The sequence below is a fragment of the Thamnophis elegans genome, chromosome 16 (genome assembly GCF_009769535.1).
Source record: "Thamnophis elegans isolate rThaEle1 chromosome 16, rThaEle1.pri, whole genome shotgun sequence".
NCBI classification, from domain to species: Eukaryota; Metazoa; Chordata; class Lepidosauria; order Squamata; family Colubridae; genus Thamnophis; species Thamnophis elegans.
In genome coordinates, this window is record NC_045556.1 from 14,069,717 (window position 1) to 14,213,895 (window position 144,179).

General features: G+C 43.6%; 3 protein-coding genes across 3 annotated transcripts; 2 read left to right on the forward strand and 1 right to left on the reverse strand.

The window, feature by feature from the left end:
• The first annotated feature begins 12,092 nt into the window (after positions 1–12,092).
• Positions 12,093–29,645, forward strand: DET1 (DET1 partner of COP1 E3 ubiquitin ligase). Its single transcript, XM_032233519.1, has 5 exons — positions 12,093–12,216; positions 14,589–15,782; positions 19,298–19,488; positions 25,026–25,217; positions 28,828–29,645. Exons 2-5 carry the CDS (start codon positions 14,700–14,702, stop codon positions 29,015–29,017), a joined length of 1,656 nt encoding a protein of 551 aa, XP_032089410.1. The 5' UTR covers positions 12,093–12,216; positions 14,589–14,699; the 3' UTR covers positions 29,018–29,645.
• Positions 29,646–53,236: 23,591 nt separating this feature from the next.
• Positions 53,237–65,801, reverse strand: MRPS11 (mitochondrial ribosomal protein S11). The gene is made up of 6 exons (XM_032233515.1): positions 65,693–65,801; positions 64,535–64,648; positions 62,311–62,409; positions 60,174–60,303; positions 56,096–56,161; positions 53,237–53,560 (listed from the first exon to the last, which is right to left on the reverse strand). The coding sequence occupies exons 1-6, from the start codon at positions 65,743–65,745 to the stop codon at positions 53,453–53,455; spliced, it is 570 nt and encodes a 189-aa protein (XP_032089406.1). The 5' UTR covers positions 65,746–65,801; the 3' UTR covers positions 53,237–53,452.
• A 2,445-nt stretch (positions 65,802–68,246) lies between these two features.
• On the forward strand, positions 68,247–73,702 carry MRPL46 (mitochondrial ribosomal protein L46). The gene is made up of 4 exons (XM_032233564.1): positions 68,247–68,530; positions 70,796–70,976; positions 72,157–72,330; positions 73,271–73,702. Exons 1-4 carry the CDS (start codon positions 68,336–68,338, stop codon positions 73,519–73,521), a joined length of 801 nt encoding a protein of 266 aa, XP_032089455.1. The 5' UTR covers positions 68,247–68,335; the 3' UTR covers positions 73,522–73,702.
• Positions 73,703–144,179: the final 70,477 nt, after the last annotated feature.

Sequence of the window (144,179 nt, forward strand, 5' to 3'; positions counted from 1 at the left end):
ATGGTGACAGGAAAATGAAATCTCATCCTTGCTGTTTCCCCTGCTTAGCAACTGATTTTTTCCGAAGTCCTGCTTCTTATGGATATGATTCCATTAATACTGATAGGCAGAACCTCGGATAGAAATGGCTACTGTTTTCTTTCCGAACTAGGGACCAGTGCTACGTGATGTGTTTTTCTTGCTAATGGAGCAGACTGTCCAGTTCTACTCTAGTAGTCAATTAAAAGGGGCGGGGATGGGGGCGGGGGGGGGAATCAAATCCTAGTATTGTTCAGCAGCCATCTCCCTTCCCATCTCCCTTCCGTCCACCTCCAAGCCTCTTGCTTGTCCTCCACTTCTGAAGTAGCTTCAAGTGCCTATGTATCTTGTGCTGGGGAATGCATAACAAGCACTCAGCTTTAGGGGAAAAGGGAACCGGCCAGTCGCCAACAAATGGATCTGAAGAGACTTCTAATATTTATCTTTTTAAAGGAGGGAAGCGGGGTTTGGAGACGAGGAACTGAAGTGAAAGATGGACAGTCTTTTTGCTCCAGCGCTCTTGACTCCTGTCTCCTTTTCTCTCAACCCCTCTATTATTGCCATCCCTTCCGACACTAAGGCAAAGGGGGAGAAGATGGGAAGGGGGAGAGCTAAAAGCTCTGGTGTGTAATACTTGGATAAGGCGCAGCTGGGGAGTCCAGAGCTGCAGGCTAGAGTTGAAAAACAAATTACTAAGAAAACTCCATGGATATTGCAGGATCCAAGGTTGGTCGGTCACCAAGGTCTCAAGTTTGTCTTCCAAGCTTTTGAACTCGTGCTGGTGCCCCTCTTCAGGGAACTGCTCTCTAGCGAAGGGATTGGATCCTGCAACCGGTGGGGGATTCAAGTAATTAATAACAGTTTCTCTGCCCTAATGACCAGCCTGGTAGGCATGACTAGGTGATCATGTGATGGGTGGGTATAGCCAACTCAACATCACTCACGTTGAGGGTGCTTCTCCTCGCCTGCCCTCTTGTGACCATGGGGGATCCTGCAACGGTCATAAGTGTGAAAAAACAGCCTTGTCACTTTTTCAGTGCCATTCAGTGGTGGGTTTCAAAAATTGTTTGAACCTACTCTATGGGTGTGGCCTCCTTTGTGGGAGTGGCTTGCCGCCCATGTGACCGGATGGGAGTGGCTTGCCGCCCATGTGACCTGATATGAAGATGCCGACGACACTTGTCGAACCACCTTAAATTACCTCACACACAGCACTGGCATGCATAAGAATATGATGTAAACTTGTTTTTTAAAAGGCATCTTTGGTTTGCGTTAAAACAACTTCAACACACGCAATGTTCTGATTGCACCACAAACGCAGTAGTCATCCTACCTTTCACAGAGGCACTGAGTTTATAAATATGAGCATGATAGTGTAGAATAATCATATCCAAGGACCAGTGGTGGGTTTCAAAAAAATTTTGGAACCTCTTCTGTAGGTGTGGCCTGCTTTCCGGGTCCACTGGTGGATCTCTTCTAACCGGTTCAGTAGATTTGATGAACCAGTTCTACCGAATAGGTGCGAACTGGTAGGAACCCCACCTCTGGTGCTATTGTAACTTTGAATGGTCAGTAAGTGAACTGTTGTAAGTCAAGGATTACCTGTACAAAAATACAAATTCTGGCAAAAGGCTGCCCTAAATACCAATCATTAGATTAGAAATACCTGCAACCCAGAGTTACAAATCAGGCAGGGTGTCAGAGCACCTCGAGGAATTAAAATAGTTAAATCCAACATTTCTTCCAACAATCGGTTCTCTGAACTGCTTAGAAAGTTAACAACTAGCGAATAGGTGCAAAGCGGTTGAATCCCACCACTGCCTGCCACCTTATGCTGGCACACATATATAATTTGCCTTCATCCATTCCACGGATGTGTACAAGCACTCACCAGGAACAAAGCTTGATTCAAAGATCACGTTACTTTTGTCCTACTTTCAAACAATATCTCAAATGTACAAACACATTTTGACATTGTTTTGTAAACTGTGCTTCTCCAAGCACCTCTAGTCAACTGCCATTCCACAAGAGCAATAGAACAGTGGTGGATTCAATAATTTAACAACCGGTTCTCTGCCCTAATGACCAGCTTGGTAGGCGGGGCTCAGTGTTCATGTGACTGGATGGGCGTGGCCAACTCAACTTCACTCAGGTCGATGGGTGCTTTGTCTTAGCTGTTTCAATGTAATCAGGGTTAACCGGAGAGAGACAGTTTCTGTAAGCAGGGCAATCAAGATGAGGCTAGGAACAACATCAGAATGTTTCCTTCCTGCCTTCCTTACAGGATTACCACTGTGAAGTGCGAAAAAAACAAAAAGACATTTCTTCCAACAACCAGTTCCTCTCAAATAGGTGCGAACTGGCTGAATCCCACCACTGTAATAGAGGTCCTAAGCTGGAACTATGAGAGCTGATTTCTTGTAGGGTTAGGGAAAAGATCTCTAGACAGAGGGTTCTAGAACTGAAAAGGCTTCACCCTCCAGAAATTATAACGGAAGCTTCCACCAATTAATATTCCTTGAATGTGCCATGCATCATTAAAAGGACATTGATGAATAATGTGGCACCATGGAAATTATTGAGTGGATCCCATCATCTGATTGTCATATTCAAAAAGATTGTCCCTTGATTGGGCCCTAGAATGGAAGAAAATGGAAAGGGGGCCCATCAAAAACTGTTCTGGTGGAACAAGGAATTGGCAACGTTCATTATGGATAGTGGTGAGATTAAGTGTTTTATCTGTACATTACCGAACCGTGGGAAAACATCTACTGAGGTCATCCGTTGGAGCTATTCTTGAAGTAACTTCTTTCCCATTCTCTACTTGCTTTTCTTATAGTGCTTGGGAACACCATAATTGATCTGCTTGTTTTATCATGAATATCCTATGAATACCCATCCTAACTTAATCCTGCTGGCTATGATAAGACAAGACTAACCTCTGCCTCTGGTTTAACATATTCTGGTATGAATATCTGCAGCTTTGTTTCCCCTTCCCTTCTCCTTCCCCTTCTCCTTCCTGGCCCTCTCCCCTCCCCTCACCCTTCTCCTTCCCCTTCTTCTCCCTGTCCCGCTCCTCTCCACTCCCTTCCCCTTCCTTTTCCCCTTCCCTTCTCCTTCCCCTTCCCCTTCTCTTTCCTGTCCCTCTCCTCTCTCCTCTCCCCTCCCCTCCCCTCCCTTCCCTTCCCTTCCCTCCCTGTCTCTCTTTCCTTTAGTATCATACCTTTTTCAGCAGCATCCCTACAAGCAGGGACTTGGTCTGAGAATGAGAAATGAACAGATAACAAATTTGTGACTAAGTGTACCAGTATGATTATTCCAAGCAATTTTTCTACCAATGTTGTTTAATGGCATATGGAGTTAAAATGGTTTCGCTGCAAGGGGGAGGGACCAGATGTACCAAAGCAGAGAAGTTATCCTCAAGATTTCTACAGACTGGATTTTGCCCAGCCCTCATCCTGCAGGTGCATTGCACCACAATCCTCCCGATTCCCACTGAGGAAATATTAGTTGTTGACAATGGGGATTGGAAGGCGCATTGCTTTTCTGAAAGAAGGACCAGAGATCAAAAAAAAAAAAATACAATCTTCATTTTAAACACAAACAATGATGAACTGAAACCAGTTATTGGAACTGTTCTTGGTAACTATTGAAGTCTGCTTCAACAATAGAAGCACAGCCCCCAGATTCGGCTCACCTGGGAACAATGCAAACAACCTGTGGGCTCGCAATGCAGGGTAGATATAACTGAGAGAAGAAATCTGCAAGGAAAGCAATGGATCGGGGAGTTGCATTATCTCGTTGCCATGGGGGTTGGCACCGATACTCTTCTGTGGCACATTTATCCCCCCCGTGTTGCCCCGCAGCTCATTTGTTCCTTGCACCTGTTCTAAACAACAGCACTTATCTCTTTCTAATTCCCCCACCAATGCTATTGACTTGAGGGATATTTGCCAACAGAAATGAACTAGCCAAACACAATTTAGGGGGACTTGAGATTGTATGAATTGGAAGCCATTCAATTGCCAGTGTCCCACAAGGCTCAAATGCTGATGTTTGTTACTGAACCCACTGACACAAAGGCATCTGTGCCAGGAAAATTGTGCAGGGAACTTTTAGTAGATAGGTAAGTAGAATTGCGCAGCCTGTACATTGCAGTGTTTGAAATTGCTTGGACTTTTTAACTACCATTTAATCTACGCAGTGCTTAGGTGCAAATACTATTTAATATAGTGCATTAGTTTTGGTTGCCATGATGTAAAAAAGATGGTAGAAAGAATGCAGAGAAGAACAAAAAAGATGATTAGAGGACTGGAGGCTAAAACATATGAGGAACGGTTGGCAGGAACTGGTATGTCTAGTTTGATGAAAAGAAGAACCAGGGGAGACATGGTAGCAGTCTTCCAATATCTCAGGGCTGCCACAAAGGGAGTCAACCTATTCAAAGCACCTGAGGACAGGACAAGAAGCAATGGGTGGAAACTAATCAAGGAGAGAAGCAACTTAGATCTAAGGAGAATTTCCCTAAAAGTGAGAGCAATCAATGGATAGAACAGCTTTCCTCAGAAGTTGTAGATGCTCCAACACTGGAAGAAGAGATTGGAGATTTCCTAACAGTTTAGAACAATCAGTCATTGGAACAACTTGCCTCCAGAAGTTGTGAGTGCTCCAACACTGGAGGTTTTTAAGAAGATGTTGGATAACCATTTGTCTGAAGTGGTGTAGGGTTCCTGCCTAAGCAGGGGGTTGGACTAGAAGACCTCCAAGGTCCCTGCCAACTCTATTCTATTCTAATATCAGTCCGTAAAGTGAAGATAGTCATTGTGAATTTTTGCTCTGTGGGGGGGGGGTTTACCTCAGAGCTTCTGCTATAGTGTGTTAGAGGCTGGGGGCAGAGGAAGGCACCCCCTCTTTTTAAAAAAAGATCATCAAGCCCAACATCATGGGTGTGAACACGCTGCGTTCATGTTGATGTCATGTGATGTGTTGCGATGGTTTTTTGCCTTTGCAGAGCTGGGATGGGCGTGGCCTGTACGGGTCACATCTGGCCCACGGGCTGCCAGTTTGATACCCCTGCCCTACATAATTTAAGTTTGCTGCCAGCCTAGCATTTTATTCCTTTCCGTTTACATTTAAAAACACATTTAATCTTATTAATGGACATGGAACCGTAAATGAATGAAGTGGGCTAGATCTGTACAATGTTCTAAACATAAAGTCCCTGAAAACAATGCTGGCTATTAAGGAAGGCTAAGGGTGAACACTAGCCAAATTGAATGCATTGCGCCTGCATTCATCAGAGAAAGCTTTACCTGCTCCGTGAACGGCATTGTGCCATCATCACCATCAAGTCCAAGAGCATTTCACCAAGTGTTGCTTGACATGATGAGTGGAATTAAGTTGGGTCTCCTGTGCTTTAGCTCTGTCCTTGAGTGGAGACCTTCTTTGCTTGCTGTGATTTAATAATAGGAAACTGGCAATGAAGTGTGTCAACAGGCAGCTACACTTTCTTGTATCCAAACAAAGAAGCCATTCTACAAGCTATTGGGGGATGTCATTCGTATATTGGTATCAGAAACTGTCCAACGGGAAGTTTTCTAAACTAAGAAAGTTCTAGGCAGACTCAGCGATGGGATTCAGCCGGTTCACACTGGTTTGGGTGAACCAGTAGTTGGAAGGACCCGCTGGCCCCAGCCACCCCTCTCCTCCCCTACCAGGAATCTCCATATGGCCCATTTTGGATGCCAGGTAACTGCAGGGGCTGTGCAGAGGGTCTGGGAGGGCAAAACTCGGGCCTTCCGGAAGTCCAAAAACGGGCCTGTTTCCGGCTTCTGGAGGGCCTCTAGAGCCCAAGGAGGCCCTTCTGGAAGGCCCACTTTTCCCCATCTCCATGCCTCTGTGGGGCCCTGTACTTACCTCGCATCCAAACAGGCCACGTGCTGATTCCTGGGAGGGGAGGGGTGGGAGGGGCCAGCCAGGAGTGGGATTTGGAGGTTCTCTGAACCAGTCATAACATGGTTATGTCCCGAACCTGTAGCAGTCCACTCCTGGGTATCACCTTCCAAAACCTGCCTCCTGAAGCAATTGCTTCCATTTGGCCAATGAAAGGGTCGCTCTTGCATTTATATCTATTATCATTAATACCTGATAGCCTCTGAATGATCTGATGGTTGCATCATTTTTGGTGTTTCCTCAAGGCCTGGATAAAATCCAGCTGGGATTTCTTTATTTATTTCCTTCTTTCTCTCTCCCCCCCCCCCCACCCCGCCAACTTCTCTCTCTCCATATTTGCTGTTTGGCCTTTTTATTAAAGGGGTGAAGATCAGTTCAGATCTGATTGGATAAATTGATTCAATTCAGGTCGGCCATTGATTTGATTTGGAGTTCCAAACTGGATGGTTGAATTCAACAGATCTTATTTGGATTTGACGGAGAACCTTTCTTCACACAAACAGAAGACATCAAACGGTCGGAGCCATCTGGATGCTACTAATTCGATTCAACAGTTTCATCGTCCAAATCGATCAATTCAGAAAGTCACGCGGGTTGTAAATTATGCGGACTCAAATCTTCGCATTGCCTTATTTTCTTCTGGCTTAGAAATCGTGCCTTAATCCAGTGGGATCTCTTTGCCTTCTTGATTCAAGTGGTCATTTTTGTAGGATCCTACATCGGCCTGGCTTATTGTGAGGGGGAGTAATCAAATACAAAATCTCTCAAAAACCATGAGAATAATGATGAAAGCATGCTGGGAGCTGCTTGTCTTCCCTGCCCCCACCCCGCCTGCTGAGAAAAAGACAAGAAAGAGAAAATTTGTCCAGAATTTATGAGGGTTGACCTTTCCTCCATGCCCTCCACCACCCTAATCTGCTTAAAGAAATATTCCATCCCCACATCATAATGTGTTAGAGAGTGTTTCCCTCCTTCTCTCTGTCTCATTCTGTCTGTCTGTCTCTCTGTGTGTGTCTCTCTGTCTCTCTCTGTGTGTGTCTCTCTTTCACTATCTCTGTGTCTCTCTCTCTCTGCCTGTCTCTTTCTGTCTGTCTGTCTGTCTCTCTCTCTGTGTGTGTATGTGTCTGTCTCTCTGTCTATCTCTTTCTGTCTGTCTCTCTGTCTCCCTCTGTCTCCCTCTCTCTGTATCTGTCTCTCTGTCTGTCTCTTTCTGTCTGTCTATCCATCTCTCTGTGTGTCTGTCTCTCTCTCTCTCTCTGTGTCTGTCTGTCTCTCTGTCTGTCTCTGTCTGTCTGTCTCTCTCTGTGTGTGTGTCTGTCTCTCTGTCTGTCTCTTTCTGTCTGTCTCTCTGTCTCCCTCTGTCTCCCTCTCTCTGTGTCTGTCTCTCTGTCTCTTTCTGTGTGTGTGTGTGTCTGTCTGTCTGTCTGTCTCTGTCTGTCTGTCTGTCTGTCTCTGTCTGTCTGCCTGCCTGTCTGTCTCCCTCTGTCTCCCTCTCTCGGTGTCTGTCTCTCTGTCTCTGTCTGTCTGTCTGTCTGTCTGTCTGTCTCTGTCTGTCTGCCTGTCTGTCTGTCTCCCTCTATCTCCCTCTCTCTGTATCTGTCTCTCTGTCTGTATCTTTCTGTCTGTCTGCCTGTCTGCCTGTCTGCCTGTCTGCCTCTCTCTCTCTCTCTCTCTTCTCCCTCCCCTCCACAACGAACTCTCTTGAAGAAGAAAAATGAGGAAGATGATATATCCAGGCTTTCCTATCTGAAAAAAAAAACAAACAACAGGTGGCGACATGGATTTGCAGTTGGGCTATTCCGCCCCCCCACCCTAAACTGGACCCTTACAGTAGTTGGTTCTTTTTAAAAAAAATAATCTTCCACCCTCATCAACACATTCTGCTCTGGCAGAAGGTTGGGAGGCCTGCTTTAAACAAGGATCCTAATTCTGTAGTTTAGAGCAAGTTAGAAGTAAACAAGTGAGGTCAACTGTGACTAGATGGGCTCATCTTCAAAAATTATTCCAATGTCCTTGGCTGAGCAGGACTTGAATAAAGAGGAGAGAACAGAATGAAGCAAAGCATCAGGCATCCATAAATAGTTCCTCATCTCCCTTCCTTCTACTGTACCTCTTGCTACTCAGCTATGTTGCTCTCCGTTCTTTTCTTTTCTTTTATGTACACTGAGAGCACTGACACCACTGGATGACATCGCCAGGTCTCACTGCTTTAGCAGAGTAAGGAAGATACTCGGAGATGATTCACACCCTGGTCAGTGTCTCTTTGCACTTCTACAATCAGGCGGAAGACATCAAAGTATAGCCAGCTGAACAAACAGGTTTAAAGATAGTTTCTATCCTTGGGCTGTGAGACTTTTAAATACAACCACAATCACTCCATGCACACGCTAGTTTTTTCTTTCTTTCTTTTTTCATTTCTGTTATAATTCTGTTATAATCAGTGAGGTTAAAACCAATTTCATTGTATTTAAGTACAATGACAATAAAGATTATACTTATACTTATATGCACCAAAGACAAATTCCTTGTGTGTCCAATCACACTTGGCTGATAAAGAATTCTATTCTATTCTATTCTATTCTTTTATTTTTCCCTCCTAGAATTTCATGGTGCATTAGATATTTCAATTAGCAATCCAGTTTGGTGTAGAAACCACGACTTTGCATATGTGCAATTTTATGGCTTTTTCAAATATAACAGAGAGCCAGTTTAATGTAAGGGTGAAGGTGTCAGCCTAAAAATCAGGGGACTGTGAGTTCTAATCCCACTTTAGGCATGAAATTGGTTGGTGGTTTTGGGCCAATCATTCCCTCAGCCCAATCCACTTCAAAGAGTATTGTTATGGGGGAAATAGGAGGAGGGGGAGAGTACATATATTAGGTAAATTTGCCACCTTGAGTTACTTATCAAGTAATAAGGTGGGGTAAATAATTCATAAAAAGGAAAGAAAGAAGGAAAAAGGAAAGAAAGGAAAAGGAAAAGGAAGGAAGGAAGGAAGGAAGAAAGAAAGAAAGAAAGAAAGAAAGAAAGAAAAGAAAGAAAGAAAGAAATGTTCACTTCAGGATATTCCATATCTAATTTCTTGAGATAACTGCTTCCTTATTCACCCTAGTTGAGTACAAGTAAACGACATATCAGAAACACACATCAGTAGCTCTCAAAAACTTTCTGATGAATGTTTTTGACCTGACAGTTTTATACACACATTTTTTATAAGGCTCTCAAAACTTTATATAGTTTCATGTAAGGTATCCTTTTATGACAGATATATTTTGAACTATTCATATTCCTCAACACATGCCTACATCACAGGTATCACATCACAGCTTTAGAAATGGGACTGAAACAGTTGTTAAAAGCCCCCTCCCCCACCCAAAAAAGCAAAGTCTAGATTTTTTTAGTTAGATGACAAAGAAAGAACATCCAGCAGTAGAGGCAGAATTTTCTCTAATGTCCTATTTGCTTCTCTGGCACAAGAACCTATCTGTCAATTAACAGGTATTACATGTTCAAGATAAAAATTCCGGGAAAAGAAAGGTGGCAATGGAACTAGAGAGCTATCAAGCTATAGCAATCATATGTTGTTTTATTGGGTATTAATTTCACCTTGCTTTTTTATTTTGTATAGAATCAGTGTTGCTCAACTGTCAGAAGTATAAAATACTAAATTAAGATCAAACATATAACTCAAACAATATATAATTTCTAAAGTCTGGGAGAAGTAATTATGTTTTCTCTGCTATTACTCCTGAATGTTCTATATCGGGGTGTCAAACTAGATTTCATTGAGGGCCGCATCAGGGTTGTGGTTTGATCTCAGGGAGGCTGGGAGGGGGCATGGCCGGGGTAGATGTAGCTGGAGTGGGCATGGCCAGGAGTGGCCAGCTCGATGTCACTTATGTCGGGGGCACCTGTGGTGGCCATGTGCTAAGGCAGGATTTCCCTCAGACCCTCACTCACTCTCATTATAATCCTCCTTCCTTCCTTTTCTTCTTTTCTTCTTTTTCTTCCCTCTTCATTCTCCTTTTTTTCCCCCTTCTCCTCTTCCTTATTTTTCCTTCCTTGCTCGCTTCCCATATTTTTTGTCTTTCCTCTTTCCCCTTCTCCTTTCCTGACACTTCTTGGATTCTCAAATGCAAAAGCAGAAACATTTCTCCTTTTGTTTTGTTTTTGGTTTGTTTTGCTAGCTCTCTGCCAGTGAAAACGGAGCTCAGGGTGGGTGAGAAATGATCTGCCCTCCCAAGTTCCATTTTTTTTTTCTGGCAGAGACACTGCGGGCCAGTCCTTTGCTGTTTCCAGGGTGGCCCTGTAGGCCAGATCTAAGCACCCCATGGGCCAGATGTGACCCCCGGGCCATGAATTTCACATCCCTGTTCTATATTGTTGGTGCCCATAGACAAGAAAGTTTTTTTCTTTATGTGCTGTACTTCTGTCCACACTTATCTTCTTTAAAGACAGGCAGCTATGCACTTAATAATTAGCCATTTGTATGTTTGGATAAATATAGGTATAGAAAATCTCAAGTCAAGTGTAAATAGGTCATCCATTGATCTTTTAAAACACTCGTGGTTGGAGAATTAAATGACATGGATGAGCAGAATCTGAGAAAGAAAGCTGGATCTAAAAATTGCTAGTTTGGGCTACCTGTAATGTAAACCCAGTTCAATTGTTTTGTTTCATAATATATATATAAAAAAGGAAGATTTTGATTTAAGTCACTTGTGATCAGTGTAAGAGAACCCTGGTGTTTTGCAATTGGATTCTAACAGTCAATACCCAGCAGGGATATTGATCCTGCTAACTTCACATGAAAACATATTTTCCAAACACTAAGCGAAAACAAAATTTGATCTGTTTCATTGACAGATCAGAGAGCAAAGTGAGATTAAAAAAAAAAACTTTTGCCTTTCTTTTCCATGTATCTTCAAATACTTTGGGTGTTCAAGAGAATGGGTTCAACAAATTTGAATCATGACCCTAAAATTGGTTTTGTGGACTTTTTTGGGGGTGGGGGTGGGGATGGCGTTTGCCCAAAATAAATCATATGTTTTAAGATAAATCATATCTAGAAAAAAGAAGATATGAAAGCTAATCACATTGTGAGCAACACATGATAATCAAATGTATTGCTGTATTTAAATTGCAATCCCAACTAAGTCTCATTCATCTCTTAATACTTTCTTGGTGCATTAACGGCATTTCCTACAGAGGCTAATGTACTTTAGTGATAGTAGTTGAACTGCGTTCATATTAATAAGGTCTTCAGTTTACATAAACAAAACATGAGACTAGAATGTTAGACTGCACTGGTCACAATGGAAAAGGAGCATAGATGACAAAAAGTAAAGAATATTTTCTGGTCATTACACTGGGAGTCATATATCATAGTCCTCAAAAGCTTCAAAGTCCAAGTTGGCAATAGGCCCTGTGTAGTGTGGGTTCTATCTTTCCATCACAATTTGTTTACATGTTGCCATTTTCAACCTTATGTCTCCACACTCAACATTTCTAGTCTGCATAGCAACTACTACTTGCTGCAGAGGTTGGCAGGTGTAACATGTAGAGAATACTAGGCTGCTGTGTATGTCTTCATGTATGTATGAGATGTGGTCGTGATGCATTAGGTTGTCATGGTATCCTGCTAGGTAGCAGCTGTGGTGGCAAGGCATCCAACTGATGAGTGTGGTTGGCATGGCAACCTCAAGGGGCCTGTCTTTATTCTGCCCATACTCAAAAGATTGGAGTGGGGAAGGTCTTTCTTGGAGTGGTTATCCTAGGGACCACATCTGTTGGTTTGTCTATTGCCATAAAGCACATCATGAGGCCCATCTTCAGCCACTGAGCTGCCTTCTGGAGGAGAGGGCAGCTCCTTAGATACCAGGAGCGCTCTTCTAAGAACCGGGTTGCCATGGCGCCAATTTCAACGAAGATGCGGTTGCCATGACAGCGACGCAGAAGGCAAGATAGAGGGGACCCAAGGCGACTCGCGCCCTCCAGACGCCAGAGGACGCTGCCCGGCGCAGAAGCGTAGTAAGACATAACGCGGAGTAGTCACTCTATCCTCCCCTCCTTTACTCTATGGCCCTCTGTGCGAGCTTCAAAGCGAGGCGGCCAGTCCAGCTGCGGCGGACTCGTTGGTGGGGTTAGCCCCGCCTCCTCTGGCGGAAAGATGGCGGCCGCCAGCGCCGTCGAGTGAGCTGTGGAGGTTCGCCCCGTCGGGAGCGATTCGTAGCTGGAAGCATCGAGGTGGGGTCTCCCCTTGCCGCGTCCTCCCGGAGTACGCGTGGAAGCGCTGGCCCCGTGCGTGGGGAGGGGGAATCGCGCTCCTCCACGCCGTGGTTCGCTGTCGCTGAAGGACTGCTGCTGCCTCTTTCAGCCGTCCTTGAGAGGAAAAGGGGCTTCAGTCGCCTCCTTGGGCTCTCCCTTCAGAGCATAAACCGAGGGGTGGGCGGGAATGCCGATTGAAGCCGATCCCCCAAAGGCCAGAGCCATAAATTCATTGATTTCTTTATATATCCAAACTTCTTACAGGTGAAGGGTGTGCAATTTGATACTCTGGGAGATGTGCAATTTAATCAAGATCATAAAACATTAAAAAGACCGAAAAATTTAGGATATTAAAAAAAAATCAAAAATGTAAAACATAGAAATATATGAGTATGAGTATCATAGGGTAGAGTAGAATAGAATAGAAAAGAAATGCAGAATTGAACTGAATAAGGAAGAGAAGAGAATTCTTTATTGGCCAAGTGTGATTGGACACACAAGGAATTTGTCTTTGGTGCAGATGCTCTCAGTGTGCATAAAAAGACAAGATACATTCGTCAAGAATCATAAGGTGCAACACTTAATGATAGTCATAACATAGAAATAAGCAATCAGGAAACAATATCAATATAAATTGTAAGGATACAAGCAACAAAATCACAGTCATACAGTCCTAAGTGAGAGGAGATGGGTGATAGGACCGATAAGAAGACTAATAGTAATAGCAATGCAGCCGTAATGAATAGTTTGACAGTGGCGAGGGAATCAATAAGATAACGGAAGGATGCCATGACCCCAAAGGACGTGTGGGAGCTATTTATATTTCTCTCAAGTGTGGGGGAAATCCCCTTAATTAATTAATTAATTAATTAGTTCCTTGTTAGTGGAACTGCCTACCTTGATAGGTAGCTACTTCTTTAAATGTCCTTCTTTCCACTTAGGTGGGTTGACTACTACTGCAGAAAGGAGGAGTGCTGGCTGATTATTATTCTGTTTCTATTATTAAATGTATTTGTTATTGGGATATCTGCCGCCTTCAGTTACTTGTAACAATAATAAAGGCAGGATACAAATTATAATGCATAAATTTATTTGCTGCTCATCCTGCAGTTCATGATGACTGAGCAGCTTACAATGTGAAATGATGTTAGGTGAGGAATGTAGACCTTTGAATACAATAAATTCAAGAATACCTTTAATTTATCAGACTTATATCCTGCCTTGCTTACAGGAGGTTAAAGCATCACACGTAATGCTCCCTTCTCAATTTTCCCTGCAACAATTGCCCTATGAGTAAAGTTGTGCTAAGAAAGAATAACTGACCGAAAGTCACCCGATGACTTTCTATGCCTGAGGGTGGACTTGAACCTGCATCGTCTTGCTCATTGGCTTTATTACCTACTTGCCTAAGAAATTCCCTTAGGCTAGATCAGCTCCATATGGTCTGCCCTGAATTGAAACAAGAGTTTCAGGCAGGGTTTTTTGTCCCCCTGTATCTAGATATTTGAAATGTTCCAAATATAAAATATGCAATCCACCACAGAGTTGTGATTGTTTCACATGTGCTTAAGAAAGAAAGAGGGAAAAGAAACAAACAAGAAACAAAGTAATAATATTCAATTTAAAAATCAGCTGATTCATATTGCATTCTACCTCAAATTCGGAAATCCTAGATAGAATGGCTGAACTTGGATTCCAATATGTATTCAGATTCTATTCAGTCCAATCTACCTCACTTAGTTACAAAGAAGAAACAAATAGAAGAAAAAGCATCCTTGAAAGAAAGATGGAAATCCATGCTATTGGAGAGGGATCGCTACTATCTAAAAACCCTCTCATTCTTATTTGTATCAGATGAGATCATATTTCATAAAAGATTGAGCCAGATGTTTGAGCTGCTCTTTCTATTCTAATATTCTGGCCTGCTTTGATTACATCATCGCCACTTCAAGTGGAATGGAATACCCCAAAAGAGAGATGGGCTTCCTCTTAGTTTTTAGTCATTAGCTCTTCTGAGCAGTTTCTAATTTACATTCAATATTTGCTGGTTTCATTTGGGAAACAAATTCCTAAACTGCATTTCTTTATTTATAAGTATGATATTTTAGCACAGTTCTTGTGATAGTAATCCTGGAAAATGATACAGAAATTTGGAGAATCTTGTGGCAGCTTAAAAAGTAGTGGGGGGGGGGGGGTTGTATCTGTGTGTGCGTGGAGCAGAAACTCAGACGCTGAATTCATACTGTCATCACATATTTGAATTGCTCTCTTTTTTTATAAGAACACACATGTTTCATCTTAACTAGATGTGGGTTTAAGACTGATGTCTCTTTCTTTCCTTCTCTCTCCAGTTTTATTACCACTGCCTCCAAATGTCCCATTACTTGACAACATGATTGGCCCCTCTGTGGCTCTCGCAGAGCCTAGTATTCCTGGGACATTTTCTGTTTGAAGAAATTAGGATGGAACATGACAACCCAACCATCAAACCTCGTCGGATCCAGAACCAGAATGTAATCTATCGTTTAGAACGCCGAAGGATCACCTCTGGCAAAATCGGGACACACTGGCACCAAGTCCGCATTTTTCATCAAAACATTTTCCCCAATTTCACCGTGGTCAACGTTGAGAAGCCGCCCTGCTTTTTACGGAAATTTTCCCCCGATGGAAGATACTTCATTGCTTTCTCCTCAGATCAGACTTCCTTGGAGATTTATGAATACCAGGGATGCCAAGCGGCAGAGGATCTACTCCAGGGTTATGACGGAGAGATCTTGGCTAACGGCAACGACCAGAGGTCCATCAATATCCGTGGGCGTCTCTTTGAACGTTTCTTCGTCCTTCTTCATATTACCAACGTGGCCTCCAATGGTGAGCACTTGAACCGTGAATGTAGCTTGTTTACAGACGATTGTCGATATGTCATTGTTGGTTCTGCTGCCTATCTGCCTGAGGAGCCCCATCCTCCCTTTTTTGAGGTTTACCGCAACAGTGAGTCAGTGACGCCTAATCCCAGGTCTCCTTTGGAAGATTATTCTTTGCACATTATAGACCTGCACACGGGCAGATTGTGTGACACCAGGACATTCAAATGTGACAAGGTCATCTTATCCCACAACCAAGGACTCTACCTATATAAGAATATCTTGGCTATTCTCTCCGTGCAGCAGCAAACTATCCATGTCTTTCAGGTCACTGCTGAAGGCACCTTCATTGACGTACGAACTATAGGGCGCTTTTGCTACGAGGATGACCTGCTCATGCTCTCTGCCGTCTATCCAGAGGTCCAGAGGGATTCACAGACAGGGATGGCCAACCCATACAAAGAGCCTTTCATCAATTCTCTGAAACACAGACTGTTAGTCTATTTGTGGCGAAGGGCAGAGCAAGATGGAAGCGCTATGGCTAAAAGGAGATTCTTCCAATATTTTGACCAGCTGAGGCAGCTTCGCATGTGGAAGATGCAGCTGTTGGATGAGAATCACCTCTTTATTAAGTACACAAGCGAGGATGTAGTCACTTTACGAGTGACGGATCCTTCACAGGTAGGAATATAAGTAATTTTATGGCATTGCCGTTTTGTATGGTTGTATTGTGAGTGTTAAGCTCAGTGGCTAAGACGCTGAGCTTGTCGATCAGAAAGGTCAGCAGTTCTACGGTTTGAATCCCTAGCGCCGCGTAATGGAGTAAGCTCCTGTTACTTGTCCCAGCTTCTGCCAACCTAGCAATTTGAAAGCATGTAAAAATGCAAGTAGAAAAAATAGGAACCATTTTTGATGTTAAAGTAATAGCGTTCCGTGTGCCTTCAGTGTTGAGTCATGCTGGCCACATGATTACGAAGACGTCTTCGGGCAGTGCTGGTTCTTCGGCTTTGAAATGGAGATGAGCACCGCCCCCTAGAGTCGGGAACGACTAGCACAGGGAACTTTTACCTTTACCTAAGAGAAAACAACAACAACCACCCTTGAGTGTAATATAGTTTGGATTCTTGAAATTCTGCTTTGGTTGTTTAGCTTCACATTTAACACCTTTTAGATGGAGCAAGAGATGTAATTTTCCAGGAGATCTTCTTACCATGCCTATGTGTGCTGCTGGGACCAAAGCAAACAGTGTTCCCTCTGAAGGACTTAATACAATTGAGTCCTCTAAAGAAAGAAAACCTGGGCTGATTGATAGGACACATTTCCTGAGGGCTCCATAAGATGATTGCAAGAATGTGCAAAAGAAAAAAAAATCCTGAAAATCAAATGGGGGGACGGGGGGGGGGAGGAGGAAATGATTGGTACTGGATAAATTAACCCCAGTTTTGAAGAAACAATGGAGGAACATAACCTGAATATTTGTAGACCAAGAAAGGATGGTCTTAAAGGAACAAATGAAGCTTGAACAATCAGAGAAATAGGCCTTTATATAGTATGACAGTATGTCTGATTGCCCTCTTCAGTGAAAAGCTGTATAGTTTTTTGAGTAGTGTGTGTGTAGGAGAAGGAATGGCAGAACTTGGGGCGGAGTTAAAAGAGGGATCAGCCTAGAATCCCTGCGTAGCCACAAGTGGTCTATATTTAACTCCCTTTGAATTTCATTGATCTTTGTCTAACTCCAGATGCCAACTCTTACTTGAGAAGATTCCTGTGCATAGGCACGAGTAGCAATATATCAGTTTAATTGGACCATCACGTGCAGACCCAGTCTTTCACTCCTGATAGGTTGCTTCTTAGTTCTTCAGAATTCTCCTTCATTTGGGGGTGTAAGATGGGCTCAAAAGACCGTGACTTGGAGCTGACACCTCTCAAAGTATTGGCCTTTTCTTGATGGAGGCTTTAAAAAAGTGGGAGGTTTATGAGATGTTGTGTGTCCCAGGTGCAGTGTTGTTTTGGTTGCTCATGGCAGCTCAGTGGAAGGCCTAAGCCCGTGATGGCGAACCTTTTTGTTGTTGGGTGCCAAAAATGCACCCATAATGCAAAGCCTCCCTGGCCACCTAGAGGCCCTCCGGAAGAAGGAAACGGATCATTTCTGAACTTCTGGTAGGCACATTGGGCCCATTTTTTGCCCTCCCCAGGCCCCGGGGGCTTTCCTGAAGCTCGGGGAGGGTGAAAATGGCCTCCCTCGGCCCTACAGAAGGCCGAAAATCAACGGGCCAGCAGATGCAGCTCCACTTGCCACCTGTGGCACATGTGCCATAGCTTTGCCATCATGGACCTAAGCACACCTCTCGTGATTGGAAGCGGGTGGAAGAGGGTTGCCCCCATATTTCAAGCAGCGATGATTGACACAGATATACGACAGCATCCCTTCTGACTATTCTGACAGCCAGATTAGACTTCTAGGGTTTCCCTGCTTTTCTTGGCCCCCACATCTATTTTTGGCCAAAAAACAAAAGATTTTAGCTGAGATGAATGGAGAGATTTAATACAGGTAGCTCTCGACATGCAATAGCTTGTTTAGTGACCGTTTGAAGTCGTAAAGTGACCATTTTTCACGTTTCTGACCATTGCAGCATCCCCCTGGTCACGTGATCAAGGTTTTGATGCCTGGCAACTGGTTCATATTGATGATAGCTGCAGTACCCAGGCAGAGGTGGCATTCAGCCGGTTCTGGCGAATCGATAGCGGAAATTTTAAGCAGTTTGGAGAACCGGCAAATATCACCTCTGGCTGGCGCCGTCCCAGCTGATTGGTCTATTGCTGCCTCCCAGCTGATCGGCTGGGTCGTCTTTTCTTGCCCTGCACAGGAGAATGGAGCTGGAAAGCAGGTTAATGGGATGGGGAGGGAATGAGGATTTTGTAGTATCCTTCCCCTGCCACGCCCACCAAGCCACATCTACAGAACCGGTAGTAAACAAATTTGAATCCCACCACTGATCCTGGGGCCATGCGGTCACCTTTTGAGACTTTCTGAGTAGCAAAGTCAATGGAGAAGCCAGATTCTCTTAACAGCCATGTTACTAACTTAACAGCTATGGTGATTCACTTAACAACGGTGACAAGAAAGGTCATAATGTGGGGCAAAATTCACTTAACAAATATCTCACTTAGCAACAGAAATTTTGTGCTTACTTGTAGTTAAGTTGAGGACTACTTGTATAGAAATTGCTTCGTTGCCAGGGGTCAACTGAGCATGCAGATGGCTTAATTTTTCTTATAATTTTATAAGCAGGGGTCTAACATTCACGATAATAAAAACTATAGCTTGCTTTTTTTTTTAAGGGAAAAAAAAGATTCTCAAGATTCAGTGCTCCAAAAACTTAAATTACAACTCTCTATAGAAAGATGCAAAATATGATCGAGTTTTTGGATTCACCTGCAATCTTATTTCCTAAGGGGAAAATTCTTTACTGCTACTTAGGAGACTCGGTTAAAATCAAAACAGACTTTTTCAACGTTCTTAGATAAGAATACCAGTAATTCAAAATAAATAGTTAATGGCGCTCATCTTTTCTTTTCCAAACCAGCAGGCGATCTTAAACAGTGCAGTGTTTACAGGCAGCAGCAGAGCACAATGCCATCTAAAAGACTCGATCTCGGCATGTTAGAAATATTAAGACAGCCAAAGGAAATTATTGCCCCCCCCCCGCCCCAACACCTTCCTAAATAAGTCCTACCACTCTCACTTTTCTGCATATACTGAAGGAATAATCAGCTGCCAGCTCACAACTGACTGGGGGGGAAAAACTTAAAGAAAAAAAAAACCATTTCCCAGCAGGAACTAAAATTAAATCTGCTTCTCTGAGAAAAGAAGCAAAAGCACCCTTGGCAGAGAAAGCAGAAGTGGAATGTTGAGTGTCCATTTCGAAATAAACAAAGCAAAAGGAGGCATTGAAGGAATTTCACCTAGCTTCGTAAACGATTTGACAGCAGTTAATAACCCAGTCAAATCGGCTCTCCTTTCAGATGATGGAAAATGCAAGGCACGTGTGGCAAAAGATAGGATCCTTCCACAAAACGAGCTGTTTTCTTTTTGGTTTGCTGTGCGGTCGGCGGGAGTTGGCTTGCTCACCCGAAACCGCTGCCTCGTGTCTTACCCAACCGGCAATCAATTTTCTCCTTCTTCCTCCTTCCAGCCTTCCTTCTTCGTGGTGTACAATATGGTGACTACCGAGGTGATTGCCGTCTTTGAAAACACATCGGACGAGCTGCTGGAACTCTTTGAGAACTTCTGCGACCTCTTCCGCAATGCCACCCTCCACAGCGAGGCCGTTCAGTTCCCTTGCTCGGCCTCCAGCAACAATTTTGCCAGGCAGATCCAGCGCCGGTGAGCCTCATACCTTCTGTTAAAACACACACACACACACTCACCCGGGGTCAAACAAAAGCAGCAAGGTCGAAAGGACTAAAGCTGAATGTCAGCATTCCAAATACCATCCAAAATTAAATCAGAGTTCAAGGCAGAGCTTTCTGCAAAATTCCAATTTATTAAGAGAGGCATGTTGGCACATCTGGGAAAACCCGAATCTGAAAGCTTCCTGGGTTTTCCGCCAAGTTGAAAGTTCATGATCTTGCCCCCACACCCACAAGTCCATCACGTGGTCCAATCTTTCACTGCCATGCTGGCATTTCCACCCATCCACTTCTGGTCAGGTGCAGAGGTGCAGAGACAAAGGATGACCTTGGGCTTCTAGAAAGGAATGTTATTTTGACAACAACACATTCTACTCCTTACTATTCCCTCTCCCAATTACCCCACTAATGAAACAGCGTAGTAAAATAATAGAGAGTGTGACAGTCCAAAGCTCCAGCGAGGAATATGGCTGCAGGCCTGACACTGAAAACTTGAGGTTCGGCTGCCCAAATGAATTGGAAATGTTCTCATGTCTTCCAGTAAATATATATGAGGGGTGTCCCAGGCTTTTGGTAGGCGAGTCTCATATTTATTATTTACTTTATTAGATAACCATTGATCTGAAAGGTGTCCTGCTTGAGCAGGGGTTGGACTAGAACAGAGGCGTCAACCTCAATTTCATTGAGGGCCGCATCAGGGTTGTGTTTGACCTCAGGGAGGCCGGGGTGAGCGTAGCCAGCTCAACATCACTCGACAAGGCTCCGTTTTTGGCCACGATGGCCTCCTACAGCCCTCTGCCAGCAGAAATGGAGCTTGGAGGGCCATGTGTGGCCCACCCAGGCACCATTTTGGCTGGCAGAGGGTTGCAGGAGGCCATCGTGGCCAAAAATGGAACCTTGTCGAGTGATGTTGAGCTTGGGAGGTTCCATGCGCAGCCCTCCCAACCTCCGTTTTTGCTGGCAGAGGCACCGTGGGCTGGTCCTTCTCTGTTTCCAGAGCGCCTCCAGAGGCCATATCTAAGCACCCCATGGGCCAGATGTGCCCCGCAGGCCTTGAGTTTGACACACCTGGACTAGAAGATCTCCAAGGTCCCTTCCAACTCTGTTATTCTGTTATATTTAAGACTTTTGGGAAAGGAAAGGGCAGCTACGGGTCAGGCAGGGACTATATTTTTCTAATAGGGAAAGGGAAGAATCTGGCTTTTTTTTTTTTTTTTTAAACCTTTTCTTCTGCTTGATCGAATGCCATGAAGCCATCATCGACGCTTCGTGACACCAAAATTTTTTTCTCCCTGACGATTTGTCCCTAATCTGATTTCCAGATCTTCCAACAGTGGCTCCATTTGCCACTTGAACTGATTCCATCCACCTTGCTGCTGGTCTCCCTCTCTTTCCTTCCGCCTTCCCCAGCGTTAGAGCCTTTCCCAGAGAGCTTTTGCACCGTGTTTCCAAAGCAGGATAATAGGAGGCTGGTAATTTATGCCTGGAGTGAGAACTCTGTGGATTGATTTATTGGACCCATTCTCTTGTTTCCTGGCTCCCCTTTATGTTCTTATTTTACAATTTGCCTGATAGATTTTCGGTCTTGCCCTGCGTCTTATTCTCACCAATTGTAATTGGAAGGGAGTCCAGGAACTGCACAGGATACAGGTAGTTCTCGACTTACAACAGTTCATTTAGTGACTGCTCAAAGTTATGCAAAAAGTGACTTATGATCATTTTTCCCAGTTACCATGGTTGCAGCGTCCCCCGTGGACCCGTGATCAAAATTTGTTTGCTTGGCGACTGGATCATATTTCTGACAGTTGTAGCATCCTGGTGTCACGTGATCCCCTTCTGCAACCTTCTGTCAAGCAAAGTCCATGGGGAAGCCGGATTCACTTAACGACCGTGATGCTGAATTAACAACCGCCCTGATTCGCCTAACAACCGGGGCGAGAAAGGTGGTAAAATGGGAGAAAACTCCCTTAACAAACGTTTCGCTTAGGCTCAGTTGTGGCCTTAAGTCGAGGACAATGTGATGCATAGGATGCCTTAATTAAAAACAACAGCAACAATATTTCCCCCCCTCCCCCAGCGGTCTCCAGATATTTTGAACTACAACTCCAATAGTCCCCCTATTTGTGCTGGCTATGCCTGACGAATGTTGAAGCCCAAGACATAAATGGACTTTATTGAAGGCTTCTGGCTCTCTGCTTTTCAGGTGTCCCTCACCTTGTAAGATAGATCAGGATGAGTTTCTCATATAGTCGATGATGAAATTGAGGGATTAGCAATAGCACTTAGACTTGTATACAGCTTCACAGTGCTTTACAGGCCTCTCTAAGCAGTTTACAGAGTCAGCATCTTTCCCCCGACAATCTGGGTCCTCATTTGACCCACCTCGGAAGGATGGAAGGCTGAGTTAACCTTGAGCTAGTATGGATGGATGAGTGGATGGATGGATAGGGAAGGGAAGGGAAGGGGGAAGGAAGGAATATAACTATAGCACTTAGGCTTATGTTCCTCTTTGCAGCCCTCTCTAAGCAGTTTACAGAGTCAGCCTCTTGCCCCACGACAATCTGTGTCCTCATTTTACCCACCTTGGAAGGATGGAAGGCTCAGTCAACCTTGAGCCTGGTGAGATTCCATCTGCCAAAGTGCAGGCAGCCAGCAGTCAGCAGAAATAGCTTGCAGTACTGCATTCTAACCACTGGGCCACCGTGGCTCATTAGCGTTATCTGAACAGTAAGGAACAGAATAATCTTTCCTGAAACTCACCTTAGTAAAGAAAACACAGAGCTCTCCCTGTTTCCTAATTTCAAAGCAAGCAATCACTTTACCTTGTATACCATAGATCAAACTCAATACCCATGAGGTGCTTAGATCTGGCTCGTGGGGCCGCCCTAGAAACAGTGAAGGATTGGCCCACGGTGCTTCTGCCAGTGAAAATGGAGTTTGGAGGGGCGCATGCAGCCGAAGGCAGAGGGTTGTAGAAGGCTGTCGCAGCCAAAAACAGAAATTGGGAGTCCATTTGGCAAAAGTGCTCAGGCTACCACAGGTGCCCCCAACACGTAACATTGAGTTGGCCACGCCCCAAACACCCCCCCCCACTCCGCTCAAGGTCAAACACAACCCTTGATGCAGCCCTCCATGAAATCGAGTTTGACACCATTGCTATAGATTATTTTTTTCAACAACTTAACAAGGACAAACTGCTTCTCGTTCCTTCCATTTGCATTTCCCCCCTACCCTTTGCATCATTCGAGAATGAAGGATGGGTTTTCATCTTGTCATTTAATATCAGAAGATCTGTAGCCATTAAAACCTTTTGGTTTTCATGTGGTTCTTTGAGAAAAAATCATTGAATCCTTGTCTCTCTCCCCCCCCCCCCCCATTGTGATATCTGTCATATTTTGCAGTTTAAAGAGTCCAGTTTATGAATAGTCATATGGATTTACTTCTAAACTTATTTCCAGGAAAACAGCGTTTGGCCTTTCAAATAAAGACTTTTTCTACAGATTCAATATTCCTGGAAGGGCCATTTAAAGAGATATGAGTTTCCTCCCCCCTCCCTCCCTGCCATTACATAGTATAAAGCTGTTGTCATTCTGGTATGTTACTTAAATGCAAGAGTGTCAGAGTGCACACAGCATGACTACTATTTTGCGACAACCCAGGAGCAAAATACAGTACACCAAGCTTTTGTCTTTCAAACAGTGGTTTATATACAAGACTTATACATACATACATACAGGTGTCAGGCAAATACTAGGCAAGCAATCAATTTTCAACTCTACACGGAGAACTACAATGGAGATAGATACACAAAGAGAGAAAGATGCACCCTCACATGGCCTCCCTTATATATACAGCTTCTTAAAGTGGCAGTAACCCTCCTGAGTCATCCTCATGTCATCATCTCGGTTTACAGCCTTACAGCAGCTGGTCAGCTATTAAATCCTCATTACCCTGACAAAGAGATTGAATGAAGGATGACTTTTTAATAGTGCAAGGTGATTTGGTTGTCTCTAAATTACTAATTCATGTTTTCTTGAAGAAAAAGATATTTTGCATTTCAAACGAGTTATGTTTTTTTTAACCCTTGGTTTTATTTAGTTCAGCACCTGATTAGCTCTTTCTGATTATTTTTTCTGCTAGAGTTCCAACTGTCTGCGCTTCTTGTTTTTATCCTTCCACATAATCATCCATTGAGTGAAGGCTGTTCTATAAAAATTGTTAAAGACCATAAGTTGTACTAAAGTAATTAATGAGAGTAATTTTTTGGATGGGGTGGGGTTTTTTCTTTTTCTTTTTTGGTCATCACTGATTTTCTTACAGAGAAGCCCATAATGAGCTTCTAAGGAATCCCTGTTAGATTTTTTTGTTGGAAAGGCAATCTAAAAATGATTATGCTGCTCAATGTCTCTTCAAGTGCAGGTGATTCACTACTTGAGAACTATTTCTCTGGTTATCAGTCTTCATAGCAACGTAGCTGCTTCATTTGTGTCTTAACTCCTCTGGAGGAGCTTAACTACATTTTCTACATGTTCCCCTTGCTTACATTTTAATCTCAAAACAAGCACATGAAATAGACAAGTTTGAATTTCCGTAGCTTCGTGGGATTTGAATCTGTCTGTCTGATCTGACTCTGAATGATGCCATTATTTCCTCTATCCCAGGGGTGTCAAACTCAAGGCCTGCAGACCGATCCACGGGGTGCTTAGAACTGGCCCACGGCCCCACCCTGGAAACAGTGAAGGTGGCTCTCCTGAGCTCCATTTTCGCTGGCAGAGGGTTGCAGGAATCCATTGGAGCCAAAAACGGAGCTCGGGAGCTCGTTTTCACTGGCAGAGCGCTCAGGCGTAACAACACAAGTGATGTTGAGCTGGTCACGCCAGTGGTGGGATTCAAATTTTTTTGCTACTGCTTCTGTGGCCCGTGGCATGGCTTGGTGGGCGTGGCAAGGGAAGGATACTGTAAAATCTCCATTCCCTCCCCACTCCAGGGGAAGGTTACTGCGAAATCCCCATTTCCTCCCCTTCAGCTGGGACTCGGGAGGCAGAGAATAGATGGGGACGGGGCTAGTCAGAGGTGGTATTTACCGTCTCTCCAAACTACTCAAAATTTCCGCTAACGGTCCTCCAGAACTGGTCAGAACCTGCTGAATAACCAACCGTCACTATGCCTCCCCCCTCCTGGCCCCCCGAGGTCAAACACAACCTTGAAGCGGTTCTCAATGAAATGGAGTTTGACACCCCTGCTCTAATCTTATTCAGAGACTACAGCTTCAAGGTCTTAGGCAGAAGTTCTTCAAACTCCTTCCCCCCCCCCCCAAATATTTTTCTCAAAAGAGATATCAAAGATTGGCCACAGCTGAACTCCAGCCCTATTGTGAACTCGGGATCCTTGTTTGTCTGATTTTTCCAAAGCTAACGTATAGTAAGTGCCAAGTGGGTGGAAGGCAGGAGAGTGGGGGTTTTTTTAATGTCATTTCTTTCAGCTTGATAGCCTTCACCTTCTCTGCTTCAGTTTCAAGGACACCATTGTCAATGCAAAGTACGGGGGACACACAGAGGCTGTGCGTCGGCTCCTGGGTCAACTTCCAATCAGCGCGCAATCATACAGTGGCAGCCCTTACCTTGACCTCTCTCTCTTCAGCTATGATGACAAGTGGGTTTCGGTCATGGAACGTCCCAAAACGTGTGGCGACCACCCAATCAGGTATGCACCGCCGTGCCTTGATTTCCACGATTACATTTGAAAGAACAAGCCATTGAATAAAGTTTGCTTCCCAGATGGCCAGGAGACAGGTAATCATAAGGTTTATGTTATGTCTCATTCATTCGGGGCAATTAATAGGGTCTTTGGTTTGAGCCACCACAGGCTACAAGTAGTCCTCAACTTACCACCACTATGGGAGGTGTATGTTGTTAATTGAGAAGTTTGTTTAATAGCAATAGCGCTTAGGATTATATACCGCTTCACAGTGCTTTGCAACCCTCTCTAAGCGGTTTACAGAGTCAGCCTCTTGCTCCCAACAGTCTGCCTCCTCCTTTTACCCTCCTCGGAAGGATGGAAGGCTGAGTCAACCTTGAGCCAGTCAGGATCAAACTGCTGGCAGTCAGCACAATTAGCCTGCAGTACTACCTTCTAACAGGAAGGAAGGAAGGAAGGAAGGAAGGAAGGAAGGAAGGAAGGAAGGAAGGGCACTTAGACTTATATATGGCTTCACAGTGCTTTTACAGTCCTCTCTAAGCAGTTTACAGAGTCAGCCTCTTGCCCCCAACAATCTGAATCCTCATTTTACCCACCTCAGAAGGATGGAAGGCTGCGACAACCTTAAGCCTGGTGGGATTCGAACTGCCGCATTGCAGGCAGCCGACAGTCATCAAAAATAGTCTGCAGTGCTGCCCTCTAACCACTGCCCTCTAACCACTGCGCCACCACAGCTCTCAAGTGAGGTTTGCCCCATTTTACAACTTTCCACAGGCGCCCTCGACACGAGTGATGTCAAGCTGCCTCCCCCCCCCCCCAGCCCTGCCCGGGGTCAAACACAAGCCTTATGCGGCCTTCAATGAAATCAAGTTTGACACTCCCTGATCTAGAGCAGGGATCTCCAATCTTGGCAACTTTACGGCTTGTGGTCATCAATTCCCAGCATTCCTCAGCCAGTATGGCTGAATGGGGAATGCTGGGAGTTGGAGTCCCAAATGTGCCAAGGTTGAAAGACCCCTAATCTAGAAGGCAGAGAGCCTTCACTTCTGATCTGCTTTTCAACAGCCGCAGTTGTTGCTTTTTCTACCCGTTTGAAGTTTATTCCCCATCTTCCTAGTTCCCAGTTCTGTCTGCCGCTCAAAAACTATTCCAATGCCAGTTCGCACCCTCATGCCTTGTAGCACCCAACTAACGGGCTGTTTTGGAGGTCTCCTTTGAACCTTTCCTTATTGGCATGCCTGAGTTCCTTTATGCCACGCTCGGCTTACTTTTGAGTTCTTCTTCCCTTTTTCCCACCATGCGCCAAGCTGCTGAAACAGCACATTCCATGTTGGGTTGGATAGAAGATGATGGGCCTTTTGCCACCTGCTCCCCACCCACTTTAGGGACGTAGTGGCTCAGTGACTCAAACGCTGAGCTCGATCAGAAAGGTCGACAGTTCGGCGGTTCGAATCCTAGCGCCGCATAAGGGAGTGAGCTCCTGTTACTTGTCCCAGCTTCGGCCAACCTAGCAGTTGGAAAGCACATAAAAATGCAAGTAGAAAAAATAGGAACCACCTTTGGTGGGAAGGTAACAGTGTTCCGTGCGCCTTTGGCATTTAGTCATGCCGGCCAGACGACCACGGAGACATCTTCGGACTGCTCTGGCTCTTCGGCTCTGAAACGGAGATGAGGACCCGCTTCCGTAGAGTCCAAAATGACTAGCACATATGCGCAAGGGGAACCTTTACCTTTACCCCAGCCACCTTAACCCGCAGCCAGGAGACTGCTTAGCTGTCCTCTAGCTTGGGCCAATCGATGAGCCAGGAAGCCTTCTGTTGACAGGTGAAGGCCAAGGCTTAAGCAGACTGAAAAATGTCACCGTAAGCCTTTGGGGGAGGAGCGTTTTTTAGAAGCCCACCAGCTAGGTAAGCTTTTCCATCGCTGTAACAATTGGCCCCCGGAGAGAAGTGCTCTCCATTACTGTTCTTATTGGCACGCATCTTGCATTTCGGGATCTTAATTTCACCGCTGCGTTCGGAGGCAGTGCAAATGGCCTCTGATTGCAGAGCACTTTTCAAAAAATAGATGTTAAAAGAAGAAGGAGGAAAAAAAAAAAAAAACCAAACCCGAGACAGAGCCCATCTTGGAGATTACAGGGCACTTTTCTTGAGTATGGCAAATTGCCCCGAATTAGAATGGCAAAGGCAGAAACTCGTGGAATGAAGTTTGCTCCCCTTCCTGTCGTCCCCCCCCCTCCCGTCCCCCCCACAGCCTTCTGTTTAGAATGTCAGGCTAACCAGATTGTTGCTCTTTTCCCTTGGTGTGTGTGTTTGTGTGTGTGTGTTTTTGTGTGTGTGTTTTGTCTCTTAATTGTTAGGCCAGCCAGGAGGCTTTTAGGAGCAAGATATCGATAATGGCTATTTTAGAAAGAATGTGATGAATGCAACAGGCCACATAATGAAACCTGGAGGGTATTCTGTTTAATCCCCAAGAGAGCCTCCTCTTCCCCACTCTGTCTGCATGCAACGTGGATGGTGTGTATTATGTGGAGGGAAGGGGAGGTGTGGAATCTGCACCATCAAGGGTTCGAGCACAGAGAAGGATGCGGTGAAAATGCTCCCCTGCAAAAAAGGAAGGGAGAAGCAGCCACAAGATCAGGGTCAGTCTGTCTCTTTTATCTCAGCTGTATTTTTAAAAACTCAATTCCTCATGGCGTCCTTCTCATCCCGATGATGAGCCCATCTCCTGCAAGAGTCTAACTGAATATCTGCTGTCGTAATTCCAAGGTTTGACAGCTTCCCAGCACAGGCTTGATTTGTGTAGGACTGAGCTGGAGAGTGGATAGTTTTCTTTGGCATCGAGGTTCCCTGCTACACTTGACTTTTCATTTTCCCCTTGGCCCAACATCGCTCGGCATCCTTTTTTTTTTACTGAAGGGGGGAGAGTTCTAAAGATGCTGCCTTGAGCTTCTACGAGAAAGGCAGGATCTGAGCCATGATTGATAATAATGCCCTTCAATCCCATCACTTAGCTCGTTTGGTAAAAGGCAAACTTTGCTTTTATTGAAACCTTTTTAGTAGAGAAGTTCTAATGTTTCCCTGTTTTTTTTGTCTTCACTTTGGTCAAAATAGCATGATGTTTTTCTTTGCTTACTGAATTCATGAGATTGATGTTTATTTAGTTCTGTGTGCCCAAAGACTAGCCATCCAGCATTTCTCTCTTTCCCTCTCTCTCTTTCTCCCCCACCCGCTCTCCTCCTTTCTTTGTTTCTGTCTCCTTTCCCCTTTTTTCTCTCTCTCTGTATCCTCTCTTTCTCCCTCCTTCCCTCTCTCTTTCTATCTCTGTCTGTCTGTGTATCTCCTTCCCTCCTTTCTCTCCCTCCCTCCTTCCCTCTCTTTCTCTGTCTGTGTTTCTCTCTCCCTCCCCTCCTTTCTCTCCCTCCATTCCTCCCCCCTCTCCCTCCCTCCTTCCCTCTCTTTCTCTGTCTGTGTTTCTCTCTCTCCCTCCCTCCTCCTTTCTCTCCCTCCCTCTCTTTCTCCCTCCCTCCCTCTCTTTCTCTCCCTCCCCCTCTCTCCCTCTTTCTCTCTCTGTTTGTCTCCCTACCCCCTCCCTCTCTCTCTTCTCCCATTCACAGATTTTATGCCCGAGATTCTGGTCTGCTGAAGTTTGAAATCCAAGCAGGACTTCTGGGTCGACCCATCAATCATACCGTCCGGCGCCTGGTGGCATTTACCTTCCACCCTTTTGAACCCTTTGCTATCTCTGTGCAGCGGACTAACGCGGAATACGTTGTAAACTTCCACATGCGGCACAGCTGCACGTAGCATTTTGCTCTGCTGGGGACACTGAATAGAGACATTGGGGGGGGGGGGCGTTGTTTGTTCACGGATACCCTGAAGCCAAAGTCAGGCTGAAAGAAACCAAAACACTAAACCTTTTGGGAGCGATTCTGTTTTAATCCTGCGGTGTTTGCATCTCCCAGGAATGATGGTGCTGATGGATCCATAACCGTCTCGAATTTCTTTTTTCTCAGGTGTAAGCCGTTCTTCTGTCATTCAGCACAAACCAAACAGATTATTTTTTTACAGTTCTCTACTCTGATACTTGACTTACTACTACATCTACTAGTACTACTGCTGTATAGTGGGCAGGAGTGGGGTGGGAGCTTCATCTGAATAAGCAACATGAAACACATTTGTAGCAAGCTGTTTCTTATTTTCCTCTTTCTCTCTCTCTCTCTCTCTCTCTCTCTCTCCCTCCCTCCCTCCCTCCCTCCCTCCCTCCCTCCCTCCCTCTCTCTCTCTCTCTCTTGCATGTGCGGGATAAAGGTCCTCCTATCACTACCGTATTCTGAGAAGGTTGGTTGGTTCCTTAGTGGGAGATAGCAATAGCCCTTCGATTTATATACTGCTTCACAGTGCTTTACAGCCCTCTCTTTACAGAATCAGCCTCTTGGCCCCAACAATCTGGGCCCTTGTTTTACCCAACTCGGAAGGATGGAAGTCTGAGTCAACCTTGAGCCTGGTGAGATTTGAACTGCCAAATTGCAGGCAGCCTGCAAATCAGCAGAAGTAGCCTGCTGCACACTAACCACTGCGCTACCGTGATAGAGATAGGGATACAGTGCCTGCTTTTATACAGGCGAGGGAGACAATGGGATAGAATACTCTAGTTTAAACACTTTAGAGGAATCTTAGGCTTTCGTCTCCCACCTCTCTCTTTAGATTAGATTACAACCCACCAAAGGTTTTGTGCTGCCCAAGTTCTGTTCTATAAAAAACCCGCCTGCCAACCTAGCGTGCCCAGGGGCCAGGGGTCCAAGATGACCTTTACGAGGGGTGTTAGGGTTCTGTTTTGCTTATAATTGATCATTCCAGTTGAGTGCCCTGCAATATCATGCAGTTGCGTTGCGTGCCTATTTGACCCACACGGGGTTTAAAGGAGGGAATTGTTAACTTGGGTTGGCCGTGAGAGACTAGCCCCCTACCCTGCTTGAAAATCCTTGCTTACAAATTGTGAGCCTCCCAGAACCGTTCGTTGAAATGGGCAGCTGTACAAACCAAACCAGTGCATTCGTAAATAAGTAAATAAATGAAATAAATAGAAACAGGCCTGCCTTCAGTCAACTTGCAACCAGGTGGAAGGGTGGGCCTGTTTTAGAAATGTATCTAACATTTCTCTTTCCCTAAATTTGGTACCAGCACTACACTCTTGGCAGCTCTCAGCAGGAGGCAAGAATTCCAAAAAAAAATTTACACCTGGGAGGACATTTTCATATGCTCAGAATGATAGGCTTTTTGTTTTTTCCCTGGAAGTTCAGGGAAATAAAAGTAACACGGAGAATAAAAGTAAGAGGAAGAACGAGTGTGGTTTGCTCTTTGGGTGCCCTTTCTTTCTCTTGCTGTTGTAGCACGCCAGTGGCCAGTGGAGCTGGCAGCAGATTCGGACAGTGAGGAGGTTGGGGAGGAACATGGGCCAATCCTGGAGTCTTGGGAAGGCTCTGATGAGGACTCTGTGTTGGAGGCAGAGAGGGGGCCAGAGCCGTATGCCAGTTATCAGCTGCCTTCAGAGTCAGACATCAGTGAGGCAGATGAACAGCTGGAGCCTGTTCCCAGTGTGCACATTCACAGAGTTGCCAGACGAAGGGAACAGCTAATGAACAGGGGTCGACTTGGGAGTAAGGCCACAGGTGGACGATGAATGGCCCCTCCCAAAGGAAATAAAAGGGGAGCAAAAGGGGAGTGGAGCTTGCAGGAGACCATTAGTTTGCTTAATTGGTTCGTGACTCTCAGAGACTCCTTGCCAAGTTCTGCAGATATCGGCCTGTCAGCTCTCCAAGCCAGAGAAGGTCTGTGACTGTAAATCCTCCCTTGAAAGACTTTGCTGGATGTGATTGAGCAGAATTCATAGTAAATTAATAAAAGGTTTTTTTACCGGGACAAAGTGTTTGCTTCATGCTCTTGGGAAGCCTCGGTCAGAACACTTGCTACATTTGAAAGGAAACAGCAAAGCTGAATGGACATGTAAAGAGGACCTTGGTAGCTTTTAGCTATTAGGAGAACTAGAAAAGTTCCCACAATATCGTCTGAAGAGGATCGACTTCAACATTTCTTCACCAATATTAACCTTCCGGATTTGAAATTGCCTTGTGAGTTGAGTCACCTGGTAAGACAAGTCAAAATAGATGACTGAATGCACCTGGACCTACGGGCTAAGTTTACTCACAGGTTGTAAAGATACAGATTATTTTGCCTTCATCATCACTCCTAAGGACCACCCACATATGCTTACATTACCCTCTTAGCAATGTTACAAAAGTAATTTGTTAGTCCCTGCTTCTAGAACCGGAGTGTCAAACTCGATTTATATTTAGGGCTGCATCAAAGTAGAGGACCCAGTGGCTCAGTTGCTGAGCTTGTCGATCAGAAAGGTCGGCAGTTCGAATCCCTAGCGCTGCGTAACAGAGGGAGCTCCCATTACTTATCCCAGCTTCTGCCAAACTAGCAGTTCGAAAGCATGCAAAAATGCAAGTAGAAAAATAGTGACCACTTTGGTGGGAAGGTAATAGCGTTCCGTGCGCCTTTGGCATTTAGTCATGCCAGCTACATGACTATGGAGATATCTTTGGACAGCGCTGGGTCTTTGGTTTTGAAATGGAGATGAACACTGCCCCCTAGAGTCAGGAACAACTAGCACATATGTCCGAGGGGAACCTTTACCTTTAAGGTTGTGTTTCTCCTTGGGACTGGGATGAGCATGGCGAAAGCGGACATGGCCAGCCTGACATCACTCGTGTCGGGGGCGCCTGTGGTGGCCTGAGCACTCTGCCAGCGAAAATGGGCTCCAAGCTGTGTTTCGGTTGCGGTGGCTTCCTGTAACCATCTGCCAGTGAAAACAGAGCTGAGGAGGGGGCTGCACGCAGCGCTCCCAAGCTCCGTTTTCGCTGGCATGGGTACTGCAGGCCGGTCCTTTGCTATTCCCAGGGCAGTCCCATGGGCCAGATCTAAGCACTCCCTGGACTGGATTCGGCCCTGGGGCCTTAAGTTCGACACCCCTGCTCTAGGATCTTTCCCCTCCCCCTTCAATTTCAAGCTCTGAGAAGAGCCCTGGAATTTCCTGGTGATCTCTAATTTAAGCCCTAATTTGTTATTGATCTTGATTGGCTTTTTTCAATATCAGTCGTGGTTGGTGAGGGGCTACATTCGGTTAAGAAAGACATAATTGCCTTTATTTAGTTCAACGCAAAAGGCAGCGGTTAAAAAAGCAGCAGCACTAAATGGAATTCAATATAAATACATTTGGGTTTGCAAATTGGACGAGATTGTTGTTTGCTGAGCAGTGGTCGAAACCAAGTCAGCTGTATACCAACCTACCTGTCACAGTTTTACAAAAGATAATGACAATTTACGTGAGATGTAAATGGGAAATTTAATGAGACAAATGATAGCTTAGATGTGTTTACCTTCATCGGTTGACTCCATGTTATTTATTATTTTGTTTTTAAAGTTGATCGGCGCTGAAAAGACTCAAGCAGTTAGGTAGAATGCTATGTTTCTAAGAAACCCAACCAAATGCTTTTAGAAAGATATGAGATCAACAAAATCAGCTTTCCAGACTGGTGCTTATTGTCCCCTAAATACATAGATGTTTTAGGACAGGGGTCACCAACCTTTCGGACCTCGGACCACTAAATTCATCATTTTAAATCCCGCGGACCACTAATATGATCTGCCTAATTAATGGCTGGGTGGGCGTGGCTAGTGGTCATGTGACTGGGTGGGCGTGGCCAACTTGATGTCACCCACGTCAAGGGGCACCTCGCCAGCCTCTACTCGCCTATCCCCTCTCAGCCACTCCTCACCTGCCCACCGGGGCTCCTTAGGGCCCCAACAGGAAGCAGTTGTTGGAGCTAAGCAGCCACTATGAGAAAGAGTTGGCAAAACAGCCGAGAAGGAGGCTCAGCAGAAGCACCTCACTAAGGACTACGAGCATAAGCTTTCCAAGCATAGAGAAGACCTGTAGGAGTACAAAGGCAGGTTCTAGGCCATGATGCAGTCCCACTAGAACAAGGCCCTCCGGCTCTTTGCCACCAGGAGTGCTTCCCTCCAGCCTTCACCCAAAGCTTTGGGAGGCTGAAGCAGACCCTAAGTTGGAATTTCTGCCCCCCTCCAACCCACACAAAAAGACTCCGAAGGGGGAGACTCTCTGCAGCAGCACAAACATTGTATGTATCTGACCCAGGGGCCGTAGTTTGAGGACCCCTGATTTAGTACAATATAAAAAAATGCAAATAGTTTTTCTGCAGACCACCAAAATTCTCTTGCGGACCACCAGCGGTCCATGGACCACCAGTTGGTGACTTCTGTTCTAGGAGATTTCTCTTTAAAACATCCTTGAATTGGCTTTGATTTTAGAGTGGTATTGTTAAGAAGGAGTTGCTTATATCTTCCCTTAACATGCTGGTTTCCTGATCAAAACTAGCTTCCAATTATTTGCTCACACCTTCCAGCATCACATATTTGTCACACAAAAAAAAATTGTAGGGGAGGGTGTACCTTGAAGTCTGCTTTTTTTGAAGAGGGACCTTCATTAAGTTTGTAGGCACAATGAATTGATACCACTAGAGTAGAATATGTGTAGCTCATGGTTGAATTGTGGGGTCCTTGGTGCTCTCTGAGCTTGGCAGACATTTTGTTATCCAACTCGGTAACATCATCCATGCACTGAGGATAATGGCTTTCTACAACGTGCCGAACTACAAACTACTCTAATCTCTTTTAGCCTTAGTCTAGTGAACTGATCACTCTTGTCAGCTGAAGGCTTACAACTTTGTAGGAAACCGAGCAGCTCTTTTCTACCACTCTCGTTCCGCACTGCCTTCCTGTGATTAAAGATATAGCTTTCCAAGTCAGGTAGCCCTCTCCATAAGCCTGTTAAACCTTCCTTGAAAATTGGCCATAATCGCATTTATTGACAATGAAATTCTGAGGTTTAACTGTTGTGTCTGTTGATCTTAAATTTGCAAGGAACAGTGATCGGGAAGAGGAACTCCAACTGTTACTACATCAAAGCAGTAAATGAAGAAGACCCGGGATAGCGAACCTATGGCACGCGTGCCACAGGTGCCATGCGGACCCATTTGTCAGGGCATGCGAGGCGTTGCAATGTCAGCTAGCCAGCGCGTATGTGTGCTATGGCCAGCTGAGTTCACCCTTTTTTAAAGCCATTTTTCGCCCTTCCCAGGCTCCAGAGGCTTTGTGGGAGTCCGAGGAGGCCGAAAATATCCTCTCTGCCCCCCCGGAGGCCCTCCGGAAGCTACAGGAGCTTCCCTGAAGCCTACGAGCAAAAAAACGGCCCTAAGGGCAAACCGGAAGTTCGGGAACGGTCTTCCGTTTTGCTCGTAGAGCCGGTTTATGTCCTCTGGAGCCTTCAGGGGCCTTCCGGAGGCTTCCCTAAAGGCTCCAGAAGACGAAAAACGACCCTACGAGCAAACCAGAAGTCACTTCCGGTTTGCTCGTAGGTCTGTTTTTAGACCTACGCTTTGGGCTCTGGAGGACTAAAAACTGCCCTACGAGTAAACCGGAAGTGACTTCTGGTTTGCTCGTAGGGTCGTTTTTCATCCTCTGGAGTCTTTAGGGAAGCCTCCGGAAGGCTCCGGAAGGCTCCGGAGGACTATAAACGGCCCTATGAGCAAACCGGAAGTGACGGAGAAAGATTAGACACCAGGTCTTTCAGCTGGTAGTAAGGAACATTCTTGCTGGCCCCTGCTAGTAACCATCCATTTAAACCTCCAGTTGATGTTTCAAACGCCGACCATGTTTGAAGTGGACTGAGCTGGCATATGTTAAAGGAGGTCTGGACTGAGTCAAGGTGACTTGTGACACCCCAAAGCCGTCAAGGCTGACTCAAAAGATCAATTAAGGAAGCGGCAAAGCCTGGCAGGGGCCTATCTGAACAATAGTTGTGTTGCCCGTTGAGTGGCTCTTAAGTGTTCCCTGAATGTTTTGAAAGATGGCCACTCAGAAAGTAGCATCCAGGGTTCCTTTTTTAGAAAGGGCACTGGGAGAGGTTGAAGGAAGGCTGGGGGTTTCTTCACTCATGCCGATGCTGGCATGGAGCTCTTGACAACTGCGGTAACCGTGGCAACTGGAAGAGAAAGCCCTGCCAGATCCGATGTCCAGGCTGCAGAAGTGAGGAGTTGGTGATGTTGGTAACGGTAAAACAAAAACAAAACAACAAGACAGAGCCACGGTTACTTGTCTATTTTCTCTGTTTGCGAAGAGGCATGTTTCTTGTACACATCATCACAGCGTTCACCAAAAATGCTAAATTTGGTGGTTGATTGAATTTATTTCTTGGCTTTGCCCATTATATTCAACCATAAACTAACCAAGAAGAAAAGGACTAGTGATGGTCAGCTGCCATAACTTCTACCGTGTATAAACTTATTCGGAGACTCCCTGACCCTCTCTTCCATATGCCAAATAAATAAAATAAAAATAAACTAACATCTAGTTGGTTAAGAACATTAAGAAAACTAAGATCATGGCATCCGTCCTTCTCAATTCCTGGCAAAAAGATGGGGAAGAAATGGAGGTGGTGACAGATTTTATTTTCCTGGGCTCCAAGATCACCGCAAATGGGGACTGCAGCCAAGAAATTAAAAGACGTTGCTCCTGAGGAGGAAAGTTATGGCAAATCTAGACAGCATACTAAAAAGCAGAGACATCACCCTGCCAACAAAAGTGCGTATAGTCAAGGCTATGGTTTTCCCAGTTGCAATGGATGGCTATGAAATTTGGACCATAAGAAAAGCTGAGTGCCAAAGAATTGAGACCTTTGAACTCTGGTGCTGGAGAAGATCCCTGCAAGTCCCTTGGGCTGCAAAGCCATCAAACCAGTCAGTCCTAGAGGAGCTCAACCCTGACTGCTCTTTAGAAAGCCAGATCCTGAAGAGGAAACTCAAGTACTTTGGCCACCTAATGAGAAGGAAGGACTCACTGGAGAAGAGCCTCATGCTGAGAAAGATGGAAGGCAAAAGAAGAAGGGGATGACAGAATGTGGTGGCTGGATGGAGTCACTGAAGCAGTCGACGTGAGCTTAAATGGACTCCAGAGGATGGTAGAGGACTGGAAGGCCTGGGGGAATGTTGTCCATGGGGTCGTGATGAGTCAAACACAACTAACAACAACAAACCATGTGGATTAGGTCCACCAAACAGACCCAGAAACCTAACCAGATTTAGCATTCTTGGAAACAACAGTCAGGAGTAGGCAGTCCTATCACCACAATTGAGCCCAGCATTTAGGTTGCCAAGTGAGAAATTTGTTAAGTGAGTTTTGCTGCCTTTTATGACTTTCCTGGCCACATTTGTTGAGTGAATCTGCAACCCTCATAAATGTGAGTCAGTTATCAAGCATCCAAATGTAAATCATGTAACCATGGGGATGCTGCAATGGTCGTAAGTGTGAAAAGCGGACATTAAGTCACTTTGTTCAGTGCCATTGTAACTTCAAAGCAAACGGTTGTAAGTTGAGAACTATCTGTACTCTAATTGACTTGGTTAAGCGAGTTGTGTGAACGTGGCTATAGCGAAACCCAGCACTGCCCGAAGTATGTTCTGTACATTCTGCATTTTAAAATCATAGACATATTATCCAACTAAAAATACAGGTCTAATGATCTTCTACAACCCTTATTTGTTACAATGAATGAAAAGTGGCTTATCACAGCAAAGGTTTCATTTGGACAGGGCTATTCTCTAGTCTCATACTGTTCTGACCCAGCCTTAGCAGAAGCAAGAAACAGACTCCTTGTCACGAAAATCCCTCTTTATTTATCTCTTGTGGATTAATTGCAATCACCCACAGAAAAATCCAGGCCTGCAAGGAGTTAACTGCACTAACAGACCTTATCAGTTCCTTGCAATGGTTCACCGACAAATGCGCGCTCGACAAAAGCGCGGGGAGAAAAGCGTGAGTTTGAAATCGCGCCAACGAATGAGCACAGAAGCGCGCCGACAAAAGAGCGCCGACAGAAGCGTGCTCTAAACCTAACTCTAAAGGTAACCCTAAACGTAACCCTGAACCTAACCCTAAACCTAAACGTAACCCTAACCTTTACCTTAACCCTTACCTTAACTGTAATGGCGCTTCTATCAGCGCTCTTTTGTCGGCGCGCTTCTGGATTCATTCGTTGGCGCGCTGTTGATGTCACGGTTTTATCACTGTGGTTTTGTCAGTGCACTGTTGTCGGGTGCACATTTGTCGGGTCACACCTTGCGGTAATCCGAAAGGCTGCAAATTTAAGTTCTGGCAAGCAGTCTTTGATGCACGGAACACAATGAGCAAAATCTTCAGAAATATGAACTGTTATCTCCTACAACAACCACTGCCCTTTCCTTCTATTTATTCCCCCAGACAGGGAGGGGCCATTCAACATCGACATGTCCTTTGCTTCCTGAATTGACTCCTTGTCCTCCGTTGCTCACCTCTCCTAACTGCTCTGCTCATACATGCATCTGGAAGAGGCCCCAACTGTTCTTCCTTCTCACTCATCTCATCCTCCAAAGGCATCAGCCTCTCCGGTGGCTGGGAAATGTCAGACAGCCCTGGCTCTATCTCTGTGTCTGATGCAGAGTATCCATCAGAGCCTTCCCCAGACTCCAGAACTGGCCCGGGTTCCTCCCCAGCCTCGCCATCATCTGAGTCTGCTGCCAGCTCAACTGGCAGCTGGCGGGCCACACCACATACCATGCCTGAACAGTTCAGTTAAGCCTCTTAACTGAAAGGCAAACTTCGTGTTTGATGCGAGATTGTGACAAAGCATGGCTATCTACTCCAAGTAAAAGCCGAAAATTGAACTGTTCCTTTATTTAATTCCAAAGGGGAATTAGTTATAGTTTTGAAATTTAAGGACTACATTTAATTCTTTCTTTTTTTTGTTTTAGTTATATAACACTCAATTTTCATAAAACTGTGTGTATTCTGGGTACAATTATATTCAGATCATCATATTTATACATCTTCATTATATTTAATCATCACAATAATAATAATAATAATAATAATAATAATAATAATAATAATAACAACAGCAACATAAATACATTGTGGGATTTTCGTATACAAATGGACAAAATACTGGCGCATAATACACCAGACATCACACTGGTTGAGAAAAATAAGGTTACAATCATAGACATCGCAATACCAGGTGATAGCAGGGTCGACGAGAAGGAATATGAAAAAACTATGAAATACCAGGACTTAAAAATTGAAATTCAATGATTATGGCACAAACCAGCAGTGGTAATTCCAGTGGTAATTGGCACACTGGGTGCTATTCTAAAAGCACTGGAATTACATTTAAAACAATTAAAAATTGACAAAATCACCATCAGTCAAATGCAAACAGCCGCACTGCTTGGATCTGCACGCATATTACGAAAATACATTACGACGTCCTAGGCCCCTGGGTGGGGCCCGACTAGTAATCAATGCCAAATCCGGCAAAACAACTGGCCGCTGTGATACAATTTTGTTGTTGCTAATAATAACATAATACACTAACTTTTATACTTGATGTTTAACATCATCTTCTTTAACGACTCTCCTCTATACCATTACCCCCTTTATATCTCCTCCTTTCTAACTTCTGGTTCTATTATCTAGCCATTGATAAAACATGTTCCATATCAAAAAGAATATTCAGTTTCTTTTTTATCCTTAATAGCAAGTGTTAATCTATCCATCTATGCACACTCTAATATTTTTTTAAACTACATTCTCCTCAGATGGAATCTCATCACTTTTCCATTGTCGCGCAAATAGAATTCTAGTTGCTGTTAATATATGCAAAATCAAATATGCAGTCTTTTTATCATAGGCCCAACAAAAATACACTTTGCCAAAAGTATTTGCTCACCTGCCTTTACTTGCATATGAACTTACTGTATTCCATTCCTAATCCATAGGGTTCCATATGACGTCAGTCCACCCTTTGCAGCTATAACAGCTTCAACTCTTCTGGGAAGGCTGGGAACCCCACAGGGTTCAGGAGTGTGTTTATGGGGATTTTTGACCATTCTCCCAGAAGCGCATTTGTGAGGTCACACACTGATGTTGGACGAGTTTACGTGGCCTACCACTTCGTGGCTGAGTTGCTGTCATTCCCAAACACTTCCACGTTCTTATAATACAGCTGACAGTTGACTGTGGAAGATTTAGGAGCGAGGTAATGTCACGACTGGATTTGTTGCACAGGTGGCATCCTATCACAGTTCCACGCTGAGCTCCTGAGAGGACCCATTCTTTCACAATGTTTGTTAAAACCGTCTGCATGCCTAGGTACTTTATTTTATACACCTGTGGCCATGGAAGTGATTGGAACACCTGATTCTGATTATTTGGATGGGTGAGCGAATACTTTTGGCAATATAGCGTATCTCTGGTTTCAGGTCTATATGTAATTTTATCATTTTTTTCTCCAGCCCTGTGTGTATTTTTGTCCAATATTTCCTTGCTCTCATGTCCACCACATGAGGATCACATTTAATTCTTGAACGATAAGCAAAGACTCACCTCCAAGCTCTTGGTGAGGCCAGAGCAAATTGATTTTAAATGTAAATTAAACTAAACCAAATACATCTAATAGGTTTATTTCTCACGGATCCAGTAGCTTTCCTTTCTTATCACATAAAAATATACAACCTAGTGGCAGCTTTTGAAGAGATTCCAAGAGCTGGATCTATATATAATTTTGAGCTGAGTGTATCCAGCCTTGGGATTTCAGATCGTGCATCACATTGAATTAATTAACTCGCAAGATCTCTAGGCAAGAACAATTAGATCAACAAAGAATTTATTTCTTGGTTCTGAGGTGTAACTTTATGGCGCTCCCCACCCTCAAACTCTCTGGCAAATTTAAGAGATGGGTTTTGCTCTCAATTATGCTTGGCAAATAGGAAGCTCATTGAGGATATGGTAGATGGCAAAACAAAAAATTCCCGCGATCCAAGTTAATTGGAAAACATTTAAATGAGGAAAGTCTTTAAGAACAGCTTGGGAGGTTGATGAGATCAGGTGCTTCATCAAAAAAAAAGATGGAAGAGGGGCTTATCTGTACCTTTGGACACAATGATTTCTTTTCCAGGGAGAGATGGGCAACATCTGCCTACATCTTGTCCTTGTTCTAAATTATCCAAAGTAGGGGTGTGTTTTGTGATACATATCTTGGGAAAAGAGGCAGAGGCTTGTTTTAACAGTGAAACAAATAAAACAGCTTGGCTCTAAGGCTCACCGTACAAGTTAATATATTTTTTTCTTCTTTTAATCCCCACCAAATTATGCCTGGAATTGGAGAGCTGACCAACCTGTACACAGATACTCCTGGACTTAACTACAGTTAATTTGGTGGCAGTTCAAAGTTACATTGGCACTGAAAAAAACTGATGTAGAATAGAGTAGAGTAGAGTTCTTCATTGGCCAAATGTGATTGGACACACAAGGAATTTTTCTTTGCTGTATATGCTATCAGTGTACATAAAAATACCAAGATACATTCATCAAAACTCATAAAATACCACACTTAATGACAGTCACAGGGTACAAATAAGCAATCAGGAAACAATATCAATATAATTTGTAAGGATACAAGCAACAAAGTTACAGTCCTGCAGTTATAAGTGGGAGGAGATGGGTGATAGGAACGATGAGAAGACTAATAGTAATAGTAATGCAGCCTTAGTGAATAGTTTGACAGTGGTGAGGGAATTATTTATTTAGCAGAGTAATGGCATTCAGGAAAAAATGCTCTTGTGTCTAGTTGTCTTGGTGTGCAGTACTCTATAGCATCGTTTAGAGGGTAGAAGTTGAAACAATTTATGTCCAGGATGTGAGGGGTCTGTAAATATTTTCACGGTCCTCTTTTTGACTCGTGCAGTGTACAGGTCCTCAATGGAAGGCAGGTTTGCAGTAATTGTTTTTCCTGCAGTTCTGATTATCCTCTGAAGTCTGTGTCTGTCTTGTTGGGTTGCAGACAGTTATGGAGGTGCAGATGACAGACTCAGTAATTCCACTGTAGAACTATATCAGCAGCTCCGTGGGCAGTTTGAGCTTCCTGAGTTGGCACAGAAAGAACAATCTTCGTTGTGCTTTTCTGATGATGTTTTTGATGTTAGGTGTCCATTTTAAGTCTTGAGATACGATAGGACTTAGAAACCTGAAGGTCTCTATTCTCGATACTGTGTTGTCTAGTATTGTAAGAGGTGTTAGTAGAGGAGGTTTACTTTTAAAACCCACAACCATTTCTACAGTTTTGAGTGTATTTAGTTCAAGATTGTTCCGGTCGTACCATGAGGCTAGTTGTCCAACCTCCCATCTGCATGCGGTATCATCATCGAATGAGACCAATCACTGTTGTATCATCTGCAAACTTCAGTAGTTTAACAGATGGATCATTTGAGATGCAGTCATCGGTATATAGAGAGAAGTGGAGAGACCACACCGCCCTGGGGGGTTTCTGTGCCAACTGTACAGGTATCTGATGTGATTTTGCCTAGCTTCACCTGCTGTTTCCTGTCTGTTAGGAAGCTTGTGATCCACTTGCAAGTGTGTTCAGGTACCACTAGCTGACTTAGTTTAGTTAGAAGAATGTCCGGTACAATGGTATTGAATGCAGAACTAACCGTTTTTCTCATGATCATCACAGCATCCCCATGGTTACATGATCAAAATTCAAATGCTTGGCAACTGACTCATATTTACGACGGTTGCAGTGTCTTGAGGTTATGTGATCCCCTTTTGTGAACTTCTGACAAGCACAATCAGTGGGAAAGCCAGATTCTCTTAACAACGTGACTAACTTTTAACAATTGCAGTGATTCACTTAACAACTGTGGTGAGAAAGGCCGAAAAATGGGGCAAAACTTTCTTTGCCTGATTTAGCCACAGATATTTCGGGCTCAATTTTGATCCTAAGTTGAGGACAACCCTGCATTTTTATTTATTTTACTTTTATCTCACCTTTGTTATTTTTATGAATAACTCAAGGCACTACCGAATAGTGCTTCCTCCTCCTATTATCCCAACATAGCATTTCTCAACTCAACTCGCAGCGACCCTGTGAGTTGAGTTGAGTTGAGTTGAGCTGAATGGAAGTTCTACAAAGAGTGCCAAAATAGCTTTTTATGACAAATTGCCCAGGAAATTTGGTGACTGCAATCATATTTTTTTTTCCTCTTTATCCAGAGATCTGCCACTACAGGGCCTGCCATGAACTTAGAGCTAAGCCGTTGAACATTTGAGCAAACAAAACACTGGTGTTTGCCAGGTTGCACTTCACAAGTGAAGTTGAATCCTTTAAGCTGCGAGGTCTCCGACTTAAGCCAAGGCCTGGAACAGCAACAGGCTGGGTTGCTAAACCTTACTGTATTTTTCCACTCTCCTGTTTTCCAACCGCATTCTGATCAGCAAACGTTAGCAGGTGGCGATATGTGTAATCCTTCGTGCGACGCTTGACTGATTGTGTTTGCAGGACATGGTAACTACGGTTTGCTGAACTAATTCAATTGCTCGGGTCCATAGAGCACCCTGAGTCACAAACTAGCCGATCCCATTTTAGACTTGCACGTTGTGAGAATATGGCTGCGAGGCTGGTTAGTTCAGGGAAATGACACGGCTGTTCAACGTGCCGGAAGAAAGAGTCAGCAACCTCTTCAACTGAAGGAAAAGAATATGGAAGTTGCGTTTGCAAGCTGGTGTTGAAGAACATATTGTGCATCTTTAAGACTTCGCCCCAAATTCTCTCTCTTTTTTTTTATTTTCACTCTTGGGGTAGGCACAGAGACACGATTCTGCTGATTATCAATTGCTGTTGGGAAAAAGAAACGGGAACATCCTGCCTTCAGGTTCCTTTTGTAGAATTTTTGGAGGTATCTAAATCGGATGGAGTGGGGAAAAGGAGGCAGCCTTTGATCTCACCTAATGGGTGAGCCCAGAGGTGGATTCCTACCAGTTCGCACCTATTCGGTAGAACCGGTTCATCAAATCTACCGAACCGGTTAGAAGAGGTTCCACCAGTGGACCCGGAAAGCAGGCCACACCCACAGAAGAGGTTCCAAAATTTTTTGAAACCCACCACTGACAGAGAGACAGGGAGGGAGGGAGGGAGGGAGAGGCAAAGAGCCACACACACACACACACAAACAAACACACACACACACACACACAGACTCACACAGAGAAAGAAAGAGAAAGAAAGGAAGAAAGAAAGAAAGAAAAAAGAAAGAAAAAGTGAGAGAGAGATGAAAGAAAAAAGGGACAGAGAGACAAAAGGAAGGAAAGAAAGAGAGAGAGAGAACACATGGCCGGCAAGCCACTCCCACCAGGTCACATGGCAGGCAAGCCACTCCCACAAAGGAGGCCACACCCACAGAGTAGGTTCGAAAAAATTTTGAAACCCACCATTGGGTGAGCCTAACCAGCGGCTATGATGCTGGTGAGATTTGAACTGCCAAATTGCAGGCAGCTGGCAGTCAGCAGAAGTAGCCCACCTCTGCTTCACGGGGCTAGATTTGGGCAAGAGGCTCCTGTTGCTGTAGTTTTTCGCCAGCTACATGATTTAGGCAGTCAGGAAATTCAGAGTAAAGAAAAAGATGAACCCAAACTGCATCGATTGGTATATTATAGATGCTAAGAATGCAGGAGGCCCATAGCAACATTAGTTCTGTGGGGAAGAGGGTTGCTCTCCCCTTCGAGGTTTCTGAGAATTAAAGAAGTGCTGTGGTCCATTACTAAACTCTTTCACCATATTCAGAACTCTTGGGTGCTATTAGGCTGTTCGATAGCAAAGGCTCCCAGAGTGCCAATTAAACTTTGGGTGTCTCTCAAGGAGTGGAGAAGGATCCAAAAGAACAAACAAGTGGTGGCCTCTTGAGTTTCTTTGCCCAGCTAAATTTTACTTGAGGAATGCGGAGATGCTAAGGGCTACAGCTCTACCAGCTTTGGGGAAATGGTTACAGGGGATTAAGAAAACAACTGACTAGAGCTGCAAGAGGCTGAAGAGTATTGTTAATTGTATCAACTACTGTATTTTTCGGACTATAAGATGCACCGGTATATAAGACGCAACAAGATTTCAAAGAGGTAAGTAAGAAAAAAAGTTTTTGTCCTTCCTGGCCCCCAGGAACACTCTACTCTGCAGGCTTCAGCAGGGCTGGGGGAAGGCAAAAACACCACCGTTTTTGCAAAAAACGACCTGTTTTTCAACAGTTTTTTTACAAAAACGGGGGCATTTTTGCCTTCCCCCAGCCCTGCTGAAGTCTGCAGAATGCTTCTGGGGGCTGGGGGGAAGCCAAAAACCCTCAGTTTTTGCGAAAAACTGCCCAAAATGGGATGCGGGGTTGGGGCTTTGGGAGGCCAAAAATGGCTGCATTCGGTGTATAAGATGCACCAACATTTCCACGCTCTTTTTTGGAGGGGGGGAAAGGTGCATCTTATACTCCAAAAAATACGGTATATTATGCTGTCAGTGCTGCAGGGTAGCTTGCAATCTTGAAACAGGCAGTGTCCAATATTGGCAGCTTTAAGAGCTGTGGATTTCAACTCCCAGAATCCCCCCAGTCCTTAAATCTTAAAATTGCCAAGGTTGATCTAAAACAGAGGTCACCAACTGGTGGTCCATGAGAAAATTTTGGTGGTCCGTAGAAAAATTATTTGCATTTTTTTATATTGCACTAAATCAGGGGTCCTCAAACCACAGCCCTTGGGATGGATATGTGCAATGAACATTTGTGTTGCTGTAGAGAGTCCCCTCCTTCAGGGTCTTTTTGTGTGGGTTGGAGGGGGCCAGAAATTCCAACTTGGGGTCTTCTTTGGTCTCCTAGTGCGGGGATTTGGGTGACAGCTGGAGGGAAGTGTCACTGGTGGCCAAGAGTCGGAGGACCTCGTTCCAGTGGGACTGCATCATGGTCTAGAACTAGCTGACCATCTCAGTCTGCTGAGCCTCCTGGCCTTACGATACCTGGCCTTACACTCCTGCAGGTCTTCCTTGTGCTTGGAAGCCTATATTTGTGAGGTGCTTCTGCTGAGCCACCTTCTCGGTCAGATCCAATTTGAACTGAGCCAGCTGTTTTGCCAACTCTTTCTCATGGTGGCTGCTTAGCTCCAACAACTGCTTCCTGATGGGGCTCTAAGGAGCCCGGGTGGGCAGGTGAGGAGGGGAGGGGCGAGAAGAGGCTGTTGAGGTGCCCCTCGATATAAGTGATACCGAGTTGGCCACATCCACCTAGTCACATAACCACATAGTCAACCCAGCGGTCATTACTGGTCCGTAGGATTTAAAATTCTGAATTTAGTGGTCTCTGAGGTCTGAAAGTTTGGTGACCCCTGATCCAAAATGTAACACGAAGTAGAAATGGGCCATAACTCAAACTGCATTATCAGAGGGATACAATGAAGATCAAGTGATGTACTAATACCACTCTATAAAGCCTCAGTAATACCACACCTAGAGTACTGCATCCAGTTTTGGTCAACACACTATTTAAAAGATGTTGCAACTCTAGAAAAAGTGCAGAGAAGAGCAACCAAGATGATTAGGGATCTGGAGGCTAAAACATACAAAGAATGGTTGCAGGAACTGGGCACGGCTAGTCTAGGGAAGAGAAGGACCAGGGGAGACAGGATAGCAGTCTTCCAATATTTGAGGGGCTGCCACAGAGAGGGGGGGTCAAGCTATTTTCCAAGGAACCAGAAGGGTAGACAAGGAATAATGGATGGAAACTGACCAAGGAGAGATTTAACCTGGAAATAAGGAGAAATTTTCTGACAATGACAGCAATCAACCCATGGAACAGAAGTTGCCTTCGGAAGTTGAGGGAGTTTCATCACTGGAAGCTTTCAAGAAGAGACTGGACTGCCATTTGTCAGAAATGATGTAGGGTCTCCTGCTTGGGCAGGGGGTTGAACTAGATGACCTACAAGGTCCCTTCCAACTCTGTTAATCTGTTAAAAGTGATTAGGCTTTCTGCATGACTTAGCAAAGTAAGGAAAATTCTATTTAAATTATAAGTTCTATTTTTACTTAAACTGTTTCTATTCTTCATTATATTTCAATATTAGCAATTTTCCCTCTTGCTAGAAAATAACTCCTCTCTCTAAGGAAGCCTTTGAACTTTGACATGTCATTGGCCATGTTTTCCTCTTCCAAATAGAAGTAAGGCAGGAGCAATTGCCAATGAGTGTTCAATAAACTTCGCTTTCTCAATAACGTTGTCCTCCCTTCCCTTCTCCACACATTCAGTATCAACTATTAAAAGGCACTTTCCCTTAAGAATTATAGAGAGACCGCCTGCTGCCAATTACCTCCAATAGACCGATCAGATCCCACAGATTAGGCCTCCTCCGAATTCCATCCGCCGGCCAATGCCGACTGGTGACTACCCGGAGGAGAGCCTTCTCTGTGGCTGCTCCGACCCTCTGGAACGAGCTCCCCGTGGAGATTCGAACCCTCACCACCCTCCAGGCCTTCCGCAAAGCCCTTAAAACCTGGCTGTTCCGACCGGCCTGGGGCTAAAGAGCTTTTGCCCCCCCCCCTCGAATGGTATGGTTGTCATGTGTTTTTTAAATTGTGTATTGTTATGTTCGTCTTTTTTATCCCCTGTCTGTACCCCCTTCCCTGACTTGGATTGTGAGCCGCCCTGAGTCCCCTTCGGGGAAAAGGGCGGCATATAAATGCAATAAATTCCAATTCCAATTCCAATTTTTATAGCTTAATCAGAGTATTCAAATAAGAATGTGACTCATTGGCTTGAAAGTATTGGCTTGAAAATATTTCAGGGAGAAATTAATGAAAATTAGCATGTGTAGGCTTTGGTGTATATGGAGTTCTTGAGACCTGAGGCTATGGTTTTTCCATTTGCAATGTATGGCTGTGAAGGTTGCACCATAAGAAAGGCTCAGCATCAAAGAACTGAGGCCTTTGAACTCTGGTGGTGGAGAAGACTCCTACGAGTCCCTTGAACTGCAAGGCCATCAAACCAGTCAGTCCTAGAGGAGATCAACCCTGACTGCTCTTTAGAAGGCCTGATCCTGAAGAGGAAACTCAAATACTTTGGCCACCTAATGAGAAGGAAGGGATCACTGGAGAAGAGCCTAGTTCTGGGAAAGATTGATGGCAAAAGAAGAAAGGGACAACAAAGAATGAAGTGGCTGGATGGAGTCACCGAAGCAGTCGACATGAGCTTAAATGGACTCCAGAGGATGGTAGAGGACTGGAAGGCCTGGGGAAACGTTATCCATGGGTCGGACATGAGTTTGCAACTAATAACAACAATTTGAGACTAGGATTGCTATACATATTTGGTACTTCTGGCTCTCCAGATCAATACCAATGTTTTCTGGTTCTTCAGGAGATCATCCCTGTACTAAGCTAGGTTAAGCAATCAAGAAAATTTGCCTTCCAGCGCAAAGTGGAATCCCTCCCTAAAATCCTGGCCCTACATATTTTGCATTATTTTTCAAATTCCTGAGATCCTTCCTCCTACCCCAGATCAACTTTTTTAAAAAACTCTTGTGATTTGATCAGCCATGTTTTATTGAAAAAACAACCGGCTTCTCATAGCTTGGCCAAGCATAACTATGCTTATCAACCACATTATGGACTTAAATATGACCATTCAGCCTGTCTATATTAGCCTTTGCTATGCATAAATGTTAAAGAAAGTTGCTGGAACTCTCCTTTGTCCTTCATTTGCCACACATTCGGGGTTTATGCTGCTTTGAAGCATGTGTATGCGTGTGTGTGTGTTGTTTAGACTGATGGAGTTTGTTTACTAATCCTTCTAAAGGTTATGCTGAACTGCAGGATTGAGCAAAGATGTCAAGATGTTCCCTTTCCATGACCTAATGGGCAACTGGCAAAATAAAAGCTACTGTTTCCAGGCTAGGTGGATTTCAAGTGCAAAACAAACATATTTCCAGAAAAACATAGGAACCAGACTGTGCCAGTGTGATGGTGGGGGAAGAGAAGGGAAGAGACGGGGAAATCGAACTCCTCATAGTAGCAAGTCAGGCTTTCCTAGACTTAATTTTATGGCCGTGTAGATTTTATTATAACGGGATGGATTTGAAACAGGAGACCTGGTGGAGATGGGTAGCTTGGAAATAGGAGGTATAAGTAAATAAAACATTCTGCCTCTAGGACAAGCACCTCTTAAAACTTTGAAATCTCACTGGGGAGAGAACTAAAGATCTCAACAGTGAAGTTGAGTAATAGTAAGGTAAAAGTTCCCTGTGCTAGTCATTCCTGACTCTAGGAAGCGGTCCTCATCTCCGTTTCAAAGCCGAAGAGCCAGCGCTGTCCGAAGACGTCTCCATGGTCATGTGGCCGGCATGACTAAACGCTGAAGGTGCATGGAAGGCTGTTCCCTTCCCACCAAAGATGGTTCCTATTTCTCTACTTGCATTTTTACATGCTTTCGAACTGCTAGGTTGGCAGAAGCTAGGAGAAGTAATGGGAGCTCACTCCATTATGTGGCACTAGGGATTCAAACCGCCGAACTGCCGACCTTTCTGATCAATAAGCTCAGCGTCTTAGCTACTGAACCACTGCGTCCCACAATAGGTGGCAGGTGTTTTCTAATCTTGGCATCTTGAAGATGTGTGCTCTTCAACTCCCAGAATCCCCCAGGCAGCAGTGAGAAGCACCTCACTGAGAAATACGAGCATAGGCTTTCCAAGCAGAGGGAAGTCCTGTGGGAGTGTAAGGCCAGGTATCGGCAACTGGAGGCTCAGCGGACTGAGATGGTCAGCCAGTTCCAGACCATGATTCAGTCCCACTGGAACGAGGCCCTCCGGCTCTTCACCACCAGCAGTGCTTCCCTCCAGCCTTCGCCTGAAGCCCCTCACCAAGAGGCTGAAGCAGACCTCAAGTCGGAATTTCTGGCCCCCTCTGACCCGCACAAAAAGACCCGGAAGGGGGAGATTCTTTGCAGCAACACAAACGTTCATTGCATGTATCCATCCTAGGGGGCGTAGTTTGAGGACCCCTGTTTTAGTGCAATATAAAAAATGCAAATAATTTTTCTGCGGGCCACTAAAAAATTTTCACTGACCACCAGTGGTCCAAGGACCACCAGTTGGTGACTACTGCCCTAGGCAACCGGGCTGATGGCCGCTGTGGTCCACAAAATAAAGGGAGAAGCCGCCATCGTTTTGGTATCGGCACTTAGCAGGAAAAATTTTGCAGCGGAGAGAGGGGTGGGGGAAAAAAAAGCCTACATCCAATCAAGATGATTAATCTCGCACGTTTTAAAAAAAAAACCCCGCAAATTAAAAACTGAAGGGTGCGATACCTGCGACGATTTAACTCCACTGCAAAATTATTCCCCGTTTCCGTTATTGTTAAGAGGTAAATGGAACTCTAAGCAGCCTTCCCACACACTGTGCATTTCAAATTGTTAGCGGAATAATCACCGTAATTGTGTGTGTACGTGCAAGGGTGCGTTCTCGCCTCTGGCTGGCCGTCTCCCCTCCGTGCAGGAGGGTATTTTTGTAAGCAGCTTTGGTAGTAGACCACGTCCCCTTGTGCCATTCATAGGCCCGGTTTGTGCTCCGAGGAAAACAATTCTCCAAATCTCACCTTGGGAGAGGGGGGGGGGGGGAATGGTTCGAATTCTAAAACATTGGAAGCAAAAGGTGCATTTTTTGGGGGGGGTGGGGGTGGAAAAAGGAAGCGAATCCCCTCTTTATGACATAACAAAGCCAGGAAGGAGTTAAAAAAAAAAAAGTAAATCTGTCTGGTTGCTATGGTGCCCTTTTCTTTTAAAGAAGAGCAGAATTGATTACAACATTACAAACCAGAGGAGCCCCCCCCACCCCTCCCAAAAAGGGGAATAATGGAATCAAAAGGGAGGGAGGCAGGCAAACATAACACCCTCTTTTAGTTCTGACAGCTGGGCCAAAGGGAACAACGTACGCCCCATTAGTGCTCGTGACTAAAAACAAAGCATGCTTGCTGAAAACTTCCAAGCATCTCGTTCTTGGTTCCAATAAACGTCTTTCCCGGATGGCTGGCTTAATTTGCCCAACCTTCTCAGCAGCCAGGTTTGACATCACGGTAGACCTTGGCGGGGTTGGAAAGAGAGAACCCTGGAGCTCCAGGCTGTTTATGGCTGGCTTGCTGCCCCAGGTTGCAGCGAATTTGCAGTGGACATTTGGGAAGGACGTTCCAATGCAACCAAGATGATGAAGGGACTGGAGGCTAAAACGTATGAAGAACAGTTGCAGGAACTGGGCATGGCTAGTCTAGGGAAGAGAAGGACCAGGGGAGACAGGATAGCAGTCTTCCAATATTTGAGGGGCTGCACAGAGAGGAAGGGGGTCAAGCTACTTTTCAAAGCACTTGAAGGCCAGACAAGGAATAATGGATGGAAACTGACCACGGAGAGATTCAACCTAGCAATAAGGAGAAATTTCCTGACAGTGAGGACAATCAACCAATGGAATAAAAGTTCCCTTTGGAAGTTGTAGGAGTTCATCTCTGGTGGCTTTCAAGAAGAGACTGGACTGCCATCTGTCAGAAATGATGTACTGTCTCCTCCTTGGGCAGAGGGTTGGACTAGATGACCTACAAAGTACCTTCCAGCTCTGTTAATCTGTGTCTGCTCTTTGTTAGGTTTGCAGGAGAAAAACAAGCTTAGCACTCTTCTGAAGCAGCGGAGTTACTATCTTGGATCAGTTTTTCCAAGGGAATCCCAGCCTGTACACCTCACTTCTCTATGGTTTGTTGAACTTGTGGCTTATTGGATGAGCTGCAGTTGGTTGGGTTCACATTCTCTGCCTTAAGTGAAAACAGGACAGGATCCCCTGTGGTACATAAATCAGCTTATGACTTTTGAGTTGCGAGTTGAACTATCACTACTTTTCTAAAACGGCAGCGGGCAAGAGATAATTCTTGGCAGTCATGATGCCGACCCTTGCCAGATTTCCACTGAGGGATCCCAGGTGTGTAGGTGTAGGTAGTGTGAACCTAGAATAAAAGAATCCTGCTTTCTTTCAAGTCAACTCATAGATGCTTCCACAGAATAATCCCTGATATGTCTCCGTCATCAGCCATCTGTGGTTTCACCAACGATGGTTTAAAAAAAACAAAACCTGTGTCTGAAACACACCAGACATGAAAGCAGCCTTCTTATGATTGAAAGAAACCTGAATAAATTGGCTAGAACAATGCTTACCAACCTTTTTCCTGAATTACCCCAAACCGCTAATTAGAAACTCCTACTGAAATTCAAGGACCGGTCATTAAGTCCCTTCTTTTAGAGCGGTCGTAATTTCAGTCACTGAACAAATGGTCGTAAGGCGAGAATGGCATGTAATATAAAAATGTGATCACTGATGGTGTAAATCGGACCATCAGTTAATTCTATGGATTTTCATCTTAATGGAATTGCAGGAGATTTGGGAGTAAATTTTTAGTACAGGTGACAATCTTTAAATGTCCCTCCTTTGATTGGGTAATGGGTTCATTTGTTTACTCAAATAAAAAAGTACTTTTGCCCAATTTTGAATAAATTTTACTGAGATTTGGGAAGTACTTTTTCTTGGAGTAAACAAATGAACCCATTACCCAATCAAAACAGGGACCTTTAAAGATTGTCCCCTGTATTAAAATTTATTCCCAAACCTCCTGCAAACCCTTTTAATTCTGGCATTGCGATCACTTGCTCAGTGACTGTTTGAAATTACAAATCCTAAAAGGAGCTTCATGACTGGTTCTTGAATTTCAATAAGACTTTCTGATTAGTGGTTTGGGTAATTTGGGGAAAAGGTTGGTAAGCATTGTTCTAAGGTCCAGAAGGCAAGATATTTACTAATGTTGGCTTACTGACAACTCTTCTTCGTACTTCCTACTGAACGGTTCTGAAGTCCCTGCTTTTTCCTAACTGACGACCATGTTTTCCCCAAAAATAAGACAGGGTCTTATTTTCTTTTGAACCCCCCCTCCCGAAATAAGCGCCTGGCCTTATTTTCAGGGAGGTCTTCTTACTTTTGAGGTGCAGGAGGCGGCGAGCGTGGTCACTTCATGGCTGCTGCTATGTTGCAATATTTTCAGGGAGGGCTTATTTTTGCGGGAGGGCTTACCCCGTATTTTTCAGAGTATAAGAGGCACCTTTTTCCCGCAAAAAGAGGGTGAAAATCTGGGTGCCTCTTATACACTGAATACAGCATTTTTGGCCTTCTGCACCCCCTTTGCAAAAATGGCCGTGCATAGCCTTTAGGAGGCTTTCACAGTGATCTTGGGGACCGGGGAGGGCAAAAGTGAGTGAAAAATTGGGTGTTTTTTGCCCCCCCCCCCAGCCCACAGGAGCACTTTATAAGCATCCTAAAGGCTATGCATGCCCTTTTTTTTGACAAAAATGGGCCTGTTTTCATGAAATACGGACCATTTTTTGCTCGTTTTTGCCCTCCCCCAGCCCCTAGGAGCATTCTACAAGCCTCCTAAAGGCTACGCATGCCCTTTGTTTTGACAAAAACCGAGCCAGTTTTTGTGAAAAACGGGCTGTTTTGGGGAGGTCTACAGAGTGCAAAACCTTTTTTTAAAAAAATTGCCTCTTCAATATCTTGGTACGTCTTATTCTGCTCCATCTTATACTCCGAAAAATATGGTATTTTAGCACATGTGCTCAAAAACCCCGATCAGACTTATTACCCAGGGAGGTCTTATTTTTTGGGGGGGAAAACGATAGTAGAAAAATTCTAGCAAGAGATGGGATTTCTGCACTTGCTGATGAGCAATAAAATATCTCTCCCTCCCCCCCCTGTGGCAAGTGGATCTGTGAACTCTACATAAAGAGACAGGGAGTTGGATCCCAAATGGCACAGTGGGGAATTCTGTAGATGGTGGGAGTTTCCAGCTGACCCGTTTTGCAACTGGAAAAAGACCTGCTCCTCGCAAACCAGCCTGGATCAGGTTGAAAAGGATGATTAAAAACGATTCGGTCCGTAAGGTTAGAAGCAGAAAGCAGCCCCAAGCAAAAATGTAATTCCAAGAGTCCCTCCGAGATGGAGGCAAGTTTTTATTTTTTAATATTCACACTTTATAAACATAAGTCTCTGGGTTGCCTTCCCAAACCCTCGAGCCTGTCCCTGCTCTGAAAGTTGCAGTGAGAAAAATATCTGCCCAAAGATGGCTGCATAAACTATTTGAGATCCAGGCACAGCGTCTTCTCTTCCTCCCTCCTGACTCCCCTCCTCTCACAGCCTCCGTGCTTTCCGAGGACGGCAGCCGTTGTGTGGCACTGGCGTGTTGTCCGTGATGGAGATCACCTCCAGCCCTCCTAAGGTTAAGCCTTGGATGGCTGCCTGAAAGGGAAACGAGAGATATCGACACGGGGCTCATGGAATGCTAAGTCACGGTCTTGTTGAAGCACAATTTCTAGGATAAACCATAATTACTTGAGTTTGGATAACTTGCAAAGCCCTAAATCTTCCTTTGCCAGATACAAAGTTAGCCTAGCTTCGCCGTCTCTATGACAGCTTTGTGAAATGTGAGAAGCTGGTTAAAGATTTTCAAACAAGGTTTTTAGAACTTCTGCAGTTCCGTAGTTTCAGCATGTCCCGTTTGATGCCTCAGATATGCAGCACCTTACTTTTTGCATATCTCTACTCCCCCCCCCCTGCCGCAACATTTTAGAAATCAAAGGAGGAGGCCTTATATTTAGGAAACAATTGGTGAATCTAGTTTAGCCATATCTGCTTCAGATTCAAAAAGCTGCTACTGCTGGAGGTACACGTGCTACAGCTAGGTAAAGGTTCCCCTTGCACATATGTGCTAGCCGTTCCCGACTCTAGGGGGCAGTGCTCATCTCCGTTTCAAAGCCGAAGAGCCAGCGCTGTCCGAAGACGTCTCCGTGGTCATGTGGCCGGCATGACTAAATGCCAAAGGCACACGGAACGCTGTTCCCTTCCCACCAAAGGTGGTTCCTATTTTCCTACTTGCATTTTTTACGTGCTTTCAAACTGCTAGGTTGGCAGAAGTTGGGACAAGTAGCGGGAGCTCAATCCGTTACACCGTGTTAGGGATTCAAACTGCCGACCTTTCTGATGGACAAGCTCAGCATCTTAGCCACTGAGCCACCCCGACCCTAATGCTACAGCTAGGGTGTGTCAAATTTTTCCACTTTTAATTTCCAAACATTAGGGACGCTCAAAAGTTGTGACATACCTTGGGGACTGTTTAAAAGATATTTTGGTTACTTTAATATAATTTAGGTAGCACAGAATTCTTTATTGGCCAAGTGTGATCAGACACACGAGGAATTCGTCTTTGATGCATAAGCTCTCAGCGTACATCCAAAATACACTCATCATGAATCGTAAGATACAATGCTTAATGATAGTCGTAGGATACTAAATAAGCAATCAAAATCATACTAGGAAACTAAATATAACGATGTAAATCATAAAGATACAAGCAACAAGGTTATAGTCATAAGTAGGAGGAGGTAAGTAACAGGGAGGATGAAAAGAATAATAGTAGTACAGTCTTAGTAAATAGTTTGACAGTGTGGTGAGAATTTAGTTGTTTAGCAGAATGAGGGCATGGGGGAAAAACTTGCTGACTGCCGGCTGACTACAATTTGGCAGTTCGAATCTCACCAGGCTCAAGGTTGACTCATCCTTCCAAGGTGGGTAAAATGAGGACCAAAGATTGTTGGGGGCAAATATGGTGACTCTGTAAACCGCTTAGAGAGAGGGCTGGTAAAGCGCTATGAAGCAGTAGGTGAGTCTAAGTGCTAATTTGTCTTACATTAAAGAGAACTTCTCCCAGGGATTATGCTGCAAATTGCAGAAATTGTGCAAAGTGGGGTGGGGTGGGGAGATGCAGCTGCTTTTAGAAGTTGCAGACAAATGCTCCATTAGCAGCCCCTTTCCCCCCCCCCCCAAATGAGCTTTTCACCATCACAGCCAAGGTGCTGCCAATCTGGATTATCTCCAGCAGCCATCCCCAACCCGTGGATGAGTTGGAATTTTGGTTTCCAGTGCCCCTGGCAGCATGAGGAATGCCAAGTTGTTGAGGAAGTATTGGGCTTCCAGTCAAACACAGCTGGAGGACAGCAGATGGGGAAGGCCGTTTGAAATCGAGAAGAAGCTTCCATGGCATGCAATCAGATTACTCGCATGATACCGTTGTGGTCTGCTAGTGGTCAGCAGAGCTGGCAGCAGAGTCAGACAGTGAGGAGGTTGGGGAGGAACATGGGCCAGTCTTGGAGTCTGGGGAAGGCTCTGATGAGGGCTCTGTGTTGGAGGCAGAGACGGGGCCAGAGCCGTAAGCCAGTTATCAGCTGCCTTCAGAGTCAGACATCAGTGAGGCAGACGAACTAGCTGCAGCCTGTTCCCTGTGTGCGCATGCACAGAGTTGCCAGACGATGGGAGCAGCTAAAGAACAGGGGTCAACTTGGGAGTAAGGCCACAGGTGGACGGGGAATGGCCCCTCCCAGAGGAAATAAAAGAGGAGCGAAAGGGGAGTGGAGTTTGCAGGAGACAATTAGCTCGCTTAATTGGTTCTTGACTCTCCGAGACTCCTTGCTAGGTTTTGCAGATATCGACCTGGCAGCTCTGCAAGCCAGATAAGGTCTGTGACTATAAATCCTCCCTTGAAAGACTTTGCTGGATGTGAATGAGCAGAATTCACGGCAAATTAATAAAAGGAGGTTTTTTTTGTCAGGACAAGGAGTTTGCTTCATGCTCTTGGGAAGACTAGTTCAGAACAGATACGCCCAATCCCATTTAAGTGACATCACTCCCTCCCTGTGGCCCTTGATAAATGCAGGAGTTCAGCCAATAAAGGCTCCCTCTCACCCGAAGAATGACTACAAAGAAATGGGAAGCGCTTACCAGCCGCCCAGGTCCCAGGCCTTTCACCACAACCCGTACGTGGTACACGCCCTTTTTAGCTGCTTTCTGGACAGGGAAAGAGAAGAAAGAAGCATGTTATGCAATGAACCAAAGAGTATAATGACCGCTATTCCAACCTTCAACCTAGATCCCATTTGCCCTTTCTTCTGAACAGGAGCTTCTACTCAGTGGGACAAAGACCGCTATTTTCTTCGGAACAAAAGGCATTTATTGATTTCATGATGCTTTCTTTGTTGAGAGCTGCTCAGAGTTCAGGCGGCATCGGCGTTTGATAAACTATCTGCTCACAGCAATGTAAAATCGCAGCTGCCACTTCTTTGGCTGGTATTGGCCTCCGTAGGCAGAAAGACTTTTTTTTGGTATAGCACTCGGTGGGCCAATAACCACCGAGACCCCCCGAGAGCCTGTTTACGCCATAATCCTTCAACTTGGATTTTGAGATCTTGATACTTTGCGATCTGTTTATCCTCATCAGCACCACAATCAGAGCGGAATTTCACATTTTGTTACCACCGGTTCACCACATACATCCTTTTCACCCTTAAAACCTGGCTGTTCCGACAGGCCTGGGGCTAAAGAGCTTTTGCCCCCCCCCCCTCGAATGGTATGGTTTTTGTGTGCTTTTAAATTGTGTATTGTTCTGTTCGTCTTTTTTATTCCTTATCTGTACCCCCTTCCCTTGACTTGGATTGTGAGCCGCCCTGAGTCCCCTTTGGGGAAAAGGGCGGCATATAAATGCAATAAATTCAATTCAATTCAATTCACGCATGTGCCTGGCCTTCCGTGCATGCACTTTGCTCACACGTACACTTTCCATGCATGTGTCCTAAATACACGGCATAGAGACGGGGCGGGGGCGGCAATGGTGGGTTACAGCTGGTACGCCCCAGTACAGGCATACCGGTGCCTGGTGGGAGCAGTGCTGCGGAGGGCCCACCTGCCTGCCTGCCCACTCTCCTTACCGGTATTTGACCCTACCAGGCCATTTGTGCATGCATGCGCACCACCGCCCTGCGACACTCCGCCGAGCAGCTGGAGCGTCGCAGGGCGGTGGACGCCCGGCCCCATCACAGCGTACCGGTTGCGACAGGATCCGGAACCCACCTATCCATGATTTCTGCTACCGGTTCGGGTGACCCGGTCTGAACCTGCTGAATACCACCTCCTGGCTTAAATGGAACTGCTCATTTTTTCCCAGAACAACTTGTGGAACAGGAACATGGGGGGGGGGGGGTGTTGGGGGGGGGGGAGGCAACCGTGATGGAAGGCGCTTTGCAGAAATCTAGGATCTCTGTCCTGTATAAATAGGAAGAAGGCTGGAATCTTTTTCTGATTTGCGTCTGAGCAAAAATCACACTTTTTCAGCAGCACTTCCCACGAAATAGGTTGGCTATTCACTTCCAGATTTCCAGTCAAAGTACCCATTGATTATCTTGGCTGAAATGCTGGGTGCTGAACTCCTGTATGTCCAGAGATTTGGTGAAGGCTGCTATTTACCATCGTTTTTCCAGTCCTGGAACTGCATACAAGTTAAAAGTTCTTACGAAAGTCATTTACATTCAACCCACCAGGGAAGAAATGGCTTGCTTGCAGTACATAAGAATCTTGCTACATTTAGAATGGGGAAAATTAAAATGCTCAGCTGGAAACCTTCCATATCTGCTATGCCATAGCTCTTTTTAAATGTTTCCTACATCCAAAATGATTAATGGGAATTTCTAGTGAAGCCTGACAATGTTACAGTAAGTCTGCTGGGTGAAGACTGCCATCTAGTGGCTTTTTAAAGACCCTCCATCTGGGCCCGAGGAGGTCTTGATTTACTATATATTTTCTTCTCCCTGACACCTTAGGTAAAGGTTCCCCTCGGACATATGTGCTAGCTATTCCTGACTCTAGGGGGCAGTGCTCATCTATTTCAAAGCTGAAGAGCCAGCACTGTCTGAAGACGTCTCCGTGGTCATGTGGCTGGCATGATTAAAGGCCGAAGGCGCACGGAGCGCTGTTCCCTTCCCACCAAAGGTGGTTCCTATTTTTCTACTTGCATTTTTACATGCTTTCGAACTGCTAGGTTGGCAGAAGCTGGGATAAGTAATGGGAGCTCACTCCATTATGCGGCGCTAGGGATTCGAACCACCGACCTTTCTGATTGTATTCAAATCAAAATTGTATTTTATAAATTCTGTTGTTTTCAATTGATCTGACCGCACAGGTTAGTCCTCGATTAATGAATGCTTCATTTCAGTGATTGTTCAAACTTAACCACAGTGCTGAAAAAAAACAAACCTTTACAATTAACGATTGCCATTACAGCCAGTGTGCATTGTCCTGTGTGTGATCTGTTCTCCCCCCTCCCCTCCTTGCAGAGAGATGGGAGAGAAAGGGATTGCAAGAGACTAAACATACACACAATAGAGAATTCATCTGGCTGTTGGCTTGTGCTGCTGGTGCATTCCAAAGGGCAGGGGAGTGGTTAATAGACTGAAGAAAAGCAGAACTGACTAGTTTTGTCAATTTTGAGCAGGAAAGCAGTTGTTTCAAGATGGAATTCCGTGTCCCAGCTGTGTTCCTTAAAGACTAACTTAGTATAAACACTCTACCCATACTTCTGGAATCCCTTTGGAGGGAATTCTGGCTAAGGGGTTTAGAGTTTAGAGTTTTAGAGTTTTATTGGGATTTATATGCCGCCCTTTTCCCTGAGGGGACTCAGGGCGGCTTACAACCACAAGGGAGGGGGGTGCAGTGTCAAAAACAGAACAGTATGTGAACAAAGAAAAAATAGTAAAAACACAACTTTCATTCAGCAATCAAACACTCGGGCGGGTAAATTGGGAACCTATCCCCAGGCCTGCTGGGAGAGCCAGATCTTGAGGGCTGCGCGGAAGGTCTGGATAGTGGTGAGGGTACGGATCTCAACGGGGAGGTCGTTCCACAGGGTCGGAGCTGCAACAGAAAAGGCTCTCCTCCGTGTGGTTGCCAGTCGGCATTGACTGGCAGATGGAATTCGGAGGAGGCCCAGTCTGTGCGATCTAATTGGTCGATTTAGGGAGGTAATCGGCAGAAGGCGGTCTCTCAAGTTAGGGGTATATGTTAACCTAGCCATTGGATGGGTAGCTCATCCAGACTGGCATATTTGACTTCCCTTCCAAAAGCACAGTTTTAATCCTTTCTTCACCCACTCTCTCTTTTTGAGGAAGGACCAGAAAGTGAATAATAGTTATTCCCTAAGAAGGAGCAATTCGGTTAACCTGGAGGAAGTTAATGCTGCTCATTGTTTTCTTTGCAAATGGATTTCCCACGGCTCGGTACAGATTAAAAGATGCAGCAAAACTAGGATTAGTAAGGCTCTGTCCTTTTACTGCATAAAACCAAAGACTATGCAAATCCTTCAGATTCTAGAGTTACTGTATTTTTCAGAGTATAAGACACACCTTCCCCCCCCCCCCCCAAAAGAGCATGGAAATGTTGGTGCGTCTTATACACCGAATACAGCCATTTTTGGCCTCAAGAAATCCTGCCCCCGCATCCCATTTTTGCAAAAAACGGGCCTTCCCCCAGCCCCCAGAAGTACTCTGCAGGCTTCAGCAGGGCTGGGGGAAGGAAAAATTTTCTGCAAAAACGGGGGCGTTTTTGCCTCCCCCCCCACAGCCCTGCTGAAGTCTGCAGAATGGTTCTGAGGGCCAGGGAGGACAAAAAAAAAAATTCTTACTTACCTCTTCAAAATCTTGGTGCGTCTTATACACCGGTGTGTCTTATCATCCGAAAAATACGGTAACATATAAGACCAAGCAGTCCCTGATCTTGGTCTCTGTTCACTTATATAATCATTCTTTGTGATCGTTCTCTGATCATCTTATCTATGTCTAAGCAATTGGGATTTTGGAACCCCACCACAACGATTCCTCAAAGAGCAAGCAAATATTAGGGGTGGTAAGAATAAGGATTCCTTGGATAAGAGTTTGCTGATTTAAGAACCTTGATTCCAGCCAGTTCTGGTCAGCCCGATAAGTCTTTGCTCATCTCAACTTAGGGAAAGGTTCGTTCCAAGAACAGGACTTACGTTTCCTGCTGCGATGCCAGTTGTCTGCGCTGCAAGAGCTGTCGATTTCTTCGCATTCTTGAACCCCATGTAGCCACAGGTTAGTAGGACCAGGGGTACTTTCTCAGCTGTGAAAACCTGGATGTGAGTGCTACAGATGTCGTGGGATGATAGGAACAACGTTTGATTAGAAATCTACATGCTGTGCTATTTTTTTGGATTCCCTGCAAATCTGTCTGGAAAAAAACAACAACTAGTAATTTAACGCGGCTCTTGCATTCTCGTTCTCCCATAGGGAGGAGGCAAGTGGGTGAACTAGGATGCAAAAAATAAACAGAATCGCTGCCAGTTTTGAGACACAAGGCTTGTCCCAAAATGGACTAAAAAATAGGATAATTCTTCCCAACTGGCTGCCCTCCAGATGTGCTCAGACTGCAATTTTTAGCAGGTCCAGTCCGTATGTTCGCTGAGCTCCGGTTCCAACGTCTTTGGTGGGTACCAGGTTGGAGACGGTCAGTTTTGAGACATTTAACCATTTGGAAGGATGCAATTAATCCTCTTAAGTTGTGCGGGGAGATGAACGTGTGTCTTTCTTTCTCTGTCACTTTCAGACGTTTTCCTTGACAATTATTACTGAAAATTACTCAAATTAGTGCTCGCCATTCTAAGGAAAATAACACGAAGACTGTAGCATTATGTCAGTCTTACCAGGCAGAGCAGAGAGAAAACATGATCGGATCAGTTGCCCTTTACTGTAAAGTTAATTCATGCATTAATATATCTCACAAGTCTGAAAGTGCACATCTCCTGCTATCTCCTTTACAGCCCAGGAAAGTAGGGAGGGGCGTTTTCTGAGCTTCTCACCCTGTCCACTATCCAGCTGCAGAATATACTGTCTGTTAGCAATAGCACTTAAGACTTATATACCGCTTTGCAGTGCTTTACAGCCATCTCTAAGCATTTTATAGAATCAGCCTCTTTCCCCCAACAATCTGGGTCCTCATTTTACCCACCTCGGAAGGATGGAAGGCTGAGTCAACCTTGAGCCTGGTGAGATCTGAACTGCCAAATTTCAGGCAGCCGGCAGTCAGTAGAAGTAGCCTGCAGTACTGCACTCTAACCACGGCGCCACCGTGGCTCATACCAGACCATTCCCTAGGCAGTATCTCTTCATCCTATCTGCCAAGGTCTTTCCCACATGCATTCCGTACAAGTCCTACAAGAGCTTTAACCTAGATTACAAAACATCCCCACCCAAGGAACAAATAAAAACCCAGCCCCGTTTCAACTGCAATCTTGCTCTGCCCAAACTCCCAAAGCAAATTTAATGGTTAAGCTTTTTCACTGAAAGTTTCTTCACTCTAATAAGCCTCTTGATATTTGGGTTGTCTTTAGCCAACCTGGTAGGAGAATAAATTATTATCATCATCATTCACACGCAATTACTTGCATGCACTGTGAATTATGTGAGGGTGTAGACCAGGCAAAGGCAGAAGAACTGGAGACTAGGCTGCTCTGTTGGAAGGGAAACAAGTAGGGGTCCCTTCAAGAAGTTGTCTGTCTGTCTGTCTGTCTATCTACCTACCTAGCTAGCTAGCTAGCTACCTATCAATCATCTATCTATCTATCATCTATCCATCCATCCATCCACCCATCCATCATCTATCCATCCATCCATCCATCCATCTATCATCTGTCTCCAAAATTTATTAGCTGCCTAGCTAACTATCAGGCAACTTTGGGTGGCATTATGAAGCATCACTATATAACATTATATACAGCACTTCACTATAAAGATGGCTTGCATTTTGCACCTGAGTTCTTAGCTTTTGAAAAAACTTGGGTTATTGAAGACCTGTGCCCTTGAATCACCACCCACAAAACCTATAGCATTAGATAATTAAGAGTCGTGGTAGCACGGTGGTTAGAATGCAGTATTGCAGGCTAATTCTGCCTACTGCCAGCTGTTTGATCCCAACTTGCTCAAAGTCGAGTCACCTCCTTCTGAGATGGGTAAAATGAGGACCCAGATTGTCAAGGCAATATGGTGACATTGTAAACTGTCCAAAGAATGCTGCAAAGCTCTATGGGGGCAAGTATATAAATCTTCTAAGTGCTCTTGCTAACTGTTCTGCACGAAGAACCTCCAGTCACTTACTTATTGTAGGTAGCTTTGATATGAACGATTGGGATTTCTTCAAACTTCTTTCCATCCCACCGCAAGGAACTTTCTTCTCCCAGCACTGGAGGGAAATAGCTGAAAATAAAAAGAGAGAAGATAGACACACTAGCCAGTTCAACAGCTTAGGAAGTCCCCCACCACCACCACCATCAGCTCCCCATTCCATTATTCAAGAGGTGTAAGGATTATTTCATCAGATTATCAATGGGCATATTTGTTCAAAGCTGAGTGGTTGTGGTGGCCTAGAGGTGGAGCTCTCGCCTCACAATCGGAAGGCTGTGAGTTCGATCCCAGGTAATGGCAGATATTTCTCTCTCTTGGCACAATGAGAATATATCTGCTGAATGTAACTCTGCATTAACGACAAGAAGGGCATCCGGCCAGGAAACACTCAGCTCCATTCAGTTTCCCAGACTCCATCCAGCAAGGGATTATGGGCTCATTAAAAGATGATTATAGTTGTTCAAAGATTCCCACACAATAGGATTGTACCGATATTCAATCCCCACCCTCTATAATCTGCATTTCACCTGCACTGGAACACACTAAGCCATAAACCATTACTCATAAACTCAAAGCCAGTCAGTTTCACACAATACAGTATGCCAACATCTAATAAAGAGCATTATAAGGTAAAAGTTCCCCTCGCACATATGTGCTAGTCGTTCCCAACTCTAGGGGGCGGTGCTCCTCTCCGTTTCAAAGCCAAAGAGCCTGCACTGTCCGAAGACGTCTCTGTGGTCATGTGGCCAGCATGACTAAACGACAAAGGTGCATGGAATGCTGTTTCCTTCCCACCAAAGGTGGTTCCTATTTTTCTACTTGCATTTTTACATGCTTTCAAACTGCTAGGTTGGCAGAAGTTGGGACAACTAACAGGAGCTCACTCCATTACGCAGCACTAGGGATTCAAACTGCCAAACTTTCAGATCGACAAGATCGGCGTCTTAGCCACTGAGCCACCACATCCCAACAAAGAGCATTATAGTGAAGCATAATATATACTCAGTTTATATAAAGCCAACTAGACATCATCTCATTCTGGCGAAAAGTGCTCAAGAGGGAGAGAGTGATTTTTTTAATTAAAAAAAAATATTGAAGGGCCTCTTCCCTCTCCTGAAATTTGACTGACATCCTTTTGATGCAGCTCTCCTCCAACTCAAATCATTAAAATATGAATCAATAAGCCCTCGAGGCTTTTAGAAACACAGTGAAAACCTGGCTGTTCCATTAAGCTGATGGGTTGGATTGTTTTGGCTGCCTCTTGGGTCATGCAATTGGGCTTTTCATTTGATGCTCTTCACGTTTTTACTTGTGATGTTTGAAACATGCTCTAGAAGTTGCTTTTAAATATCTTGTAGAGTTTTAGTCCCAATTAAAAGTTGAGAGTTCTATATTGATCAGCCTAAAAGCTCTAAAAATAAAGAAACAGGTGATCGCTATAGGGGCAAAAATCATAATTCTATGACGGCAAAAATCATACATTATAATTCAACGATGGCAAAAATCATAAGTAAATTACAGAAAAATTCAATATTTTGAAAACTTGAAAAACCAAAACAATATGAATTATAATTCTATGATGGCAAATCATAAATTATAATTCTATGATGGCAAAAATAAGTAAATTTCAGAAAAAAAATCAATGTTTTCAAAACTTGAAAAACCAAATAGGATGAGTTCCGTTTCTGCATTAGCAAAATTCCTTGAAGCAACCTAACTTTTACACCTTCACAAACTCTCCAATGCTTGATGTAATCCCATGCAAACATGGTTATTTTTTTCTGCTTGTTTCTTTCCTGGACATTTTTGATGGTTAAAAAAAAAAATCTCGCAAATATGCAAGAAAACAATGAGACAAACTAATATCTTGCTAAAGGATTCCTTAGAATGCAACTTTTGACAAACGCATTCTGGTTTGAAATCCCAGAGGTGCTTTTTCTGGAGGCAACTGGACTTCCTTTTTTTCTTTTGAAAACGTTTCGCTTCTCACCCAAGAAGCTTCTTCAGCTCTGACAGGATGGTGGGAACTGGTTTTGAAGTGTTACATTTCACAATTTGTCTCTTTCCTGCTCCCCACTTCCAAAATACCGCTAGGTGAAATACCCTATTTACAAAATGCATTGCAATTATGCACACCGTATTTTTTTCCTACAAATAAGCAGTTGCCTGCATCCCGGAAAGTGCAACGTTAACTCACCTGAAGCCCTTTGACTGTGTGGAATCTAGCTCTTTGTCTGTTGCTGAGTCTGAGTTTTCCAGTAATGTTTGAAATCTCTGGACGCCTGTCTGTATACTCCGAGAAAAAGTGATGCTGGAGCAGTCACAAAGAAGGAAAAACAAGAGATCCAAATTTAAGAACAGCATGTTGACGAACGAGTGCAGAATTCCTATGAACTGCCCAGGATGGCCCACTGCTTCCAGCTGCTGAGAGGATAATTTTATAAGATTTGACCTTCCCGATGTGGGACTCTAGCGTACCCAAGCTACCTGGGCAGTGTTAACGGATGGCTGCTTACCTCCATGATTTCCCCTTTCTGCTAGAACTAACCTTTGTGCCCGTTCAATTAAGGTTTTCCACAGAAAAAACACAAAAGTTAAACTTTCATTAAGCACAATCACAGTAATTCAACAAAACGTTTTGTCAACCCATCCAATAAAACAAACCACAGGGAAAGGAGTAAGAAACTGGTGCATACATTGGTATCCTGTCAAATACCTTTTCTAATGCTTAAAGTTTTTTGGGAGGGGGGAGGAACCCTGGTTTGTTTTTTTTTGGTCACCTGGCTGATGCCTGGTGTGATTTCTCAATTTCTCTTCTTTCGAGGCAGCAAATGGGGATTCAAAGCTCCATCCTCAACAGCCAGCCCTTGCAATTGGCCTGGCATTAGAGAATCCATGATTCCCAGGAAGCATGGAGATTGCAGCCAAGAGTAGCAGACTGTCAAAGGCTTCCTGGAGTCTTCCCCCCCCCCCCCGCAAAGCGACCCTCGCCCCAGAGATAAAAAGGTGGGATTAAGACCGTTTGCCCGTGTGTGTGTGTGTGTGTGTGTGTGTGTGTGTGTGTCAGGATGATGGGAACTGTAGTTCTCCAACTCCTTTGCAAACACTTGGGACAAGTCAAATGCGTGCAATGCAAATGCAAATGCATGCAATGCACAGATCATCCTCGTCGCATTGTTCTAGGAACCTCAATCAACCTAAGATCACCGGTGCACGGAGGTTAAAGGAGGGAAGGCAGAAACGCACCAGGGAGGCTGGACCTGTTGGGTTTCTGCCTTCCTCCGCTTCAAAGCGGGAACTCGACCTTTGCAGCCCTAGAAGGCGTACCGACCTACCCCGCTTCTTCCCTCCTTACCCCGAGCCGCCCCCCAAGAGCCCCCGCCGGGCGATCGCCAGCGCAGCCAGCATGGTGCTTTTTTTTTTCCGGGACTCCGAGGCTTCCAAGGGGGAAAAGGGGCGGAGTCTCCACCGCCGCTGGTCAAATATCGCGATGCGTGGCTGAGAGGGGAGGAAAAGAAAAACATGGCGGCGCGCAGCCGGCGAGCCTTCAATGGCCGCGACCTGGCATGGCAGCATCCGTACAGGCGCTTGGGGCCTAATTCCCTTCGCTTCTCTTGACGATTCAAGCGGGACGGAGGGGGAAGTTTTTAACCAGATTTAGGGCCGCCGAGAAGCGTTGCACGGTCTGGCGGCGGCGGGTGGATGGGTGGGGGTTATAGTTGTGTCCCCGAGCATGAAAGGTCTTTATTCATCGCCTTTATGGAGATAAATATATAATGACGCAGAAACTCATCCTCTGCTAAACATCTGAGTTCATGGCCTGAATACAAGCTTTTCTCTACCTCTATCTGAAAAGAAAACAAGTGGCCGAGCTGTAGAAAGTAGCTTGCTTGTACACACACCCTAGAATAATATTTACAAATCTGGATAAATCCAAAATCATTCATTCACTTATAGTACAGCCTGTCATAAGATCCTAGTTCAGTAAATCCCAATTAAATGAAGAATGGTGTTGGAAGAAATGTCCTCCTGGGTTCGGCTCCAAGTGGGGGAAAAGACACTGGAGACATGGAGGCTGCTTGGAAAGATGGTTTATTTTTGGACAGGACCACATGGCTTGAGCCCTGAACAGAAAAGGTGATCACATGCTTCAATGTTGGTGGAGAAAAGAGAAGGAAAAACAGAGATGCTGAGTCCCTGGTTTTATGCCCTCTCTGGCCTTTGATCTTGAGCTTGTATTCTGATTGATTGTCAGACTCCCATGGAGCCATGCAGGGGCAACTCTCTAGGCTACGTTTTGAATCCAGGTTTGGTTGAGTTCTCAGATGCCATGTGGTGACTTGGGTAAAGGGCCAATATTATCATGCCTTAATCCCATCCCCCTGGAGCTGAAGGGGAGAACTCTTTATTATGTAAAGGGACTAGCTTGGCCTTCTTAATGGCCCATAGACAAAGTGGGGATGGGCAGGAAGCTGCAGGCAGCTATTCTGTCTTTTAAAACATGTTTCTTTCTTTTCACATCCAGAGAAATATTTTGCCTTTTCAATATTTCCTAGGATATTTCATTTTTCTGGGAGAGGGCTGGGTGATAACTTCCTACAATGGCTTAGCACTATATAGGCCATTTGTCCATCTAGTCTGAGGTTCCCCACAGCAGCAATTCTCATGCTTTCGTAAGAGTTTAAAAGGTCCTTTCTTCAGAGAAATATATGTTTACAGGCATTATTGTACTTCCCAGTTATGGATAATTTATAGAAAGTTTTAGGAACATAATTTTGATAATATTACTGTAGCTTAGATCAGTACTTCTTAAATATTTTGCTCTCAGGACCCCTCTACTTTTAAAAATTATGGAGGAATAAAAGAGCTTGTGTTTGTATGGATCACACTTATCAACATTTACCATGTCAAAAATTAAACTTGACACATTCACAGACTCCTGTAAAAATAACAATATTAAACCCATTAGGTATCTACCGGTACATGAACAAAATATTTTACATGGAAGATTCCTATATTTTTAACAAGTACAAAACGATGAGAAGAGTGACATTGTTTCAGGTTTTTGAAAATATCTTCAACATCTGACAAATAATACACACACACACACACACACACACACATCTATGTCCCCAGCTGTCTGCAAGGAATATAAATCCTTCCATTTCCCCACCATCCAGTCAGAACTGAAGAAGCTTCTTGGATGAGAAGCGAAGCGTCTTCAAAAGAAAAAGAAAAAAAAACAAGGAAGTCCAGTGGCCTCCTGAAAAAGCACCTTTGGGACATCAAACCAGTATGCGTTTCTCAAAAGTTGCATTCAAAAGTTGCATTCAAGATATTAGTTTGTCTCATTGTTTCTTGCATACTTGCAAGATTTTTTTTTAACCATCCAAAATGTCCAGGAATGAATTAAGCAGGAAAAAAAAATAGTCATGTTTATATCAGTCATTACATCAAGCATGGGAAGGTTTGTGAGTTAGGTTGCTTTTTGCCAGTGTAGAAACGCAACTCATAATAATTGGTTTTTTCCATTTTGGAAAACCTTGCAATTTTTCAGAAATTTACTGATGATTTTTGCCATCGTAGAATTATAATTCATAATATTTTGGTTTTTCAAGTTTTGAAAACATTTAATTTTAATTTTTTCAAAAACATTTTTGGGACCTTGAATAGTGTGTGTGTGTCCCTTGGAGAGGTCTTCAAACTTGACAACTTTAAGACTTGTGGACTTCAATTCCCAGAATTCTCCAGCCAGCTCTGCTTAAAGTCTTAAAGTTGCCAAGTTTGGGGACCCCTGCAGGTTGTGCGCGCGCGCACACACACAACACACAGACACACATACAAACAAACAAACACACAGAGAGACAAACACCCACACACCCACAGACGACAGCCTGGTCCGAGGCCCCGCCTTTCAAAGGGTTACCGAAAGCGGAAGTTGCGTTCCTTGGCGGAAGCGGGCAGTCGCCGCGCGGCATTGTGGGGCTTTGGTGGTAAAATGGCTCCCCTCGGCCGGGCCCTGCTCTCCATCCGCACTTGGAGCCGTTTCTGCGCCGGCCGGAGAGCGCTTTCAGACGGTCCCGATGCCGCGTCGGGATGGAAACTCTACGGGGCGCTTTGCCTTCAACGGAGGCCGCTCCTCGCACAGCCTCCGAGCCCGGAGGAGGAGGAAATGGCCGAGCTGACACGGCAGGTGGGGCGCCGCAGTGGCTGGAGCTGCCCCGGGTGGGGAAGCAACGGCGAGGCTTTCTTGGAGTCGAAGCCTTCGGGGAGGAGCGGGCGGGGAAGACCCGCTTTTTTCGGGTAATTGGGCCCTCTCTGCCCTTCCAGAAGCCTTTGGGGAATGGGGGAATCCCAGACCTAGAAGGGAAGGGTGGAGCCCAGCGATGAAGCTTTTGGGGGGGGGGGTCCTGCTGTGGCTCTCTGGATCCACCGGCCATCTGGTCCTTGCAGCTCCAAGCAAGGGTTCGGTATGGGGTTTCTTTTGGGTGCCTTTGAGGCAGGCTTGACACGCGGTGACTGTCTGTGGAGAAATCTCTGCAGGTTCAGATTAACAGAGTTGGAAGGGACCTTGGAGGTCATCTAGTCCAACCCCCTGCTCAGGCAGAGAACCTTATACCAGATAACATATAACAGATTTTAATAGATTAACAAAGTTGGAAGGGACCTTATAGGTCATCTAGATTACCTCTGTTAATAGATTAACAAAGTTGAAAGGGACCTTATAGGTCATCTAGTCCAACCCCCTGCTCAAGCATGAGACCCTACACCATTTCTGACAAATGGCAGTCCAGTCTCTTCTTGAAAGCCTCCAGGGATGAAGCTGCCACAACTTCCAGAGGTAACTTCTGTTCCATTGGTTGATTCTTCTCACTGTCAGAAAGTTCCTCCTTATTTCTAGCTTGAATCTGTCCTTGCTCAGTTTCTATCCATTATTCCTTCTCTGACCTTGAGGTGCTTTGGAAAATAGTTTGACCCCTCGTCTCTATGGCAGCCCCTCAAATATTGGAAGACTTCTATCATGTCCCCCCTCCCCCTGCTCCTTCTCTTCACTAGACTAGCCATGCCCAGTTGTCTTGGTGAGATTTCAAAAGGGGGTTGCCATTGCCTCCTTGTTAGGGTGGAGAGAAAGGGACTGGCTTAAAACTTAGAATAACATTGTAACTTTGAATGTAGCTATAGCACTTATACCGCTTCACAGTGCTTTACAGCCCTCTCTAAGTGGTTTACAGAATCAGCGTCTTGCCTCCAACAATCTCAGTCCTCATTTTATCGACCTCGGAAGGATGGAAGGCTGAGTCAAACTTGAGCCTGGTGAGATTCGAACTACCAAATTGCAGGCAGCCGGCAATCAGCAGAAGTAGCCTTAGAATAACTTTAGAATAAAAGTGAACTATTGTCACTTTGAAAGTACACTAATCGGCATATATTAAAATGAAATTTTGTTGCACACAAAAGGTCACCACCTCCAATATACATTACATAAAACATGACATAATAAATAAGAACAGAGTTATGCATATACTCACATATATGACACAGAGAAACAACAAAGTCTAGTTCAGATGTATACATGTACCTGGTGGGAAAAACAAATCTTGAAAGTTTACTAAACGGATGACATGGGGTACAAAGCTGATACAGAATTAAGGTCAAGGTCACCCAGCTAGATCCAGGCCTAAATGAGGACTAGAACTCTGCTTCTAGTCTGATGTGTTAACTACTACACCAAATTGTGGCGATACCCCAAAATCACCTTTGTGGGCAGGACTCCCCTTCATTCATCTGGAAGAAGCCCAAGAGTGCAGGATCCTCATACAGAGGTCAAGGAATTGTGCATCTTAGTAAGAGTGTTTCCTGGAGTATGGGGGTTGGAACAGATTTGGCTTTCATCAGTAATTATTTCATCATGAATAAAGGCAAATATACATGTCCCAGGGTAAAATTGCAAGATAATGATTGTTTCATCCTTGTTGATTGTCTTTTGATGTTTGGGGGAAGGAGTTGAGGTAGGCTGATCCCACAGAAGCCGATGTGGCTTAAAACCCAATTAGCTGTCACTCATCGCTCTAAAGTAGTGTTTCTGAAACTGGTTCAAGAACCCTGGGTCTGTGAAATACAAATTATTTGTCAGATGTTGGAGACATTTTCAAAAACTTGAAACAATGTCACTCTTCTCATTATTTTGTATTTGTTAAAAATATAGGAATCTTCCATGAAAAATATTTTGTTCATATACTGGTAGATACCTTAAAAAAATAAGACTAGATGGACCAATGGCCTATATAGGGCTAAGCCGTTCTTCATTTAATTGGGATTTACTGAAGTAGGATCTCATGACAGGCTGTAATATAAGTGAATGAATGATTTTGGATTGATCCAGATTTGTAAATATTATTCTAGGATGTGTGTACAAGCAAGCTAGCTTCTACCGCTTGGCAACTTATTTTTTTTTCAGATAGAGGTAGAGAAAAGCTTGTATTCAGACCATGAACTCAGATGTTTAGCAGAGGATGAGTTTCTGCGTCAAAGGAGTAAAGAAAAATACGATATTCCTGAGACGATTGTCCTGGTCCAAGATATCGAAGATGCCTGGGAACAGAAATTTCAGAAGTTCATACCTGCCCCACGGATAACAGGTTCAAATCCATGCTTTTTTTCCCCTACTAACTTTGTTGGCTATACCTGAATTCTGATGAATTCTATTGAATTGGGAGAATTACATGCTTGAGAAGACCATTGAGAGAGAAATCAGCATTTTTCAAGTCAGGTGGAGAAGACTACAAACTTTTTTTAAAAAAAAAATCATTTCAGAGTGCAGCATTTCCCACAACCTTACATTACAGAAAGGCAGATGCTGGTCACATGACTGCGAAGATGTCTTTGGACAGCGCTGACTCAATGGTCTTGAAATGGAGATTAGCACTGTCCCCTATAGTCAGCAAACGACTAGCGGAGTAAAATCCACATTGGGACTCCTTATGTGGAAGATCACATGATTAATTCCATCCAAAGCCGATCAATTTCAAATGACCTTTGTTACACTAGATCAGTTAGCCACAAGCTAGCAACATTAAGGATGCTGAATATTAATAGGATGAAAAAAAATGTGCACGGCAATTAGCTGCAATGTGTGTGGTTTTAAATTTTACATCTTTAAATATTAAATATCTTCAGAAAAAATCTCTTTCCTTTACCTCCAATAAGCACAATCAGGTACTGGCTGTCCTTTTTTATTTGAAAGAATGAACTTGTGTATAATTTTTCTGCTTTTTTCCCCTGGAGGCATTTCCCACTTACCATAGGCAACCCACTAACTGGCTGTCTCCAGCTCCTGTAAAGCATCTGTCTGGTTGATTCTCCAGGCCAGCTAAAACCAAACTGCTTTTACAGTTTCAGCTGTCAGGAGTAGGTATGATTAAGCCTGGCTGAATCTAGGTAATGGCCAAGTTGAACTGAAGGAGAGACTTTCTGTAATGTTATTATTTTGTGCTGCTTAAAGATGACTGATTTTACAATGCTGCTGTGCCTCAGAGGTGGCTTTTGTCAAGAGCTTTGCAAAATCAAAACCAATTTTAAGCCAAGTTACTGGATGGAAATTGGATAATTAATTTATCTGCATTACTGATTTATAAAGAATAATAAGAGTATAGATGCTGTTTGCTATCACCAGAAGTAGGGCAGGATTGTGCAGTCAGTTCAGTTTGCAAATTGCACCTTGGTCTTGGTGGCAATTCTCTTGCTCATTTGTCCTTATGGTAGCCTCTTTGGGTTGTTGAGTAGCTGAATACTTCTAATGCTAAATTTCTTTCGGAGCAGAGGCTGACCAAAAGAACGACCGAACCTCTTTGAACAGGAAGTTGGACCAAAATTTGCTGCTTTTGGTTAAGCAGAAACTTGGAGATGAAGATATATGGCTGTTGCCCCAGACAGAATGGCAACAAGGAGAGACGTTGCGAGGCACAGTAGAACGGCTCTTGGTTACCCTTCCAGGTTGGTGACATATTTATATTCTTTAAAATTTCTCCACTTTTCCCTTCTTTTTTTCCTTCCTTCTTTTCCCTTCTTTTTCTTTATATACTTTCAGTTTCCTTTGTTGGGTGTATTTTTCAGTTGCAATCTTTTTGGGATCCTTTCTTTTTGAAGTATCTTGTATCTGAACAATAATACATTTGTGTTTGTGGCTTGTTTCTTTTGAGGCAATATATTTCATTCTTGTGGTTTGTTATTTGTGCGTTAATAAATTGAGAACTTGGCTGCTGTACAACATGAGCCATGGTTTATGGAAGAATATGTGCGAATCCCATTCAGTTGCAGTGTAATCATAGTTAAATAGGAATAGGACCTAAATTACAAACTGTTTCATACTGTTTTACAGCATTTCCTAAGTCAGGGGGGTGAAACTCGGATTTCATTGAGGGCCGCATCAGGGTTGTGTTTGACGTTGAGGGCGGGGGTGGGGACTGAGTGGGCATGGCCATGGTGGGCATGGCCATGCATGGTCCTGGGCTCCATTTTCAGCTGCCCTCCCGAGCTCCGTTTTCACTGGCAGAGGGCTGCAGGAGACTGTCAAAGCCGAAAACGGAGCTCAGGAGGGCTGTACACAGCCCTCGCAAGCTCAGTTTTTGCTGGCAGAGGCACCGTGGTCCTTTGCTGTTTCCACTTCGGCCCCATGGGCCAGATCTAAGCACCCCATGGTCCAGATGCGGCCTGTTTCGCCTTGAGTTTGACACCCCTGCTCTAAATGGTTTATAGAGTCAGCATGATTGAGAATCTCTGTAGTCAATATTAAAACACATGTTGGAATTGAAGGAAAGCACTTTAAATAAAGGGGTGGGGGGCTGGGGACAGGGATGAAATCATTGTTTGTTCTCATGGTCTTCACTGGGTTGCTGCCTTTTTCTTTTCCTTTCCATCTTCTGAACCTCCCAAGGAATCCAGACGCGGGCCAAGTTCCTAGGAAATGCACCCTGTGGCTTTTACAAGTTCAAGTTCCCCACGGCAATCCGCACCGAGACCAACACTGGAGGAAAAGTGTTCTTCTTCAAAGCCTTCTTGGAGGGCAGCCCCCAGCTTCCACCCAAGGAGAAAGCAGACTACTTATGGGTCAGCAAAGGAGAGCTGGGAGACTACTTGAAACCTGCCTATCATTCTCAGGTTTCTCGGTTCTTAGTGGATATCTGAATCCTAGAACTATGTTTCTCTTCTGTCACCATCGGTGTGGAAAGTAAGAGGAGGGACTTCACTTGGATAGTGGAGATAGCACCCTGTGTCTTTTGTATGTGTGGAAGCTACATTGGGTCCAGGAGAAGGATAATAAAATAAATACTAAACAAGCATGCCAAGAAACGGCGACATCAATGTTTAAGCTGTCTGGTGTTTTCATTTCCTCACAATGCAAACAACTGCCCAAGGAGCATAACAGGTAAGATTGCAGACTAAGGCTGGGCTAACAAAAATCCATCCTCTAGGCTAGGGTACCTGTCTGATATCTGCTCCTATATACGACTTGAGTGAAGCAGCGTCTTTGTTACCGGGACGTCAACTTTTCCTAGGGGGATGTAAGGAAAAAAAAAACAAGCAAGAGAGCCCGCAAAACATGCTGCCCTGAGTCAAGAGGATATACAATGCCACGAGGCAGGTGGATTGGAATAATCAAGCAGATGGAGAGATGAAATGGGCAGCGCACCTCCTTCTTCCATAATTTGCTGGATTTAATAGTAGGCCACCTGTTTTCAATCGAGAGCTATATTGATTTGATTGGTGCACCATTCTGGAGCTTTGAAGCAATTCCCACAATAAATGAGTAGCGACAAAAATCCATTGCTGCATTCACACACCCTTGTTAGTTTGAGCCAAACTCTCAATTCTTTGGTTTTGCAAGTGAGTCTGGATCGTAAATAGCAATAGCAGTTAGACTTATATACCGCTTCATAGGGCTTTCAGCCCTCTCTAAGCGGTTTACAGAGTCAGCATATCGCCCCCAACAATCCGAGTCCTCATTTTACCCACCTCGGAAGGATGGAAGGCTGAGTCAACCTTGAGCCGGTGAGATTTGAACAGCCGAACTGCAGTCAGCTGAAGTAGTCTGCAGTGCTGCATTTAACCACTGCACCACCTCGGCTCTAAACTATAGTGCTTGATCAAATGATGCGTACTTAGAATGTTTTCCATCATTTTGGACCCCGGCATCTTCCTCTTGTGTTTGCCAGATTCTTGGCAGATGGGGAATTCTTGTTTTTAAACCAGGTTTTATACCACAATGGGAGTAGCGTGCATCCATGGGTTTGCATCAGCTGTGTGGTCATTGGAGGAGACTTTTCTCAGCCTGACTCTGTTTTCCTAATATGCCATCGTGCCAAGGGAAGAATGTACATGTCTGTCACATTTTCCCCCTGTCACGTTGCAGACTGGAGGGAAAAGGTCCATATATAAGACATTCACTTGGTTGAGCAAAAGGCAAACTTGAGGTTGAGTTTTTTTCTTCAAAAGGGAGGGAGTATGACATGTTTTGGATAGAAACTAATTTGCTCTTCTCTAACTGGCAAATGAGAATTAATTAGTGGAGATACGTTTAATCTTGTGATTGTATTTTTACAATGACTATGACAACGGTCTATCGCTATTCTATGTACACTGAGAGCTTATGCACACGAGACAAATTCCTTGTGTGTCTAATCACACTTGGCCAATAAAGAATTCTAATTCTAATATCTAGTTACTGGTTAGGAAGGAGCAATCTCTGATAGGTTTGTCAACCGTTTCCAAACATTGTAGATTTGCAAAGAAATCACTTCCATAACATCCTTGTAACCTGAAAAAAATACAGTCTGTTTCCTTCTTACTAAGAGCCATGGGTGGCACAATGCAGTATTGCAGGCTAACTGCTCACATTGCCATGAGTTTGATTCCCTCAATCCTGAATTGCTCAAGGTTGACTCAGCCTTCCATCCTTCCCAGGTCAGTAAATTGAGGACCCAGATTATTGGAGGCAAGATGCTGACTCTGCAAACCACTTAGAGGGGGCTTTAAAGCACTGTGAAGTAGTATATAAATCCTATTGCTATTGCTACTTTTAAAAAACACGTCTGTACTTAGAAGATCTCGTCTTGAGATAGAAGATACGATCTGGAGTTGCCACATGACCAAGTTTATTTGTGCAATCAAGATGATCTAGAGTTCTGTTGTAATAATACTGAAACTCCAGGCTTATTGCTTCCTCTGGACAGCGGTGCAAAACAGAATATGATATGAGTCTCCTGAACTGGATTCAAAGCAGAAGATGTTTATACGTAGTGTAATTAATAGTATTGTTTGGAATTTGTTTTAATCGGGAAACAATATTTTGCCTTTCTCTGTAGTCTTTGGCCCCCTACAAATCAAATAAACTACCTTTTACTGTCAGCTTTGTCTCAAATTTTTAAGTAATATGAATTAAACTCCCAGCTAATCAACAGAGACCTTCCCCCCCCTTTTTTGGTGACCAACACACAACCTTGGACACACACACACACACACAAATAAAAATACCCACATTTCAATCACTTAAGTACCATTGCAGGGACTCCAAAAGTAATGGAGTCATTGGCAGGGACATTAAATCACCCACTTGGGAGTTTCTCTTGCTAGTTGCTCCCAAATTTTAAAAGAAGAAAAGGGGGAAAAACCCATCCTCGTATGCTGCAAGCTATCTAAAGTGCAGCATGTCAGCTTTTTATTTTATAAAAACCAGGCTGCTGTTGCCAAAGCTGTAGGGTTGCAATAAATAAAATAGCCTTCTACAGCATGCGGCCCCCTCCAACCTTCCTGTGTTCTGAAAACACCCTGGGAGACTCCTTAGGGACTCGGCTCAGCTGTTGAGACTTGGACAGGCAGAGCAATTGCAGACTGGAGGGGGGGGGGGGGAAGAGGAAAGGATGGATTTGAGCCAAAGAACTATAAATTAGTTTCCCAAGGTCTGGTATAACTAAAGCCTCTCATGATGGGCGGGTGAGGAGAAGGAGGTTAAAAGCAGCAGACTACTGCTAAGGGCAGGGCATGACAAAGTTTATTTGTGTGCACCCCCCACTGGCTTGGGTTGAGAGTGGACGCAGTGTGAGATGCCTGCAAAATTTACTTGACAGATCTGGAGAATGGTAAAAATGAAAATGACTGTTGCAGCTTGAGTAATTTATATCCTTTTTCTACTGGTCCAAAGACAGCCAGCCAGCTTTCAGATCTACAGTGAGACTACAAGTGTCTCTGTCTCTATATTGCTATCTCTACATCTCTAGATGGTGAGAGAGATGATAGATAGATGATAGATAGATGATAGAGATTGATCTACAGATAGATATAGATAGGTACATAGGTACAGTGGTGTATTAACCATTAAGCAGATTAAGCATGTGCTTAGGGCACCAGGCCCAAAGGGACACCACAAAGTTGAGAAAGAAGAAAAAAAAACAAGATTTGTACTGTATGTACAAAGGAGGTGGGCACCAAGTTTTGTCAGTGCTTAAGGCATCAGTGAGCCTTAATCTGCCACTGGGTAGATAGGTAAGTAGATGATAGGTAGGTAGGTAGGTACAGACAGACAGACAGACAGACATGGTAGGTAGGTAGGAAGGTAGGTAGGTAGATGGATGATAGAGATAGACAGACAGACAGATAGATATAATAGGTAGGTAGGTAGGTAGGTAGATATAGATAGGTAGGTAGGTAGATATAGATAGATAGATGATAGATAGATAGATATAATAGGTAGGTAGATGATAGATAGATAGATAGATAGATAGATAGATAGATAGATAGATAGATAGATACTGTGTTTTCCCCAAAATAAGACAGGGTCTTATTTTCTTTTGACCCCCGAAATAAGCACCTCTCCTTATTTTCAGGGAGGTCTTATTATTTTTGAGGTGCAGGGGGCGGCGAGCATAGTCACCTCATGGCTGCTGCTATGTTGCAGTATTTTCAGGCAGGGTTTATTTTTGGGGGAGGGCTTATTTTAGTGCATGTGCTGAAAAGCGCGATTGGGCTTATTATCCGGGGAGATCTTATTTTCGGGAAACAAGGTAGATAAGATAAGAAAGATAAAATAAGAAAGATAAGATATAGATGGGTGGGTAGGTAGGTTAGGTAGGTAGGTAGATTAGATAGATAGATAGATGATAGATAGATAGATAGATAAGATAGATAAGATAGATAAGATAGATAGATAGATATAGTTAGTTAGATAGATAGATAGATAGATAGATAGATAGATAGAGAGATAAGATAGATAAGATAGATAGATAGATAGATAGATAGATAGATAGATAGATAGATAGATAGATAGATAGAGATAGATAGATAGATAGATAGATAGAGATAGATAGATAGATAGATAGATAGATAGATGATAGATAGATAGATAGATAGATAGATAGAGATAGATAGATGATAGATAGATAGATAGATAGATAGATGATAGATAGATAGATAGATAGATAGATAGATAGATAGATAGATAGATAGATAGATGATAGATAGATAGATAGATAGATAGATAGATAGATAGATAGATAAGATAAGATAAGATAAGATATAGGTAGTAGGTGGATAGAAAGAGACAGAGACAGACAGATGGTAGGTAAGTCGGTAGATAGAAAGATATAAAGATTAGAGAAAGATAAGACAGATATAAAGACAGATATATAGATATAGATGTATGAGAGGGAGGGAGAGAGAGAGAGAGAGAGAGAGACTTTTACCTGTCTATATTCAGGATTATGTACTGTATGTCTAATACCCAAGTTTTTGACATTCAGCTGCCTGCAAAGCTTTATCTTCTGTTTCAAAAGACGTCGTCCTTTCCTCTGACTTTCCAAGACATATTTTAGCTGGCTCTTTTGCATTCCCTCCCCTTGCCTTATCTACTTACAAAAAGCAAGGCTTGTTCAAACCAAGCCCCATCTGTTACGTTTGCTTTACTGCACTCCTGCAGGATTGAGGAGAGTTGGGCGGGGGGGGGGGAGGGATAGAGCTGCTAGTTTTCTTGGCAGCCTTCTCCACATTTAAAACACACCGAGGCTTTTTTAGAAAAACAAGTTTACGTTGTAAATTCTTCCCTATCGGAAGCCTGCAGGCTTTTAGTTTAGTCTAGGTTTTATTTTATTTTTTATTTTTTTTGCTGGCCATTTCTGAGAATCGGGGCTTGTTTCCTTTCCTTTCTATGAGTCGGCATCTGCGATCAGAAAGGGGCCAACAATGGAGAAAGGAATTCCATTCACGGGGGCCAGATGGCGCAGCCGTTCAAGGCAGGGATGCTCAAAGCTTTCAAACATCTCTGGCCCAGATTAGCTATGCCTAATGAGGAATACCAGGGTTGGCTGCCAAGGAGCTCTTGGGTAGTGAAAAGGATTGTGAGAATTGTGTCACATTCCATTCCGCTTGTGGAAAGCGTGGTCCAGGTGGTGTGACCTTCAATTATCCATGGGAAAATTAGCCTTTCCCAAGTTTAATACCCACCAGACACAATAGCTCGTAGAATTCCCCATCCAGGATTACTGTCTGTCTGTCTGTCGGTCCGTCCATCCACCCATCTATACATCATCTATCATCTGTCTGTCTGTCTGTCTATCATCCATGGGAAAATAGCCTTTCCTAAGTTTAATAGCAGTAGACTTATATATACCACTTCGTAGGGCTTTCAGCCCTCTCTAAGCGGTTTACAGAGTGTCAGCATATTGCCCCCAACAATCTGGGTCCTCATTTTACCCACCTCGGAAGGATGGAAGGCTGAGTCAACCCTGAGCCGGTGAGATTTGAACCGCTGAACTGCTGATCTAGCAGTAGCCTGCAGTGCTGCATTTAACCACTGCGCCACCTTGGCTCATGCCCTCCACATACAATAACTCATAGAATTCCCCATCCAAGATTAATGTCTTTCTGTCTGCCCGCCTGTCCGCCCACCCATCTATCCATCTATCCATCCATCCATCCATCCATCCATCCATCCATCCATCCATCCATCCATCTATCTATCTATCTCACAGGCTGCCTGACTCCTCCAAAAGGAGGGATAAAATATCCTTGTATATCCAAATTAAAACATAGACAAGACATTTTCAGAACATCATCAGGGTGGGAGCAAAGAGATGGATCTTTGGAGAGATTCTGTGCCAGTGATAGCATCTTCTTAGGTCCCAATAGATGGCATTAATTGAGGGCAGCGAAGCACATTCACTCTTCTTGAACTGACTGGAAGGGTAGAAACGAGGATTGGACATAAGCGGTCCCTCATATAACTACCCTATGCTGTGAAGGGCTTTATAGATAATAACCAGCATCTTGAATTACACCTGGAAGCCAACAGAGAATCATTGCATCAGTGATGTCCAAGCAACCTATTTCAGCATGCCTTCACTGCCCATGCTGCCATATCCTAGGATATTCAGCAATAGCATCTGAATAATATGGGGGTTTAAATTCTAATTCTTTTGAAGGACAGCAGGTAGAGAAAAGGTTGATCTGTTAAGCAGTTTAATATAAAGAGAAGGGGCATGACTCAGTTCACAAACCATGTTTAATTTAGTTTCTGTCCTAACCCATTTGCTAGATTATAGAATGAATGAGCTGGAAGGGACCTTGGAGGTCTTCTAGTCCAGCCCCCTGCTCAAGCAGGAGAACCTATACTATTTCAGATAAGTGACTACCTTCTTAAAAACCTCCAGTGATGGAGCGCCCACGATTTCTGGAGGCAAGCTGTTCCACTAGTTAATTATCCTCACCGTTCGGAAGTTTCTCCTTAATTCCAGGTTGTTTCTCTCTTTGATTAGTTTCCAACCATTGTTTCTCTGATGCTTTGGAGAATAATTTGACCCCCTCTTCTTTGTGGCAGCCCCTCAAATCCTGGAATAGTACTATCATGTCACCCCTAATTCTTCTTTTCTTTACACTAGCCAAACCCAAATCCTGCAGCCATTCTTCATCTGTTTTAGTCTCCAGGCCTTTGATCATCCAAGTTGCTCTTCTCTGAACTTTTTCCAAAGTCTCTACATCTTTTTTTGTAGTATGGTGACCAAAATTTGTTGCAGTATTCCAGGTGTGGTCTTACTAGGGTTTTATAAAGCTGTAGTAATCCTTCACGTGATCTTGATTCTATGCCTCTGTTTATACAACCCAGGATGTGTAAGAGATGCTAAATTGTGAACTAATCAAATGGACCAGATTTGTACAATGAACTAAAACGAACCAAGATTAGCATACTGTGCAAAAATGTACCCGCTAAATATTTAGCAGATGTGATTATGTGGAATAGATGTTATCTTACTCAACTCTTTGTTGAGATCATCTGCAGACCTTCTGAGGAATCTTTGGATTGTTTGGTACACATTCTGAAGAGCCTAATTTTGTTTTTCCTCTTCAGGACCTGAATCTTCAATTTGATGCATTACAGTGACATTGGGACTGCAGTTGCTAAAATACCAAGCCAGCCCTCTAAAAAAAAAAGCTCTCTGTGACATGGTTCTCCAGACCTTATCCAGATGGGCATTGGATCCAGAGACCCTGGAAGTAGCTGAGCTTCTTATAATGCTTATGTCAAGGTTGACTTGGAAAGCCCCTCTTTCTGCCTGCAGCTTGACAAAGAAGCTAGGGGAAGGGGCATAATTAGAATGTGTGGGAAGCTGGGTGGGAGAAAAGGAATTTACGTGGGCTGTTGGTAGCCTAAGAAAATCTCGCAACTCCAAAGTCAAAAGCTGAAGACTTTTGAAAGGTGCAGATTTTTTCCCTTCACCCAAAAATGCTGAACCCGTATTGGTGGACACTGGGCAACCTGGGGAAGGAAAATGGGGTTTCACTATGCTGTTCTTCGTGCCAAAACCTCAGAACTGGCTTTACTTCTTCTGTGCCCATATGGATTTGTCAGTAAAGTTTAACTCTTGGTAATAAAAAATATCCCAGGAGTTTCTTTTGCTGTGTATGCCAATGGGATGGTCAACAGCTTGTCTGTCAATTCTGACTGGTAAAATTTACCCATGGAGCTGGACTGTTTATCTGAGAGTCACAGATTTTGACCCTCAGTTGGAGAAATTCTGAGAATCATCTGCAAGAGTCATATCTCTCTCTTCTTTTTTGCAGGAGACATCGGGAAAGTGAGCCCTAACCTTCACATCTGGTTTCATCGAATGGAGAAAGAAGAACGTTGTTCCTCAAATTTCCTGCTCCCAGGCTATTTAGAGAGGTGGTACACCAGTCCTTAATATGCCTGTTCTCCTTAAGTTCCACCTTAGAGATTCACTGAGCTCCCCCCTTTTGTTCTGGCCTAAGCTTCCCAAGAACATGAAGCAAATTCCTAGTCCCGACAAAAACCTCTTTTATTAATTGACTGTGAATTCTGCTCATTCACATCCAGCAAAGTCTTTCAAGGGAGGATTTACAGTCACAGACCTTATCTGGCTTGGAGAGCTGCCAGGCTGATATCTGCAAAATCTGGCAAGGAGCCTCAGAGAGTCATGAACGAATTAAATGAACTAATTGTGTCCTGCAAACTCCACTCCCCTTTCGCTCCTCTTTTATTTCCTCTGGGAGGGGCCATTCATCGTCCACCCGTGGCCTTACTCCCAAGTCGACCCCTGTTCTTTAGCTGTGCCCTTCGGCTGGCAACTCTGTGCATGCGCGTACTGAGAACAGGCTCCAGTTGTTCATCTGCCTCACTGATGTCTGACTCTGAAGGCAGCTGATAACTGGCATACGGCTCTGGCCCCCTCTCTGCCTCCGACACAGAGCCCACATCAGAGCCTTCCCCAGACTCCACGACTGGCCCATGTTCCTCCTCAACCTCCTCACTGTCCGAATCTGCTGCCAGCTCCTCTGGCCACTGGCAGGCCACAACAGGTGGTACACCAGTCCTTAATATGCTCGTGCTTCTCATGTTCCACCTTGGATATTCACTGAGTCTCCCCCTTTCATTAAATTGGGGGAGTCCAGCTGAGATCCTAGCTTTCTGAAGACAAGTGCTTCTGGGCTTCCCAGCATCAGATATGCTTCAGATTGGCTGCCTGCTTTCTCCCTTTTCATTTATTTCCTTGTTGCTGGGTGTGCTTCCTTACTTTCATCTATCAAAGTAATGACACATCATATTTATCAGGCCAGGAGCAAAATCTCCAGAAAAATAACTGAGTATAATTCTCATTTAATAGGGCAGATCGGGCACTCACTGTCCTCAGCTTCTCAATAAAAGAAGACTTCTTTTGGTGTATTTATCCAGAGTGAATGTTAGCACACTATATGGGCTTCCTAGTTGGTGGGAGGTGGGTGTAACAATATAGCCTTTATTGCAAGATAGCCTTTTGTATCAAGATCCTACCTAGCCCCCCCAAAAAAAGCTTGAGTTGGACTTCTGGCCAAAAATAACTAAACAGAATTGGAGGGGACCCTGGAGGTCTTCTAGTCCAACCCCCTGCTCAAGCAAGAAACCCTCTACCATTTCAGAGAAATGGTTGTCCAATCTCCTTAAATACTTCCGGTGTTGGAGCACCCACAACTTCTGGAGGACACTGTTCCACTGATTAATTGTTCTCACTGTTAAGTAATTTCTCCTTAATTCTAAGTTGCTTCCTTCCCTGATTAGTTTCACCCATTGCTTCTTGTCCTTCTTATCATTAAACTAGACATACTCAATTCCTGCAACTCTTCTTCATGTGTTTTAGTCTCCAGTCCCCTACCAGTCCTCTTCCCTTTGGAAGTTATAAATAACTCAAGGTGGTGAACATCCTTGATATTCCTTCTTCCTTCTATTTTCCCAATAACATGGGGTTGGGAGATGGGTTGGGCTGTGAGGTGGGTTGGGGCTGGGGGAGAGGGATCAGCTCAAAGTCTTCAAGACAGCTTTGGTGCCTAAGGCAGAACTAGAACTCACCATCTCCTGGTGATTGGTCCAAAGTCAAGCAGGAGACTTTTATGCCTAAGGTAGGACTAGGACTCACTGTCTCTTGACCATTGGCCAAAGGCACCCAGATGCATTTCATGCCTAAGGTCTTTCATGCTCACTGTCTCCTGGTGTCTAGGCCAGCACCTTAAAACACTGGACCAAACTGGCTGTCTATCTTATGATTCAGAACCAACTCAGTCATTAGGCAGAAAGAAGCAGCTTTCTGGAAAAATTGGGGGGAAAATGGTTAAGGGGATCTGTGGCAGAGGTGGCATTCAACCAATTCTAACCAGTTCTGGGGAACTGTTAGTGAAGATTTTGAGTAGTTCGGAGAACCAGCAAATACCATCTCTGGCTGGCTCCGCCCCCATCTGTTCACTGCCTCCTGAGTCCCAGCTGACCGGTGTCCCCGCTAATGGGCGTCCCAGCTGATTGGCTGGGTTCTGTTGTTTCAGTTTCAGTTTAATAAAATTTGTATGCCGCCCACTCCCATTGGGACTCTGGGCGGCTCACAGGCAAGATAAAAAAAAAACATTTAAAAAATTTAAGATAAGAGATACAATTATTAAAATTAACACACCATCCATTCTGTCTAAGTGGGGCTGGAAATTAATCAATAGCCCCAGGCCTGCCGGAACAGCCAGGTCTTGGTGACTTTACGGAAGGCGGGGAGAGTGGTAAGGGTCCGGATCTCTACAGGTAGATCATTCCACAGGGCCAGCACAGCTACAGAGAAGGCCCTCCCCCGGGGGGCCGCCAGCCGGCATTGTCCAGTCGACGGCACCCGGAGGCGGTCCAACCTGTGCGATCTTATTGGTCGTTGGGAGGTAAGTGGCAGGAGGCGGTCTCTCAGGTAGCCAGGTCCTAAACCATGTAGGGCTTTAAAAGTAACGACTAGCACCTTGAAGCGCGTCCGGAGACCAATGGGGAGCCAGTGCAGCTCGCGGAGGATAGGTGTAACATGGGTGTATCTAGTATCCAGTATCGCTCGCGCGGCTGCCTTCTGGACCAACTGCAGTCTTCGAACACTCTTCAGTTGCCCTGCACAGGAGAATGGAGCTGGAGAGCAGTTTGTGTGGTGGGGAGGGAAGGGGGATTTTTACAGTATACTTCCCATCTCACATCCACCAAGCCATGCCACACCCACAGAACTGGTAGTAAAATTTTTTTGAATCCCACCATTTATCTGTGGGAAAGTAAGAAGGAACCAGCAAGGTTTGCTTTGATTGATTTCCACTCAGAAGGGGTTGTGTTTATTTGTTTGTTTATTCAATTTATAAGACTGCTTGTCTCAAAACAAGCAATTCCAAATGGCAGAGTTCTGAGTCCTTTTGTTCAGGATTGAGTCTACTTTCTCCTCCTCCTCTTTTTCTTTATGTCACAGTTCTTTTGGATCGTACACCTGAGGGCAAGGGCAGCCTCGCTATTGATCTTTACAAGTCACCCTGGGAATATTTTTTTCACGGGGACTGCAATGTAAAAATAGTTTAAACAAATATAATCTCTCAGACTAGGCCATATGTTCCAATTGGCAGGGAGAGTCCCATGTTCCAGATACTTTTTCTGTGAAAAACACCATTCCTCTTCATTTATTCCCATTTTTTTTTTTGCCTTTGGGATGCCTTTTAAATGCACATCTGTCGCAGGAGCTATTCTTTTGCAAGTTGTGATTTCATTGCCTGGCTCTCTCGAATTGAAAACTCTGAAAAGGAAAGGAGCACTTGATCTTGTTAAGCCCAGCCAGCTTCAAATTTTAGCATCCCCTCGGCATGGTTTTTGGAAGCCAACAAGGAAAGGAGTGTGCCAACAAGAATGTTTTTGCAACTCAGTCTACAGATGCACAAAATAAAACACAAAGCAAAGCACCAAATATGTTGTTGTGGGGGTGGAAAAATGTACTGTTCAAAGAAGAGTAGATCAACAAATTGTATTAAGCTGGCTGTTGTAGAAAATGATCGACCATAGGAAAAATAAGCTGAATTATACCTTTATTTTTATTGGAGGGATTTAGCAATAGCAATAGCACTTAGACTTATATACCACTTTACAGTGCTTTTACAGCCTTCTCTAAGCAGTTTACAGAGTCAGCCTCTTGCCCCCAACAATCCGGGTCTTCCTTTTACCAACCTCGGAATGATGGAAGGCTCAATCAACTTTGAGCCGATCAGAATAGAACTGCCAAATTGCAGGCAGCTGGCAGTCAGCAGAAGTAGCCGGCAGTAACCACTGCACCACCATGGCCTTAACTTTAGTTTAGTTTAAATTTAAGTTTAGTTTAGTTTAAAATTAGTTTAAATTTAGTTGCACCCATTGTCATTTACCTCTTATTTAAGAAGTGCCCCTGAGTTTGATCCAGTGTTCTGTTGAAGGTTATGACTAAGGTTTGTACATCAACACTATACTCTAGGTCAGGGGTGTCAAACTCAAGGCCTGGAGGTTAGGGTTAGGATTAGATCTGGCCTGCAGGGCCGCCCTGGAAGCAGCAAAGGACCGGCCCAGGGTGTTTCTGCCAAGAAACCGGAGTTTGGGATGTGGCCCTCACGGCATGCGGCTCTTGCGAGCTCCATTTTCACTGGCAAAGGGTTGCAGGAGGCTATTGCAGCCGAAAACGGAACTCGGGAGCCCGTTTTTGCTGGCAGTGTGCTTGGGCCATCACAGGTGCCCCCCGACATGAGTGATGTCAAACTGGCCATGCCCACCCTGGGCCCCTGAGGTCAGACACAACCCTGTTGCGACCCTCAATGAAATCGAGTTTGACACCCCTGCTCTAGCTGGTGGCAAGAGTCAACTGGCAAATCTCCATGATCTCATCCACAATGCTTCAATACAACCACTACTATTCATTGTAAATGTTCAGACAGCTTTTGGTCACATTCCCAATGATTGCTGGATTAAGAGCAGATGTCTCAAAGTAGTGTGCCATTATCCAATTTCTCAACTTAGAAAACCCCACACATAGCAAAGCTAGAGCATTTGACACGAGCCAGATAGCAATTGGCTGTCAAGTTAGATAATGGAGTGTAAACTGGCCAGCCTGTTTACCCAGGCCTAAGCCACCATCCTACATTTCATCTCCTTCCTATTTCTCATTCTACTCCTCTTGCTTTTCTAGCAAAATATGGACACTTTCCAAAATTAATTTCAGCACTGACACATGGATAGTTTCCCACAGTGCTTACTAAGCAACTTTTCCCTGACAAGTTACTTTTGCTCAAGTACGAGCACATTGCACCCAAGAGGAATCTAGAGGTGGCGGAGCCATCTCTGGATAATTGCCCTTTTGTGTGAGCTCCTGGGCATCGGTGACTTGCGAGGAAGGGAAACAAGACCCAGACAGAAAGCTGTGTGATATGTGTTTTTGAGGTTTTTTTTTTTTTTTTTACAAAGATCAAGCTCTGGTAATTCTACACCAGGGAAAAATTCAGAAAGGAAAAAATTTGTTAGCATATAAATACGGGCAGCTTTCATATATGAGACACGCTAAATCATCTTTTTTTTCTTTTATTAAAAGAAAACCCTGACTTGTTCACTATGCCATAATTTGCATGGTTCATATCGACTAATCTATAACCATTGTGGGTTTATAGATTGTATATTACATGCTGCAGTGATAGATTATACATTATGTACAGATTATATATTACATAATAAATAGATTATAATAAGTTATATATTATACACAGCGGTGTGTATTGGGTTGGTACAACAGACTAAGTTAACTCCAAACAAGCAATTCCTAGATTGACATGACGTGCTGTGAATTCATCTATGGAATCTAAGAGCTGGTTTACATACCAATAGATCATAGTCTGACATTAATGAAATGGACCTTGTACATTATCCAAGACAGAAATATCTGTGATCATAGTTCTCCTCCTCCTCCTCCTCCTCCTCCTCCTCCTCCTCCTCCTCCTCCTCCTCCTCCTCCTCTCAAACTTTAAACTGCCAGAATTCTTGGCTTTGTCATTGACCAAAAATAAGTCATTATCAATGCACGTGTCAGCATTCCAAGTAACACACCCATTGAAAGCAGAACTCCGAGGCAGGTAGATTCCTCAAAGAACACATTTATTAGATACATCATATCAGCACAGACATGAAAACCAACTCTAATGGTTCCTGCGGTTTTCTGCTGGATGTCCCAAGTGTCCAATGAGGTGTCCAATGAGGATGGATGACAAGTTTCTCTCCCCCCTTCACCAGCCACCTGTTGCAATGACCTTGTTCCCACAGGAAAACTTTTTTTGTTTTGACTGTAAGCTGGGCTATCTACTCCCCCCCTCCCTTCACCCTCTCAGGCTTTGTGGCAACTATGAGGCAGCCAGTGGTGGGTTTCAAAAATTGTTGGAACCTACTCTGTGGGTGTGGCCTCCTTTGTGGGAGTGGCTTGCCACCCATGTGACTGAATGGGAGTGGCTTGCCGCCCATGTGACCAGATATGAAATTATGAATTAGTACTTAGGTCGGTCCAAGTAGCTATTCAGAAACTCTGGCATTGAAGCATGCAAGTCTTAAAGCTGTCAAATTACAAGACCCTTGCCAGTGGTGGGTTTCAAAAAAATTTGGAACCTCTTCTGTAGGTGTGGCCTGCTTTCTGGGTCCACTGGTGGAACCTCTTCTAACCGGTTCAGTAGATTTGACGAACCGGTTCTACCAAATAGGTGCAAACTGGTAGGAACCCACCTCTGGAGGCAGCACAAGATGGCTTCAGCCAGGTTGGCTTCAGAGTTGACAACATGTTTCTGGTAGTAGCCGACATACCAGCAGATGTCTCTCCACATTCACACAGCATGTTGTTATCCACTAAGTGCCGCCATTGGAGCGAATTGGTTTTACATTTAGGCAGCCGAACTGGCGGAGGAATAATTCAGGTTGAGCATCCCATGTGACAGATGTAAGAATGGGTTGGAGCCCACTGCATGCATGCTCTCCCTCTCTTCAGCTTTGTTTGTTTGTACCATTTTAAACAAACCAGATTGAGTTAGTGTTTGGACCAGTGGTGGGATTCAGCCAGTTCGCACCTATTCAGGAGAACCGGTTGGTAACTTTCTAAGCAATTCGGAGAACCAGTTTTTGGAAGAAATCTTTTGTTTTTTTCCACTTTACAAGGCTAATCCTGTAAGGAAGGCAGGAAGGAAACATTCTGGTGTTGTTTCTAGCCTAATCTTGATTGCCCTGCTTACAGAAACTGCCTCTCCAGTTAACCCTTATTACCATTGTAACAACTAAGGCGAAGTGCCCATCAACCTGAGTGACATTGACTTGGCCACGCCCACATGATCACATGACCACAGAGCCCCGCCTACCCAGCTGGTCATTAGGGCAGAGAACTGGTTGGTAAATTATTTGAATCCCACCACTGGTTTGGACAGTGTTCTTCCAGGAACTCAGCTACAAATAACTGAAAAACTCAGGGCCATCTACTACTGTTGTGGAATAGGTGGCCCAGATAGAAAGCAATCAAGCAGGCCACAGAGCTAAGAAAGGAGGGGAGGATGAATTAAACAGGCCAAGAAATCTTTCTTTTCTGTACAGCTTTGCCAGGCTTGTTATTAACTCTCTAGTCTTGGAACCTGCAATGTGGTGCCCACTTATCTACCTGATTCGTCATTCAGTTTTAAAGATTCTTGTAAATAAAAGGTATTCATTTATTTATTGTATTTATTTGAAAGCCAAGTGCTAGCTTCTGGCATCCACTTTGCTTCCAAAGCCTGTCCTGGAGTCATTGAGATAAACAAAACAATGATAAAATATCATCTGGCCAGATTCCTTCAAAAAGGCCAAATTGAATTAAAAACAGCTGACTCCAGAACTGAAAAGACTTAAATTTATCTCACCAACTCCTCTATTGTAGACTTAAGGTGGGAAGTAAAGTTTTGCCTGGAGTTATCTGTGCTTAGCTATTTCCAACACTTTGTGACCCAATGAATGTCATTTTGTCAGGATTGTCTTTTGGTCTATTGTTATCAGGGGCAGCTTCTTTGATTTCTTTTAAGATCAAGTTTGTGACAGTATCTAGCCGCTTTATCTTCCGTTGGTCTCTTTTTTTGATTGCCTTCGATTTTTTTCCCCCAGCACCAGGATCTTCCCCAATTACTTTTGCTTTCACATGATGTGTCTAAAATATCTAAGTTTTAACTTCATCATTACTGCTTATCGTGCACTGACTGGTTTTACATCTTTTGAATGATTAGTTCTTTTTGCAGCCCATCATTCTCTCCAGAATTTTCTCCAGCACCACAAACTCTTTTTAGAATTTGCCTTTTCAACATTTTCTAGATGTCCTCGCTCCTCTCTTTTCCAATCCCTTAGTCATTTCTGGCTCTTTCTTTCTTCCTTCCTGTAATCCCTTTATTCAGAGTGGAGTCGGGATGACTGAATGGAGATCAGCATTTACTGGCTGGATGTCTTTCCTGATGCCCATGCAGAGTGCACAGCAGATATTTTCTGAACTTTCCATGCCTGCTTCTAAACTGCAAGTGGTAATGGGATATGAGAAGAAGAGATCATTTGTTGTATTTTAAAAGAAGTTGGCAAGTTACTAAAATTGTTTATACTTACATAGTCCTTCCTTCCCCTTCTTTCTCCTTTTTCCTTCCTTCCTTCCTTCCTTCCTTCCTTCCTTCCTTCCTTCCTTCCTTCCTTCCTTCCTTCCTTCCTTTATTCCTTCCCTTTTTATTTCTTTGCTTTAGTTTTTTCCCCTTTACAATAGTATTGTTTTTTAAAAAATCATTTTTTTTTTAAAAAACCAAACAAACTGAAAATAACACTCCATCTGAGTCATTCTGTAAGACTACGAATAGTTTTGCTAGTATCTACATCATCAATTCCTACAACTTTGTTTTAGCAATATTTTCTAGAGCCTCTTCACTTCACTTTCCAGGATGCTCAGGTTTAATTCACTGATCAAACTTTTATGTGTGTTATTTCTTTGGAGATCTTTTTGTACTGTTCCTACCTACCTACCTTCGTTCTTATTCTGATGGATCTTTACCTTCTTTATTTTTTTATTAGGTCCATCTTTGTCTTCCTGCCTCTCTCTTGAACGTTGTTTGCATTGCCAAATTGCCTTTTGCTTTCTTCAGCTATTTTCAATATGTCAGTAGATAGCTATGATGCCTACTTTTGCTTTTTAAAAACTGTCACAAGTTTTGAGATTGAAATCATTATAGCTATTATTTACTTTTACTTCCTAATCATGGAAATATCCCCGAAGCCCAATCTTGTTGGCCTGATGGTTTCATCCCCCCCACATTTAATTTAAATAGCAATTTTGCAAGTACGTGATACAAACCATAGTCAACATCAGGTTTTGCTTGTGATGACAGAACAGAAACTCTCCAATTTTACATGTACTTCCTATACGCAGTTTCATCCATGTATTCCTCACCATGTGCACAGCCATCTCCTAGGCCAGGGGTCGGCAATCTTGAACACTCAAAGAGCCACAAAGGTCCTAAATAGAAACCCCCCCATTAAATTCTGGAACCGACCAGAAGTCCAGTTACCCCCACCATAGAGTCTCCTCCTAGTATGGAATCCTTTTTCCCTTGCTGACTGGAAGTCCGGTCCCCCCACCATAGAGTCTCCTCCTAGTAAAGTAGAATAAAATATGAATTAAAATATAAGAATGAAGACGGGGCATAAAAGGGACAGTTAGAAGCTTGCTTAAAGGGACAAGGAAATGTCATCAGCCTCTAACCACAAGCTCTTCTAGCCAACGTCTCTATGTCAAAAGTCCAAACCACAAGATTCAGATAAAGTTCGTTAATGACACGTAGTCCATAACTGAAACAAAAGGAGAAGTAAGACCCTCATCTACTTATAAGGCTTTCCCCCCAAAATAACCAATAAGAAATGAGTTAAATATTTCCGTGTTGTGCTGCTTTTGAGAATGTATAAAGAACGCGTGCTTTGATAATGAAGGTTGTTCAGAATTTGCAACGTTAGCCATTTTGCTAACTTTCTGAACCTGGCTGCCAAATAAACTTTTCCTGTATCCTGAGAAGTCTAAAGCATGTCATTTTCTGCAGCACTAGTGTGGCATCCTTTTTCCTCTGCTGATTGGAAGTCTGGTTCCCCCCACCATAGAGTCTCCTCCTAGCGCAGCATCCTTTTTCGTCTTCCTGTCCTAACTGGAAGCCCTATCAATTGTTGAGCTGACTGGTGACAGGGAGCTGCAGCAGAGGGATGAAAGAGCCACATGCAGCTCCAGAGCTGCCAATTGCTGACCCCTGTCCTAGGCCATTGGAAGGAAACATTTTCTATAAACATTGAATGTTCTTGGTTGAGCTCTTTTAGTCTGTCTCTTTCTTTCTCATTTTGTGCACCGTAAGCAAATTTTCCCATTATCCCAGATGTTCCAGCTTTAGCATTCCAGTTGCCTATAATAAATATGGCATCTTTTTTTAAAATTATATCAATAAGGCACTACAAGTCACTATAGAACTGCTGCAGTGGGATTGAACCATATTTTAGATCCGTGATGTTGAACCTATGGCACATGTGCCACAGGTGGCATGCAGAGCCCTCTCTGTGGGCACACAAGCTATCACCCCAGCTCAGCTAAACAGCACATGCGTGTGTGCCTCATGCTGGCCAGCTGGTTCTTGGGTCTCCTCTGTGTATGCACGGGGGCAGGATGTATGCGAGAGATGCAGGCACATACATGGGGGGCCATGCATGCATGGGGGGTGCATGCACGGGGGCAGGGGGGTCGCATGTGCATTGTATTATGGGTGTGCACACAGGTGTGCATCCTGTCGCGCATGTGCACTTTTGGTACTCGGCGACTAACGGGTTAGCCGTCACTGTTTTAGGTCATCATAATATTGATGGGCTTATCTTGGACTTGAACTAAGATCAATTCAATTTTGGAGAAGGATCACTGACTTTGGTACTTTTTTGTATACGATGGCTAAGTCATTTCTTCCGTTTTTCCGGTCCACAGTAAAATATCTGATGTTCATTGAATGAAGTGATTCATTCTAGTCCATTTTAGTTGGCTGGATCCCAGAAAGTTTGTCTTCCATCTCGAGATTCGTGCTTAGACAACCTCAAGTTTTTCTTGGTTCATGGTCATGACATTCCAGTGGTATATATTTCTTCGCTGCATCAAATTTTCATTTTGCCAGTGGGGACATCAGCAGCTAGACATCTTTTCAGCTTAAGTCTAGGCCCATCATAAAGCACTCCTGTTATTCATGCTGGCTCTCTGCTTGTTAGATACCTTATGACGGAGGAAAGGGTTGCTCAGAGTTACACCTTGACAGTCTCAAATGTGAATATCTATTTGGAGTTCTTTGGCTAAAGTCCCTCTGTGAGTTTCCATTTCTTTCTTCGGTGAACTGTGTTTAGTCTTACTCCTCATCCACTGACCTGCTCATCAAATATGCACCTTCTGAAAATGTGTATCTCCAATCATGTAGCCCATAGCATCACTGGAAACTCAAACACCATCACTACAAAACAACATTCATATATCATATTTAATCTAAAGGTAAAGGTTCCCCCACACATGCATGTTAGTTGCTTTTGGCTCTAGGGGGCGGTGCTCATCTCCTTTTCAAAGCCGAAGAGCCAGCGCAGTCCGAAGACGTCTCTGTGGTCATGTGGTCAGCATGACTAAATCCCAAAGTTGCATGGAACGCTGTTACTTTCCCACCAAAGGTGGTTCCTATTTTTCTACTTGCATTTTTACATGCTTTCAAACTGCTAGGTTGGCAGAAGCTGGGACAAGTAACGGGAGCTCATTCTGTTACTCGGCGCTAGGGATTCGAACCGCTGAACTGCCGACCTTTCTGATCAACAAGCTCAATGTCTAAGCACTGAGCCACTGTGTCCCATATATTTAATCTAGTGAAGTAAAAACTCATTTGTAAACTTGTTAAATATTGACCCTCATTAGTTTCCTTAGTGCAGGGGTGTTAAACTGGATTTCTTCGAGAGGTGGATCAGCATTGCAGTTTTGCCTCCTGTAGCACCCTGCCGGCCAAAACGGGACATTGGGGAAGGGGTCCAAGTACCCCCTCCCCCCGCACCTTGTTTTCACCCTCCATGGTCTCCTGCAGCAATCTGCCAGCTGGTTTTCAACCCATTTTTTGCCCTGTTTTTCAGCCCCATTTTTGGACCATTTCCGACTGGCAGGGAGCTGCAGGTGGCCACAGAGGGTGAAAACAAGGCATGGGGTGGGGGTGGGGGCGCATGCAGCCTGTTTTAGCCACCAGAGGCACCGCAGGCTGGTTCTTTGATATTTGCAGGCTGGCCCCATGGGCTGGATTTAAGCACCCTGTGGGCTGGCCTTGCGTTTGACACCCCTGCCTTAGTGTATGGTGTAAATTCAGCTTGTTTGTTTAATTGAGGATTTTAATGAATGCACAATTCTGGTGACTGGGTTCAACGTGTTATGGAAAAGAGGTTCTTCATGAGAAGGCAATAGCTGCAGAAGGGTATCTAATGGGACCTACCCATTATGACTTAGACTTGAGGTTTTAAATTACTAGCTTCCAAGGCCTCTTGCTCATGTGATCTGATGGTAAGGATCATTGGATTTATGAACTAGAAGAGAAAGGTCCGATGGTGGTGTTGCACACGATGCAAATTGTGGTTTTTGTTAAACTGCAGTTCAAAAGCTATGGCTAAATGTGATGCCCCAACACAGGCATTGTGGGTTTATTTAGTGATTCACCCTGGTGCAAGGCTCGGAGTGCTATGTGGAGCCAACCAATTGTGGCTTATTTAATAACCATTCTTAAAACTCAGTATAACCAGGAATTGAGCCCTGCTCACACTTGGGTGAGTCTAAGTGGCCTTTTTCATTGACGATGCTAAAGCCTTTGATTGTGTGGATCACAACAAATTGTGGCAAGTTCTTAAAGAGATGGGACTCAGACCATCTTATTTGTCTCTTGAGAAACCTATATGCAGGTCAAGCAGCAACAGCGAAAACTGGAAACGGAACCACTGATTGGTTCAAAATTGAGGAAGGAATCTGGCAAGGATGTATACTGTCACCCCGCCTATTTAACTTTTAATCATCATGACAAAGACGAGGCTAGATGAATCAAAAGTTGGAATTAAGATTGCCGGGAGAAATATCAACAACCTCATATATGCAGATGATACCACTCTAGTGGCAGAAAGTGAAGAGGAACTAAAGGGCCACTTGATGCAGGTGAAGAAGGAGAGTGCAAAAGTTGGCTTGAAACTCAGCATTAAAGAAAACTAAGATCATGGCATCTGGCCCTCTCAATTCCTGGCAAATAGATGGGGAAGAAATGGAGGTAGTGAGAGATTTTATTTTCCTGGGCTCTAAGATGACCACAGATGGGGACTGCAGTCAAGAAATTAAAAGACGCTGCTCCTGGGGAGGAAAGTTATGGCAAATCTAGACAACATACTAAAAAAAAAACAGAGACATCACCCCGCCAACAAAAGTGTGCATAGTCATGACTCTGTTTTTCCAAGTTGCAATGTATGGCTTTGAAGGAAGGCTGAGGGCCAAAGAATGGAGGCCTTTGAACTCTGGTGCTGGAGAAGACTCCTGCGAGTCCCTTGGACTGCGAGTCCCTTGGACTGCAAGTCCTAGAGGAGATCAACCCTGACTGCTCTTTAGAAGGCCAGATCCTGAAGATGAAACTCAAATACTTTGGCCACCTAATGAGAAGGAAGGACTCACTGGAGAAGAGCATAATGCTGGGAACGATTGAGGGCAAAAGAAGAATGGGACTACAGAGAATGAGGTGGCTGGATGGAGTCACTGAAGCAGCAGGCGAGAGCTTAAATGGACTCCAGAGGATGGTAGAGGACAGGAAGGCGTGGAGGAACGTTGTCCATGGGGTTGCGATGGGTCGTACATGACTTCGCAACTAACAACAACCAAGTTCCCATCTTCTTTTTACCTACTGTACTACAACTCACAACTCAGTCCCAGGACTGTGGAATTGGCAGACTCCCCCTTTTGCCTTTGCCAACTTCTTGTAAGTACTTTGCAGCAAAAAAGGGGATTATCAGCAACTTGTCAGAGGTCTTTTAGGAAAGCGGGAATTAGTCTCATGGCTCAGAAATGTTCTGGGATTACACGAATAATGCATATGGAACAAGGTTGCCCCCAGCCAGGTTTATGGATTATTTCAAACTGAAATTTCCTGTAATCTCCGCTATCTGGCATTGCTAACCAGACTGCTGCCAGTTAATCTTTTTTTTTTTTGAAGAGTGAGGTGGCAAGCAATTTGCCAGCACAAAGCTTTCCTGGCCAGAGATCCAAACCAAACCACTCCAACTTATCCTATAAAAAGAAGAATATGAATCAGTTAAGGGTCAAAACTTTCTGGGCCTCCTTTCTGAATTTCCTTTGCCTTTTAAAACAGATGGTTTATCCCCAGGCCCACCGCGGTACGTGAGCAGAGAAGTGGCGTGACTTCTAAGCCCGTCATTTTAATTGCTCTGACTTGCTTCTTTGTCCCCTTCTGTTGGCCAGCTGCTGGTGCATATGGAAATTGTCTCTTTATTTAGGATTTTGAACCTGCCCAAACCTGAATGGCTCTGATGACGAACGGGAATAGGAATAGCACATTAGAAGGTGCTTTTAAGCTGCTTTCATTCTCAGTCATTTCCCCTCGTTCCCCATCCTTCCACATGGTTCCAGGTATTGCGCATCTTCTAATGCGTTATGAATATTCATCTCCTTTGGAAGAGTGAGGCACAATAGGTATTTGGAAACATGTGCTTATTTGCAAATGTATGCAGGTTGAAGACAGATCAGAATAAATAGTACAGGACTTCTGTCGAGCCGCAAATCTATTACGTGGTGTCAGTTGTGCAAAGAGAGGGATGCTTCCTTTCTGCTCTAAATAATCCTAACAGCTTTATACATCATACAAAATCATTTGCTTATTGGCTGAACAGAAGAGAACTGAACAGAATTCCTTTACTTATCTGAAGATTCTGGTCGCCAGTTGTATTCTTAGAAGATTTTATTTTATTATGTTAATTGTTTTGTTAATGAACAAAAAAAAGGAAAAAGAGCTGTTGAAAGAAATGTCCTTCTGGGTTCAGCTCCAAGTGGGGAAGAAGACACTGGAGACATGGAGGCTGCTTGGAAAGATGGTTTATTGTTGGACAGGGCCACATGGCTTGAGCCCTGTACAGAAAAGGTGATCACATGTTTCAATGTAGGTGAAGAAGAAGAGAAGGGGTGAGGAAGGGGCTTGCTAGGCTTTTATACCCTGTTCAGTCCCACCTCTCTGTTTCCTGTTCCTGTGTAAGAAATGTATTCTGACTGGTTGTCAGACTCCCATGGTGCCATGCAGGGGGCTACTCTCTAGGCTGTGATGAGTTCTCAGTTGCCTTGTGGTCAGTTGAGTAATATCCCTTCCCCCTACAGCTGCAGTGAGGAGAAGTCTTTATTATGTAAAGTGGGCTAGCTTGGCCATCTTAATGGCCCATTAGCTGGGGATTGGCAGAAAGCTATAGGCAACTATTCTGTCTTTTAAAACATGTTTCTTTTCACATCCAGAGAAATATTCTGCCTTTTCAATATTTCCTAGGATATTTCATTTTTCTGGGAGAGGGCTGGATGATAACTTCCTACAGAGCAAAATATAAAAATAAAAGCAATCTATTACTTTTTCAGACAGAAACAACTGGACTTTCTTGTTTCTTTTTGAAAAGGTTTCGCTTTTTATCCAAGAAGGTTCTTCAGCTCTGAGCTGAAGTCAGTCAGAGCTGAAGAAGCTTCTTGAATGAGAAGCGAAATGTCTTCAAAGAAAAACAAGAAAAAAAGCACCTGTTCTGACCGAGGCTTCCCAAGAGCATGAAGCTAACAACTCCTTCTCCCAACAAAAAAACCCTTTTTATTAATTTACTGTGAATTCTGCTCATTCACATCCAGCAAAGTCTTTCAAGGGAGGATTTACAGTCACAGACCTGGTGGGCTTAATTGTAGTTTGTAGGAAAAGCCACGATTTGGATTTGTCCCAATCTCCAAGGCATAAACCATGATTGATAAATCACAATTAGCTGAGCCTTTCTAAATTATCTGAGCATGTTATGATTTAGTGAGATAGATAAAAAAAAACCCACATGATTTATTCCTGCTCTGATTGTATCAGGAATGACCTCCTAAAGTGGAATTACAGCAAATTAGTATATTATTAACAAATTAGCTACCATTTATTACACAAACAAGGTAAAACTTAACAAGAGCCGAGGTGGTGCAGTGGTTAAATGCAGCACTGCAGGCTACTTCAGCTGACTGCAGATCTGCAGTTCGGCTGTTCAAATCTCACCGGCTCAGGGTTGACTCAGCCTTCCATCCTTCCGAGGTGGGTAAAATGAGGACCCAGATTGTTGGGGGCAATATGCTGACTCTGTAAACCGCTTAGAGAGGGCTGAAAGCCCTATGAAGCGGTATATAAGTCTAACTGCTATTGCTATTAACTTCATTTAGTGACTGTCCAAAGTTACCACAGCACTGAAAAAAGTGACTCGCCATCATTTTTCACATTTTTACCACCTTTGTAGCCTCCCCATGATCATCGATCAAAATTCAGACGTCTTGGCAATGGGTTCCTACTTACGACCGTTTCTGTGTCCCCTTTTGCAACCTCTTGATCCCCTTTTTGCGACCTTTCGACAGGCAAAATACCCAAGGAAGCCAGATTCACCTCACTCCCTCATCCCCTGCAACAATTCACTTAATAACCGTAGCAAGAAAGGTCTCAAAATGGGGCATAAATACCTCCCTTAACAAATGCCTGACTTAACAGCCGAAATGGTGGTCATTTCGGTTGTGGTCGTAAGTCAAAGACTACCTGTATTTGTGTAGCCTTTTGGGAGGAGAATTGTATAGAGTGGACACTCACAGGTGGGAGCTGATTTGACGAGTCCACCTGAGTTCCTGGTGTGACTCAACAGCTGCCGCTGAAGCACTAATGAGATTTGAAATGATTGCCTGCTCGGGCTTTGGAGGGCAGCAGGCCTGGGCCTGCTGGAAGAAGCTGAGGCGAAGCAGGGTAAGTAAACTTGCCTTCTACATATTAATCTGAAACTGTCAAGGGGTGGTTGGAGAGCCGGCACTAGTAGGGGGAGGTGGGGGATGAAAGTGACAAATTGAATTGTTGCTGGCGTGTAATGCCAAATGACATCTCTCAGTGGCGTGAAACCGTGAGGAATTTGGTCCTTCAGCATGAGCAAAATGTCAACCAACGATCCTCACAGGAGTAAACTGGAAATACCCCACTGTTAGGTATTTGTTTTTTTTCCTTTTTTGGGTGGGTGGGTGGGTGGGTGGGGTTTATTTTTATAAATAAATAAGTGGGGTTTATTATTTATTATTATTTATTATTTATTTATTTATTTATAAATAAATAAGTGGGGTTTATTTTTATAAATAAATAAGAGGGCTGTGAAAATATTTACAGACCCCTCACATCTTGGACATAAATTTTTCAACTCCTACCTCAAAATGACACTATAGAGCTCTGCACACCAGGACAACTAGACACAAGGAGTGTTTTTTCCCCAAATGCCATCGTTCTGCTTACCAAATAATTCCCTCACCACTGTCAAACCATTCACTAAGGCTGCATTACTATTACTATTAATCTTCTCATCGTTCCTATCACCCATCTCCTCCCATTTATGCCTGTAACTTTGTTGCTTGTATCCTTACGATTTACATTGATTTTTTCCTAGTATGATTTGATTACTTATTTGTACCCTATGACTATCATTAACTGTTTCACCTTTGTGACCAATGTATCTTTTCTTTTTATGTACAACTGAGAGCATCTGCACCAAAGACAAATTCCTTGTGTGTCCAATCACACTTGGCCAATAAAGAATTCTATTCTATTCTGTTCTGTTCTGTTCTATTTTCCAGGAATTTCCCAATGTTTCCCAAAGTTGTTTTCACAACAACAATATTGCAGTGTAAGACAAGGGGAGAGGGAGTTATTGGTTTGGTAATTTATTTAGCATATGGCAGAGAACACACGAATAAACATAAAATTATAAAGGAAGAGCGTCTCAGGGAAATATGTAGCCAATTCAAATGTATGTATGTATGTATGTATGTATCAGAGGTGGGTTCCTACCAGTTCGCACCAGTTCGGTAGAACCGGTTCGTCAAATCTACCGAACCGGTTAGAAGAGGTTCCACCAGTGGACCCGGAAAGCAGGCCACACCTACAGAAGAGGTTCCAAAAACTTTTGAAACCCACCACTGACACACACACACACACACACACACGCACACGCACACACGCACAGACAGACTCACACACAGAGAGAAAGAGAAAGAGAAAGAAAGGAAGAAAAAAATAAAGAAAAAAGAAAGAAAAAGATTGAGAAAGAGATGAAAGAAAAAAAGGAAAAAGGGACAGAGAGACAAAAGGAAGGAAAGAGAGAGAGAGAGAGAGAGAGAGAGAGAGAGAGAGAACATGGCCAGCAAGCCACTCCCACCAGGTCACATGGCTGGCAAGCCACTCCCACAAAGGAGGCCACACCCACAGAGTAGGTTCGAAATTTTTTTGAAACCCACCACTGGTATGTATGTATGTATGTATGTATGTATGTATGTATGTTCGATTCCCAGTAAGTGTATGGCTAGCTGATGAGAGCTAAATAGCTTCAAATAGATCTATACTAGTCTCCCTTTATGTATTTATCAGCACAAATGCAACACAAATGTAACACAGGCAACATAAAAAAATGGCTTTCTACCTGGATGGCTCCTAGGGTGAGCCAAAAGACAGAAAAGGGAAGCAGTATGCTCCCTCCCATATTTGGGCATACCAGGGGTTGTGACACAATACACACACACACACACACACGTAACAATAGTAGTAATGTAATAGTAATTTTAGCTAAATTTCTCTTTATATTGGCTTATTTATAAATATGGATCATCTTTATATTTAATTCATACCTGAATATGAATATGAACATGAATGAGTTTCTATGTCACTATGTGGGGATCTCACTGATGGCTTTACGGCTTCACGAAGATTTCAGGATTCCTTGTACTAAAGTCTTGTTATTTTTAAGATAACCTATGGAATGATCTGGTGTGAACAAAGCACTGTCACTAACCTCTAGGGGTTTTTTTTTTGGATACAAAAACATTAAGTGCTAATAGCCATGGCCTCCATCACGTAGGTATAAGACGTATCCTTACTAAATTTGGGCCTTTGGTCACGTCAAAATCTTCCCTTGTTCTACCCACTTTCTAAAACATTTTAAAGTTCTTTTCTTAAAGCCCAGGGAGCCGTGTGATGACAACAATGCACTTTGCTTGTATATTTTTAGCATTTGCAAATGCAAACATATTCTGGCTTCCTGGAGGAATTTCCAGCTGCAAGGTATTTTGGGCCAGTGAGACCCAGATGTGTTTCCAACAATGTAATCTGGGGGGAGAGGGGGATGGAGGAATATACCCACAATCAGACTGAGGTGCTAAGACATAACAACATGGCACCAGAGTTCACTTTATAATATCTTAAAAGTCTAAGGAGTAAGGAGCAGATGCTCCTTAGATGCTCCTTTTATACGGAGATTAGGGAAAAAACAGATTCTGCCAATAACTGCTAGGTATCCTGGCCATTCTGATACTATCTATCTCCTGTGGCTGCTTAAGGATGAACAGTCCATAACTACAGTGCAGGTGGACAGATTCTGCACAGCAGCACTGGTGTTGCAGAAAATGACAGGCTTTAGACTTCTCAGGATACAGGAAAAGTTTATTTGGCAGCCAGGTTCAGAAAGCTAGCCCATGGCTTAGCATTGCAAGTTCTGAACAACCTTCATTATCGAAGCACGCATTCTTAGTCTCAAAAGCATTGCAACACGGAAATACTTAACACATTTCTTAGTGGTTACCTTGAGGAGAAAGCCTTATAAGCAGATGGGCGTCTTACTTCTCCTTTTGTTTATGGAGTACGTGTCATTAACGAACTTTAATTGAACCTTGGACTTTTGACATAGGCTTTTGACATCTTGTGGTTAGGCACTGGCTTCCTGTTTCTTTTGCAAGTTCCAACTCTGTCTATGTGGCTTTTAATATAGAAGTAAAGGGGCTCTAAGAGGCTGTCCAGCCTGACCCAGTAGGTTTCACACTTAATGTCCAAATCTCACTTTACGTCTGCTTTACTGGGGATTCATCGCAAACACGTCTTCACCATAGCTATATTATATAACAATTGTGGCAAACCCTTTGCATTGCTTAGTCCCTTCTCTTTTAGCATTGGACCTACAATGGGCCACACAGTTTAGGGATTGCAACTATCTTATATTCAGGCCATGCATAATTGACACTGGATTTTATTATAGATTTTAGTTGTTATTTATTATTTTACACTAGAAGTTTTAAGTGTATATATACTGAGTGCTTTTATTTGTTCTGCTCGCTGGTCTAAGACGGTAATAATAAATTATTGTTGTTGTTGTACCTTAAAAGTGGATCGATTATGCTTCCTCCCCACTCTCTTCCCCAAGTCCTGAATAATATGATAAAATGCTGCTTGGATGTAGTAATGCTCAGGTGGTTTTGGTGAGCAAAAGTTATGACCACAGGAAAAAATAGCACAGAAAAAAAAGCCACACCAGTAGAGAGTTAATTATGGCTTTTCTTTTAGCTGAAAGAACAAGGTCTGGATTAGACCATCATCCTGGATTGGAAATGCATTTGACTGTCCCAATCACAAGGGGAACTTACTCTGTCTTCACCAAGCAATTTCTGTGTTCTTAATATTCCTGCCTATGCCCCCCCAGCCCCCACCCTATAAGACCCATTCAGATTCTGGTCAGAAAATAGTTGGATCACTGCTTGATGGGCCTCAATACAAGAAGAACAAAACCTAGCAAAGAGGAAAGATAATTTGCTGGATGAACTGCCACACTGTTCTAACGAACTCAGCTGAGTAAATAGTCTTTTCATCTGATTACGTGCCCCTCCCAAGACGAAATCTCCCCCTCCACCCATTCCTTTTCAGAGCCTCCTTCACTCTCTGCTAGAAATCTCAAAATAGCCGTGTGACAGTGCTTGGCAAATATAATGCAAGAAAGGCCCATTGTTGTTCTCTTGTCACTGTCTCTTATTTATTTAACAAATTTATATAGCTGCCCATCTATCCCAGGATATATGGCCCAGGAAAGACTTTTGTTGTAGTTGGTTTTTTTTTTACTGAACCAGAAGGTGACACTGCCACATTGTGCTAGTCTATGCTAATATACTAGGAAAGTGGCTAAGATGCTGAGCTTGTCTATCAGAAAGGTTGGCAGTTCGAATCCCTAGCACCGCATAACGAAGTGAGCTCCCGTTACTTGTCCCAGTTTTTGCCGACCTAGCAGTTTGAAAGCACGTAAAAATGCAAGTGGAAAAATAGGCATGACTTTGGTGGGAAAGTAACAGCACTCTGCGTGCCTTCGGTGTTTAGTCATGCCACCCTCATGACCACAGAGACGTTTTTGGACAGCGCTGGGTCTTCGGCTTTGAAACGGAGACAAGCACTGCTCCTTAGAGTCAGGAACGACTAGCACACATGCAAGGGGAACCTTTACCTTTATGCTAATATAGATTGAGTGTTTGTGGTTCAGGTTGTTACTGGCAACCCCGTTGTTATGTAAAGTAGGGATGAACTTGTGAACTTCAGCTCCCAGAATTCCCCAGCATGACATATTTGAGAATTCTGGGAGTTGAAGTCCACAGGTCTTAAAAGTTCTCCAGGTGGGACATCCCTGATCTAAAGCCTTAATATGTTTGATTTCCTTCAGCAAAGCATCCCATTTATACACACAGCAATAGTGGTTTATTAGCACATTCTAATTGAAGATTTATTGTGTTGGGTGACTTGGTACAGCCAACATCCCAAACCATAGTCTGGTTGTTACTTTCGACTTAGCATATCATATGAAAACTATGAAATTTTTAATGTGATTTTAATTGATTTTTTTAAAGAAAAAAGGAAGATAAAAACTGAATAGGAACTTCAGTTTCCTTTATAGCACTTATAATCAAATTATAAATTTATCATGAATCCTATGAATTGTGACATGCAAATTGTTGTCCATGCGTTAGAACTCTTGTGTACGTGCAGTCAGTTGTAATTTACCAGGATTAAACAAATCTGCAAGACAGAGACATCTAACCGTGGCAAATTTTAAAAATGTGGAATTCTGGGAGTTAAAATTCCACAAGTCTTAAATTTGCCAAAGTTGGACACCTATGCTACTGTATAAGAGATTCCAGTTGCCACTGGGTGGGCTGCTGGGGGGGGTTCTGGAGAACCTCTAGCTAAGATTCTGTGCAGTTCAAAGAACCCCCAAATCCCACTCCTGGCTGGCCCCGCCCACCTTGCCCATCCCCTCTCAGGAGTCCCCATGCAGCCTGTTTTGGATGCAGGTTCGTGCAGGGTGCATACAGAGGCTCAGGGAGGGTGAAAAATGGGCCTACCTAAAGTTAGGGAAGGCCAGAAATGGGGCTGTTTCTGGCCTCCAGAGGGCCTCCAGAGCCTGGGGAGGCTGTTTACACCCTCCCGGAGGCTCGAAAAAAGCCTCCGGAGCCTGAGAAGTGCAAAAACACCACCCCACGCTGTGGTGCAGGTGGCTGACTAGGCCACACCCACCATTGCTACACACACCCAGCAACCGGGCAGAGAACCCCTTGCTAAAAATTTTAAAGCCCTCCCCTGCGTGTGTGAGTCTCTGTGTCTATTCCTATTCATGTTTCTAGTTGGGTGCCTGAATGTGAACAGTTTCTCTGTGATAATACAGACATTTGTGTGTGTGGCATCTTCTTAATGAAAGACAAGAATTGCACCTAACTGTTGTATTGTCCAAGTTACTGGCTTGGAATGTATGAGATAACCTGCGGTTCATATATCAATGTCCTGTCTTTCATTGTACAATCCTATCTCCAGCAGTTGGTAGCTTCCCATTTCCTTCCAGAGCCAGAAGAGGGTGTGTGTTTGTGTGTCTTTTCATGGGCTGTCGCCAGTTGGGAAATAGAGACAGCTAAAGTGTTAGAAAGAGGTCATAAAAAGGAGTACTATTAGTAGCACTTGGTCACCAGTAACTGAAAAAGGAAGCTTCCAAGAACTTCCAAGAGATACACTCCAGAAATCATGGAAATAAAATAGGAAAATAGAAGCCTCTTTTGTGAGGTGGCTGCTGAAGGAGGATCTATTTGGCAATTGAGCAGAAAGCTGTTGATCTAATTTTCACTTTCCCCAACTTGATCCTCCAGATGTGATGGGCTACAATTCTAGTATAACCAGCCAACTTCACTAGTTCAAGAACAGGGATCGTTGCCATTGTCACTCATAGAGTCCTCCTTGGTGGGTTACCATAGCAGATCAACACAAATAGTGCCAAAATGATTGTGTCACAACTAAGCCTGAGTCATAAAACCATTGAGCAATCGGTTTGGAGACTTAAGTCAATCATTTTGAAGCAAGGGTCTAAATAACCCACCATGGAAAGCAAAAGGGATGCTTCAAAATTTATTCAATCAGACTTCAATAGTTGATTCAATACAGTTTGCTAGAGAGGCTATTCTGTTCTAGACCAGGGGTCTCCCAACATGGCAACTTTAAGACTTTTGGACTTCAATTCCCCAGAATTCTTCCATGTTGGCTGAGGAATTGTGGGAGTTGACGTCCACAAGTCTTAAAGTTGCCAAGTTTGGAGACTCCTGGGGTTGACCAGTGTTACTCAACCTCAGCAACTTTAAGCATGTTGGCTGGCTGAATTCTGGGAATTAAAATCCCCTGCTTTAAAGATGTTGAGAAATACTGGTCTATATATAACTCTCAACAGTTGTACAACTCTCAACTCTCAGAGGGTGATAGGAAGTCTCTTTCCAATCAATCAGACTGCTGGTCCGTCTTACACACTTATTCTCAGTGCTTTGGCAGTGCTTCAGAATTGTGGCACTTTTCTCTAACCTAACCTACAGAAGTTGGGGATTTAATGAGGGACTTTTTGGGTTCACCATAAGTCCACTTCAGAGTCTAGTTATCATGGGGCAGAGTAGAACTTTGTTGCAAAAGGAAAATGGTTGGAGACACACATACACAAACACACAGACATTAATTTAAAACATTGGTCTCCTCTCCCTGCCAGGGGTTCCACTCTAAGTACATACAGTAAATAACATCCATGTGTTTCTAACTGTGCAATTGGAAAAAAAAAAGTCATCTGGATCCATGTTTCGAACAGTTGCTTTTCCTAAAGGAACAAATGCCAAACTTCACAGAGTAGGCCAAAAGTGCATATTTGTTCTCCCTGCAAGGCACCCGTTCATTGTGATTTTCTGTCTATGACTGGGGTGCACTCGATTGGCCCCTCAGAGCGTGTTTGGTAGTCCTTTGGCCTCGCCATAAATGAAAGCTGCCAAGACTAACTCAGTTTTGACTACCTGAGTAGAGATACATGGGCTAACACAGTTATTCTCATCTCTACTTGGAGAAGTGCCCTGCAGGGGAAAAAAGCACGTCCCTGAGCGAACCAATGGTAGCAGCAGCCCAGTGGTGGGTTTCAAAATTTTTTCAAACCTACTCTGTGCGTGTGGCCTCCTTTGTGGGAGTGGCTTGCCGGCCATGTGACCAGGTGGGAGTGGCTTGCCGGCCATGTGACCGAGTGGGGGACCTTGCAAAGACTGCAGATGAAACCAGTTTTTTTTCCCTAACCCTAAGAACAGGAAAGACAAAGCCACTGGAATAAAAACCATCAAGGCATTGTGGGAAATTATAAAGGACAGTGCCAGGAAGCTCACAGAACCAGCAACCACCTCACAATTACCTAAACAATGAACCGGGTACCACACAGAAACACACAAAATCTGGCAAAGCTGCCTTGCACCAACTTGGCCTGCCCCAGTGGTGGGTTTCAAAAATTTTTGGAACCTCTTCTGTAGATGTGGCCTGCTTTCCGGGTCCACTGGTGGAACCTCTTCTAACCAGTTTGGTAGATTTGATGAACCGGTTCTACCGAATAGGTGCGAACTGGTAGGAACCCACCTCTGCAGCACCCGGAACCCATCCCTGCTGCAGGCTACGGCTGCTGGCTACCTGCAATTTGGCAGTTTGAATCTCACCAGGCTCAGGGTTGACCCAGCCTTCCATCCTTCCAAGGTGGGTATAATGAGGACCCAGACTGTTGGGGAAAATGTGCTGACTCTGTAAACTGCTTAGAGAGGGCTGCAAAGCATTGTAAAGCGGTATATAAGTCTAAGTGCTATTGCTAGTGTGGGCCCAGGAAAAAATAAAATGTTTCTCCCTTCATAGCTACCAGAAAATACTGTCAGACCAGGTGTACCCCAGTTTTCAAGCAGCTGGAAAAAGCCCAATGAAATAGGAACAACTTTATAGAGCTTTCCATGAGTGAAGCTGCTTTTTTCCTCAAACAAAATCAACCCTATTCTTGGCAGGCAGGCTTTTTCCCCCCTGACCTAGATATTCACACATCACCTTGCTCTTTGGAGCCGATTAGAAAATTAGTGGCACTGTTTAAATGGTCTAAAAGGAATTCATTTGTTTCTGAAAGCCAGAGGAAGAATAGCATTAGCAATAGCACTTAGACTTATATACTGCTTCACAGCCCTCTCTAAGCAGTTTACAGAGTCAGCAAATTGCCCCAACAATCTGGGTCCTCATTTTACCGACCTTGGAAGGATGGAAGGCTGAGTCAACCTTAAGCTGGTCAGGATTGAACTGCTGGCAGTCGGCAGAGTTACTTTTCAATACTGCCTTCTAACCACTGGGAAGGAAGGAAGGAAGGAAGGAAGGAAGGAAGGAAGGAAGGAAGGAAGGAAGGAAGGAAGGAAGTGAGTGAGTGAGTGAGGATATAGCAATAGCATGTAGGCTTTACAGTGCTTTACAGTCCTCTCTAAACAGTTTACAGAGTCAGCCTATTGCCCCCAACAATCTGGATTCTCATTTTACCCACCTTGGAAAGATGGAAGGCTGAGTCAAACCTTGAGCCCTGTGAGATTCAAACTGCCAAACTGCAGTCAGCAGAAGGAGCCTGTAATACTGCACTCTCACCACTGTGCCACCACGGCTCTTAATCAAAACAGAGCGATAGGATTAAAGGATAAATGAAGGCATCTTAACCAACACCTGTGGATGGAAGAGTGTCAGAAAGCTGGTTGTAGAAGTAACTGGATCCAGTGCTTGGGGTACCCTTATCTTAAGACAGCAGGACATTCTGGGAATGAGCAAGCATAGTCTGTGTGGACCTTCTCTTTGGTTTCTGGAAAGTGTTCCCTTAGAACACTGGTGTCAGCAAAGCACTGGGCATTCCCAATAAATCTCCACGCATTTTTGCTGGTGCAGCACTTAAGAAAATGCAAAGTGCTGCCTCTCTGCAGCCAAGCAGTCTCTGTTCTCACTCAGGGTACCCTCCATCTTCTCTTCCTGGCTGTTCTGTTTGTCAGATTAGCTGCCAGTCTGCCACTTTCTGCTTCTTAATCCTCCAAAGCTAGCACTTTCCTTCAACAAACATGAGCTCAGAGCCAAACGTTGGAGCTCTCATGGATCACAACTTTCTTTCTTTTTTTTGGTCCTCCCTGCACTGACAGTGAATCCCAATAAAGTTTTCTTTGGATGCAGAGATGCCAAATCTGTTGGATGTCCTCACGATGTCCCTTCTGATCAGAGGTGGGTTTCTTACCTATTCGGTCTGGTTCAGACGAATAGGTAGCAACTCCGACGGACACCTGACCGTACCGGTTCGATGATTGGCGGCACCATTTTGATTTTCTCTTCTGCACATGCGCAGGGCAATGTTCATTTAAAAAATATAACTTTTTTCAGTTTTTAATATTGTGCGCATGCGCAGATTGTTTTAAATGAAAATGTGCTGTTTTAAATGAAAATGTGCTGTTTTAAATGAAAATGTGCTGTTTTAAATGAAAATGTGCTGTTTTAAATGAAAATGTGCACGTGCGTGTAGCACGCAACTGGCATGTGCAAATTTTTTTTTAACTTCTGAACCGGTAGTAATGGCGGCCGGAACTCATCCCTGCTTCTGATGCCTGGACATGGTGTTTATGGAGGAGGCTAGGAATCTGCAGCAAAAGATGGTTATAAATTGTTTGTCAACATTTGGACTTCTCTTTTTCAGTTTGTTTTTGACGAACAGACCAGGGGACTTTATAGTAATTGGGTCGATCGTTTTGGAGTGGTTTGGTTGGTATTTTTCCATTCCCTTTTTTCCCTCCCTTTTAATTTTAATGTGGTTTTGCATTGTTCGTGCCTAGATATATTTTCGGTTAATTTGAAATACAGTAGTAACATATTTTGAAAATACTGTCTCTTTGGACTGGAGCTTCATTTACCATTTCATGAGAAAGCCATTTCTGTGGCTGTGATTTTTTGCACTGCATAATGCTATTTAATTGTTTTGTCTTAACATGTTTTGTGAACTGAACCGTTGAAGTGTTGTTTAGCTTCTTAAGAATAAAGACAGCTAGGTTGAGAAAGGCCCCTTTGGTGCTCTTTAAGCGAAGATTTTAAGTGGATTCAGAACTGAACATTAGGGCTGGTCTGGATAATGCTGGAAATCATTTCTAAAACTCAAAAATTAAACTTCAATAAATCTAAATCATCAAGGGGAGAGTTTCTAGCTGGATTATCTTAATCTAGCTATTTTGCTTGGAGGTTTTTTTTGCAAAAACATAGCAAAGAAATACAGAGTTAGTAGATACAGATACAAATTGTGAAGGATGTGTGTTTGTCTTTTATTTTTATAGTTATAATGTACACTGAAGATGGCATTTAGTTTTTTTGCACGAGGTGCAATGACAATAAACTAAACTAAACTTAATCTAAACCTTGACTAAACTTCCAACTCTGTTATTCTATACAATTGAATTGAAAACCCCTGATATTGCATTAATATAGCACTATGCAGTAGGATTCCATATGATTACTGTCCTGGGATAGAAGCTGTTTTTCAGCCTATTTGTCCTTGTTTTTATTATCCTGTACCTTCTGCCGGATGGTAATAGTTCAAAAAGAGGGTGTCCAGGATGAGATGGATATTTAAGAATGTAGGTCATCCTTGCTGGTCATCTAGTCCAGCAGACCCTACACTATTTCTGACAGATGCCAGTCCAATCTCTTCTTGAAAGCCGCCAGTGATGAAGCTCCCACAACTTCCAAAGGCAACTTTTATTCCACTGGTTGATTGGTCTCACTGTCAGAACGTTCCTCCTTATTTCTAGGATGAATCTCTCCTTGATCAGTTTCCATCTATTATTCCTTGTCTGGCCTTCAGGTGCTTTGTAGAATAGCTGAACCCCCTCCTCTCTGTGGCAGCCTCTCAAATATTGGAACACTGCTATCATGCTTTCCCTGGCCCTTCTCTTCACAAGATTAGCCATGGCCAGTTCCTGCAACCGTTGATCGTATGTTTTAGCCTCCAGTCCCCTGATCATCTTGGTTAGTAAACCCCTCTCAGCTTTGTGAACACTGAATGAATGTTGCTAACTCTTTTTTAACTTGACAAAGTCTTCATCTGTAACAGCTATGTGACTTGACAGCACAAATTACCTTTTCTGTTTCTTACTGTCTGTGTGCACATGTATGAGAGTTTTGTTGGTGTCTTAAAAATAATGAATTGTTCAAAATGTCTTTAGGAAGAAAACTGCCAACTTTGGTAAAGGTTGAGAGATCTTGTATTTTTATAAAGTACTAGCTCATAACCCAGTGTTGCCCAGGTATTTTTTTTCCTTAATCCTGTATTAGACAGGAAAAGCAGTGATTTTGTTAAAAATGTCCAGACCAAATGTAATTTCTAGTGTTGGATTTTCCCCCTTATCAGAGGGAGCCCCCTTGTGGAGTACTGTGAAGCCGTTACCATGGCAACTCCACTGTGCTGCACAGTAGAATCCATTTTACGGCAGTACATTAGAAGCCATTTTAAGGTACAGCAGGCTATATCTCAACAAAACACACAAATTGAGGGGTGTTAGGTATGTCTTACCCCCCACAGTATTTGTTTCCAGAGAGTAAGTCGTCTGTGTACCAAGTTTGGTTGAAATTGCTGGAGGCGTTCCAGAGTTATGCTGGAACATAGACATACACAGCCATTTCCACATATATAGATGAATATGGGGAAAAAACAAAACTGCTCATCCTTCTGAATGTTATTGTTAATGTTACGTTAGTTCAGATATGAATAACCATCTTTTTTCTACCTTTGTTTTATTGATTAGGCCACCATTGGCTGGTTCTTACAACTAACAAATCAATAAACTGTGTATTATCTGCCAGAGGTTGAGCTTACATCTAGCATAAGTCTTTTTAATTTGGAAAGAGGGGAGGGAAAAGAGTTAACTAGCTGATGCTTGGAAATATTCTCTTTTGTTATCCTGGTTGATCTTGTCAATTGTTTGCCCTAAGGAGTCCTTGGAAAAGTTCCTGTGTAAATGGATCATGAATGTTTTATGAATTCAACACTGGTAAAGTAAATTAAAGGGTCATTAATGAGTTCATTTAAAGTAGTTGGCACTTGTGCTGAATTATGAAAACTAGCACATGATGCAAAAAACAAACAAAACCCCAAATAAAGTATTAAGACAGCTTGAAAGTGGTGGGAAGAAGATCCTAACCTAGCTTTCTGCTTCTTTATAAATGTGTTCTTTAAGCACAATTAAGTGGGATGAGCAAATGATGAAAACCTAATTAATCTTTCTTTCCACCTGGTTCTTTCTAACCATCTTGTCTTCGCAATAATTCTTGTCAGTTACTGAACTGTGGCCATTTCCCTTTTGTGTAGTTGCTAGAGAGGTTTCTTTTCTCAGGGCTGACAGAGCCTCGCGTGAAGGGGCTAGGGAGGGGGTTAGTAGAGATTAGCTGGGGTGTTGTAGTCTAAATAAAATCCCCCTGGGAATCAAGGACCATCATGCAGGTGTCTGCAGGGCAGAGGCTGAGGTCATCCTGCAACTGGAATGTATGCTGATTGGATCATGTGACTGAGACTCTGGGAAGGAGAATGTGTTGAGGTCCACCAGCGCCCAGCAGAGCTGGCAGCAGAGTCGGACAGTGAAGAGGTTGGGAGGAACATGGGCCAGTCCTGGAGTCTGGGGAAGGGTCTGATGAGGGCTCTGTGTCAGAGGTAGAGATGGGGCCAGAGCAGTGGTGGGTTTCAGGTGGTATGCCCTGGTACGGGCGTACCGGAGTCAGCCCAGAGCACCAGATACCATTCCGGTACAGTGCTCTGGAGGGCCCACCCGCCTTGCTTCTTACCGTCCTTTTAGGTCTTCAGCGCTTCTGCGCATACCCACAGCACATACAGCACATGTACGATGCTCCACTGAGTAGCTGGAGCGTTGCAGAGGCTCGCAGAAGAACCAAGACCCATGCATGCACTGCACAAATGGGCGCACATGCTGCACGCATCCACATGGACGCTGGCAAGCCCGTTCCAACTGTACTGGTTGGAACAGAATCCGAAACCCACCACTGGGCCAGGGCCTTATGCCAGTTATCATCTGCCTTCAGAGTCAGACATCAGTGAGGCAGATAAATAGCTGGAGCCTGTTCCTAGTGCGCTCATGCGCAGAGCTGCCAGACAAAGGGAACAGCTAAAGAACAGGAGTCAGCTTGGGAGTAAGGCCACAGGTGGACGATGAATGGCCCCTCCCAGAGGAAATAAAAGAGGAGAGAAAGGGGAGTGGAGTTTTCAGGAGACAATTAGTTCACTTAATTGGTTCTTGACTCTCTGAGGCTCCTTGCCACGTTTTGCAGATATCGGCCTGGCATCTCTCCAAGCCAGAGAAGGTCTGTGACCATAAATCCTCCTCTGAAAGACTTTGCTGGATGTGAATGAGCAGAATTCACTATAAATTAATAAAAGGGGATTTTGTCAGGACAAGGAGTTTGCTTCATGCTCTTGGGAAGCCTAGGTCAGAACAGAATGTTGAAGTTTTACTTTTAATTAAGGAGGAAAACTGGCTCCAAATTAGAGTCGTTTTTCCACCAGGAAGTTGCCAATTTGATATGTCCTAATAAAATGTTATTTGAGGAAATGGCCCACCTCAGAGTTTTTATTGAATGGGACTTACTACTTGGAACCCTGACAATAGTTTTGGCTGAGAGAAAGAAGACAAGTCCATCAGTGCTAAGTGTTGTGGGTTTAAACACGGTTGGCTGAACAGACCACAAGTGATTGGGAGAACACTAGTGAAAGTGGCAGGAAAAAAGCTGACCAGTTTACCTACCAATCATCTCTTACCATTTTGGGAGAGAAAATAGTATTTTCAAAATATGTCCTAGTTGTCCAAAAAGCTTGCCAATATCTGGTTTTTGGGTATAATTTAGGCTGCTGTTTGTTTGTTTGTATTTATTAGACTTGTATTTTTCTTCTTTTTTATATGAGCTCAGTGTTGCATAGAGAATAACAGACCTGAAAGGGACCTTGGAGGTCTTCTTAGTTCAACGCTCTGCTCAAGCAAGAGATCCTAAGACCATTCCAGACAAACGACAGTCTCTTCTTAAAAACCTCCAGTGATGGAGTACTTAGCCCTTCTGGAGGCAAGCTGGCCCACTGATTAATTGTTCTCACTTTCAGGAGAATTCTTGTTAGTTCTAGGTTGCAATCTCTCTTTGATAATCTTCTATCAGTTACTTCTCGTCTTGCCCTCTGATGCTTTGGAGAATAGGTCGACCCTTTTCTTTGTAACAGCCCCTCAAATATTGAAAGTCTGCTATCATATCATCCCTAGTCTCCTTCCTCGTTAGACTAGACAAGAAGTGGGTTCCTACCAGTTTGCACCAGTTCGGTAGAACCGTTTCATCAAATCTACCGAACCGGTTAGAAGAGGTTCCACCAGTGGACCCAGAAAGCAGGCCACACCTACAGAAGAGGTTCCAAAAATTTTTGAAACCCACCACTGACACACACACACAGAGAGAGAGAGAGAGAGAGGGAGGAAGGGAGGGAGGGAGGGAGGGAGGGAGAGAGAGAGACTCACACAGAGAGAAAAAGAGAAAGAGAAAGAAAGGAAGAAATGAATAAATAAATAAAAAAAGAAAAAAGAAAGAAAAAGTGAGAGAGAGATGAAGGAAAAAAAGGAAAAAGGGACAGAGAGACAAAAGGAAGGAAAGAGAGAGAGAGAGAGAGAGAGAGAGAGAGAGAAAGAAAACACATGGCTGGCAAGCCACTCCCACCAGGTCACATGGCTGGCAAGCCACTCCCACAAAGGAGGCCACACCCACAGAGTAGGTTCGAAAATTTTTTGAAACCCACCACTGGACTAGACATATCCAGTGCCTGCAACTGTTCATTGTATGCTTTAGCCTTCAGTCCCCTAATCACTTTTGTCACTTTTTTCTGCACTTATTCTAGATCTCAACCTTTGTATTATGGTGACGGGAACGGGATGCGGTATTCCAAATGTGGTCTTACCAGTGCAGTATAAAGCAGTGATCTTCATGTGATCTTGATATTATTCCTCTGTTGAAGCGGCCTTAGGGTCACTTCTCTTATTTATCCCTATAACCAGAACTCTGAGAGGGGCTAAGAGGGAGAGGATATGGCCAAGTCATCCAAGGAGATTCTACTTCCTGGGTCTTTCTGGTCTTAGTCCAACAACTTCACCACTATGCCATGCCATCTCTGTTATTCTTTTATTCTCAAAATTTGGAGAGTCCTATTTGGTGTAAGGAGGTAGTGACAGATTTTATTTTCCTGGGCTCCAAGATCACTACCCATGGGGACTGCAGCCAAGAAATTAAAAGACACTTGCTTCTGGGGACGAAAGCTATGGCGAACCTAGATAGCATACTAAATAGCAGAGACATCACCCTGCCAACAAAAGTGTGTATAGTCAAGGCTATGGTTTTCCCAATCACAATGGATGGCTGTGAAGGTTGGACCATAAGGAAGGTTGAGCGCCAAAGAATGGAGGCCTTTGAACTCTGGTGCTGGAGAAGACTCCTGCAAGTCCCTCAGACTGCAAGGTGATCCAACCGGTCAGTCCTAGAGGAGATCAACCCTGACTGTTCTTTAGAAGGCCAGATCCTGAAGGTGAAACTCAAGTACTTTGGCCACCTGATGAAAAGGAAGGACTCACTGGAGAAGAGCCGAATGCTGGGAATGATTGAGGGCAAAAGAAGAAGGGGATGGCAGAGAATGAGGTGGCTGGATGGAGTCACTAAAGCAGTAGGCGTGAGCTTAAATGGACTCTGAGGGATGGTGGAGGACAGGAAGGCCTGGAGGAATGTTGTCCATGGGGTTGTGATGGGTCGGACACGACTTTGCAACTAACAACAAAATTTGGTGTAAAAGCTTTTGCGTTAGCTGGTAGCTAGTAATAGGGATCTCCCAGTGGTGACTCAATATATTTTTAATTCCTATAAACAAATTAAGGTCTTATCACTGCTCGCTTGCTTTAAAAAAAAAAACACCCTCTGGAGGAAAAATTTATGTATAATTTCTTAGAGGTAAATTTAATGAGTCTGGGTAGATAGGGGAACTTATTTGTGAGTGGATATGCATAAATTCAGATTGCACTTTCATTAGTAATTTAAATTGGCTCCATAATTTGAAGAAACAACTCACACTGAGACTTTGGCGGTTATGGACCAACTGGAAGCCCAGGGGGGCATCTTCAGACTTTCAGTGGTCTACTGGTAAGCATCTTTCTAAAAATAAAAATAAAAAAAATGGGTGGAGCAATCTCTATGAAGATTCTCAGTCATCCAAGTCTTGGTTATCCCAAAGGTGCTTTCCAATGGGTGGATCGGTACAAAATCTAAATTATGTCATTTATTTTATTTTTAACCACACTTAATTACATTAGAGTTACATTAATTCAAAAGGATTGTGATATTTCAAACTATTTTCGTATTAAAAATAAGGACTCTCTTAAGTTGAGTTCAACTTTCGGTGGCCTTCCAAACATAAATGCATTGTTTTCAATGGCAATAATACAGAATGGTTTGCCTTTCCTACCTTCTGGATCTTTTCAGTTTAGCCTACCACCTTGACATTCCTTGTAGATGTCATCCACCCAAGACTAATAAAGCCAATCCTGCTTAGCATCTGAATCCAGATGAATACAGACTGTCCTTGGTGTTAATTACTTACTTCCATTCTTCAAATTTGTCCACATTGGATTTAATGGGATTCTGTCTCAAATGAACTTGGATAGGATGGCCAGTTCAGAAAGATGCCTGACTCTTGTCTGCTACTGCGAAAACAAAGTAATACATCATACCAACACATATATAATTTATTACTTTGTTTTATACATATCTTTCGAAAGGAAGCTAAGGAACTTTGGCAGTCTGCTCTCATGGAGAATATGGGTGTGTGAACCTTTTAAGAAAATGGAATGTTCACAGGGAAAAGAAACAACACAACCAGCAGATTTAGAATGACAGGTAAGAAATGAGAAGTCTGAAAAAGAAAGATGCATTCACTTACCTAACAGTATGGTCCATTAGTTCAGGTGGAGAATAGATTTAAATCTACCGATCATTGAGGATTAGCTGCAGACTGGCAAGGATTTCTGACTGCCGGTGGACTGACAATTAAAGAAACCAAAATAACTGCCAGCCATCTTCATGTGAAATGATGCTGTGGCATTGAGAAAAGTTTGGCCTTAAGGCCTCCTTTGTAACCTGCCTCCACACAAACCGCAGTTATAGATTTTGGAGTTGTGTTTGCATAAAATCCTAGATTTGACCAATGCTAACTTTGTGGCTTAGTATGTTGTGCAAGCTCAGTCAATCATATGTGTTGGTGCATTGTATGTTCACAGGAAAAATGGGTTAATCCCAAAGCCCAATTAAACAACTTGTACCAATGGAGTTGTGTTTGTATCTGGAGCCATCCGCTTGAGCTGAATGGGGTCCATTCCTAATAAATACAGCAGTGTGTCAGGGTTCCAAGTAACACCCCCAACAAAAGAAGACTCTGTGGCTTGATTTTCCTCAAAGCTCCATTTTATTGGAGGTGTCCTATTGGCACATCTGGGAAAACCCAAATCTGAAAGTCTCCAGGTTTTCCCCACCCAAACTCAAGTTCAAGTCCCTGCCCAGCACCCACATGTCCATCCCATGGTCCAATCATGCACCATCCAGAACTAAAGATGCCTCCCAACCTCATCACAATTGCAGGGCAAGATGGTCTTTACTTTCTGAGAAAGAATGTTATCCTGACTATATATCACCCACACTCTATATAACTCCCCCCCCCCATTTTCCCACGGTAGAAAACGTGGCAGGCCTGAAGGCCCAAATATAAGGTGGCTTCCAGGTCTGACACAGTAGCTTGTCCACACAGACAAGGCATGTTATGAATTCTAAGATAGAGATCTAAGGTAGAGTTGCACCACAACTTTTGCTGGAGATTATTTAGAGAACATTGCAAATGTTGTCACAGGTGTTTCATAGAAGAAGACTTGTTTGTACCTAGAACTATGTGTGTATCAGGGAAATAGGTAAGTATGTATCATGTATCTTGTCCCTGTAAATCTCTGGGGGTCTCTATCATCTTAGATTCTTTTATCTTGTTTTGCTTCCCTAAAGTATATTATGGATTTACTGATACGTATAATTTAGGTTGACAAAATCAGAAATGAGAAAGTGATATTTCCCTTGGCCTGGGAAAGCCAAGGGAAATAATCAAAACCATAAAAAGTGGAAGTTGGAATATTTTGGACATGTGATGTGACACCCAGAAAAATATGGCAAACTCCACTTAATTCTGCACTTAAGGAAAGATTGAAGGCAATACTCAGCAGCACTTTTTTGTGTGGTTGTTGATAAAAATAAGATTGCCAACGTCTGATGATGAGTTTGGAAGGAGAAGGAGCAGGAGAAGAATGAGAAGAAAGAAGAAAGAAGAAAGAAGAAGAAGGAAGAAGGAAGAAGGAAGAAGGAAGAAGAAGAAGAAGAAGAAGAAGAAGAAGAAGAAGAAGAAGAAGAAGAAGAAGAAGAAGAAGAAGAAGAAGAAGAAGCAGCAGCAGCAGCTATATTAATGCTTGCTTGTCCTTGCCAAGAAATTCCCAATAATATATGAGGGCTGATCTCAGTTAAAATGAGCTTAACTAAATTAACTGCATAGTTCTCTCACAGTGTCATTTATTTCCTTATTCACCTACCACAAAGGCAGAAGAATCAGAAAAGTGAGGAAAAGGAGAAAATTAACAGGACCTTTCTTCTCAAATTCTTTTCCTCTAACATCTGCTCCACTTTTGGCAAGGAGAGGGAACATGATGGCAGAGAAAAAAGTGAATGCAATTCATTCTTGACTGTAAATGTCAATGACAGTCAATGATATTTCCTCCCCCCCCCCCACTTCATCATTACTGGTAGCCCATCATTCTGAAGATGAGGTCTTTTGTGTTTTCTCTTCAATTACATCTTGATGAGGAACCCCTGTGGCTGTGCTGCTGCAGAACAGAGGTGATGGGATATAAATACACATTTGATGGCCTTATGATTGCTGCTATGAATAGGTATTGGTTAATAGGATCTTCTGGAAAGAATGTTAGGTCTGCCATTGATAAATTGCATCACTGTGAGAAGAGATGTCCTAAGAGAACACTGGGCTTGAGTCCCTTGTGGAAGATGAACGGTAATACGCAATAGCTGGGATTATAAATAGTCCTCACAAATTGGACAGCTAGACATCACGTTAGCCTAGCATCGTGATGGCGAACTTATGGCACGCATTCCACAGGTGGCATTCAGAGCCCTCTCTGCGGGCACACGAGTCATCCCCCAGCTCAGCTCCACCACGCATGCACGCACGCCAGCTGGTTTTCAGGTCTCTGCTGTGGAGGGCGGAGTGAAAGTGGGAGATGTGCGTGCATGTGCGGGGGGTTCACAGTGGGGTCGCACATGCATACATGAGGGATCATGTGTGCACACGGGGGCACATGTACATGTGTGAGATGTAAAGGGAGCATAGGGGGCTCACACATGCATGCCTGGGGGCAGGATGCATATGTGATGGGGTGGGTCGTGCATGCATGCGTGGGGAGGGTGGTTTGTGTTTGTGGGTCACCCACTTTGTATTGTGGGTGCACACATGTGTGCGTTGCCATGCGTGCACACGTGTCCTTTTAGCACATGGTGACAAAAAGGTTAGCCATCACTGGCCTAGCACATTACCTGAGTCGAACCTATGGGGCTACTTTATGATTCAGTGTGTTGTAAGAATCTGGAACATTAGGTTAGATAATAGATAATCATGTTTCATGATAAACTACATGTTTCGTGCAAACCCAGCCTTAACGGTTAATGATTGATTTGGGCTTAAGGAGCCTAACAACTGTGACCCCGCAGGCTTCAAATAGCAATAGCAGTAGACTTATATACCACTTCATAGAGCTTTCAGCCCTCTCTAAGCGGTTTACAGAGAGTCAGCATATTGCCCCCAACAATCTGGGTCCTCATTTTACCCACCTCGGAAGGATGGAAGGCTGAGTCAACCCTGAGCCGGTGAGATTTGAACCGCTGAACTGCTGATCTAGCAGTAGCCTGCAGTGCTGCATTTAACCACTGCGCCACCTGGCTCAGTGGGGTCTTAGGGATGCGTACAGCTCTGGATCTGCAAGTATTTTACTTCTAGCTTACTGAAATGTGCAAACCAGTATGTGGTTTAACCCTTGGTAGCCCCAAAGGTGCTTTTCCAAAAGGCAAGTGGACTTTCTCACCCCTCCCCCCCTTTGGAAAATGTCTGCTCCTCATCCAAGAAGCTTCTTCAGTTCTCAGTCTGGCTTCTTGGATGAGAAGTGAAACTTTTTCCAGGGGGAACACCCCCCCCCCCCAAGAATGTCCACTTTGCCTTTTGGAAAAAGCACCTTTGGACAACCCTGATCTGGATGACTGAGAATCTCCATAGACAGTTAACAGTGTGTACTAGAATTTCTGGTCAAATGAGACAGTTCACAATTAATGCCCCCCCTCCCACCACTCCCAGTTACCTTATATCATTTTGGTATTAATCTGACATTTCTCACACTGCCTGGAAGGTTTCTGTGCCTTTCTTTAACAGGCAGACATCCAACAGGCCTAGATTGGTTTTTTTTTTTCTGGAGCAGGAATGCAATCATTGCTGAGCTTCCATCTGCTCCATTGCTAATTATGGCATGGACTACAGCCATTACTGATCTAGAATTAAGATCAAAGATTGGCTGTAGCTCGGGCCAAAATAAAAACCAGATGTATTTATTTATTCTTTTAAATATATAGTCAATGGCTGACAGCCAGCTGCTTTTCTTTAGGTATGTTGCAGAATAGCCATTTGATGAGAGAACATGCCCAGGAGGGGTTGGTTTTCCACTGGAAAAGCAGCTCTGATTATTTTGGGGTGATGTCCAGCAGGATTTTGAAAGGGTGACGTCCTTCTCACTAAAAAAAAAGGCAGCATGATTCGTGCAACACATTAAATCAAAATACTTAAATGTACACCCCTGTGGTTTGCCCCTGTTGTGTCTTTCTTGTTAATCGAGATTTGAGGCTTACAGTACCATCAAAACTGAAAAAACCTACCACTTTGGATCTGTGGAATAGACAATTTGTAATCAACAGCAAATATTGGCTAAGGGCAAAAGTAAAAAGGTTCCCCTTGCACATATGTGCTAGTTGTTCCTAATTCTAGGGGTGCAGCGCTCATCTCTGTTTCAAAGCTGAAGAGCCAGCGCTGTCCGAAGACGTCTCCGTGGTCAGGTGGCTGGCATGACTGAATGCCGAAGATGCATGGAACACACTCACCTTCCCACCAAAGGCGGTCCCTATTTTTCTACTTGCATTTTTACATGCTTTTGAACTGCTAGGTTGGCAGAAGCTGGGGCAAGTAACGGGAGCTCACTCAGTTAGGTGGCGCTAGGGATTCGAACCGTCGAACTGCCAACCTTTCTGATTGACAAGCTCTTTATTGACTTTATCTTTGATGCTGTCTTTAGTTAACCTTCGCCAGGTTGCTCTAGTCTCCCCTTTGGTCGTAGAATTTCAGCTTAACAGCTTTCTTTTTCAGAATGGAGAACTTCTAAAATGTATGAAAGGAGGTTTGCCAAGGACCATTTGCAAAGAATGGATCAGAGATTTTTCAAGAGCTCTCAGCTTAGCAATCGCTGCCACTTTATGCACAGAGGAGTTTTTCCGTGACTGTCTGCCCAAAGAGATTTTTTTTTTAAAAAAAAAAGGGCAGAAAAGAAAGGCTTCATTGTCTGGTCACCCCAGGGGACTGATTGTGTGTTTGACTGGTTCTCTTTCACCCCCCCCCCCCCTCCACACCTCCCTCCCCAACTAGTGTGTGTGGTAGGAGGAAACTTCTCTAGATGCTAGGGAAAATGCAAGAGTAAGACTAAAAGGGAATTACCCAGGGAACATAGTAAGAAGAGTTTCAAAAAGAAAAGAGAGAGAGAGAAAAGATTGCAAGGTGCATCCACCCCCTCATATCGCAATCAGAGCAAATTGCAGGAATGTATGCAAATTGGTGCCCATTAGCATGAGATGCCTTAATTTGCAAAATTTCTTCTGAGGTGTATGGATTGGGGTGGGAGGGGATGGAAAGAGAAGAGAAGGATAGCCTGGCTTCCATAGAGGGTAGAATCCTTTGGAAAGTACTTGGGTAGAATGCCAAAGTGGAACAGGTGATGGAGTCGGTCAAGCAAAATACGTTGAGAAGAGTGGAGATCTTTCAGATGGGCAGGGAACTTAAGCCAGGCCGAGATAGGTATTAAGGCTGACTTCCTTTCAGCTCCTCTCTGATCCAATTACACTGATCCATTCGCGTAGATGGGGCCAGTGGTGGGTTTCCATCTTTTTTTTGCTTGTGTGCACGCGCAACACTTCTGCGCATGTGCAGAAGCGTCCAGGTGGATAGGCAGAGCTTCCCGCCACCACCACTACCAGTTCACCTAATCCGGGCTGAACCGGGAGCAACCCACATCTGGTTTGAGCAGGAATATAGAAGTACGACGCCTTTGGCTGCTTCTGAAACACTGCAAAAATTAAAGTTAGCAAATAAAAATGTGAACAAAAAGGGATGTTTTTGGGCACGACAGCAGAGAGGGTAGGTACTAAGCTTTGTTCAACACAATTATAGCACCCTTGGCATCACAAAGTCAAACAAAGTTGATTGTTATTGCCTGTTTTAGAGGAATATTGTCAAGTTGATGGAAATCCATATTAAGATTTAACAGAGTCAGATAGTCATACTCGACAGAATAGTAACCAGGCAGTTGCAAAGAACAAGAGGTAAATCAAGGTGTCCCCCGGGACAGGTCAAAACATCAAATGCAGGAGGTACAGAATGGCATGGTTGCACTTTTCAGGTAATAGTAAAGAAATCCAGGTTCAAGTCACCAGTTAACTTGAAGCTTAGTAGACATACAAATGTCCTCTATTTCCGTAATTAAATCAATATTTGTTTATTTAGTTTGTCACTCATGTACAAGATAACAGGAATAAGAATGAACATGGACACGAACAAAGGAAATGAATACAAATAAATGGGGAGAGTAGGACAGGGATGGTGGGCACGCAGGTGTGCTTATGGATGCTCCCTTTACGGACCTCTTAGGAATGGGGTGAAGTCCACAGTAGATACTTTCATTTCGTTTCATTTTATTGAGCTTGTATGCCGCCCACTCCCGAAGGACTCCGGGCGGCTTACAATAAAAGAAGGGAAGGGGATAATACACAAGACAACATATTAAAATATACAACAGTCACAATTTCCGAGGGGCTGGATATTTCGAAAGCCCCCCGGCCTGCTGGAGCAGCCAGGACTTAACGGCTTTGCAGAAGGCCGGGAGGGTAGTGAGGGTCCGGATCTCCACGGGGAGATCGTTCCAGAGGGCTGGAGCTGCAACAGAGAAGGCTCTCCCCCGGGGAGTCGCCAGCTGACACTGGCTGGCAGATGGGATCCGGAGAAGGCCTAACCTGTGTGATCTAATCGGTCTATGGGAGGTAATCGGCAGGAGGCGGTCTCTCAGGTGAGGTTTTAAGGTTGCAGCTGTGGAGGTTGGAGGATGTAACAATAATTATCATCTTCATCTTCTAAGTTTATAAAAATCCCTTTTTTTTTTAGCAGACCTGATACTGCTTTTTCAAAAGGCAACTGGACTTTGTTTTTCTTTGAGGACATTTTACTTCTCATCCAAGAAGCTTCTTCAGTTAGAACGGACATAGACAATATACTTGATTGGCTTTCCTGGTTTCATTCTCCTGGTACTTCATAATAGTGGGTGAAATACTCTTCCTCATTTCCCTTGCCTATTTGTTGAACAAATATAGGTAGTCCTCAGTTTATGACCATGGTGGAGAATGATCATAAAATTGAGTGTGATCGCATGATACCTCTCACTTAATGATCCCACTGCTTAAATGACCACATTTTACGTTCCCCGTTGCGGTTGCAAGACAAGGACTTACCTGTAGGCAGAATGATTTAAAAGGCATCCCAGCTGCCAAGGAAGCCCAGCTGCAGCAGATGAACATGTGTCCACAGCAGGGGTCATGTAACATTTCTGTGGTTCTCTATTCCATAAAACCATCCCAGATGATTTATGTGGTACAGATGTGAAGTTGACAAGAGTTACATCACCCTAAACCACGTTTATGGTGATACAATTAAGGTCACTGCCAATATTGCTTAGCAGGATTGAAATTAGTTTTGCTTTGATCTATGGCAGAACTGGCATAAACACGTCTCCAGTGGAGATGGCATGTAGTTGTTGTTTTCCCCCCCCCCTTCCTTTGTTTGGGGAAGACAAGAGGAAAGCTTTTACTGTATGTCCTTTGATTTGTCCTGTTTTCTTCATTGGTTTCAGATATATATATTTTAAATTGCACCTTTGAGGAGGAGAGACAATTATTTATTTAGTGAATTAGGACCCTGCCTTTCTATTTATGTGAGCATCTGGTATGGTGTACAACCCTGGAAACAATTATATAAATTTAAAACACAAAGTAAATAAAAACCCACAATAAAAGGCTGGAGACGGGATTATATTTTTGCTATCTTTCTAGGTGTTGGGACTGCAAAAGTTAGACCTGCCACGACTAACTCTAGAAACACCATCTCTTTTGTGTATAACATGTGTTGTAGTTTGCTGCTACCAATTTGCTTTCTTCTGAGGATGTGTTTGTTTGTGTGTGTGTGTATGTGTGTGTGTGAGAGAGAGGTGTGAACCAGTCTTCAGATCCATTTTCACAGGATTGTGATAACTTCTTGCACCGGCAGCTACTTTGGCCACCATGTTAATAACTGAATTCACCATGGTCATCTCACTGCAGGACAAATCATAGTAGGGCAATTCAAAGCTGTATTAATTGTTTCATTAAGTTATTGTTACTATCGGTGACCACGTTTTCGTCGAAAGTCTTGTATTTCTGGATTCACTTTCTTTATTTGGTTGTTATTGGCCGTGGTCCTGTGGAAATTAATTTAACTTTTGTATTTGTTGAATGGTCCTGCAGCGAGTTGTCCCATTCCACCTTCTGGAGTGAGGTCTGTCAGATAGCTGACCAGCTTGAAGGTGAAGTAGGCACTGAGAGAGAGACTGGAGAAGACATGCATGGGAAGGAACCAAAAGAGAAATGGTGGGATGAATAGTGACATTTCTTTTCACTTCATGGTTCCACCACAAAACCACGTTCGACTAAAGGGCGCTCGACGAAACCGCGTAGCTGACGTCATCACAGCGTGACAACAGCGCGGAGAAAAAAAGCACGCTGTAAACGCTAAACCTAAAATTAACTCCTAAACCTAAACATAACCCCCCTAAATCTAATCCTAAACCTAACCCTAAACCTAACCCTTAACCTAACCCTTAACCTAACCCTAAACCTAACCCTAAACCTAACCCTAAACCTAACCCTAAACCTAACCCTTAACCTAACCCTTAACCTAACCCTAAACCTAACCCTTAACCTAACCCTAACCCTTAACCTAAACCTAACCCTAACCCTAACCCTAACCCTAACCCTTACCTTAACTTGAATCGGCTTGCTTTCAAAGCGCTATTTAAAGTGCCCTTCTTTCTCCGCGCTCGCTGTTGTCGCCCTGTTGATGACATCAGCGACGTGGTTTAATCGGGCGTGCTTTAGTCGAGTGCGGTTTTGTCGTGCCACGCACTTCATGTAGGTCCTCTTCTTATCCCAGCTTTTAAAATGTCTATCTTAGGCAGCTGATTTTGGGCCATTCTTGCTAAAGTGGCCCACAATTCTTATTCTACAATCTTCAGGAGTCTTAGAAAAAGGGGGCTTTTTAAGGCTCCTTCTCTTAATATTTTGGGGAGTCAGTTTTTATTTTGTGCAATTAGCAGAAGCAGTTTTCTGCTAAGAGAGAGGCAGTTTGCTGAAGAGTGTTCCTCTACATTACATAGTGTCTTACATCTTTGCCTATACAGTAGGTAGCATTTGCTACTGATGAAAGAAATGTCCTTCTGGGTTCGGCTCCAAGTGGAGAAAAAGACACTGGAGACATGGTGGCTGCTTGGAAAGATGGTTTATTTTTGGACAGGACCACATGGCTTGAGTCCTGAACAGAAAAGGTGATCACATGCTTCAATGTTGGTGGAGAAAAGAGAAGGAAAAACAGAGATGCTGTGACCCTGGTTTTATGCCCTCTCTGGCCTTTGATCTTGTATTCTGATTGGTTGTCATACTCCCATGGGGCCATGCAGGGGCAACTCTCTAGGCTGCGTTTTGAATCCAGGTTTGGTTGAGTTCTCAGATGCCATGTGGTGAGTTGGATAAAGGGCCAATATTATTATGCCTTAATCCCACCCCTGGAGCTGAAGTGGAAAAGTCTTTATTATGTAAAGGGACTAGCTTGGCCTTCTTAATGGCCCATTGACAAAGTGGGGATGAGCAGGAAGCTACAGGCAGCTATTCTGTCTTTTAAAACACGTTTCATTTCACATCCAGAGAAATATTCTGCCTTTTCAATATTTCCTAGGATATTTCATTGTTTGGGGGGAGGGCTGGGTGATAACTTCCTACACTACAAAAGCTGTTTTCGGAGGGTAAAGATGGCCTTTTCCATTTTCTTGCTACTAAATGGTTTGATCTGGACATAATGAAAAACCAGCTGGCAGAGAGAGATCATTGAACATATTTCTTTGTGGCCATTAGTCTATTATCTCCTACCTAGTAAGAATAAACGTTCAGTATTCACTTTTGTTTATGTTAGTTGCAAAGTCGAGTCTGACCCATTGTGACCCCATGGACAACATTCCTCCAGGCCTTCCTATTCTCTCCCATCTTCTGGAGTCCATTTAAGCTCAGGCCGACTGCTTCAGTGATTCTATCCAGGCACCCCATTCTCTGTCGTCCCCTTCTTCTTTTGCCCTCAATCATTCCCAGCAATAGGCTCTTCTCCAGTGAGTCCTTCTTCCTTCTCATTAGGTGGCCAAAGAATTTGAGTTTCCTCTTCAGGATCTGTCCTTCTGAAGAGAAGTCAGGGTTTTTTTTTTTATTAAAAAGTTTTTCATTAAACTCAAATTAAAAGATTGGATACAGTGTAACCGTCCTGGCAATATCTTTGCCATACATACTAGAATATAAAGTTAAATATTATAACCACCATGTTTATTTACAATTGGTTTATTCGGTATTTACAAATATAAGGAGATCGTATTTCCATCCATGTTGCTTTGTTCTTGTCTTATACATTTTCATTGTTATGATTTTATACATAATTCTAATCTCCATTCTATAAATCTTAGTCATTGCTTATTTTAGGTCTCTCTTTTTTTTTGTTCCAATCATCGATAAAATTTAGCCCGGATCTGATAATATTCTGATTCATTTTTGTTCTTCAATTCCCATATCAATTTATCCATTTCAGCACAAATCAGAATTTTCCTTATTACTTCCACTTCTTGTGGAATTTCCCTGTTTTTCCAGTTTTGGGCAAAAACAGTAATAATATATATTATTAAGTAGATTATCCCTTTGTTGTGTTTAACGTTTATGATTCCCAAAAGAAATAGTTCTGGTTTGAATTCTATTTCCTCTTCGGTTATCTCTTTCAGCCACGTTTGAATATTCTGCCAATATTCTTTAGTTTTTTGGCATGACCACCACATAGGGTTGATCTCCTCTAGGACTGACCGGTTTGATCGCCCTGCAGTCCAAGGGACTTGCAGGAGTCTTCTCCAGCACCACAGTTCAAAGGCCCCCATTCTTTGACGCTCATCTTTGACTTACAACAGTTAGTGACTGTTCGAAGTTGCAATGACAACTTATGTTAAATGACTTATGACCATTTTTCACACAACCGTTGCAACATCTCCATGGTCACGTGATCAAAACTTGGTGCTTGGTTCATATTTGTGATGGTTGCAATGTCCCGGAGTCACGTGATTCCCTTTTTGTGACTTTCTGACAAGCAAAGTCAATGGGAAAGTCAGATTCACTTAACAGCCATGTTATTTACCTAGCAGCTGCAGTGATTCACTTAACAACAGTGGCAAGAAAAGGTCATAAAACGGGGCAAGCTTCACTTAACAAATGTCTCGCTTGGCAACAGAAATTTTGGCCTCAACTGCAGTCACAAATTGACAACTGCTTGTGTAGTGCTACTTTAGCAATAGCAATAGCAATAGCAGTTAGACTTATATACCCGCTTCATAGGGCTTTCAGCCCTCTCTAAGCGGTTTACAGAGTCAGCATATTGCCCCCACAGTCTGGGTCCTCATTTTACCCACTTCGGAAGGCTGGAAGGCTGAGTCAACCTTGAGCCGGGAGATTTGAACCGCTGAACTGCAGCTAACAGTCAGCTGAAGTGGCTGCAGTACTGCACTCTAACCACTGTGCCACCTCGCACTTTCCCTGATGTGCTACTTAACTACATTCAATTAGGAATTGTGCATTTTTCTCCCCAATATGGAGACGTATTCAAAACTTTACTCCTTCCTTCATTTTAAGCTGTACAACAGGATGTTGTGTTGGTGACCTTCCAGGTGTTGTTGAACTGTAGCTCTAATCATCCTTCATTATCAGACCTGCTGGCTGAGGATTATGGGAAGTGGAGGCCAATACCATCTGGAGGACTGCCAATTCATCACCCTGTTGGATTGTCTCAAGTTCTGCCAATGTTGGTCTCTCACTCCTTCTGCATAATGAATAGGTTGGCTCTTGTTCAGAAGCTCTTAAAATGCAATTGTACCGGAAAGGAAAGCGCACACGAAGACAAAAATATTAAGGTACTGGGGGGGAAAAAATCGGCAAAATCACAAAATTATTCCCAATTCCACACAGGCAAATAAGATGAGTGTGTTCTTCACAGAGGCAAGAAACAGACTCCCCACAAAGAAAAAAAAACACTCTTTAGTTACCCATTGGGAGTTAACTGCATTCACCAACAGAAAGTCCAAGGCAAGACTCCTGCAAGAAGTTCACTGAAATCATAGTCCTTATCAGCTTGTTATGATAAATGCAAGGCTATGAGCTCCCAGCTGGGAGGCTGCAAATTAAATCAGTTCAAACAGAGAACTAGACAAACCTCAGTTCTGGCAAGGCAGTCTTTGTCGCACGAAACACACAAGGAGCAAACTTTCCAGAAATGCAAATAGTTATCTGTGACAACCAAACCATTCCCCTTTTCTCTTCTTTATTCCCCAGCCAAGGAGGGACCAGTCAGCATCCATGTTTGTTTTGCTTCCCGAGCCAGCTCATTGTCCTCCACTGTTCACCTCTCCTATCTGCTCTGCAGATACACGCATCTGGAACAGCCCCAGCTGTTCCTCCTCCTCCTCCTCCTCCTCCTCCTCCTCCTCCTCCTCCTCCTCCACCACCTCCTCCTCCTCCTCCTCCTCCTCCTCCTCCTCCTCCTCCTCCTCCTCCCTCATATCAGCTTCCAAAGGCAGCTGCCTCTCTGGCTGGGAAATTCCAAATGACCCTGGCAAGTGGTGGGATTCATTTTTTTTAACTACTGGTTTTGTGGGTGTGGCTTGGTGGGTGTGGCATGGCTTGGTGGGCATGGTTGGTGGGCTTAACAGGGGAAGGATACTGTAAAATCTCCATTCCCTTCCCAATCCAGGGCAAGGTTACTGCAAAATCCCCATTCCCCCCCCAATCAGCTGGGACTCAGGAGGCAGAGAATAGATGGGGGAGAGGACAATCAGAGGTGATATTTACTGGTTCTCTGAACTACTCAAAATTTCTGCTACTGGTTCTCCAGAACTGGTCAGAACCTGCTGAATACCACCTCTGGCCCTGGCTCTATCTCTGTGTCATACGCAGAGCATCCATCAGAGCCTTCCCCAGGCTCCAGAACTGGCCCAAGTTCTTCCCCAATCTCCCCATCAGCTTGTGGGTCACAACAGAGTATTAACCAGCATCCCAAGTCTGGCACTTCATCATTTTTATGCTGTAGTCAATATGTATGTCATATTTCTGGCCTCTGATGGCGCTGTGATGCACAATAAGGATTAGGGATGTAGTACTGTTAAGGTCTGCATTAAAATGTTGCAGTGCAGAACGCTGCTGTTAAAGCTTCCAACTGTTCCATGCCGCGCGAGTGATTATGGGCGCACCACGGTTCGCCCATATAACACCAATCCTCCGTGAGCTGCGCTGGCTACCTGTTGATCGTCGGGTGCACTTCAAGGTCCTACTTACCACCTATAAAGCGCTCCATGGTAGTGGATCTGACTATTTGAGAGACCGCCTCCTGCCAATTAGCTCCCTGCGTCCCATCAGATCGCACAGAGTAGGCCTCCTCCGAATTCCATCCGCCAGTCAGTGCCGACTGGCGACTACGCGGAGGAGAGCCTTCTCAGTTGCAGCTCCGACATTATGGAACACCCTCCCCGTGGAGATCCGTACCCTCACCACAGTCCAGGCCTTCCGCACAGCCCTGAAGACCTGGCTATCCCGTCAGGCCTGGGGATAGGATTACTCTCACCCCGCCCGAATGTTGAATGAATGTTGTGTTTTTATGGATAATTTTCTTTTATTCACGATTTTTTTTTCCTTTAAGTCTTGTCTTGCACCCCCTTCCCCTCACTATTGTAAGCCGCCCTGAGTCCCTCCAGGGAAAAGGGCGGCATATAAATTCTTAATAAAATCTAAAAAAAATCTAAAATCTAAATCCTCCTGCTTGATTTTCCCTTCTCTTCCTTATCACCAGTCAGCTAGCAGCCTGTGTCCTCAAAGCAAGTTCTGCCAATAAGTCATGCAAATATCTTTCCCTAAACAGGTTTAGGAAAGTCTGCCAATGACTGTACCATTCTGGTGCCCAAGCATGGTCATGAAGAACCTGGGAATTGATAGGTAGAATCAGGTAGATGTTTATCATTCCAGGCACTGGAAAGAGACCCCTCTGAAACTTTCATTTTTATAATTGTTTTCTTTCCCTTTTCTTTGTAATATAAGGATTTGCCCCAGCAAAACAGCAACTTTCGATCTGTCATTCAGGACCTGACTGGCACCTCCACAACTCTGATCAGGAAGCACCCATCTTTAGTCTAAATCTCTTTCCAAACTGGAAAGAAAGGAGGAGTCAAGCAGGGAATCAGTCTGAAATCGTTATATAGGCACAAGTGGGCAAGGTTGGAACCTCCTTAAATGCCATTGAACCGTATCTTGTTTGGTACAAGTGCAGACTGCCAGTCTGGGAAGGTTCCTGTGAAACAGGCATGAGCAATGAAGTAGCTGATTGAACTCTTCACTTGTGGATTTGGTTGTTCAGGCCTGACAAAAAGCTTCTACTTTCCCTTCTACAAAAAGAGTGTGTAGCCAGTGGTGGGCTGCTGGGGGTTCTCAGGGGTTTGGGAGAACCTCTAGCTAAGATTCTATGCAGTTTGGAGAACCCCCAAATCCCACTTCTGGCTGGCCCCGCCCACTCTGTCCCATTTCTCCCAGGAGGGCCCATTTTGGATGCAGGTAAGTGCAGGAGCTGTGGTGCAGGAGGCCAACTAGGCCACACCCACCATGGCCACGCCCAACCAGCAACCGGGCAGAGAACCCCTTGCTAAAATTTTTGAAGCCCACCCCTGTGTGTAGCTGTCCCACAGCATGGAGATTCTACAGCAGTTAAGAGAATGAAGCAATCTCTGAGTTCTTTGTAAACAGATTGAGCATCTCCAGGCTCAAGGAAGTTTGTAGAGCCCTTGAGCTCAGCAGAGAAAGATAGAATTTTCTGAACCTTCCTCAAAGCCACTCCAGTAGAAGTCCGTATGGAAAGGGAGCTCTTCGCGAATGGAAGTCACCGAATGAAGAAGTTGTCATGAGCAAGAAAGGAGAATCTTCTCTACATTGAACCCCCCTCTTCTTTTCAAGTGGTGCTTGAAGACAAGGAATCCAGTCCCTTTCCCAAAGGAGATCATGGTTCATCTTTTATAGATGAAGTACACACCAGGCCTGTTGGGGACCTTGGGTCCTGAAATGAAAAGCATTAGACCTCTGAAAGAATTGGATGGCATTCAAGGCCCTGGGAGTTGGCACAAGTTGCAAATGTCTCCAACATAACACATTGGTGTCTTGCCAGCACACCAGTAGAATATATTGACACCTTTGGCTTACCCGCTTCCACCACCACCCCCAGAGGTGATGTCCATGTCTGTATAAAAAAGCTCTCGTCAAAGCTTCTTTCTCTTCCCTTTTGAACAAGGTTTTTATTTTTTTTATTTTATTTGTTTTGTCAAGTGTGTATGAGATGATAGATATGAGCACCTACATGAAATGGATATGAATATGGGGTGGTTAGGACAGGGACAGTAGGCACATTGGTGTGCTTATGCATGCCCCCTTACAAAACTCTTAGGAATGGGGTGAGGTCAACAGTAGACAGTCTAAGGTCAATATTTTGGGGGTTTGGGGAAGAAACCACAGAGTCAGGTAATGCATTCCAGGCATTGACCACTCTTTTGCTGAAGTCATATTTTCTGCACTCGAGTTTGGTACGGTTTATCTTAAGTTTGTATCTATTGTGTACTTGTGTATTGTTGTGGTTGAAGCTGAAGTAGTCATTGACAGGTAGAACATTGTAGTAGATAATTTTATGTAGTACACTTAGGTCAGACTGAAGGCGGCATTGTTCTAAGTTGTCTAAGCCCAAAATTTCAAGTCTGGTGGCATAATAAGAGATGACTCCTCTTAAATTTTCATTTTTATATTTTTTTCTTTCCCTTTTCTTTGTACCATAATATAATGATTTCCTTTAGCAGAATGGCAAGTTTTGATCTGTCATTCAGGACTTGACTGGCATCTCCACAACTCTGATAAGGAAACGTCCATTATTAGTCTAAATCCCTTTCCAAAGTGGAAGCATTTCCACAATGCCCAACTTATTTTTTAATATGTTTTTTGATTGATACTCCAGCTTTTTGGGTAATCTTAAGGCAGGGAGAGGCACGGTATCCCAGATTTTGCACATATGCCCCACTCTTGCCCAACATCCTTTGAAACCCTCCCATTCTAGGATCACACTGGGAAATTGAGTGCACATCTCCAAATTATGACAGGACAATTTTCCAGAATAATGCTGCCCTTTCTGCACCTCGTCTTCCTCTTGGCAACTTGCAGCCTATTTTAATTTTTCCATCCCTCTCCCAGGGAATGAAAATTGTTTTGACATTGGTTACACACTTTAAAAAGTTAGGTGCCTTTCTAATGTCTTATATGTCCCTATAAATCTTTAACAGCTAGAGACTTGGAATGCTGTTGTAGCAAATAAAATACTTACTTGGTGAGTTGAGCTATTTTCTGAAGCACTCAGATTGGGCAGGCTTAGAACAAATGCTATGAGTTTACCAACTCCATATCACCTGTTCCTGCCACACAGCTAAGATATAGTTTGGGGATAAAGGAGCATTCATTTGCTGAATATTTGGCAGAGTTGTTCAGTGATCTGGATTCAAAAAAGGGACAAGAAAATGGTTCTAAATACGCATGTAGGACCTTACCTTTCCCCTTTTGAATTCAGTTTGCTGTCCAGGCCTACTTATTCAGTACAGCTCTTCAAATGTACTCAGTTTGGAGAAATACTTTTGAAGGCAATTCATTCAATTACTGGAATCAAATCAGCTTTCCAAATTGAATTAGAAAAGTGAGTTCAAATCGTCAAATCAGATAAAGCTGCTAGATTAGACTCTTGATTCAGGCATTTCAGAAGCTTTTATGCGTGTTCCGGAATGGCTTTTTCCAAATCAGTTCCAACAACTGAATCAAATCAATCTGATTTTTTTTTGGATTCAGAGAAAGCAGTTAAATCTAATCAAATTGATTGTTTGAATCAAGCCAATAATCTGAATTCAGTTTTGCTTGATATTCACAGGTAAGCTATATGGGCATCACACCTTAACTGTGAGCTGCCCCTTAAATACAACTCTTTTCAAACCTTCCTACTGTGTTTTCCCGAAAATAAGACGGGGTCTTATTTTCTTTTTACCCCCAAAATAAGCACTTGGCCTTATTTTTGGGGAGGTCATTATTTTTGAGGTGCAGGAGGCAGCGAGCGTGGTCACCTCATGGCTGCTGCTGGGTTGCAATATTTTCGGGGAGGGCTTTTGGGGGGGGAGGGCATATGCTCAAAAATCTGATTGGTCTTATTATCCTGGGAGGTCTTATTTTTGGGGAAACATGGTATCCAGCTTTCTTCTCCATTGGAAGGTTCTCGGTTGCAGGCTTGCTTTAAGAATTCAGTTAAGAAATTCCATAAAAATCCTGTTAATCCACCTGAAGGCCACCATCACTTCAGTAAACAAGAAAACATTTTCCTAAACCAGGAAAACATTCTGCTTCTGCATGCCCAGTTCATCTTTTCATCCTGGATTTCTCAAATAATCAAGGGTCTGTGCAGTGAAGATTTGACCAATAGAAGCCTGTAAAGGAAGCATCTGCTGGATTAAATCTGCTGGCACAATGGTTAAAGTGCAGCTCTGTAGGCTAACTCTGCCCACAGCCAGGAGTTTGATCCAGATGAGGCTCAAAGTTGACTCAGCCTTTTATCCTTCCAGGGTTGGTAAAATGAGGACCCAGATTGTAGGGGGCAATATGCAAATAATGCTTACATTGTAAATTTCCCAGACAGTGCTATGGGGCAGCATATAAGCCTAAATGCTACCCATATAAGCCTAAATGCTCTCCTGTGTGTAAACCTGTTCCTCACTGTTCTAGGTTGCGTGCCTGGGACTCTACTCATTTGCTAGGCAGAGAAAAGAGCTGGTTGCTCCCACTAGAAAGTCTTACTCAGAGGGAAGGAAAAAGCCAAAGACTACTCAAGGAAGCCCAAGAATTCAAAAATTCAGATTGATTTGATTCAGATGTTGAGCTAGACTAAAAGACCTCCAAGGTCCCTTCCAGTCCTATGCTTCTATGATAAGGACTTGAGAATGGAAAGCTTTTTGAGATTGTAGATGTCAGAGTAGGAAAAGAATACTCAAAACTTGCCACTCCCAAGATCATTTATTTCCTCGGTTAAATATTTTAAGCAACAAAGATGATTAGGGGGTTGGAAGCTAAAACATATAAAGAACAGTTGCTGGAACTGGGTATGTCTAGTCTGATGAAAAGAAGGACTAGGGGTGACATGATAGCAGGGTTCCATCATCTAAGGGTCTGCCACAAACATGAGGGGGTCAAGCTATTCTCCAAAGCACCTGAGGACAGGACAAGAAGCAATGGGTGGAAACTAATCAAGGAGAGAAGCAACCTAGAACTAAGGAGAAATTTCCTGACAGTGAGAACAATTAATCGGTGGAACAACTTGCCTCCAGAAGTTGTGAATGCTCCAACACTGGAAGTTTTTAAGAAGAGATTGGATAACCATTTATCTGAAGTGGTGTAGGGTTTCTTACCTAACCAGGGGGTTGGATTAGAAGACCTCCAAGGTCCCTTCCAACTCTGTTATTCTATTTTATTTTGATTATTACTTTGACTTCTTGCTTTGGTCTACTAAGGTCCCAAAGAGTTTGTTTTTGTTTTCAATTCTTTCTCATGAATGCCCAAGGGGTAGGGCAGAGTGGAGTTCAGTGGGTGTTTTTTTTTAAATATTTGGAAGAATCCAGTCTTTGCTGTTATTCGCTAGTCAGCTTTCCATCACTTTGGCTACCCAGATCTCTACCACAGTCTGGTTTCCAGACTGAGATAAAAGAATGTTGGATCTGTTTGTTCCTTCCCTTCTCCATGCCTCCCCATTTGCACCACTCCATAAATATTTACTGTATCGCTCAAGGATTGGGTGAACGGTGGTATTCCTGGCTGAAAGGAAGCAAATTTTTTAAGATGTTTATGGTTGTGCTCTGCTAATAGGATGATGGATGAAGCAAGGCATGGTTGGAAAGTAGGATTGCAAAGATGATATCATGGCTGTTGTTTGCCATTTGCCTTCATTAAAATGTCAGAATTCTACAGTCCACTTCAAAAGCACTGCAGCCAGCCGGGTGCAGTATGGGCGGTACATTAGATAATTCTGAAGGAAAATGAAATCAAGGGTTGTTTTTTTTAAAAGGGGGGGGGGAACATCCACACAAAGCTCTATTCCACAGAATGAGGCAATCTCATTTTAGCATCGAGTTAGTAAAAACGAACACTCTTTTAGAGATCTGGTTTTCCATAGAAAGTGAGCCTTGAGCAATGCTTTCCAGGAGGAAGAAGTTTCTAAAAGAAAATTCTGCTCCTATCATTTTTCCTGCCTTGCAGTTCTCATTCACAATCCAAAGCACCTGAAGAGAGGACAAGAAGTAACCAATATGAAGCTATCAAAGCGATCCAATCTAGAGCTAAAGAGAAATTTCCTGACAGCGAGAACAATTACTGTCTTTTTCGGAGTTTAAGACGCACCTATTTCCCCGCAAAAAAAGAGGGTGAAAATCTGGGTGTGTCTTATACACGGAATACAGTATTTTTGGCCTGCCAAAACCTGCCCTCTTTGCAAAAATGGACGTGCAGAAGGTTTGTGAGGCTTGCAAAGTGATCCTGAGGGCTGGGGAGGGCAAAAAAGAGCCAAAATGGGCCATTTTTGTCCCCCCACCCAGCCCCAGGAGGAGTCTACAAGCTTCCCAAAGCCTCTGTATGCCTCCTTTTTTTTGCAAAAAAGTTTTTTGCTTGTTTTGCCCCACCCCCAGCCCTCAAGCTCTGCATGCCCCCCCTTTTTTTGCAGAAAAATGAGGCATGCAGAATGCTTGGTAGGCCTGCAGAGTGCAAAAAGGTGTTTTTTTTTTTTTTTAAAAAAATACCTCTTCAAAATCATGACGCATTTAATACTCCAGTGCATCTTATATGAGGACCCAGATTGTTGGGGGCAATATGCTGACTCTCTGTAAACCGCTTAGAGAGGCCTGAAAGGCCTATGAAGCGGTATATAAGTCTACTGCTATTGCTATTGCTATTGCTATTATAGTCCACAAAATACAGTAATCAGCAGAGTGGCTTAGCTCCTAAAGTTGTGGATGCTTCATCAGTGGAGGTTTTTAAGAAGAAACTGGACAGCCATTTGTCTAGAATAGTGTAGAGTCTCCTGCCTGAGCAGGGGGTGTTGGACTAGAAGACCTCCAAGGTTTCCTTCCAACTTGGTTGTTTTGTTGTTCAGTTATTCAGTCTGATGAAAGAAGGTTTTGCTTTCTTGCAAAAGAGAATATCTTCAGGTGGACCTGGCTTTTCTTACTCTTAATAAATGTCCAGTTTTCACTGAGGCATGAAAAGGGAATTATCTTGCTAGGTTTACTTTCCGATTTGAAAGTCTCAGAGGGACCAGATGGTTAGGAAAGAGTAACGTCAACGTACTTCCTACAACCTCCAGTAATAGAGGACATTCAAACTTCTCCGCACCAAGGCAAATGCAAAAGAAATTGTCAAGCACTCTGAGAATACAAGAAGTTCTTGACTTATCACCTTTCAGTGACCATTTGAAGTTAATTTGAAGCTGTGGAAAAAAAATGACTTACAACCGGTTCTCACACTTGCAACCATCATAGCACCTCTACGGTTACATGGCAACTGGCATGTATTTGCGATTGTGTGTCTCAGTTTCATGTGACCATCCTTTGTCATTTCTCTCAGCTGGCTTCTGAGTAGGAAAGTCCATGGAAGAAGCCAAATTCCCTTAACTGCAGTGATTCACTTAACAATCAGGACTGTTGGAAGAAATATCCATCTGGTTCAGTTCAAAGTGGGGAGAAAGACACTGGAAACATGGAGGCTGATTGGAAAGATGGTTTATTGGTGAACAGGACCACATGGGTTTAGGTCTTCAGCAGCTGACCACATGAGAGAGAGAGGTATTTATACCCTCTCTTGGGTCTTGCCCTTGAGATTCCTGTTGCTGTGCAAGAAATGTATTCTATTGGTTGTTGTAGGGGTCACTGCCAACTTTGTAGGCTGTCTGAGTCCCAGGCTTGGTTGAAGCTTGCTGGGTGTATGCAATGAAGCTGGGCTTTGTTGTGCAGTTTCTATTGTGTCTGAATGGCTTTGCCCTGAAGGACAACCGCATCACCCTGACGATGAAGGTCTTTTGTCTTGTAGATAGGCTGGCCCAGTCCTTCTCAATGGGCACCAAATATCTGCTGGGGGGGGGGGGGTAGGGAGCTGAAGCTCTGAGTTTCGGTCTTTAGAAGGACGTTTTTTCTTTAGGGAAAAATATAATATTCTGCCTTTTTAATATTTCCTAAAACATTTCATTCTTCTAAGAGGGGTGGGTGCTAATTTTCTACATGGCAAAAAAAAAGGTGTAAAACTGGGCATTTTAACCACCGCCTTGCTAAGCAACATAATTTTTGGTCCTAATTGTGACCCTAACTTGACTATCTGTAGGACTGAAAAACAGGATCCTCTCTTGCAAAGGAAGCAAATATTTAAAAGAGTTGCAAGGCAGATTTTTGACCCAGTGTAAGTTTCTGAAAATCAAACAAACGGGCTAACACAACTCATTGTACATTGTGTCTAGTAAACAGCCGTTCTTAAAAATGGCAAATCTCTCTTCTTCAAAAATACTTCTCCAGCTATTTCAGTTGCCTTGTAGTATCGCCTTCTGGCAGGACACCTCCTTTTCAAACTTCCTTCCTTCTTGGTCCTTCTCCAGGTTCTTCGTTCTACCCTCTTCCATTTTTTTTCCTATTTTTGTTCTTTTAAAAATGACATTGGACATTCTATATAGCTACCGACTGCGTTGAATTCTCACTGTAGGGTTGGTCTGTTTGTTTGCTTCTTCAAACCTCCCTCTTATTTTTGCTCTGTTATTGTTACCATTTACTTCTTCTTTCTTTTTTTTTACTATAATGAAACCTGTTAGAGTGTCAAGGCCAGCTTTGTGTAGCTGAACAACCATCCAGATTATTTGTCTAGATCAAAAGGATGTCATGTCAAATCAAAAGGGAATGGCATTTGCATAAAAATAGCAGCTTTAGGCTTTTTTTTAAAATCTCCTTAATTATTTGCCTGCAAATGCTTGGGCTTTCATCTGTAGAGATGTACATCCACACAGCCGTTTTTTTTTCTTATGTGTGATCCCAGTAGAAATGTTGTATCTGCCTTTCCATCCAGAGACAGGCAACAAGGGGTAGGCTTTCAAAGCAACACAAAGAACCTTGTAGAAGATTGTTGCTGCTTTAACAGTTCAGAGAGTGGTTCTTCATTCATGCTAAGTGTGCATCATGAAACACTACTTTGGGGAGGGAGATACAGAGGGAGATCCTGCTGTTTGCTCATCTTTCCACCTATGCGCTCTTTTCCTGCTTGAGCCAGAGCCTTCACTTCCTTTGAACCAGTGGTGGATTCAATTTTGTTTTACTACTGGTTCTGTGGGCGTGGCTTGGTGGGTGTGGCTCGGTGGGTGAGGCAGGGGAAGGATACTGTAAAATCTCCATTCCCTCCCTACTCCAAGGGAAGGTTACTGCAAAATCCCCATTCTCTCCCAATCAGCTGGGACTCAGGAGGCAGAGAATAGATGGGGGCGGGGGCAGTCAGAGATAGTATTTGCCGGTTCTGTGAACTACTCAAAATTTCCACTACTGGTTCTCCAGAACTGGTCAGAATCTGCTGAATACCACCTCTGATTTGAACGTTTTAATGGGGACCATGAAGAATAAACATGAAGAGATTTTCTCCATGCAAGCATAACTTCTGCTATGAAACTCTGAGGCCTCTGTGCAAAATCACCCAAAATTGTTCTCTCCCCTCCCTTCTTCCACTCTTGCCTGGCAAAGATTGCATTTTAAATCCAGTAGATCTGGTTCTGAAAAGAATTAGGGATCCATCCTAGGCCAAGAGATAGCTCCCATGGAGGATTAGTACCACTTTGTAATCTATTAGTACCACTTTATAATGCCTTGGTAAGACCATGCTTGGAATGTTGCATTCAGTTTTGGTCTTTGCAATATGAAAAAAGATGTTGAGACTCTAGAAGGAGTGCAGAGAAGCGAAACTAAGATGACTAGTGGACTGGAGGCTAAAACATACGAAAAATGATTGCAGGAATTGGGTATGTCAAATGTAATGAAAAAAAAGGAGTATGAGAGACATGATAGCAGGGTTCCAATATTTGAGGGTTTCCACAAAAAAGAGGAGGGCAATCCATTCTCCAAAATACCAGAAGGCAGGACAATGGATGGAAACTAATCAAGGAGAGAAGCAACCTAGAATTAAGGAGAAATTTCTGACAGTCAGTGGAATGACTTGACTCTAGAACCTATGGGTGCTCCATCACTGCAGGTTTTTAAGAAGAGATTGGACAACTATTTGTCTGAAATGGTTTCCTGCTTGAGTGGGGGTTGGACTGGACTTTGGTGTCCCTTCCAACTTTATTATTCTGTTATACTCTTATTCTTTCTACAATCATGTGTGTCCATCCCATCAATATCCCAAAGATAGTCTGGAATTATATAGGCTCTCCTGCCACTGGCAAGGTGTTGGATTAGATGACCTCCAAGGTCCCTTCCAACCCTATAATTCTATATTCTATATTCTACTTATCTCACTGAGTTCTATATTCTACTTATCTCACTGATAACTAGTTAGGACTTTATGTTAGCAATTGAAAAGGAGGAGGAGGAAGAGGCAGGGGTAGAAGGATAAGGAAAAAGAAGAGGAAGGGGGAGACAGCAAAGGGGTAAACATGGCAGAAAGGAATTCAGAGTGTATATTTTTTAAAAAGCAATTAACAAAAAAAATACACCATCCAGAAGCCAACTTAATACCCTAAAAACATTTTTTTTCAAATTTGCAGTTTTTTTCAAGCAGCTGTCCCGAGATGTTATCTCTTTGCAGTAGGAAGCCTGAGTAAAATTGGTAAGGGACATGTGTGTTTGGCATTCGGTAAAGCTGTAGATCCTACTTAGCTAAAATTAAGCACTCCATGCTGCCAAAACACTCAGAAGCAAACTTGCAAAGAAGAAGTGTGTGTGTGTATGCACATATGTATATGTGCACATTTTGTTTTGTTTTGTTTCTTTTTTTCCAAAAAGGAAAAAAAAAACATAACCAATCTCATTAAAACCCATTTTCCACCTGCTACTAATTTTCTTTGCTGTCGCCAAGGACTTTTGCTTGTTTGAACAAATGAAGAGGAACCATTAAAAGTCTGTGCTGGCCATCAATAGCGGTTAAGCTGTTCGGGGAAATGTGTGAGAAGACAGCATGACTTAAACAGCTTTAAAAAACCACAAAAACACAAAGAGATGAACAATGGGATCATGCACTGGGATATGTTTTCATCTCAGAGGTCTGCTGATGACATCTGGAATCAAATGGAGCATCCTGTTGAATCAAGAAGATCAAAAACTGGCTGCCAATTCAATTGGGTTTTGAACTTGGAAGTCAACCATCATTCAGATCTAACTTAGGGTTGAGGATCTACAACCGGGTCAAGATTTCTAAGACCCTTAACCAAGCTAATATTCCAAATACCCTGTACTTGTAGCAGAATTCCAGGTTCCTAGTAACCATACTCAAATACTTTACACCTAATGAGAAGGAAGGACTCCCCGGAGAAGAGCCTAATGTTGGGAAAGATTGAGGGCAAAAGAAGAAGAGGATGACAGAGAAGGAGGTGGCTGGATGGAGTCACTGAAGCAGTAGGCATGAGCTTAAATGAACTCCAGAGGATGGTCGGAAGGCCTGGAGGAACATTGTCCATGGGGTCGTGATGGGTTGGACACAACTTCGCGACTAACAACAAAGTAACCATATCATGTTTAGTCCATCATGGAATCTCATCCTTGTAAGAACCAGGGATACTGGTTAATAGATTGTGGGAAATGACATCTGTTGCATGGGGAAAATTCACTTAAGTTATTCTGTTAAACAAAAATGGACAGGAAGAAAATTGTGAAATAAGACTTTTGTCTTTTTTTGTTTAAAAAATACCCCATCACTAAAAAGCTTTTATAAAGTGAGGTAAATGAGGTAGACCTCCAAGGTCCCTTCCAATTCTGTTATTCTATTCTAATTCTAGTCTTGCTTTAGGCATGAAAGCCAGATGGGTGACTTGGGTCAGTCACTCTCTCTCAGTCTAATCTATAGGTTTATTGTTGTGGGGAAAAAGAGGACGAGGTATCAGGCATAAAAGTCCAGGTTCACACATGAAGGTCCAATTACACTAATTTATTGTGACACAGGCCTATGCACAAGAATGTTCTCAAGTAACAGTTAGCACCTACTTAGATATGGATCAACAGAATTCAAAGGACTTAGTTTGCTTGTGGCTATGAAAGGATTCCGGGCGGATCCCTCTTTTCACTCTACCCCCCGGTTGTGCTTATTCTACAAGAGGAAGGAATATTATGAATGTTTGCTACCTTGAGTTACTTATAAAGTAATAAAAATAAGATTTAAAAAAATCTATTAATAAATAAAAATTAATATGACGTAGTCCTTTCCCTTAGTGGGAGAAAATGTATTGGATGATTGGGGTGGATCAGAGGTGGTATTGAGCCAGTTCTGACCAGTTCTGAAGAATTGGTAGCAGAAATTTTGCGTAGTTCAGAGAATTGGCAAATACCACTTCTGGCTGGCCCCCTCTTTGATCTGTTCACTGCCTCCCGAGTCCCAGGTGATCAGCTGGGTCTTCTTCTGTTGCCCTGCAAAGGAAAACAGAACTGGAAAGCAGGGCATGGGGATTTTATGGTATCCTTGCCCTGAAGTGAGGTGGAAATGGAGATTTTACAGTATCCTTCCCCTGGAATGGGAAGGGAATGGAGTTTTTGCAGTATCCTTCCCCTGCCATGCTCACCAACCCACACCCACCAAGCCATGCCACACCCACAGAACCGGTAATAAATTTTTTTGAATCCCACCACTGTGGTGGATCCTGTTAAGCAGTTGATATGGATGCTAAGTGCTGGGCTTGCTAATGTAGAGATTCATTTATAAGGATCGTTTTTGAGCCCCAAATCATGTCTCTTTTGGTTCCTTCTTCTTTGTGTGGTGAATCTGATATCCATCTCCAGTTCAATACTTCCATATTGTTTTCATCGACAACTGATTGGGCAAGTCTCCTTAGTCCCCCCCCCCTTTTTTAAAATAAGAAAGTACCAACTTGTGGTCCAGGATGTAATTTGTGGCAAATCGCTTTGTTTGCTTGTTGCGGTAAATTGTCGTAAAGTGAGGTCATAAGACTGCTTTCCCATTAACTCCCCCCCACCTCCACAAAACAGGCATTAAACCTGCCACACATCATATTTGGATTATTCTCTTCCTCCCCTTTCTTTGTCCAAGTTCCAAGCTGCACTCAAGAATTCAAAGTATGATTAATGAGAGAACAAGAATGGAGGGAGGGGAACATATTTGCAAGCAAAATGTTCGCAATAGTTCAAGCCAACAATTTCTTTTGCACTTTTCTTTAAAAAAAAAAACTTGGCTATTTTATTTATTTTTCCAAAGAAGAACATTTGGGGGAAATTCTCATGGGTGGAGTGCTTTAATTGCAATAGGACTGAGTAATGTATAAAAAATTGTCCATTTTTTCCATTTTTGTTTTTACTGAATCACTGTGGGTTTCTCTCACTTCCATTAAATCTCAAGGGAAGATAGCAAAACTCTTTGCAAGATGCTTTTTTCCCCTTTGGGAAAAGGAGCTGGAGAAAAATGGAGAATTGAAACCCAAACAGTTCTAGAACTTGGTCATCCTGTAATGCTAAAACAAGATTTAAAAAAATTAAATACTACTGTAAGAAATGACCAAGTGTAATAATAATAAACACAACATGCACCAACAGATTCCTGCAACCACATGGCATCGCTGTAGCACAACAAACCAAATAAACTTTCCATAATATCTTAAGCAAATCAAAAAGACCCAGTAGCTCAAGTTGTCTTGGAGATTCTCAGTCAGCCAGGTCATGATTGTATCAAAGGTGCTTTTTCAAAAGGCAACTGGACTTTCTGTTTCCTTGAAGATGTTTCACTTCTCACCCAAGAAGCTTCTTGGATGAGAAGTGAAACATCTTCAAGCTACTTGGATGAGAAGTGAAACATCTTCAAGGCAAAACAAAGTCTAATTACCTTTTGAAAAAGCATCTTTGGGACAGTAACTGAGTAACAATTAGGGGTCATTTACAGTATATAATGCAAAGACTGCAACAGCCACTATGTAGAACAAAGAGGCAGCAGCTTAGCAGATCACATCTACACATCAAAAGACATGACAAAAACTCTTTAATTTCACAGTACAGAATGGACAGACTCAATCACAATTTTAACTGGGAAATTATTAGCATCTTAGACCAACATCTGAAAATGCTACAGAATTCCTGGAAGCTTGGCATTCAGACCAAGCAGCCATCAATAAACACATAGAGATACGCCACTTTACACACCATTCAAAAGAGTCAGTAAAAATCCTAAGAAGGAAACAAACAAAATGCAATACATGTCCTCCAAAACCCTCATGCAGATAAACAGGGATCATCACCAGACAAACAATCAGGCAGAAAACAATAGTCTAATCAAGGAACCAAGCAAGAAGGAAACTACTGGCAGGACAATCTCCTGCATATCACTAGGCAGCAAACCCCACACTTAAACTGATGATATTATCTGGCTGGGTAATAAAACATCTTCAAGTAAACAACCAAGCTCAGAGAGCACCAAAACCTCCCATGTTCAATCCTGAGTGACAGATACTCTCTTCTATTGAATCAGCACAAATACAACATATGTGTGTATATATATATATATATATATATATATATATATATATATATATATATATATATATATATATATATATATATATATATATATATATATGATGTTATACAAAAGCAATCTGAGAAGGAGACAGAAAAGTGAAGCCCCTTTCATATTAAATTATATTTAGAGAATATACACAAAATTGAAGGGCTGATTTCTGTCCCAAATTAGTAAATAAGAGAAGTAGGAACATGGTGGGGAGGTGATTTAAACCAGATAGCCAAATTTCCCACCAGAAATGTTAAGATTTTAACTTCCTTTTCATGATCTGCATGGAAAGGAAGGATTAATATTGAGAGAGAGAGAGAGAGAGAGGGGGGGGGGGAGATTTTCTCTTAGCTTTGTATTTGTATTCACTGGGATCTATTAGAACTCTACTGCTGAGTGGGCCATTCTAATTTTTGTCTTAATTAAAATGTCATGAACTTTCATGAGTTTATATAAAACCTCCCCCATGCTATTTTGTCCATCGTTATTCTTCTCTAAATCTCTTTTGCACACCCATAACCTTTATCTATTTGGGAGCTTAGACAATCCTTAGACTGTCAACCCGTTCTATCTCACTGCCTCTTTTAAATCACTTCAGTTTTCCAATAGAGACAGTCTTTTTCTCCCTGTTCAAAGAAAGCCCAGTTTTTTCGCCTCTCTTCTTTTATTTTCAGAATGATTGTCCTTAGGTTTCCTTCAGGTGATGGAACCAAGAGAGTGTCATCTGCATATTTCAGGCTATTGACATTCCTTTCACCAATACCAACGCCAAGCTTAAATTCTTCCAGATCTGTGCCATGTATGATGCATTCACTGTCTGGATTGAACAGGCATAGCAACCGAATGCA

What these genes read in the sequence shown, in the direction of transcription:
- DET1 (XM_032233519.1), top strand. Translation starts at nt 14,700, where the DNA reads ATGGAACATGACAACCCAACCATCAAACCTCGTCGGATCCAGAACCAG. An exon ending in GCCAGGCAGATCCAGCGCCG is followed by an intron (nt 19,489 to 25,025) that starts GTGAGCCTCATA and finishes TCTCTGCTTCAG; the next exon opens with TTTCAAGGACACCATTGTCA. An exon ending in TGTGGCGACCACCCAATCAG is followed by an intron (nt 25,218 to 28,827) that starts GTATGCACCGCC and finishes TCCCATTCACAG; the next exon opens with ATTTTATGCCCGAGATTCTG.
- MRPS11 (XM_032233515.1), bottom strand. Translation starts at nt 65,745, where the DNA reads ATGCTGGCTGCGCTGGCGATCGCCCGGCGGGGGCTCTTGGGGGGCGGC. An exon ending in ACACAGTCAAAGGGCTTCAG is followed by an intron (nt 62,410 to 64,534) that starts GTGAGTTAACGT and finishes TTTTATTTTCAG; the next exon opens with CTATTTCCCTCCAGTGCTGG. An exon ending in ATCAAAGCTACCTACAATAA is followed by an intron (nt 60,304 to 62,310) that starts GTAAGTGACTGG and finishes CGACATCTGTAG; the next exon opens with CACTCACATCCAGGTTTTCA.
- MRPL46 (XM_032233564.1), top strand. Translation starts at nt 68,336, where the DNA reads ATGGCTCCCCTCGGCCGGGCCCTGCTCTCCATCCGCACTTGGAGCCGT. An exon ending in TGGCCGAGCTGACACGGCAG is followed by an intron (nt 68,531 to 70,795) that starts GTGGGGCGCCGC and finishes TTTTTTTTTCAG; the next exon opens with ATAGAGGTAGAGAAAAGCTT. An exon ending in GCTCTTGGTTACCCTTCCAG is followed by an intron (nt 72,331 to 73,270) that starts GTTGGTGACATA and finishes GAACCTCCCAAG; the next exon opens with GAATCCAGACGCGGGCCAAG.